The sequence below is a fragment of the Vanessa atalanta genome, chromosome 9 (assembly GCF_905147765.1).
Source record: "Vanessa atalanta chromosome 9, ilVanAtal1.2, whole genome shotgun sequence".
NCBI lineage: Eukaryota > Metazoa > Arthropoda > Insecta > Lepidoptera > Nymphalidae > Vanessa > Vanessa atalanta.
Genome location: NC_061879.1, coordinates 3,103,854 through 3,248,032, shown reverse-complemented (window position 1 = coordinate 3,248,032; position 144,179 = coordinate 3,103,854). Strand labels below are relative to the sequence as shown.

The window sequence follows — 144,179 nt, the reverse complement described above, 5'->3', positions numbered from 1 at the left end:
GTGGAGTGTTTCGGTAAATATCCATGAGGTAGTTCTTTGAAAAAGAGATTTGAGTAACTTAAATAATAATAACTATGGAACCTTTTTATAGAAACAAATACCATAGCACAGGAAGGATGCACCCATAGCCTCCAAACGAAGAAAGACTAAAGATAAAAAAAACTTTACATTTAAGTATTCCATGTAATAGCTCAGCTATATTATACACTGTTAAAAGTTTTTATATAAAATCTCATTATTTATCATGCGTTTCTATTCCACTTTAATTTTATTTCCAAAGGTCCGATAGTGGCTTCGTTGACGTGAAAAGCGCCATTTTTTTCGCAAATCTCTTATATATCATTAGCGTACACCTGCACATAGAAAATCGTTTATGGTCTCATTTTGAACAGCTCTAGCCATAGATGTGCAGAAAAATAATGAGGATAAATTGTTGCGATTTAACAAAGATTTAATATCATAGAGCGAGAGTAAAAAAGTTACTAGCTGGTTAGAGCGAGAAAAAGTAACTGGCTGGCTGAGCGGTACTACAGCTTTATAAGAAAAAATTAAAAAAAAATTCTATCGACAAACTCCAATTATTTTGAATAAACGCGAAGTTTCGCGGGAGACCCACTAGTCCATAATGAAAATCATATTCGTACTCTCGCGAAGCAATATCGCTTCAATTCGATTTTAATTTTTATTTGGTTCTTTGGCATTTGTCCTCATTTAGTTGGAATAGGCTACACATATTGAAAACAAGTCGGAAACTATAGACGTTATGAATTTTCAGTTAGTCCTCGTGTTTATGCAACCTTTAAAAAAGCTCTGCATGGACATACACAACATTGTTGGTAACATAATTGGCGCAACTTTATGTATACGCCCTTTATTAAAAACATCACAAAGGAGTCTCGAGCTTCGAAATTATAAATTGATCGGACTGCTTTCTGGTTATTTGGTTCTCCAACATCGTGTGGGTCGTGATAAATTTCAGTTTAGCTTATAACAAATTTATAAAATTATTTGACATAACAATTTTGATACTAACAATACCCGTCAATAGTATTTTCAGTATCAGAATTTTTGATACAATTTTCGTATAGAGACAGTCATTGTACAGCTAAATGCGTTAGTACTCAGACAATGTGATCGGTTACGAAAAACAATGATAGGACGATTTAGTTTTTTATTTTCATTTTAAATACAATATAAAATGCTATAATATATCTAAATAGTTTTTCGTCGTATGCTCGCTAACACGGATGGTTTTTGTAAAGTTTTGCTCGAGTAATTAACTTTAATTATTTAACTTCAAATGTAGCTGTATCTTTTGAGAAATTGAAATGTCCCTCCTTTATAGAAACATGTCAACTACTATGTAGACTGCTGACTGTTTTCACCTGTTCCGTTATCTAGTAATTAACTACGTCACGTCAGGTTTTGAAGTATTTAATTAATTCCTATATATTTATTATTTATTAAAAATATAGAAACAATCCATATTATCCATATTAATATTATAAATGCGAAAGTAACTCTGTCTGTCTGTCTCGCTTTCACGCCAAAACTACTGGACAGATTTTAATGAAATTTGGTACACAAATAGTCTAGAGCCTGAGAAAAGACATAGGCTTATACTTTTTATTTGGAAAAAGGGGCTGTAAAGGGTTGAAAAGGGGGATGAAAGGTTGTAGGTTGTTGAAAGTATTGTTATTATTAGAACTAGAAGCATAAAACTTATGTGTTCACTTATAAACTAACATATCATGACACCCACTAAGGAGCGAATTTTGGAATTCTCTCCCTAAAGGGGTGAAATAGGGGTTGAACGTTTGTATGGAAGTCCGTATTTTTTTAAGTTAGAAACATGAAATTTTATTTTTGGGATACTGGTTAGAAAGGAGTAGATACTTATTTATGTGTTTCTGCATATTCTACCGCTAAAGGGGTGAAATAAGGGTTGAAAGTTTGTATAAAAATTCGTCATTTTTGAAGATAGAAACATGAACTTTGTTTTTGGAATACTGATAAAAAATGGGTAGATACGTATTTAAGCGTTTCTAGATAATCTTCCACTAAGGGGATGAAAAAAGGGTTGAAAGTTTTTATGGGAGTCAGTCTGTTTTTAAGTTATAAATATAAAACTTTATTTTTGGGATACTGATTAAAAATTAGTAAATACTTATTTAAGTGTTTCTAGATATTCTACCTCTAAGGGGTTTAATAGGGGTTGACATTTCTTAAATAGATTAGTCTGGAAGGCCGTCATTTTTTAGTTAGAAGCATGACTTTTTATTTTTGGAATACTGATTCAAAATGAGTAAATACGTATTTAAGCGTTTCTTGATATTCTACCTCTAAGGGGGTGAAATAAGGGTTGAAAGTTTTAATGGCAGTCAGTCTTTTTTTCAGTTGGAAACATAATACTTAATTTTAGGATACTGAATAAAATTGAGTACAAAAACATTTAAGCGTTTCTACATATTCCACTCCTAAGGGAGTGAAATAAGGGATGTAAGTATGTATGAAAGTCCGTAATTTTTTATGTTAGAAACATGAAACTTTATTTTTGGGATACTGATAAAAAAGGAGTAGATACTTATTTATGCGTTTCTGCATATTCTACCGCAAAGGGGGTGAGATAAGGGTTAAAAGATTTTATGGGAGTCAGTCATTTATTAAGTTAAAAACACAAATCTTTATTTTTGGGATACTGAGCAAATACGAATATAAGCGTTTTTGATATTCTACCACTAAGGGGGTGAAATATGAGTTGAAAGTTTTTATGGAAGTCCGTAATTTTTTAAGTTAAAAACATGAAACTTCATTTTTAGGATACTGTTTAAAATCGAGTAAATACTTATTTGAGTGTTTCTGCATATTCTACCCCTCAGGGGGTGAAATAAGGGTTGAAAGTTGGTACAGAAGTCCGTCATTTTTAAGATAGAAACATGAAACTTTATTTTGGAATACTAATTAAAAATGACTAAATACATAATTAAACGTTTCTAGATAATCTATCACTAAAATTAATATAAATAATTTTTTTTTATAAAAACTAATTTCCCGCTTTTTAATAAACATTTTTTTTCCATAACCTGCATTTATCATAATTTTATGAAATATATTTGCATATTTTATGAAACGACGAGATAAAATAATTAAAAAATATTATATTTTTTTTATAAAAGCATCTTAATAGCGAAATATGAACGATTAAATGTTTACTTACAAAAAACAATCTTATAGAAAATTTCGGGAGATGATTGTTTCCATACATTCGAATTTCTGAACGTTAAGACGTCCATATGTAATTTTTAAATGTCAAACATTTTGATAATTGGCTATAATTGTCACTTGTAAGTTGTAGCTACAAAAGTGTTTTTAAATCAATTTTATTTGATTATAATTGTTTTGTTACTGAATAAAGCATATATATTTAACATGGTTACGGCATTGTTTAAACCAATCAAAAATGGAGAACGTTCATGATGATACATTAAACTTCATACATTATGCGAGGTTTTATCGAATGTGACGCGCAAGGATAATGTCGATAAGATGAAATTGATATTTCTGTTTACTATTTTGGGAAATATATGTTCCTCAATATTTGCACAAAATGAAGAATGTACGAAAACAAACAACAGCCGCTGTGACTACAAATGGAACGTACGGAAATTATCGGAAACTCTAGCGAGCAAATTTAGCGAAATAGTAGTCAAGGAGCTTGGAAGTAATTATACATCACATCTAGAAGTACGTACAGCTTATAAAGTCAGTAGATATCATACTACAGATAGTAATACATTATCTACTATAGTGGATAAGTTGAACTACAAAATATCCTCTGCAATAAACATACTCCTCGAAATGAGCAATGCAATTAATAAAACCGATACTCCGTCCTTCACTCATCCCTGTCCATTTACATCTATCGGTAAATCAGTGTTTATAAAAAGTTCAAGTGTCTTTGATGACATATCATCGATCGACATAAAACCTCATATAAAGGGTAGGTTTAAAGATTTGAAAGTTAAACGATCATATTTTCTATCAAACATGGATTATGCTACAGATAAAGATTGTACATCAATGCCTAACTCTAACCTAAGATACTTGTATCATAAAGTAATGCACCCGGATCAAAAACTTGTTGTATTTTTAATAGATAATAATATGAAAATGGAATCACTACAGCATGTTATAAGCATAGTTAAAGAAATAGCCTATGCCCTTCAGAATACCGACTTATTTGCCCTGAAAATAACAAACATGACAAATTTTATGAAGTTTGAGGATACATGCAGCAAAGATGGAATATCAAATCTAGGAAATGCAACTGATAACAATAAACTACTCTTACGGGAATACCTATCATCAATAGAAATAGCAGCGAATAGTATAACACCATTAGCTATAAATAGAGAGCTAAAGAGTCTGTTAAATGAGAAAAAACTTCCTCAAAACAAATTGCTTATATTTCTGACTGGTAAAAAACAAAAAATCTTAAAAGATGAAGACTGGTTAAAAATATTTCCACATCCAGACACCGTTGATAATAAAGTGAAATATTCTATCGGATTAATATATGAGGGTGAAACTGCAAGAAATAGTTCAATAGAAATTTTACATTTTGACAAACTGCACAATCATTCAAAAAACCATTCTGTGATGAAGCTACATCTTAACAACAGTGCAGTCATTGGGCAAATCGCCTCGGCGTTTATTTCTTTACTTCCTAGTAGATATGAGACTAAACTGCAAACTGAAGGTCCTGTATGGGAAGCTACGGAACGAGACTTCATGATTTCACTTGTAAATCCCATTGCAAGTGGTATAATGGGATTGGATTTGTATTGGTCTGATTTAGCCGAAGATATTATTTATTTCAAAGAAAAAAATCACAAAAAGAGAGCATTTGTTATGGATTTTTCAGGTAAGATCCTCATGCATACGTATTTTCCGAGGCCTGAATCAACTTCAGATAAAATAAAATTTACTACTCTAGAGGCAGTGGAAACTTGTAATTGTACTAATGTTATTAAGCAAAAGCTATTGACTATTGATTCAGGGAACTTTACAGTAAGTGATAGCAACTCGTCTAAATCAATAACCTATTCTTGGAAATGGGTACAAAAGTTATACATTGTTTGTATAGTATCAGAAATATCTAACAATAGTGTGTCAAATAAAACAAATATATTTTTTACAAGAACAAGTAAAGAAATATTGTTTCACAGATTAGATCTTTTTCCTCCTAAAACTGGTAAAGTTTGTCGCCATTTTAAACAAATATCAACCATTGATCAAGGAACTGTGTATTTGAGTCCATCTAGTTTTCAATCTCCTTTTACTTACTTATATGATATGGGTGACGGTCAAGAAGCAATTACATACATGCAGAATTACTTAGCTTATCTTAAAAGTGTCGCGCACGGTTTATTGTCAAATCCTGGATTGAAGAATGAAATACAACAAGATGTTGGATTTCTAAATTCAATTTTATCTTTCTATAAGAGACAGCATTTACATGGGCCCTATTCAAAATATATTGTTAGAAGGTATGCTGTAACGGAGAATGGAGTTCTAGTCATGTTTCCTGGCACTGTCTTAGAGTATGATTATGAGCCAGTACGGAGACCATGGTACATATATGCAGTTGAAAATCCTGGAAAAATAATTTTGACCCCTCCAAATTTAGATGTTGGAGGTGCTGGGTATATAGTATCAATTTCATATGCTGTAAAAAGCCCTATTTATCCATCGATGGTTGTTTCAATGGATGTAACAATGGGCTTCCTTTATAAACTCCTTATAGATAGTTTGCCAATGTGCGCCGATTCATATTATGTTAAATGTTTTATTATGAACAATCGGGGGTACTTGGTATCTCATCCCGGCTTAATGGATCCAAATAGTTCAGGTCCCATTGAACAACAACACATAACCCACAAAGAGTCAATGATAGCTATCGACATGTTAAACCATAAAGGATTTGTCACAAAAAGACTGTGTAGTAATTTCTATGACAAAACTATTCAGAGATTTTATGAATTTAACACTTCATTGCCAAATGTTCTTTCTAATGTCGTTTCGGGTGACCATTGTATTCATTACTACATTGCATCCATCCCCGGGACGAATGCTTTCATTGGTCTTGTTAATGCGTCCTGCAATGTTGGCGCCTTTTGCCCGTGTAGCATGGTTGACCGCCTGTGCCTGAATTGTAATCGAATGGAACAAACTGAGTGTGAATGTCCATGCGAGTGTAGTTCAGAGTTATATGAATGTCCTAAAGCTAACCTTTCAAGGTTTGATCAAAATATTCCCTTGTGTGGTATAATGCCCGAAAATAATAACCATAAATCGCATTATTTTCATAATTTTGCCGAAAATTTAAAATCTTGTTTTGATTTTCAATGTGAGACTTACGTCACACATACATCTTGTTTAGGTGTTTTAGGTTGTGAATGGTGCCAAATAGATACAGATGGACGAACACGACTGGCAACTCCATTTTGTACATCTCAATCGACTTGCTTTAGCGGCGTTCTCGGCGCTGTAACTCCGTACGGGGAGGGAACTTTTGGACATGTAAACAGGGATGCTTTTGCTAGTTATTCGGCAATAGGTCCGATAGCCGGGTGTATAGTTACTGTAAGCCTATTCATAGCAGTTGCAATATATTGCTACAGGCAGAATACGTCCTCAGATAGTTGCCACAATTTGTATGTTGATGGACCCGCTGAAACCTGGCATGATGCTGATGTGCAAATGAGCCACTTGCCATCTGATGACATGCCAGATATGTCGGGACAGGATAAATTGTTACCGGCTAAAGAAATTGAAGCCCCCATTTCTCCATATCGTGTGATCACTGGATATAGACGTCCTCACACAGCTGGTGGTTCCGACCAGGGTTATTCTACAATGACACCCCACGAAGACTCCGAAACGACCGGTTTCTCAGTTAATGATCCTACAATTTTATCAGATGATACTAAGTCTGATGCTAGTTTTCCAGCTCCAAGTAAGATAAAACCACGAAGTAAAAACTCAGAGCTCACTATGACCGTCCTACCTTGTGGCAAAAACAGTATGTTAGCTCCTGTTACAGTTCACAGACATATGGAAGCATCCTAAAACATTGCTTATCATTTGGTAATCTACCTCTTTTGTACATAATGTGACTATTTTTTAAACATTATAATTAATTATTGTGATATCGTAACTCGTATAACTTAATTCATGTTTTTTGTTTGTTTTGGTGCTTAATAAATAAAATTGTTGCCATGATAAGAAATAAAATGTAATCATTACAGTTATATTAAAAATGCAGCTAACATTTTGTGAAAACATTATTGTTAGTTAGATAATAATAAACATACTTATATTTTATCATTTAAGTATTTTTATACAAACAATAATAAGTAATAATTATGTAGCTGATATCATATTATAAAACTGTTTGCTATGTACTTATAATGTTTACTATTTAAAAACGCTTCTATATATATATTTTTATAACTTCTGACAATTATTTAAGCCTTTTCACAAATGCTAACATTATTCAGTGTTGACAGAAATACAAAGAAATATGTTGATATCATAAACTTGAATGCAATAGTTCCTTGTCGTTTAATTATAAAAAAAAAAAAAACTTCAAAATACTTTAATATGACTACGTTATAATCAAATTATCTGATATTTTTTTTTCATATGGATGTACTTAAATTAGCTTAAGAATTCTCTATTCACTTGAAAAGTAAAAATATAAACAATAGTGTATAGTCTATTCCTATCGCAGAAGGAGTAAAGATGGACAGACCTTAGATTTATATAATCCATGCAATTTGTTTATAGCTCTGCTATATTATGGAATACAAACCGATCTTAACCACTTATTCAAATTCGCCTTTTTGAACCATAGATTATTCAAGATATCGACCAATTATATCACGTCAATTCAATGTCAAATTTGTCTTTGCTCCTTTGAATACTCTAGATATTATGATTAAATGTATCTATGCGCCGTACAAATTGTATTTATTTTATATTTAAAAAAAAATTGGACTAAAAACATTTTTGTTTATTCATTGATGATTTACTATGAGTTTATGAATGAAGTTGATATAAAATGATTTAAGATCATTCGATTTTGATATGTTTTTATATATAATTTATTCTTAAGGTTATATTATACGTGCCAGTGCCTCCCGTAACGTTAAGTTGTAATTGTACGTAATTTAAGACTGACTTTGATGTTGCATTTACTTATTGTATGATGTAATAAATTTTTTAATTAAGAATCTTTAGCGTTTTTTTAACGATAAAACTTTTTAAATCCATATTTTTTTGTGTCTGCCTGTTACCTTAGCCTGAAACAGATGCTATTTATCTAACTTCGCTCAAAATGGCCGACCTAAGATCTTAAGTAAAGTAAAAAAAGTAAAGGACTAAGTGCGTAGAACATATTATAGTACCTACGCATTTCTATACACAAATAATGCCCTGTCTCTTATAAAACAGTTCATTGTTCCTGCGGCCATCGCCGTCTCCAGTCGTGTCATTATCATGTCTTCGTCGGATTATGAAAGTGCACCATTGTATACACACATATTTATGCAGTTTAATTATTACACATATTTTACCTACTCGACTAGTGTCTGTTAAAATGCCACCGTGGTCCAAAACGATGAAGATGCTGTAATTTTATTTGAAAAAAATATTAAATATGTATCGAGTTTAACATGAAGTAGTGTCATGTCCGATTTTGTTACTGTACAATATTATACTTAAAACAGAATTTTAAATTAATTTGAATCTGATGTGTTAATGCCAGACTGTTTTATTTAACTGCATTTTTGTATTTTACCTATGTTGTCGATTATTAAAAACTTTAAAAAAATCAAAAGATTGAAAATTGGTTAAAATTAACTGTAATAAATTAATTAACCAATTAGGTACTTTGGTTTCATGGTCAGTTTAAAAAGAAACTCAAAGCCGGTGAGCAAATAGGTATTTAAGATAGGTTAGGCATTACATTTGAATGACACCCGTAGTAATTTTTCATCTCTTTGAAAATATATTTTTCACTGATTTACATCAAAACATTTTATTAAAAGGTACCTTAGAAAAAAATACCAGTAGTGTGTTTATTTTTATTTATCAGTATTTTAACTCAATCTTCAATTTATAATAAATATAAAATAATTATTTCGTTGCTAATATAATATGATAAAAATAGTCTTTAAAAATAAAAGTTATTAAATAATTACGACAGTCCCAACCGTTAACCTTAAAAATTTTCCAACAAAACAAATTCGATAATTTAACGTCACACTTTTCTTGGACAAAATCGTACAAAAATAGGACGGTCAGCTCGGAGTACAAAATCCACATAGAACTTGAGATCCGCAGTTTTAGTAACTGCCTCTAAACGGTATTTTCTTATCAAACTCGACATTAATGTTTTCATCTGCAACATAGCGAACTTTTGACCTGAAACAAATGAACAAATTTGTCAAAACGTTAAAGATGTACCTGTGATCTAAGTCGGTCGGTCAAATATAAGTGACGACTGGCCGCACTGAAATGTTATGTTGTTTTTAGGAACAAAAATGAGTAGCTCAAAAGCACATACTGCAGAAACGAACACGCATATTGATCGCTATTAAAGAAATAGTAGATGCTTACATGCGCTTAGACGCAATGTGCTTGGAGGACTTACAGCAGGCTAGCCGTGACAGCTATATCTTCTATAGATTCAATAAATCTGAATAAACATCTAAGTTTCTAGCGTGGAAAATAATTAGTAGGTATTAAGTATAAATTTTCGTGTCGTCTTATCCTCGGAACGGATATGATTGAAACCGACATACCGTACATAAATCAAATATTAGATATAATTCTCACCGATACAGTTTCTAGAGCCAGCGCTAAAAGGTAGGTAGGCGAAGAGATGACGATTGATGGAGTTTTCTGGAAGAAACCTCTCAGGTATGAAGCGTTCAGGATCCGGATACAGGTCCGGTCGGCGATGTAAATCATATATGTGAATCTGGCACATTGTCCCCGTCGGTATAACGTAACCCCCTGAGGAAAATAATTTTCTACATTGTAAAAAAAATAAAGAACATCGTATCGTCTAAAAATATTACTAATGTAGGTATTGGTTGGTAATATCCGTTTAATCCGTTTATTTTTTGGAAGAGCTAGCTTTGGTTACTGCTTGTTCTTTGATTTAAATACTGTAGCATCCCGGGTATAGGGCATACCATACCTCATTATATATACGCTAAAAAGCTAGCTATTGCCTACAGCCGCGTATCCTAGGTTTGAAATAAGCTGAAGGTGAAGAAAAATTGGTGGGATTTTTTGTAAAGAGGGAATAAGTCGCACTTCAGTGCCTCGGAAAGTATCCTGACCGATATCTTACTCAGACTCTGGTCTGATATGACCGGTCTCAAGTCTGAGTCCCTCAGAAGGGAAAATAGAAAGATCCTCACTCAGTCTATTGCCTCACACTTACTGTTAGATTGCCTGCCGTAATCAAAACTAGGTCAAAAGGACTTTAATGCGTGTGTTATAAATTTATATATCATGTGAGTTTCCACACGTAACTTTTCTTAACCAAGTCACGCCATCACGGACGACACATATTTCACGGGTGGTTGATTCTGCCGTGAGGTGCGTGTACCAATTCAACAAAAAATTTACAGACCACCTACCTAGTACTATCTCTTCAGTGATAGTTCTAACAATATAAGGCACAGCAGGGTAGAGCCGTAATGTTTCCTTGATACAACAATCCAAATATTTCATCTCTTTTAAATCGCCGATTGTCGCCGGACGACAGGAATCACCGAAAATACTTTTCATTTCTTCATAAAGTTTATTCTGAAAAAGTCGTACAATGTGCCTGACGTCACCGCATTAAATGTTAAAAGACCAAACACAAAAAATAATCAAATAGGTACATTTATTAACTTAACCATAGGACAGGACAAATTTACAATACCCTATAATATTATCGGAGATATTGTTACATAAATACTAGCGATATTGACCCGCTTACGGTAAAAAGTTGCCGTTTCGAACTATTCATTCACAAAGTTATGAACCTAAAGTAATCCCGGCTGAAGTCAAAGGAGATTGCGCGGGGAGCGGGCGAGCGGGTGCGTCCAACACTCGCGCTGCCGCCCGGTTTGCCATCTTTACTTTATTGAACTAATTTTGCAAACGGTGATACTTTGTTTTAATTTCCATGTGAATTATTTTGTTCGAAAATTTCACTTTTTTTATTATTCGTCTATTTGGTTTTTCGATAATCTTATTAACGTTACATTAATAAGTATTAATCGTCGGTTCATTTAATGTGATGACGTCGGCTCCATTCTGTATAGATATAATTATACTTACTATACTTTATATACAATTATAATACTTAAATATTATAATACATTATTTTGGATGGGGTCTTTTTTCTATAATTAAATATCATGCCTGTGTATTTTTTTTAGTTATTTTTTTTTTCATTGCACATTCTTTAAATTCTATATGTAAATTTTTAAAGAATTAATTAATCGTTAAACCTATACGTAGTCTATGTTTTAATTAAAAAATTAAGAATTTCTTAATACGATAAGTTTTGTTTAATTTTAAATGTTGTTTAAAGGAAACGGACTTCACTTACCTGTATTTCTAGATTATTCGCTATTAACATAATCAAATATGCCATTGTCACAGATGTTGTATCGAATCCCTGAAATAATATTTCGTAAATAAATACCAGTAAACAACTTGACGCTTAATTGACTAAAGTCTAAATATACAAGAATTTCGAATGGGATAATTTACAAATTCAAGAGGTATAATACCTGAATTTTATTAGCAACGCATACATTTACAGTCTAAATGTATAACTGTCTTTGTACTCAAAATATTACACGAGCTTATATTTGTTGAATGAAGAAGAAAAGGAAATAGTATAATTGATAAAGAAACTAAAAAAACATGCAAAATAATAGCATATGCCGATACTAGGAGAACGGTACGTAGGTAACCTGTAATACTCAGTCTGAGTATTCTGACTGAGTATCCTGATCAGAAGTATGGTCAGGATGGCCCGGATAAGGCTAATTAAATTATTAAGTTTGTATCGTCATCGATTCATTAGTACGTGTCAATTTTTAAGTACATTAGGATATATTGAAGATTCCTTTATATAGATTAGATAGGCCAAGCTAATAAAGCTTGTTAAAAAGACGAACTATTGTTGATTGATTTGACACAGTAAAATAACTTCATTATTATAATATTGATAATAGTAATAATTAATAATTATTAAATTTCAAGAAATGCATCAAACGACGTATCGATAAGTTGGCTACAAAATTTGCATGAGTGATACCCATTATACAGAGTGAGTTCTTAGAGTGTAGCAATCTATACTAACACTATAGATGCAAAAGTAACTGCCAATCATTAGTAACTGTCGATCATTAATTATTATATATAAATTAAACGTACTCTGAACATAAAAGTGTCCACTTCCTCTCTGATGCCGTCAACGTCAATTTTACCTTCCCTTTCGTTTTCAATTAACAAGTCTAACATTGCTAGGCGACCCTTTTTATTCAATATCTTCTCAGTTTCATTTTGTTTGTAATTATCACTATTTATGTACGATTTGCGTTCTTTGATAATAGATTTTGTGATCTGGTGCAATTCTTTTATTGCCGCTCTTTCTTCCCATCCGTGTTTTGAAATTTGAAACGTAATGTCTAAATAAAGCAAGAAATTTAACATTCTTGGAAACAATGCCGCAGCGATTCTGTGTATCGCTTCTAAATATTTTGTTGTTAGTGAATCTATGTCTTCTTTCATTGAAGTTCCCATAACTGTTTCTAAAATAAATATAATGCGTTATATAAAAAATAACATTATAAAAATAACATAACAAATTAATGTACATCGCAAGACAGAGCACAGATTTTCAGTTAGAAAGGTCACCGTGACCAAAATGGGTGGATATCATGATCATATTAAATCTTTTAGATTACAGAGGGTTTGATCAAACATCATTCAACCCACATTAGATCATACACCACCTTATCTAGGCTTAATACTTCAAATAAAAACTGTATACAACATTTTCGTTTCCTCCAATTGAGGACGTTAAACCTACAGGTGCGAAGTTAGACGGGCTTAGAGTTATCTTTGTCAATCCGGTGTGACAAGCAACCACAACATCTTACTTGCGTAATATAATAAATAATTCTTTACAAATGATTTTTTTATATGTATTTAAAATAATACAACAAGAAGATTTCCTTATTTCTGATATGGAAAAAATATTAATTAGTACGATTAATATTTTTTCCAAAGAAATGTTTAAGTAAAAAATAAGTAGCACTGAGCACGCGAGTCGTAATCATATAAAAATAAATTACAACGACTAAATATAGAAGCTGTTGAATATATATTTATATTATATTTCAGGGTTAAGAAAGTAAAATGGCACTTAACAACAGCATTAGAGCTCCTTTTAGTAATGTATTCACCGAAGAGCGTAAGATTAGATCGACGAAGCTACAGGTTCTATCAAGTCTTTATCAATTGTTATACGGTGGCCGATCATTTTCGATAATAATAATAATAAATAATAAAATATTAAATTACAACAAATACTTTGCTTAGTGACAGGACTGTGAGTAATCATGTTTGGGTACCAATATGATCCATGATAGGTAATGGTCTCATTCATCATATTGTTACTACAGGCATAAGAGAATATAAATAATTGTTCCCGATGTTTTTGGCGCATTGACGATTTTAGGAATGGTAAAATATCTTACAGCACCAGTGTCTTCGGACGGAAGTGACCACTACAGGACACAGGTGGTCCATATCATGCATCCATATATGTAATCATAATGTTTAGAAAACAAATATCAACTTACTACATATAATTCGAAGAGTGGTTTTATTAATAAGTCGATTAACGTCAGCCTGTTCCAGTACAGCTTCCTTATCAATAGCTGCCATAAATACTTCAGCCTCGTCTGCGAATGTTCGGGCATATTTCCTAAGGACGTCGAAATGAAAGGCGTGAGTCAGCAATTTCCTCCGATATTGCCATTTACTACCTGGAAATATTTTAATTTTGTGTGAGAAATCTGTTCTGCCTAAAATAAAATAATAATATCACAGCCCGGATCGCACGCCTATTAAATAATTAAATTAATTACTTAAGCAATGCATTTTATCACCACTGGTGTTATTTTTTTCCCCAACGGGCATCGATTTACATTTCCCACTAAATTGGTTTGAAACAAATTAAACATTCAATAACAAACTATGTTACGAATATTCCATATGAGTAAAAAAGTAGTAAAATTGACCATGTCTAAATCCCATTGTCTTTGATGAGATAATTAAGAAAAGAAAGAAAGAAAAAACATTTATTGACATACACACATATAAAGAAAAAAAAATAGGATATAAAAACAACATAAACAAAGAAAGATATAATTATAAAGAAAAAAAAAATATAATGAATATAAAACTTGTGTGCAGTCAAAAGGAGACAGCTCAGGCTATGAGGGATTTTTATCCCTCTGCTGATTTTCAGCTGCAATTAGTTCATATAATATTGGAAAGTACGCCAGGAGGGTATGACGCTATACTCTGTAGTGGTAATCAGTACGTACATATTGTAAATAGTGACTGAACAAGCCTGGGAAATAAATAGTGATAATTCGACGCTTTATTACAAAATCCAACAAGAAACTCGATCAGTAGTTATCACTTTTGCAACGTCGATATTTAAATACTACCTATACTATTTCGAAAAGCAGCTTCTAGCAGCTCGAAAATTTACAATGCTGTTTTTTACAATTGCTAGTGTCCTGTGATGGAACGTGAGACCAAATCCAGGTTTTTTTTTCTGAAAAGTATTCTTTTAATGAATAATAAGATTTATTTGTTAATTTAGACTTATAAACTTTTTAAATTTAGTAAATTGTAAATTGATTATATTTCCCTTTATCTTATTATATATGCGTATACCATTGCCCAAAAACGTTCTATGTACCGTATGCAAACGGATAGTAGGGGCTACAAGTTTATTCATATTTCTTGTGTTAATAGTATGTATATCAGCATTTATAGAATATGACCATTTCCAATAGAAAATTCAATAAAATACGACAACATAATCACTTGATTGAGACTTAAAACAGGTTGCAAATTGTAAAATATGTAATTTGATATAAATATACCGCTAATTTCGCAAGAACGTGTACTGTTTACCGTGCTATTAATATTAATTAGACAGACATGACATCTAGTTAATAGTTCGTCCATTGGCCGTTTTTGGGCATGCACCTGCAGATCAAACGACACATTTAATATGAGCTGGTACCGCAAACTCGAGTCCACTAATTGTCCATTATGATCCTGTTTTACACACATATTTTTTATTTACAAATTTGCATTGCAGCCTCTAGGTTCGTATGTACAGGTTTAACATAATTATTCTTCCGTATTCGATATGAATAAAATACTTAATCAATAATGTGTATATTTTTAACTGTGCATCTACTTACCATTGCTAATAAGTAATCCGTCGCCGAGCCATCGCCGCAAAAATGTGTACGGCTTATATTTTTTGGTACATTTCGTAACTACAGTCTGTAATGTGTTTTTTTTTTTCGACATATTAATAATAACCACAAACTCAAACGGAAATTGTATGATGGAATTTTGGAGTTACTTAATCAATTATTTAATTTAAATATAGGTAATGGCATATTTATCTAATAATTAATTATTTATATGAAGTATAGAAAATGATGCTTAGGATGACGAGCCAGTGACATGACCGAGCTATGCTACTTCGAAGAATACCTCGGAAGTAACAATGTACCAATTATTTATTTTATTATTGTTGCCTTTAGGTATATTTACATTAATTATATTAGTTTTTGATATCTCGGTAAGGTTTGAATTTTGACTCCCAAAATTGATAAATAATAATTTGAGTATTAATGACTAGTAAAAGTACAGTATAGTACAGTAAAACAAATTAAATTCAAATAAACAGAACAATCAACAAGAGGAAATCAGTACACTCCATAGATAATAAGAAATATATGACTCCGTGTCGAGTACTGACAGTAAAAATTTCAAAACGTCTGACAAAAATAAGCAACAGTCTATTAGGTTTAAATATATTTTTGGTTAAGATATTCTGCAATGCGTACATAATACATAAATATATTTACACTATAACCTGACTAATTTATTCCTAGCTCATACGTCATCCTAAGTATCTCTTCGCTCACGAAGGCACGCCGCTTTACTTTAAATTATCTTTAGTATAATGTGTATTTTTTTTGTCGCATGACTCACGCATACTCACACATACATATTATAAGAACGAACTTAACTATTGCACGCCGACAATTTAGCGTGGACGTTCGCGCCTTCATAAGAGAATGGGTCTATATATAAATTATAAATCTGGTGACTTTATTGTATGCTTGAATGACCTAATATCAGAAAAGTAAGATATATTTTTTAATGAGGAAGGTTTTAGGATATAATGCCAAAGAGCACAGAATAAATCTTAGTCAAATTCATTAGACAATTCGAATATTCGTTTAATTTTCGATTATCGAGAAAAGTTAATGATCGTTATTTTTTATGGAATTCGTAAGCAAAAATTTTTTGAGTTAAAAAAAAATATCTCTGTTAACAGTAATTTTGAATTAAACTACGATTTAAATAAAATTAATATATACACAGAACACATTTACCTCAATATCGTTAGGATTATAAATATGAATAGCTGTTATATCCAAAGTACCCGACGCAATCACATCACCGTAGGTCTTGTTAAGAGTTCTCAAATATTCAAACAATTTATCTGTAACAAAAAAATAATACATAATGTAAAAAGAAATGCAATTCGACTTAACGAAATAGCATAAATATATCGAGTTTTATTATATCATATATAGATATATCAACCTTTGATTATTTACCTATGTATATATAGAGCGACGCACTACAAAAGAACTAAAACGAATCAACCTTATTATTTACGTTTGTGCGGATGAAAGTTATTCGTTTTCATAAGTTTAATTTATGTGTATTTTTTAGATAAATCATCACATGTTACTCATCTACTAGAGGCAAAAAAACAACTGTCGTTAAATGAAGAAGTACAAAAGAAATGGGACCCTAAAAATTTGAATTCGAAAACAATTGACAAATTCATCTGAGAAATGATTGCACTACAAAATATACCGTTCAACTTTGTAGAAGGTCTTGCTTTTCGCAGATTGATAAAATAATTAACACCAACATATAATTTAAGGGACGATATATTGTTACACATAATGTGTGTGAGGAAAGTATTATCAAAGTTGCTGACGAGTCAAAGAAGGATTAGAAAAAATTGATTACATGTTGTTTACATACGACATTTGTTCGATTTCAAGAAAACCTTAATAGTTCATCAATTTTATTGAAATGCAAAACATTCTACGACCGTCACAGTAGAGACATAATTATCAAAAAAATTAAAGCGATGCTTTCCGAGTGTAATGTTAAAAAAGAGCTAGTACTCGTACAATGCCAGACAAAGAACATCCATATGAAAAGAGCTGTGCGGATTAGCAGCATTGACATTCAATGTTTAATTAACTTTATAATCTTGTATATCTTTGTCATTGACATAGATTGTATACAAGATGCTCAAACTCAAACTCCTTTATTCAATATAGAAGCATTACACTTACCTATCGATAGTTAAATTAAGCATTACCACCGGTTCGGAAAAAGAAAACACCCTGACCTGAGAAGAACCGGCGAAAGAAACAAAGCGGGTCTTTTTTTTTGTCAATCTAATTAAGTACATATATTGAATAGGAATAGCCAGTAGGCGATCGTTTTATTCGTAAAGTGTGCTATCAATCATTAACACACTAATTGTATAGTACCCTTTCGCACAAAAGCGTTCCTTAACAATTTTTAAATTTGGCAAAAGAAGCATTTTGAACGCTTTCTGGGATCCTGTTGTAAAACCGTATACATTGCCCCACAAAAGAGTTACTGACTCTATAGAAGAGAATATAACATCGACTCGTTTTATTCATTCTACTATCACTCAGAAGCTGCAATCGATTCAAGACAGACTAAATCCACTCCAACTTACATTAGCAGCCCGTAAATGTCCCACTGCTGGGATAAAGGCCTCCTCTTTCCTTGAGGAGAAGGTTTGGAGCATATTCCACCACGCTGCTCCAATACGGGTTGGCGGAATACACATGTGGCTGAATTTCGTTGAAATTAGACACATACAGGTTTCCTCACGATGTTTTCCTTCACCGCCGAGCACGAGATGAATTATAAACACAAATTAAGCACATGAAAATTCAGTAGTGCCTGCCTGGGTTTGAACTCGAAATCATCGGTTAAGATGCACGCGTTCTAACCACTGGGCCATCTCGGCCAGTGGTTAGAACGCGGCCACTCCAACTTAAATTGTTCTAAAATGACATAACACGATAGAACAAAATGTTTCATATATTTGGGCTTTACAAACTTGTAAAATATTGTATTATATCACTTCGAAATAATGTTGTTTAACAATCACAATACGTTTCAGTATTTCTCAAGTAGCGTGAAACTCGACTAGCGAATAAACTCTTTTAAGCTTTGGTCAATTTAATACACGTTTTCGCTAAATTGAGCAAATTAGTTATCATTACAATATCATTGTAAATAATCAGTGCTTGACTAACAACATCTACAATCATTTCACTTAATATTCGATCAAATTAAGAGATGGATCTAGTACATCGTTGACATCGCTCGATTGGACGTCACCCAGGAATATCACCCAGAACAAATCTTAAAACCCCTGCGCCTTGAGTTTGCGGACAAAATGGCCACAGACCCGCGACACACAAAAAATACCTTAATAAAATATTTCGAGTGTTCCCTCAGTATTATGGTAATATTTTTATATTGTATATGAAAATTAAAAAATCTTATTCCAATTCAATTTCTACAAACTTCAACGTACAGTCACAGAGAGCAAAGTTTATAGTAAGTACAATGGCATAAAATTAAAGGCGAATATAATTGCTAGCATGTTATGTATCGTTTACATGTCCAAGGCTTAAAGTAATTTCAAATAAACAATACATCTCGAATAGATATCATGGTTCTTAATGGAGTTGAATCGGTGTATTATACAATCAGTATTATTCTTTGATTACTCGTACGAACGGTAAAATTAAATTATGGAGCAGCAATTTACTTTACGGATATTTATTTTATAATTGGTGCAAGTGTGTAGATTTAAAATAGCAAATGTAATAGTCTAATCCAATCGAAGGATATTCTCATTTCATAATAGCTTAGCTATATTGTGCACTTCTAACAGTTCCAGACGGATATGTCTGTATTTATATCACCACACTATTCCACTAAACTATTTATATCCAGATTAATTTTACTCCCAAAGTTCGATAACAGTGTCGTCGACGTTCAAAACGCCATTTTTGGAAATCCTTATTTAATATTAGATACGCCTTTTTAAATGCTTGATTCACATTGATATAGACGAGCCAATGAGTTGCAATGGATGTGCAAGGGGACGTCCATTGAAAGTTACAGATTGACTGACTTTTGACTGATTCGAACTTAGAAAGGAATACTGCTTAAAGACAGTAGCGCAGACTGTAGATATATTGCTGATTTTTATCTTTATTTAACTTAGAATAAATGGGATAATTTTATACTAATAATAATAATACTTAGTTTATATTTAATAAATATATGTATTTTATTTTCATATGTTGTTGAATAGGCTATTAATTTACTAAAACGTCATATGACTTGTTGTAATTATTTTTATCACTTATTAAAAAACACGGTGCGTGTAAAGTAACATAATAATTTGAAACGCTTTCCGTACATAATAAGTTCCGTTGAACTTCATAATTACGAGCACTTATGTTATGACAATGTTAACTTGTTAAAATTCTCTACTCGCTTATTAAACATTGATTTGATCTCTATATAATAAGATCAATTAAAAATAAATAATAATTAGTGTTTATTATTTGCAAGACATAATATATTTTGATAGTTAATAATTTCAGTTAACAAAAATATTAAAACAACTTACAAACCTACTTATAATTAAAAATCCAGTTGCAATTTGGATCGATAGCCTGGAGAGTAAAAATTCATTTAAATTAACACCGACGAAAAATTCGTAGTCTATGAATATTTTTGATATATAGGTAATTTGTCGTTACTGAAACCCAATTAGATCCCTGACACTGAAATCGGTTTGGATACGTAATATGATGCTTTGATTATCATATTTAGTGTCGTTTTAAAATTAAACCAATTTATTACAAACTTGGGTATATCTTATAATATAACAAAAAGGATATGTTTTAAGAATATAAAAATATATAGTTACCTCGAGGCAATTTAAAATTGTACACATTTCCAATAAGTGGCCATCGGGGAGGTCCAGGTATTTTAGCGAACAGTCGACCTCTTCGAGTAAATCGACAGTACAAATATAAAACTACAACAATTGTAAATAATACTATAAAAATCACTCTCATGACACTACTTGGTATTAGACAACCCACAAAGTTGATCATTTCTGATCTGCAGTCTGAATCTTACTGTGGAATAATAGTCATCGTTATTGATATATACCAACTGCGACGAGAAGTTAATTCTTCTAGATCCATGAATACTAAAACTGAAGGTAAATTACACCAATAAATTTATCAAAGAGTACTTAAGCTAGTAAAAATTTGCAATTAGTGAATATTTAAATATAATATGGAAATTCATATGAATATATCGTGATGACAATGATGTATGTTTGTGTATATATAAATAAATGTTTGCCCGTGCTTGTTAATGTTATTAAGTTATTGTGTGTATGCGACGGCTTCGAACGCGCTTAAATTCGGAGATGCCATTTACTTTTAAGTCAAAATAAAAACGATTTATGAATTAACACCGTTTTACTTGGTGATGGGGTTTTGTGCAAGTCCGTCTGAATAGGTACCACCTTCATCACATATTGTACCGCCCAACATCAATACTTAGTATTGTTGTGTTCTATTTTGAAGGGTGAGTGAGCCAGTGTAACGAAAGGCACTAGGGATTTAAGATCTTAGTTTCCAATTTCGGTATTTAAATAAGTGGAATATAATCAAAGACTAAAATAAATATTATGCCTGCAACAAAAACTTTGACGAGAAAATTTGTATTCGGACTTACGTCGCATTAGAAAAATATAATTAGTTTATCTCTCATCTTATACGGCGGTTATTATACGGTTATTTAAACAGAAAATTACGTTTGTGTAATATTTCGTTGTAAAATAAACAAACGACAACAAGAATTAAATTACAAAATTAACATTCTTGTACGAAGTACGAGAATGTAATATTTCTCGTATTCGCGTTAAGTTTGAGGGTTAAATAAATTATAATATCCGCTGGTGACATATTTAATTTATAATAATTGCGAATTAGGTATTCGTCACCATGAAATGCAGATATAACGTGTGATGGAAAATTAGTAGGTAGACCCAATCTCTGTTATTGGTCGTACAATTTTTAGTGTTAGCAAATATCCAAGCTACTAATATAAACTAGCTGTTCGTCCCGACTTTTTCCGGGTCAAATAAGAATTTTATTTAGTTTCCGATTGCAATGCCACTTACCTCTTTCAAGGGTTGACGTTATTTGCGACTGGACTAAAGTTTGTAAAGTCCATTACCTTAAACAATTATGTTTAGTACAATCTTTAGTTGATATTTCAATTGCTAATCTATTTTTTGTAAAGTATTTTTCAAAATATTGTGCTTTTAGGATACTATTTTTTAATTTTTTTATATAACTTTATATTTCTCTACAAATTAGACTAATTCATAAAAAGCATCTTGAAAAAATTGACTTAGGAAAACCTTATAGTTTTCCTTTACAATTTCAAGCGAAATGATAAATTCAAACTTTGTTACAATATTTTGCCAATAAAGGCGTAGACTCTGATGCGACTCTGACTCTGATGTGCGTGTGTGTGTAAAGTGGCACGGAGAGGGTTTTTTATTTCAAAATAAAAAGAGGAATAATTTTAAAATGTTTTATTTAAGTCATTCGTCTTCGAATCGTATGTGCGTGTGCGTGGGCTGCGGCGAGGCGGGCGCGAGCGCGGCGGGCTCGCCGAGCGCGGCGGCGCGCGCCCACACCCGCGCGCGCCCGCGCACCCGCTTGCCCGCGCGCGCGCCGTCCGCCTGGCGCCACTGCTCCTGCTCCTCCGCGCCGCACAGCACGCGCGCGCACCCGCTCGAACTCGCGCTGTACTGTGGACGAGATTCACAATGCACATTTTAAAAAATCTGGTAACATTTACATACGCTACTGTTTTTAATGTTTAAGTACCTACTTTAGTAGTTTTTGTACCACGTGCCATAACTTGTCTAAGCAGTTAGAGATTGTGATGTATATATCGCAGTCATCTGGTTGAATCTGCTATTTCTTTGTATTACTAGCGCGTTTATTGAATGATGACATTTAATTGTATGACTAAAGGACAACTCGTCAAGTTGTTTAATGTAACGTTCAACGTATTGACTGAACGTCATTTAGCGTAGTCGTTGAATGGGATATAGCTGACTTTGTAATGTTTGGTTAGGTTAGGTTATGTTAAAAAATAAACATGAACAATAGAAAAAAAATGGACTAAATTACAATCACCTGACTGTTTTACGTCCGCTCTATTCAAAGGGCTATGTTACAATCCGCTTGCTTGTTGGACGTTGAGTGACGCTTGTTCAATCAACGTTCGGCCATAGTCATTCAATTAAATATCATCATTCAATGAACGCGCTAGTCATACAATCAAATAGCAGATTCAACCAGATGACTGCGACATATACATTTGTTTCATAACAAGAATTACTTTGTAATGTTAAGTGTTGAAATTTGTTTGGTATTGTCATATATTCGCGGCATCTCTCTTATGGTAGGGCGGGCGAGAGTATCCCGGACGTACCCTTTGTGTTTTTGTGTTTAATGATTGTTTATTTTTATATTCTACCTTCGTATAGTAGTATAGATATTCTACAGCCAAACAGCAGTACTCAGTATTGTTGTGTTCCGGTTTGAAGGGTGAGTGAGCGAGTGTAACTACAGCCTCAAGGGACATAAAATCCGTGCCAAACAACTAAGTTCACAATGGCTTATATTTTTTCATTCATTCTACAAACTAAAAACCCCCATAAGTTATAAATAACTGTGTTGTATTTCAATCATATATAAGCAATCTTTCACTGTGAGTTTAAAACGCATTGTTGTTAATTCAAAGATTAATCAAGTCTACGTTATTATCACACTTTTATACCTATAATGATGTGTCGCTAAGCGATCGATTGAACCATAATGGATACATTAATTTACGTTTTTAAAAGAGTACACTTCACGATATAAGAATATGTTATTTTGTATAAAGAATAATATAATCATCAATCACAGGTTTTTGGAAATCTATTCGATTGTAGGGCTTTTTTTAATGGCTGGCCTAGATAGGTACCCACGTATCATGTATTCCACCCAACAGTAATACTCAATATTGTTGTGTTACGGTTTGAAGGATGAGTGACACTGAGTAGGTACACTGAGTACCTACGGATACGGGACATAACATCTTGCCTCCCAAGGTTGGTTGCATTGAGGTAAGATCGATACTTCATAAAGCACCAATGTCTATGGGCAGTGGTGATCACATACAAGTCAACCCAAAAAATTTGTCATAAACACATATGATCTAATCTATTCTTGGCAGTTCGCTCTTCATGCCGCTCTTATGACACGTTTTTGTAGAAGCGTTGTTTGAAGTAAGGACAGCTAGTTTTTTTATCAATAAAAACACTTCTGTAAATCAACTTAACGATGGCTTATAGTAAATTAAAACACTATAAATCATAAGCGTTGTATAATTATAGTAATTACAAAACATTTAAAAGATTTATTATAATTGTTTACTGTAAATGTCAAATAATGTCTTAATATTATATACGAGTTAGTCTGTATATCAAGATCGTATTGCCTCCCGGAATAAAACCTATTACAAGCGAATGAATTTGTTTTTTTTTTGTTACGTTTCCACGTCTAACTTTTATTTTATTTTATAGGTAGACGGTCGTCACCACCGCCCATAAACAACGCTGTAAGAAATATTAACCATTCCTTACATCACACCAATGCGCCACCAATCTTGGGAAGTAAGATGTTATGTCCCTTGTGCCTGTAGTTACACTGGGTCATTCACCCTTCAAACCGGAACACACCGATACTGAGTACTGCTGTTTGTCTGTAAGATCTATACTACTATACTACGGTAGAATATAATACTAAACAATCGTTGAATTTTGCATACAAATTGTCAGAGGATATATAAAGACATAGGGTACCTAACGCCCGGGATGCCTTTTCACTTATCGGAAATGCCATTAGTCGAAACTAATTTTTTATAAATATTTAAAAAATTAAATCTAGAATTTTCGTTTCTTTGCTAATTTCTTATTTAAATTTGTCTAGCGATCTCGTATGATTCTGTTGAAGCTATTAACATGTTTACATTACTCGTGACCGGTTAGTTTAGTAGCGTATCTGAAGTGAAAACTAAAAATCACGGCTCAGAGGCTAGAAGGGACGAGAACCAGTTTCTTGATTACCCTAATCGAGACTCTGCTGAATAATATTCATAAGAATGTTATGGTACAAACCGTATTTTAAAGTCGAAGGACTAGCTTTACATTTTATTTTAAGTACATAAATTAATCACTTACTTCATCAGCAGCTTTCGAGGAATCGAAGCGAATAAAAACTTCTGTTTGTCCTTCTTTAACGTCAACGTGTAACACGTGAATGTTACTTTTTATCTAAAAAAAAAATTTATGTAAATAAAAAACAATAAATAAATATTTGTTTTGATAAGGCAAATTTCACAATCACTATTTATTAAAACTTAAACATCAAAAATCTTTTTTTTTGGGTTAGTATAGTTTTAGGGTTGCCATGAGTAAAAAAAAAAAGATCCTCATTAAAGTCATGCCACTCAAAAATGCGTTAATATGCGACTGAGACATAGAAACGGCAATTTGGATTTAATGTTTGTTTTTTATTTATTAATATAAATTAAAGTTGTATAATCATCACTATTGAGGCCTTGAGTCTTGTATATTTACTGTTTATACTGATATTTACTACCGGTACAGACCCCGCTCTAACATAGCCTTCTAGCGCCTATATCTAATTAAAAATTTAGACATAGAAAATTTTTTTTTTTAAACCATTTTACTATTGTGGAATACTCCTAACACGAAACGCTTTCTCTCAGCAGACATTACTAATATTAAACTTAAAATAAAGAAAATTTTATGCATACTGTTCTCTTCGTGAGCCTCACATCCAAGCAAGGCTCTGGAAGCACTTCTTTCACAAAGACTCCGGGGATCTTCTGCAACGGTTCCACTTGTTTGGCAGCTATATCTCGTGTACTAACTGAAAAGAAAAAAATAAAAACTTTATTTTCATATAATGCACTTAACAGGTATGCTTAACATACATACAATTGCAGCAGACTTGCAGGGACGAAAAACTAACAGATCATCGTACAGCATGTGTAAATAGTGATGCAAGGATAATATTAAATATAATACAAACAGTATTATATATAACGAACAAAATGAGAACACATAAAATAAGAATGGGGATTAATGAAAAAAAAAGAGATTTAACATGTAAAAGAAAGTAACATGTAAAATTTTTTTTTTTTTTATATATTTCAGACTACATGCAGCAAATCATTCTTTATTTTATTAGACTCTGTTCACATGTTGGAAAAATTAAAACATTGTTTACGCGGTTATACCTTGATTAAATAAACATCACATGATTACTTAAATAATATAAAATAAAGAATTCAAAGTCTTAATTATAGTTTATAATTATAGAATTGATAGTAGAGTTAATTTACTATATGTATATATATATATATATATTTATTCCGTATTTACGTAGTGTGAATTTTTGAACAATTAATAACTAATACTTGGTATTATTACATTACATTGACCTAATCTCCTAAAACGATAAAGCATTTTGACTTCATTAGATTTGTTAACACTCTTCTCCCTAATAATTTTCATTTTAGATACTTTGACAAAGTGCCATCTAATTCGAATAACGTGCGGATTACGTGTTATCTAAAACTAGGCAGTAAAATAGTTATTAAAACAACTGAGAAAACATTATTACCAGGTTCAACTTCTACAGGTGGTGCTGCGGGTGCTGGTATCCCTGAATAAGCATGCCTTTTATTTCGCAGATTCATTTTAATATCCCTCATATATTTTCTCTGAAGGTTTAAATATTTATTCCTTAGAGATTTCCATTCAGATTTTGATAAAACTTGTAAGCCCCAAAGGGCGCCCTTTGGAGCTTCTCCTTTTGAAAGACCTTTCGATTTGCCCTTCTCTTTGGAAGACCTTTTCTTTAGTTTTTTCTTTCTCGGTGTATCATCGGTATCTTTAATTTCATCGTGACTTGTCATTTCTTCTTTTGATTCTATATCAATATCTATAGCTTTATCTTCCTAAAAGAAAATAAAGAAAAATTTAATTTATAATAAAACAATTAATTTAAGGAAATTTCTGTCCTTAGCCCAGTAACTATTACTATGACTAAAAAAAAACGAAACATTTCATTTTGCTTACATATAGTAGAACTGTCTATTTGAAAATTCAAAATTTCAAATTATTTATTATGTAAAACTATGTTTTATCATACACTTATAAAAGTCAAGTAATGATAAATAAAAGTTCATATTATTACCTCAGTTGGTGTTGTTATACTTTTGTTTTCTTCCTGAAAAAATGAAATACACTTATATATTTACATAACAAATACATGCATTTTGAATTTAGAATGTATCCTCGAAATTTTATAATATACTTTATAATTTATATAAGTAATTACGAATATTACGAATATTACTTACGGTTGGTGTATCAATCATTTTTTCACTATCCGATTCCATATCCTGTTTCAATTCTAAATTCTTCAATGGTTTCTTCTCTTTGACCTTCTTAGTCTTTTTCTTTGGTGGTTCATATTCATCTTTTACATCTGGATTATTCTCAGGAGTTTCCTCTATGGTATCAATATTGAACATTTTTATAGATGACAATTCCTCTGGAGGCATGCAGGATGGCAGCTTGCAGCCCATTTTTGTGAAAGCATTGATGCATTTCTGTGCATCTTGTGGTGTACAGAATTCTATAAAGGCAAAACCCTAAAGAGTTTATATAAATTAATTACCATTACTGAGTAAAGCACAATTGCCGATTCCAATTAGACAAATTAAGATAAAAAACAACTTTAACATGGCATAAGATCATATTATTTTTTGTATGTGGTAGAATGTGGATGAGAAGGGCTGAAGATCGGACTATGCCTGGTACGATTGGTACACCTCTTTAACCTACGATATATCGTTACTCAATAAACGTATAGCATATAATGTTATATCTATCCCTGCTACTGAAATAGTCTTCGCTAGTATTCAGTATGATTTTAGATCTGCCTATTTATATAATAAAATACACACAAATGCGCACGCGCACGCATGCATACACATACATTTTAATCCCACATTTGCTTCCTTTTTGGTAATTACTTCTCTTATTATTACTTTTTTATATTGTTTCTTTATTATTGTTGTACCTTAAATATCTTGTATACTTGTACCTAATTCGTGATATGGAAGAGTGGAGTTTCCTGGCACAGGCTTTTCATATGCTTAAAAGGAGACTCCAACAACTTTATATTTAAGTACAAACTTGTTAAATAAAACATACTTTTTACTTTTTTTTTACTTTACCTCTGTCTAAGTTAGAGAGCGATAAACTAATACAGGCTGATCATGATGATTATTTAATAATGATATTTTTATTAAGAACTGTTTACTTATATGTAAAGCTAGTGTGTTTATGTTTATTCTACCTGCTATTGTGATATAGTATAATGCAAAGATTAAATAAAAATAATAACATTAATCAAATTTGAACCTTAGCTAAAAATATAAAGACAACTTTGCATTGGTAAAAAATCATTAAAAAAGGAATAAATTAATATGCCACATGAGTAAAAATTTTCCTCATATATAAATAATTATGCATACCTTAATATTTTGTGAATTCTTAAACTTTGGTAGTGATATATAGGCAACTTCACCGTAATCAGAGAAGACTCGTTCTAACCATTCTCTACTAGCTGAAACAGGTATTGACTCTACATATATAGTTCGTAGGTCTGCATCATAAGGCATCATTTGAGTTTTTCTTCGTACCTTTAAAGATTAACATGGTAATTTTATATATACAATTATTATTTAATTTTTATGAAATTCTGCCACATTTATTGATGCAGCATGGTGGAATAAGCTCCAAACTTATTTCTCAAGAAGAGAGGAGCCAGCATTGGAACACTTACAGGTTGTTTATTTTTAATTAAAATTTATACAAAGTTTGGTATTTTTGAATGTAAAAATAAGAGCCTCAATAATCCACCTTGAAATTAGGCACTATAATCTCACTTATATAAACTATTGTTCTTTTAAAGCTAGACAATACATGTATGCTTCACATAGTCATGATGTTAAACAAGGGCTACACAGGCAACAATGACTTTTAAAGTAAGCAGTTAGTTTGAATATGCAGTCTACTATTATTATTCAATTTGTACAGTACTCACTTTTAATTTATCTTCAGATAGTTCTAAAAATGTCGAATGTTTCATAGCTTTAACAATATCTCCAATATCTTGGGTTAGAGTACGAATCTTGTTAAATTTGAGAAATTCGTTCAGTGGTACAAAAGGATCGCTCTTAACCAAGTCTCCGAGAAATCTATCCTTGCTGAGGTTCGCATCGCTGAAGTAAAACTCCATTTGTTTCATTATATTTTCATATAATTGCTTTTTACGATGCCGAATTCGTTTTCTTGGATTATGTTCATGTTTGGTTTCTTGATCCACAGGATCAGTATTTTCTGACTCAGACATTTTTCAATCGTAAAATTACAATAACAAATACAATGTGACTGAAAAAATACTGCAAATAAATACGGTTATGTAAAAAACTAAAAGCAATAAAAAGTTCGGAATATTAATTCCGCCAATTCAATTCTTAACTTTTGACATTTTTCATTTGTCATTTGTCATCTTGACGTCAACTAAAATATATATCACAGAGATCAGATAAAGTAATTTACAAGTTGAGTACAGCTTCCTTTTTTTTTTGTAGTCAGTCACCACTCATGTAAGAAATATTTACCATTTCTTACATTGCCGATGCGCCACCAACCTTGGGAACTAAGACTAGACTAAGACGTCATGTCCATTGTCCATAATTAGACTAGTTCACTCACCCTTTAAACACAACACTAAGTGTTATGGTTTAGCAATAGAATATGTGTTAAATAGATGGTTCCTTAACAGATGGGCTTACACCAAGAAGTGACAGAGTCTTATTAAGGATATATTTTAGATTAATGTATGGGTGTGCAAAGACTTATTTTGCTGGTCTGTTTATTAAATTAAGTGCTGCCAATGCCGGCTCCCTATGTCATAATATATTCGTATTATTTGTGTTGTTGATGTTCTTAGATTAATTCCGAAATTCATTAAACTGAGATGAATATATTAAGTTTAATGAAAATATTTTTTCATATTAATAATATATTTATATAAAAAATTACTATCTAACAAATTCCAGTAGTTATATAGTTAAATCAGTTCAAAATTATCATATTAATATTGTATATTTTTTTATTTAATTATCATCTGCCTTAATTTAATTTGTTTAATTATTATATTTAATCGTTTAATTAATTTTTGTATCTTTTTATATATATTCAAATATTTTAAAAAATATACTTCGTTTCGGTTGTAATTCGCTAATTTAAAAAAAAATTGTTAATAGCAAAATAAAACTTATCATTGTATGTTGTAATATAACTTCCTATTCTTTTTATCTTCCAATAAAATGTAGATAATGGATATTGCAACAGTTTTAAATACTTAACGGATTCGAGAGTGTATAACGTCCAAATTTATATTTAATCTTTCAAATCTATTTTGGTTTATCACTACTAAATAAATTGAGCTTTTTAATATAATAAATGCACATGTTTTTCATTTTACTTCCGTATGCATTAAAAAAAAATGTCAGTATAACATATATTTATAATCTTTCCATTATATTTAGGTACCTATAACAAAACAACAAAACAAACAACTCTTACTATTGGTTCCCCAACTAATGGTTGTCATTTTACAATTTGCAATCGAATAAATGATTGTGAAAAATAATATTTTCATCAAATATCACTACATGAAGATCATAGATTGTAAAGTATTGCAATATTCACCTTTATTTACTAAATGAAATGTAAAAAAATATGACGGACAGAGCGATAGCAGTAAGTAGAAACTATTAGAATAAGTGTTTTTTTAATAAAATATTTCAGACTTCTCGAGAATCACCAAGATTAAACTCGATTAAAAGTCTATGCGTGAGAAAATTACTACTTGAATTCTAATAATTTTATTAGATTATTATTTCATATTATTTGTAAAATATGAGCATTTCTCATTTATAAAGTACTGAATATCAAAGTATACCCTGACGAGTTTAACTATAGTTCATAATTTCAAAAAAGTTTTGTATACAATTAAATATCCTGTATATGATATGTATATGAATAGTAAACTAATATTCGGCATCATACCAAAATGCCTTCAAAATGCATGAAATAAATTTATAATCTCTATAATTAGTTTTCTTTAAACATTTTAGTCCCGCCCTAGTCTTGAGCAGGTCGTTGCAATAGTAGATTTTATGGAAAAGCATCCAGCTTTAGCACTTGGGCAATTGAGAGGCTTGGAAGGACGAGATGAGAGCAAAAAGCTCTGGTTTAAATTGACAAGAATTGTAAATAACATTACTGGACCGACAAGACCTATGAAGTCATGGATTAAAGTAAGAAAAAATCATGTATTTTGTTTACTATGCTCAGTAATTTTATGGTAAAAGTAATCGAATAAAAGAAAACAGACTGTTAGAGATGATATGCTAACAGAAAGTTGATTGAATAATAAATGAATGGAAGAGAAATACAAACTATTTATACCATACAAATAGTAAACAGTTTATTTCCTTAAGTTTGATGTTGACATAAGAGTCAAATAAAGGAAATTGTTATAAGTAGAACTATTAATCGAGAATATGAAGTTAGTCTCATTTACCAATATATTAACAGAACCAATCCACCGGTACAAGCATTTTGAAATGCCATACTCCATTGGTTTCCCTATAAATAAGTACAGAGAATGAATGTTTGCGAGACATTTTTAATTTATATTATAAAATATTTAATGTACAAAAATGGACATGAACAAAAATACCAAATTCCTATATACACCAGAACATGTTATACATTAACAGTGTAAGAAATAATAACCACTTCTTACATTGTAAATAACCACAAATAATTGGATCTAATATTTTTTGTATCTCGTACCCCATAATATTACTCACTCACCCTTGAAATCTGACCAACGATGATGATGTCAAGGTGAATAATTATTCTGTCAACCACTTACAAATAAAACCTTCATCAATAGCTTACCTTTAATTATAATTGTTATAATTAAATTTTTTTAAAAATGGAATTTCAGTATTGGGCAGATAAAAAATCAACTGTAAGATCCAAAGTGCAATCTGGTGGAGGCGATCCCAATACTCTATGTTCTAATATAGAAAAGAAAATATGGGATTTGTTCTTAGCTAACGATGGAGGAAATAGTAAGTCTTCTTCAATTGAATTTAGTTAAATGGTAACTTTAAATTTTATGTTCTGTACATGTTTTGTTATGTTTAAAAAATATGTTAGTACCTATAAGATATTAAATTGACAGAAAATGATGATGTTGAAGTGAAGTCCTGGTCAATTTAGTCATAGTGGCCATTTTTAATGAAAAATAACGAACTGCGCAACCAATATGATACAATACAATACACCCTTAATCTTAAATACTATCTGTGTTTAAGAGTGTGTATTGCACAGATGCACTCTTTGTTTCCTGATTCTAATAATCCAATGGAATAGCAATTTAACAAGTTTGAAGATAGTACCAGTGTAGGACCACAGGTTAAGCTATTCAAGGTTCCTAGTAGCTTTTTTTATTAGCCCAACTTGGATTTTGCATTTATAGCTTTCTATCTATTTACCAAAGAGCCAGTAAAACACAGTATACAAACATAACATACTTGACATTACTTTTTAAAAAGTGATTTATACTGATATTTATTTTGTAGAAAATCGTAGTTCAGTGAAGCTAGAATCACACTACATGGAAGAGGCGTTTTATAATGACGATGATAATATGGACCAGAACCATGAGAGTGACCCAGTTATTAATTTTGACGAACCAACTGTCGACCTTGAGGAGAGAACCATGGTTGTAATGGAGAAACTGGTAAATTAAAATTAACATTATAATTTACCACACATATTGATTTTTTGAGCCTGCGTAACTACAGGCACAGGGGACATAACATCTTAGTTTCCAAGGCTGGTGGCGCATTGGTAATGTACAGAATGGTTAATATATTTTATATTGTTATCGTCAGTGGACTGTGGTGACCACATACCTTCAGATGGTCCGTACGAGCGTCTGCCTATCTTAAAAAAAAAACAAAAACAAAAAAAAAAGATTCCCTCATAAAATATAGACTCTGTGGAATTAACCAACTTTTTCATACATCAATCAAAGAAATTAGGTACGCTCAATGTAAGTAAAATAAAATAATTTATTCAAAACATTATTATCTATCCCGATCGCGATCGCCAGCAGGGAGGGATAACAAAATTCAAAAAAGCTTGATTTTCTAGGCAGGACATTGATTTGCGGTATAGTGTTAGCATACGGGTATCGGGTAGAACGGGTATATGATAATATATCATGTCTACCTCGTTAGGTTAGTTAGCTACTTACAAGGGTTTAATGAGGTATAGAGCATAAAGACGGTATTAATTTTAGGTAAAATCAATGGGTGAACAAGCGACGGCGATGTCTCAGCTGGCACAAGCGTCGCAGGCGCACGCGCAGGCGATGGAGCGACTGGCTGAGGCTTCGCAGATACAAGTAAGCTCCTCAAAATTTTGAATTATACAACAATACAACCTTTTGGAACCAAGACACGGGTGGGCCGCTCGCCAGCCGTAACGTCGGCAAACTCACGTCGATGCTCACAAAACTTTGTTCTTTTTACTTATTGGCCAGTGTTAGTTTGTGCTCTTAATTTGTTGCTCATCTTACTTGGTAGGGCTATGTGCAAGCCCGTCAGGATAGGTACAACCCACTCATCAGATATTCTACCGTTAATCACCCACATGTATTGTTATATTCCGATTTGAAGGGTGAGCCAGTGTAACTACAGGCATAAGGAACATAGCATGTCCCAAAGTTGGCGGCGCATTACTAAGGAATGGTTATGATATTTTACAGCGCCAATGTCTATGCGCGGCGGTTAAAACTTACCTATTACATAAATACTAAAAAATAAAGCAATTGATTATAATAATAATGGGCAGAGAGAGTGGTAGAATTTTGTTTCAGTTAAACATACATACAAACATTTTAACACACATACGTGTATTAAATCCGCTAAAATCATCCCTTCCCCCCTTTTGTCTGCCCCTTAGTTATTATTCAGAAGTTTAAAGTTTCATCCCCATATTCAGTCTTATTATTTAATAAAGACTAGGAATCAAAGAGAGTAAGCAATATAAATTATAAAGTATATGTATGGTTTTTTTTCTTATGATTGTACATTTTCAGGCTCGCGCGATAGAACGCCTAGCAAATACGTTCGAGACCATAAGTGCGGCGACACACGACGTACGCAATGCAATAGTCGATATAGACTCAACTATGAAGCGGTTCTACACAACATCACCCACCTAGCACAGGTATATTCAGTGAAGCTTTGTGAAGTGATAACATTTAGTAGAGGGTGACTTTATATCCTGAAGAAAAAGATATAATAATTTACCGTTTACCTTAAGCGTGACAAAGCTGCATGCATACCACTAATGAACTTAAAATAATGTATCCGTCAATCATTTTCGTGGTGGACTATTTTATACGTTATGTAACAAAAATATTCATACATAACTTGCATGGATTTCGACTTACTTATTATCGAACTGGAATGATTTGGAATGGACTTTACGTCCGTTAAGTACCTAATATTCATGTTCGATGTTCGCGTTCTTTCTTGAGTACCCGGCTAACACTCTCCAGCTGTAGAATTATAATATTAACATTTTATAAATTTGTTGTTTTATATCTTATTTAAGTTTCAGTTGAATTTACTAAAATAAACGAGAATGTAAAATTGCCAACCGTCTGATTTTTTATGTATTCAAAATTATCTTGATACTCTGTGCGCTTATCTATGGTAACAAAAGAGTTACAAATCAATGACACATTTATTGTATATAATGTAAATAAAATGTATTACACTCTAATATCAATTGATTAATTTTGAATTTTACTTTGTCTATGGACTAGGAGTCTATAACTATAAATATGATGGCCAAAATAAAATACGATCGTGGTTAAAACCAGACAAATTAATGAATATCGTAAATATAACTATAGTAATTTTACTGTATATTATTTTGAAGAGATTTATTGTGATTTGTAAGCAGTATTAATTGCATAACAGCAAGAATAATTATGGTTTTTTTATATAAATATATAATAATAAATATGTATCTGTAAATAATTAATTTGTAAATAAATAAATATATTTACTATACTTTGTCTATTATTCGAAGAAATGTCTAAATAATTACTTTTCTAGGCTAGGCTGTAGAGTAAAGTCTGTTCCATGGATTTAACAATTACCACAATAAGAGGAGTAGAGACAAATGAACATCTGGCGTTTAATAGACATGTTCTTGAATAATATATATCCTGACCCAACCGAAATAGTAAAGATCAACCTTAGATCAATATACTCCACTAAAACTGCTCCTGCGCAGCCGCTAGTTGAAATTAAGACAGATATGAAGTTTAAAATGAATATGGAAGATCTTTAGCTGGCATGCGTTCTTATCAGCCGCTACCATCTTAAAAAAAGAGTGACACCCTGTAAGTTTCCCACCAGTGGGAAATTTATAGGATGTTACTTTACAGTCGCATGCATATTTAAATAATTCTGTACGATTAATTTATTTCATTATTTTCCACTGAACCATTTGAGATTGGAGTTATATTCAATAGAACAAATCCAGACCTCACCTGACATACCTACATTTCCTCTTCGATTTTGTGTCCCACTGTAGGGATAAAAAAAGGTGTTCAGGGACTTTCCCATATATAAAACTGAAAATATTGAATCGAAATATTAAGAATTTCGTAAGTAAAGAATTAGAAGGCAGTCGATATTTAAAAATAAAAATACTAATATGTCCTTGTCTAAGTAAGCGATATATGTATACTCTATTCCAATCATAAGAGGAAAAAAGCCAAATAAACCTTTGACAGGAAATTACGCGATATCATTGGTCGAGAGCCTGATTAATCTATGATATTCAATATGGTTTTACGAAAAAAATGGCGTTTTGAATGTCGACGAAACGGTTATCGTAATATTCGTTAAACCTCAAACTTACAGGAAAAATTAGTGCCATACTGGTACAAATAGTTCTAATTACGAATAAAATCTTAGGATTTTGAAAAAATTTTGTTCACATTCGCCACCTCCCACAGGTATGGCATTATCAGATTTCTATTTATGATCATACAGGGAACTTTTAAAAAAAGTTTCAGGGTGGTACAAATCGATTGGCGAAAAAAAAATTACTCCTTTGCAGTGGTAGGGCGGGCATTGGGAACTATCGGAAAAGTATGGCAAGGTGATTTTCGTAAATAGCTACTCGACGATGATTAGCTATGCAAAAATTAGCCTGGTTGAATTGTTTTATTTAAATTAATGTATTCGCGTCGGTGTGGCGGGCTGTAAGTCACACCCGAGAAGTACGGCATTACGTTACCGCCTATTTCTTTTTTTTCGACTATCTGAAAATACAAGCATTTTTGTGGAACAAATCGTTCGACACTCGTTATTTATCCGACGCGTTCGATTAACGCCCACGCGATTGGGTCGCCGGTGCGAGCGCTATGACCATCGTTTTGCTTTTTGCCTTTATGTAATTAGACCCCTGAAGAACCGCCATACTGGTACAAATGACCTAGTATTTTGTGTCATCATCTCCCGCTCTATAATTTTGGAAGTAAAATTAAAGTGGATATAAGTAGTTAAGTGTAATAGAGTTGTATTATAAATAAAGATATATTAATCATGAATTCTTTAGTGTACAATATAGCTGAGTTATTAACAAATCCTATAAAATACATAAATTTAAGGTTTGTTTATATTTATTCCAGTTGTATCAACAGTTGTTTTTTGACTCGAACAATGTATAACCAGAAAGTATAAAAAGAAGAAAACAACAATCGCCGTTCAGATTCACAGACATTTAAAATATAATCTTTCTTCAAGGATATAATATGATGTGTATGTATTAAGAAATATGAACAGTCATTCGTACTTTATAAAAAAATATTTATATCAACTTTATATTTTCAGTTGCTGTCATCTCAGGCTGCCATATAATATGTATTCTTAGAACATAACTGCCTAGTGATGAATGAATTATTTTATGTTGTGTATTTATTTTAAAGATGCGAAACGAGGACAAAATATTATCATACATATTATGTTAGAATATATTTTTTTTATGTTAATAACTTCCGTAAGCTAATGTACATAAATTATTGTTCAAAAATAAGTCTTAAGTTTTTTCAGGTATCACCGGTGCTACCAATTTTAAATTTATGCCAATGTCAAACGCTTAAAATATTTACATAAAGATAATTCATCGTTATCAGTTTAAATTTTAGCGTCTATCATATCAATGTATTAATGATATTTTTAAGTAAAAACATATTTTAATTATTTAATTCACTAAAATTGTTTTCTTTTATTGTATGAAATTAAAGGTATTATCAAATAATAATGTCGATAAATGTAAAATTCAAGTAATTAATTCATTGGCAAATATCTACTTACACAGCATAACAGTAGTTTTGGAAATATTATTAGTCAATGACGAATAATATTTCCGAATTCAGAATTGCTAATGTTATATTATTCTAATATATTAAAATCTCTACTTCCGCCATACATTTTATATATGGTAAATATTAGCGAGGCGAAATAAATTATTACCAATTTCATACGGCGACTGCTAAAAATGAGATTTTTTTCAATTGAAAGTGAAAATGAAAAGATATTAGTGAAATTTATATATTTTATTATCTGTCCGATTTAAAACTAATGACAAGTGACAACAGTTTCGTCTATTGTTATTTGTTAACTCATTAAACAAATTAATGTTAAAAATGTGAGTGGTTTTATACAGACCTGTTTTAATACAATATTATGCTTAAAGAACTAAATTATACTATGCTAATTTATAAATGCAAGAGACAGTGCTTTAAAAGCACATTAATTACAACTCCAACTGACTTTATTTGCAATGTATGTTTTTTTTTTAATCTACCGAAAATATTCTACCATTGTATTTTTTTAAATGTCATTCGTATTGAATATGTTTTTGTAATATAGACAATTTTTTGTTTCAATATTTAGATATAGCTAGTTAAATCCATGAAAGAAATATCAATAATTCAATAGTCATTTTTTGATTAAAATTGCATACGTGAATGTTTGAGAGTTAAAATTTTATTGAAAGTTGTAAGTAGTCTAACAATTAAAAAAAAAAACGAATTAATCGCTTTGTTTTTAATTTAAAATAATGTACTAATCATTATCTGAAGAATTTAATAATAATGGAGAGCGGTGAGTTCACTGAGTTGCGTCGTCTTCGCGATTGGTCCGGTATCATCCCCGACGATCCTTTGCTGAACGGAGTTTGTTCATTCGTCGAGAGGAAATAGTTTCCACGGGCTCTGAGGTCATGTTAATATAGCATTACACATTAAAGTACTATAAATATACTTAAAATAACTTATGTATACACATAAATTAATATAAACCATTTGAGTACGTCTCGATTTTATTGTTTTATACGTGGTTTGAACGCCACTTATTTTAGAACAAAAACAAATCAAATATTAAATCTTTTTGCGTTAGATAGCCTATTTTTTTGTGAAAAATATTGTTTAAGCACGTTATAGAGTCAATAAAATGTCTCTATGACCCCCACGGGCGGAGCAGAAACGTTTTACGTGACGGTATCTGCGCAGAGCAGCTAGTACAGATTAACATACTTATTAAAAAAAAAAATTTAGTACGTAATTTGAAAGTTTCTCTGATTTATTGGGTTTATTTACATATTATTGTATTCTGATTTATGAGGAAGGTTATATAACATTGCCACTATTCCACGCGGACATGATTTGTGGAGAAGATATCGATTTATTTTCACTTGATTTGCATAAACTTATTGTACAAAAAGGATGTAAGTAAAATAGAGGCCAAAGGTTGGCCAAAGTACACGTACACTTTTAGTAGTGTGATTTCCAGCGAGTGTCAAGCGTAACCGTCGCGCACACCACGATATTAAAGTTGGCTCGTTGGTTTTAGTTGTTTTGTAGTGCCATAATATACAGCCTAGTTCTATCGTAGAAGGAATGAATATAAACAAACCTTAGATTTACGTATTCCATACCATTTGCTGATAGAATATCTAAATTGTGCACTACTAACAGTTTTTGATTTATATGTTTTCATATATAATACGACATTATTGCACTTAACTAATTATATCAACTTTAATTTAACTTTTAAGGTTCCAATACTGCTGCGTCGATGTTCAAAACGCAATGTTTTCGAAAATCCGTAATGAATATCATAGATTAAACAAGCTCTCGACCAATAATATTGCGTCAAATCGATGTCAAATCTTTATTTGGCATTTGTCCTCTTTTTGGAATAGACTATATTTATATAAGTAATCTAAGAATGTAGTTTTAATTTTAAATGAGACATATACAAATATAACGTATACATATTTGATTCAATTCAATTCAAAATCCTTAATTTAAAATATAATATCTTAAGTATCGGCGAAATTAACTTCGCGGTGATTTTGTTCGTAGTATGTAGATGTGTATTTGATTGAAATTCGGGCAATGTGATTCTCAACAACTAGCTAACTTATGCGGGAGATATTATCGTGTACGAGTGTGTGTGCAAACACAGGTGCTCTTATATAATCCGATCGGATGGCAATCCAACACGGCCGGAGAGGGATCATGCATACACCGACATATTACGTGCATTCCTTGACAATGGAATTTGATATTAAACTTTTTGACTACTATCAGGAATTTGTCAAATTTTAACACGATATAATAGTGGACTATTGTCAATGTCGTTCACTTGACGCACGGAAATAAGGTGATCACTGAAAATCAGTGCTGCCGTCTTTGCGAATTTCACACATAGTATGAATCGTATTTTAATTTTAGTATAGGAAAAAAAAAAAAAAACTATATAATTCTGTGTGTGAAATTCCTAGGACGACAGCAAATGCTGAGTAATTTTCCTTTTTGTTGCATCGTACTGCTGTGTAGGCAGCATTTTGTTTTTATTTATTTATGCCTCTTTTTATAATCTTTCTTAGATATTATTTAATTGTATTGTTATTTTAAGTTTTTGTATTTTTTTTTTTTTTTTTTGTTTGTTTATGTCACTGATGTCTCAAAACGATGCTTACAAATAAAAATAAAAAAAATTCTTTCTTCAAAAAAATTTGTTAAAAAGCAAAAAACCGAATAGTGATTATAATATAACTATGAGCTGCTATTTTTGCTGAGTATTTGTTTACAATTGATTAAAATACTTTATTATACCTGTAACTTTTCATTGATACCAGTATTCAAGTCCAATACTTCGGAATCTACAGCCTAGTCACAAAGCTAATGATAATAATTCAGTTGATTATATTATTATCTAACCTTTTCTGTAGGGCTAAAGGGTTTTACATTTATTTAAATATTATATTTGTTACGTAAAATGTATGTGTTTATGTGTATGTGTTATATTATTAAATTTATGATATTGTCTACTATACTAATCTGCATAAATCTTATACCAGAAAAAGTATTTACGTTTCGCAGTTTAACTAGCTTTTAATTGACTCTATTGGCTTAATTCTTGGTCTATGAACCGCCTCTCGGGCCGAGATGGCCCAGAGGTTTGAACGCGTACATCTCAACCGATGATTGTGGGTTCAAACATAGGCAATTTTATAATTCATCTTGTGCTCACCGGTGAAAGAAAACATCGTGAGGAAATCTGCATTTATATAATTTCAACGAAATCCTGCCACATGTGAATCCACCAACCAGCATTGGAGTAGCTTAGTGGAATATGCTCCTAACCTTCTCCTCAAAGGGAAAAGAGGCCTTAGCCCAGCAGTGGGAAATTTGCAGGCCGTACATGTGTATGTATGGGTTGTTGTCTGATATACAGACGCCTCGAATTTATTATTCAAGGCGTCCTACTTCATTTACTTACTTGGTATTGGTTAAATCTCCCATATAATTAGTGACGGCGGGGGGAGTTTCCATCGCAAGCCACGTATTGTAGTTCTCAGCCGCTGCTGCTGGGAATGCTGTCCCATATCGGATGGACTCAACGAGGAAACGCCAAGCGCGATCGTGGCTGCAGAGATCTAAAAACATTTTTCCATGACATTACTTTAATATTCAGCAATAAGCAACAAAATATACTTTATTCTTTTGAACTCATTCGTCGATCGTCATTTAACAAATAATATTAAGTAAAGCAACCACTGGTTCGGAATGCCGATTTTACCGAAAAGAACCGGCAAGAAATTCAGTAGTTACTCTTTTTCAACATTTAAAAATATAAAGTCGTGTTAGTTACATACAATTACATATGTATATAATACATTCTACCTTGAAGTCAACAAGTATTAGTTCAACGCTTTTTTATCATCTATATAATCTTGTAATGAATAATATGCCATCTTTACCAATGTATTTTTTTACAAATGATTTGAATTTATGAAACGGCAAAGTTAAAAATATCTGCGCAATTTTATTATAGAAAGGGATACCCCAAGTATTTATTGATAAAAACCGTATAATACCTTCCTGAGTGAACATATCGAATTTTCCGCTGGGACAGCCGGGTTGAACACCGTCACCTGGTGAATAGTTTGGCCACAAGTCCACAGTCCCAGTTGATTTACTGGTTCCGTATGATCCAGGGTCTGTATGGATAATATCCACAAACTTAGCACATGTGCGGTCCAAGCCGGACTGTATCGCGAATGTACCTTCAAATAGAGCACGGGCCGGATCTAGACCTGTGATCCTGAAAATATTACTTTTAGATATTAAGATCCGCTTTTAAATAAATGTAAAAGAACAGAACGCACTTATAATAAGTTTTGTCATTAAAACCAAAAAAGGTATACAGTTATAAAAGTTCTTTAGGTAATACCGACTAATATTGGAATTTGAACCAAAATCATCAAATGACAACATTAATAGCAAACTGTTCTAAAACCCCCAGTGTTTATAGTTATAAATTCTTCGAAAAGATAACATTAATTTTGTCTCAGGGTCACGTCGTTTATGTTTTTTGCAGTCTCACTATTATTAACTTTATGCTGGTTAACTAAAAACATACTATATTTTCAAAAATGTCAAATAATTATATACCACACAATTTTAATTGTAACTGTGACGTGGCAAAACAGAAGTGCGACAGCACTTAGTTTTTAATTTATAATAATTTAAATTACCTTTCTTGTGTATGTTTTGTTGATTTTCCTAAAATTAAGTAAATAAAAGAAGGAAATACAAACGCATTCACGTGCTTAGTTACCAAAAATTATTACTTTTCATATTACTATTTTAACTTTTTAGCTTTGTGTACCTGGCTATAACTTGTCCCCTTTTTCTGGTCCACCTGCCAGCAAATGCCATGATATGAGCCCCCAAGGAATGTCCCATAAGATGCACCTCAGTCATGTTTAGACCGACTTGCGATAGAGTTACTAACGCGTCGCCGAGCTCGTGGCCGACCTGGAAATATTAAAAATAATACTTCAACAGACAACAGATGTCGTGAAATATAACACAAAAATTATATTGTGACGAAAAAAAGCCTTTTTTCATTCTTTCTATTTTATTTATTTGCTAAGCGTATATCATTACGCAAATTTATATTTTAACATAGAATAACACAAAATGCTAACGATACGCAATAAGTGTAATAAAAATATGCGAAAATCCTTTCCATTTATTAACCTATACGAATGTATGTATTTTATTTCACTGCTATTAAACGAAACAACATTCAATAACTCCTTATGAAACTCTTTAGAGTAAAAGTGTCAACTTTAATAATTTTTTAGTAAAGTTCCGTATATTCTATCTTTGAAATATTTTAACTCAAAACGAATGTCTCTGTATATTTTGAACGGTCATAAGAACATTTAAATGAATTATTTACAACTTATTCTTATACGCAAGTCGTACTTGACCTGCTTATTTATGTAACATGGAAAACGAACTCACTCGCTTAGCGTTCGGTACAGCGTACAACGCATATCCAAGGGGTATACCCAAAACTCCGCTCTGAGCTTCCTCCTGCCAGTCTAGAAGTAAAACATTTCGTTTCTTGGTTTCCAAGTAAGTATTAAGTACTGCCGTTGTGGCTGGACCGTCGGTCTTCCCTCTATATCCAAATGTATAGATGACAGTTCGGAGGTTTGGGTCAATGCATGGATCCCTCATCAACGGTGTTGGGTCACTTAGTGACGTCACTGTGTATTCGTTTAGAGAACTGGAAGTTTTTGTTACGATTTAATTAATTATGCATATTTAAATTTAGTAATATAATCGTACTGTTATTACTAATTAGTAACTTGGTTTACTTAACAATTTTTTCTCTACATACGTATTTATCATAAAAGAGTCATTTGACATAGACTCATACACAGCTCTCTGTCGTTTTACTATTTTTTAATGATTTGACGTTTGTCTAACAATAATGTGGATTAAATAAAAAAAAACTTTTAACGAAAGAATTTAATACTCTGTAATAATTAAATTAATGATGAATAATCGCATATGCGTACAAACAAAAAGTCAAACTATATACAATATACGAACGTTAAAAAAATTCATAGCGTTTACGTAGCTGAGGCAATCAGTTGTTAATCATAAATAAAAAGAACTAGTTGCCGCCCGCGGCTACGCTCGCGTTATAGGGTTTGGTCAGATGTTAGGTATTAAAACGTAGCTCATGACCTTCCTTGGAGTTCCTTGGACTTCATACCAAATTTCTTTAAATTCGCTTCAGTGGTTTAACCGTGAAAAAGCAACAGACAGACGGACAGGGATTCTTTCGCATTTATAATATTAGTATAGGAGTATACGTAATGCTTGTTTTCTCGTTATAATCTATTAAGCATTGTATAACCGTAAATCAGTTGAAAATTTATACAATTGTTGATGCGGGCGTGAAGGTTTCTGACATAGTGCCGTGAACGTATAATTATTGGCTGACGTTTGAGTCGTTTTAGAAAATTCAATAGCCCGCAATGTCATTACCGATTTATATTTTAAATATAGTTCCAGTAAAAAAATAATTCAAAATGACATTTAGTAAAAAGTTAAGTATATTCTTTATGGTCATATTGTCAGAGTTTGTGGAAAATTGTATGCGTTCGTTATAATTCTTGTCTTTGATTCACGTGGTTTCAATTTTAGTGTATGATGTACGTGATGTGTGTGCATTAATGAAACAAATATATTTATACAAAGAAACGATACGCAAGAGGATGGTTAGTACCAGCAATGTGTCTATTAATTGCGTAAAAGACGATTTTCCTTTATTATTTCATTGGAGCTTGAAATTGTAGATTGTATTCATAAATTATTTCTGTAAATATCGTTAAATAAACAACTTAGAATGATTGATTTATTTTTATATTTCAAATATATATGTTAGTATAAAATATATCAGTAAATAAGATATGAAATGTTTTTTAAGCTGATAATCTCAAGATCTTCTTTGGTGAATCAGCATGCAGCAGCTAGTTTAATTATAAAATGAACTGTTTCTGTATTTATGTATGCATACGTTTGTTTGTCAGTATCGAAATATTTGCATATTCTTTTGATTCGACTAGAATAATAAGCCACGGAATACAATTTTTACGCGTATTGTTTGTAAAAAAAAGAGTACATACTTTTATTCATTAAAATAACTAATTCAATACGTATTATTTTTTATTAATTAGATTTATAGTTAATATAAATTTGACCTTATAATATTATTTTGTTTGTCAACAAACAAAAAATTAAATAACAATCATTAAAATACAAATCTTGATTCAAGGCCGGTTTGAATGCAATCTTCTTTAACGTCTTGGCTTAAAATTTATAATCAAACACTTTTGCTGTATAGTTTTTATTGAACTTAATAATAAAACCACAATACTTTTAAATATAGAAAAAACAACTGGAACAGAAACTTAGAATTTTTTGTATATTCGATTATAGAATACTCAAGTCTTGTTAATATTTAGTTCGTGGTTGTTTTCGAAATATTTTTATAATATATAATCCTATTCAATTTTTATCAACTAAGACCTAAACAATGGTTTATCGTATACTGAGTTTGAAATACTGGATATGCAAGCAAGTACACAAATATATTAAAAAAAATACGGTCAAATAATCCTTACTAGTTTAAAATACAAAAGTAACTCTGTCTGTTAAGCTAATGAACCGATTTTGAAAGAAATCACTAGTTCAGATAGTAGAAACATAAATTAAATCAAAATATATTTTATGTATACTATTTATAGTAATCTTGTATCGTCTTTTTATAAGTAAAACTAAATGTATAGTTACTACTACTAATATAGGTTTGGACTGTCGATTCTACCGTAAAGAACCGAAAAAAAAGTTTTTTATTTCGAATTTATTTATTTAAAAAAGAAGACCTCAATTTAATTGGTATTTAAATTGAGTTTTTCATTTCATTATCATCAATTTTATCTTTATATGTTTGTGATAAAGGCGAAATGGTTCAAATACAATTTACTGTCCTTAATTAATGAGAAACCTTGCATTAAGACATTACCAAGTCTGAAGTGCCACAATAACCATCGAGGAAATTAATTTATCAAGGTCTTATCACATTGTCCCTGTTAGGAACGTGAAATTGAATACATAACATCGCGTCGGTTATGCGAGGAGACGAAAAACCGGTAACTTACGTGACACGTAAATAATTAGGAGTCAATAGATCGAAAAGAAAGCAGTCATGTGTATTTTGATGACTTTATTACGTAATATGTTTCCATAATAAATAATATGAATGGGATCATTAATCCACTTAGAAGACCTTGGTGTTGAAATCGTAAGGCTGTTCTGATTTGACTCCGCGATTTAACTGCTTGGGTCATTGGTGCTTGAGGAAAATTAAAATATTCGTCATTGAATATGTTCGGAATAGAAATAATTCGGAATTCCGTTACATATATGAAATGATTGTCACCAGCAAGGTTAAAATTTAAATAAAACGTAGAAATAGTAAAATTTTCGGTAAAACCGCTAATTCTGGAACCATCTATCTGACCATTATAGCATTACATAATAAAATAACTTAACACTACAGCCCTAAGTGATATACATATATATTATTTACAGGTCAATTTCATACAATTTGACACAAATATGTATATTTTCTACTAAACGTATCTGTAAGAGCCGATATGGCCCAGTGGTTAGAACGCATTTATCTTAACCGAAGGTTGCGTGTTCAAACCCAGGCAAGCACCACTAAATTTTCAAATGCTTAATATATATTTATAATTCATAGCGGTGGCGGTGGAGGAAAACATCGTGAGGAACATGTGTATCGACCAACCCGCATTGAAGCAGCGTGTTGGAATATGCTCCGAACCTTTCTTTTCAAAAGGAGAGAAGGCTTTAGCCCAGCAGTGGGAAATTTATAGGCTGTTAATGTTGTATCTGTATGAGATTATGGCCAATTGCGAGATCGTCTATACAAGTACATGGTTATAAGCTATTATAATATTTTAAAATAAATATACTCGCGGGAAAATGCAGAGACTTATTCGTACTGCTATTATAAAAAGCCAGGTTTTGTTAGTTCGTTTATAAATATATTATGACCGAGATGGCCCAGTGGTTAGAACGCGTGCATCTTAACCGATGATTTCGGGTTCAAACCCATGCAGGCACCACTGAATTTTCATGTGCTTAATTTGTGTTTATAATTCATCTCGTGCTTGGCGGTGAAGGAAAACATCGTGAGGAAACCTGCATGTGTCTAATTTCAACGAAATTCTGCCACATGTGTATTCCGCCAACCCGCATTGGAGCAGCGTGGTGGAATATGCTCCAAACCTTCTCCTCAAAGGGAGAGGAGGCCTTTATCCCAGCAGTGGGACATATACAGGCTGCTAATGCTAAATACGGATATAAGCTGAATTGAATGTTTATGTGTGTACTCTTTTTGCGATTATTAGAGCTTATTACGGTCACCAGGGTCGGATTAAGCATCCGGGGGTATGGTACTGGGCACCTCCTCTTGAATTGAGAACAAATAAGAACGAGAAGTGTTACTTTCGTTGTGTATTACAAGAAACAATAACATAAATAAACGTTTGAAATGAATTAAATGATTATAAAAAAAAATGTTATTAAAAATCCCGTGTGAATTAAGTTTAAATAATATGATATAGAACCGTACATAATAGAAAAAGAGAAAGAGAAAAAGAGGGAAAAGTCGCCTGGAGGGGCATTACATTTTTGCCTTACGTGATAAATTCTGCCAGCTCACACTACTTTAACTGTTATCCGCGTAAAATAACTTCCTTCCAAAAAACGTAATTCCGACGCGTTAACCATTCTAATATAATATACAAGCATAATTCTACGTTCAAGTGTAATATATCTACATAATTAGGTATGTTTGTTGACATAATTTAATTTATCCCCAGACAAATTATAAAAAAAATCGTCTGAAATAAATTATTAGGGACTTCTCTGCTGCCAAGAGGCCTCCAGATATCTAAAGCCGGCACTGATGTTAAAGTAGAGGGAACACCTCATATACCTACCACATCATGAAAACATTGGTAATAAAATCCACAAGAACATAATACATTGTCTATTTTCAATACTTTAATAAGCTATAGCTTAGCGTAATAAGGAATACTCAATATATATTCTGTAATGTTTTGTATGTACGGAAAAATATTAATGTTTTTATGAGAAAATGTGATTCTCTTAACGTTGGTACAAGGAAAAAACACAATCTTGTTACTCCTGTTACTTGACTGCATAGAGTCAGTAACTCTTTTGAGGGGCAATGTATACGCTTCTACAACAGGATCGTTCAAAATGCTTCTGTTGCGAAATTTAAAAAAATTGTTAAGGAACGCTTGTGTGCGAAAGTTTACTATACAATTAGTGAGTTTATGTTTGATAGCACACCTTGGGAATGAAACGATCGCCTCCTGGCTGTTTCTACTCATATACAATTATGTATATAATTAATTTGACGTAAAAAAAAAGTCCCGCTGAGTTTCTTTCGCCGGTTCTTCTCAGGTCAGGGTGTTTTCTTCTTCCGAACCGGTGGTAGTGTTTAATTTGACCATCAATAAGAAAGTGTAATACTTCTATATTGAATAAAGGAATTTGAGTTTGAGTTTGAGTTTGAATATATGTTAAATTGTTCCTTATTTTTAATATATGACCACTCGGTCAATTGATTTTTGAAAAAAAATTATTTTATTAAAATAATACATTAACTGGGTTTAGTGTTTTCTGTAAATCTAAAGATATACCATTGGTTAGAACACGTGTTAACATCACTGAATTGCATTGTTGGGCATTTAATTAAGCCTTCGTAATTAGTTAACATTTGCCTGTTTACATTTTTAGACTTATTCATTTACATAAAACAATATATTTTAATTATATAAAAAATGATTCGACAGATTTTAATGACAAACATAAAATAATATGCAAATGAATGAGATAAATATTTATAAGGATATGATAACTATAGAAAGTTGGAAAATTAAGAATTTAATCATTAAAAAAAAAATTATTTTTATAAATAAACTAGCGTCCTACCCCAGCTTCACCTGAGCCCAATTTATTAATAAGGAAATTTTTTATTACGTGTGTTTGTTAATATAACGTTATATATTAGTTTATTTGTAAATTTTATTTTCGACTATTTATCCGACCACCCTTTTCGCAGCTAACGATTTTTCGTTGCATATTAGGAAACGATGATAATATTTTATAACGGTTTCGAATTCGAATATTATAGTGTAAAAGATAATTTTAATATATGTATAATTAAAGGCCGAGATGGCCCAGTGGTTAGAACGCGTGCATCTTAACCGATGATTTCCGGCTCAAACCCAGGCAGGCACCACCGAATTTTCATTTGTTTATAATTCATCTCGTGCTCGGCGGTGAAGGAAAACATCGTGAGGAAACCTGCATGTCTCTAATTTTAACGAAATGCTGTCACATGTGTATTCCGCCAACTTGCATTGAAGCAGCGTGGTGAAATATGCTCGAAACCTTCTCCTCAAAGGGAGAGGAGGCCTTTAGCCCAGCAGTGGGAAATTTACAGGCTGCTAATGCTAATGTATAATTAATGCCCAAATAACTTATTAATTGTAGACATATATGGCTTTGCAAATATTAACCGATATTTTTTTACTAATTTGTACCAAATAAAAATAGTTTTTATGAGCGTATCTTACACGATAGACACATGCTATCGCGGATTTTTCTCTAGACCTTTTTAAGACAAAATTTTCTAGAACATTGTTTTGATCGCCGAAGGCATTGTAAGCCGTGTAGACGTTTATATGACTCAGCTATTTTGTACTCAATATTTACAAATTACATATTATATGGATACCGCTTTGTCTAACCTATATTGCTTATGAATGTCATATGTAAGTACAACCATAAAAATATTCCTGAAACTGAAACTGTCTAGTAATAAAAACATGCAGGTCCAATAAAATAACAAATACAAATTAAAGATTATATGGAACGGACAACATATCTGTGGAGATAAAAATATAGAAAAAAATTAATACACCACGAAGTATTCAACATAATTATACATACATACGTCAGAGTCATGACTGGTCATTTGTGCCTAATTGTGTTTCTTCAATAAGATTAAACAGTTTTTTTAACCTGTCCCTGTCATGTCCTGTTTTTTTAACCTGTCCTATTATTAAAATTAAATCTCATCAAAAAAACCGGTGTTCAAATTAAACTTATTGCTCAATATATATGTACAAAATCAAGCATTTTAATAAAAGGTAACTAATAAATTAAACTCAATTAAATTAACATAACTATAATTTATATATTACTTATAACACCAACAACACTCACACACACATTTTGATAATTATATTCTATGAAAAGGGTAAAATACTCTCAGATTTTTTGCCGGTTAAGAATTGATTTAATTATTTTATCTTAATAAATAATAATTGCGTAACAGTTATAGTTTAAACGAGGCCTTTTTTTTCTCACACGGGTCATGACGTAAGTTCAACGATGTAGTTCACGATTTGGATTTCGGTTTTTTCCATCCTTTTTTTCTCAAATATTATTCAAGAATGAGATAGTAAATTTCGTTAGAAAATACTAGCTATACCCTAGTTTTGAAGCAATTACTAATATTAAAATCAATTAACAAGAAACCTTATGGTAGATACGGATCAAACAATAGCGCAAGGCTTCAGGATCGAAATAAGTGCCTGAACAATATTGAGCTATTGGTGGTTTAACTTCTAATCTTCTCTACAGCTTCTTCTAATGAACCATGGCAGATATCATGACTTGACTGCCTTGTTTTCCTAGTAGCCAGATATGTATCTATATATGATAAGCTGCATATCCTGAGGTTCTGGGTTCAAACCCCAAGTCAGGCTGATAAAAGGTTATTGGGTATTTCTATCTAAAAAATCTCAACAGTCCGTATTTTGGAAGTTGAATATATTTATGTTGGATTATACTCGTAGAGAGTTCATGGTGGAAGGTGCTACCTTGGGAATGAAACCATCGCCTCCTAGATATTTCTTTTTTGATATTGAATATTTGTAAATAATCACAAATTTGCATCAAAAAAGACTCGCTGAGTTACTTTCTATTTGATTTTCCGAATGTGTTTCCGATTTTCATATTTGATTTTCCGAATATGTTTCATTTGACAATAAATAACTAAGTGTGATGCTTCTACATTGAATAAAGGAATTTGATTTGTTTAGATTTGGAAGTGTGACTTTGAAATTACTTTTATTACGTAAAGCAGTTAATGGAGTCGCATTTGCCATTGCCATTGCCATCCCATCAGATTATTAGAGCGAGGGTAGAGTGCAACTGTGCGCTATCGGTATCGATCGGTCCGGCATCTCTCGACTTTGATTCATTGTCGATTTACTTCACTATCTATCTTCACAGGATCAGATCAGACTGTCTTCACAGGATTTCGCCCTACCAGGGCTATACGATGTTTGTCTTCCTGCTGTTTTGAACAATTTGTGTTGTCACCTTTTTGATGAATATATATGTGCCCGTCAAGTCTGACATATTAAAATTCATAAAATTCAATGTATTGTCCTGTATCGAAATTACGAATACCAATTCCACGCTTTTTGTCATATATAAACATTATATTGTAATTAAAGATTTTTAAAGATAATATATTGTATTAAATAATTAAAACCCAAAGGTAAGAAATTAACTGAAATTAATTGTACAAATGAATACTTTGCAGTAAGGACGTATTGATTTTGCGGAGTCGGAAATATACCTTTACTTTTTTTGTGAAAGATCTTTTAAAAAATATTATTAATATCAATAATATTATTATAAATATATTTAAATTACAATTCCTACTTTGTTAATAACAAACCGAAATGTTGTAGAGTAATTTATCGTAAAAAATACATTTCACAACAGAACATAAATGATGAAAATTGGAAAATCCAAAATCCGACTCATAATGTTCAAATAAACGAAAGAATGTATAGATATATAAATGTATACATATAAACAAAATTCTTGTGTTGTGTTTTATATTTTGTGTAGTATAATCACTACACGTTTTTTTTTATATTTATATGACGACGAGAATGATCACAATGGGTTTCGAATTTATTAAAGGAAAAATTGACTAAATTACTGAAAAAATTCTTAAGAGGTCTATATATCTATCTAGAGTCTCTGTAGGTTTCACGATTGATTGAAGTAAAAAGTTTTTTTGTGATGTTTTTTTTTTACGTTTCACATTTTTTTTTGTCATTTAATCCAATCATCGAGCAGTACAGCATTGATCTCTATTAAATTATTTTTACAACGATATGCAACCTATATATAATTCTATGAACTAATAATGGTAAATAATAAATATATATAGTTATATATAAATATAATAGTTGCTAAAATTAGGTGCTTTTTTTTAATTCAAGATTTTCTGGTGGAAAAACATATATATGAGTATGTTTTATTATATGACAATACTGTTTGAAACAGTATATAATATATTTATATAATAGAGGTTGAGTTACTTAGATTGTTGGCATTGTTGGCATTTACCGATATTTTTTGGTGGGAGTTTAATAATCTTAAACAATAATTTGTCCTGTTATTTATTATATATGTCATAGTGCCTTACCCCTATGGTATTTTATCATAAGATATATCTATTGAAATATAGTATTAAACAAATATTATGATAATAAATAAACGCTGTATGCGATAACACGCCCAAATTTCTTTTGAGTATTGTTTAAACTCTAAACTGAAATATTTTCAAATAATCGTATTTTTTTGCCAAGTAATAATACTCGATACCAAATAATTCGTACTAAAATCTAATGAATGGTAACTGGGTTTGTATTATTATATAGACATTTATGGATTCTATAAATCATGTGTATATAAATTAAATACATAGGAAAGTAAATACCATAATATTAATTTTTATAATCATAACCGCGCTCTAGTCGACGATTTTTTTCATACTCCTTATATTTGAAAATTCTCCAAGTCATATAATATATACTACTATATACTCTTTAGTAAGATTATGTGAATGTTGTATGATTTAGTGTATTAATTATTGCTTTAACCCACAAAAGCAAATTTTTTTTTTTGCTACACAGGTTACTATCACTATATCGTTGTTTATGTCAGCTGATCGTTTATATTTTCTCAAAATCTATTCTTGTCAAATCTTATAATATTATAGGTTAAAATCTGATTGTTTTTATGTAGGGGTCAATCTCCGGAACTAATGATCCAATTCTTAAAAAAAAATCGATCGTAGAAACTATATTATGGCTTAGTACTATTAAATTCAATATATTATTAATAAATTATAGTTATATAATTTTCTTTAGTCATAAAATTCCCTAGTGTGAAGTCGGGGCGGATAACTAGAGAATTATAATCAAAATTCAAAGACAGTCTCATAAACCATTTTCCTGTGAAGTTGTAATCGTTAATCTAATAATTTCACAGCTCAAATTATGAATGCGAATAATTAAAGTAGTACAGTAATATGTACACAAATATGCTTGTTAGGGAATGAGACGTTGTTTTGTGTAAAAAAAAAAACACATTAAGTTTAAGACAAAAAAAATCGAAAAACTTACCTTCTATAACACCTTAGCCAGGCTGTTTGCGTATTGTCTAGAAAAGAAGCTAAAAAAAAATATTTTTACATTAAGGGCACTTCAACATAGTTTCATAATTCGAATTTGGAACATTGTAAAATTAAAAAAAAAAAACACTTAATATGAATTTCGATTCATTATAAAAATAAATAATTTTGTTGTTTATTATATTAATAAGAATAATATGTTTGATAATACTTACAAATAATTACAGCGACTATCCAAACATATGATCGAATATTATACATTTTCACAAAATCGTGTAAACGCGATGCTATGTATATAAATACAATTTCAATCTGTATTGAGGATGGCGCGACCGCTGATACCAGCGTCTTTACAACCGCACTACGCTTCGAAAACTATACGATAAAGCAGTCACGATCCATCTTACCCCATAACCGTCTTCAATGTTATATACGGAAAAAAACCTTAACACATGCCAGGAATTTCAATGAAAACATTTTGAAGAGAATTGGCTCGAATTTCAAAATTATTTGTTCTTTTTTTTTCATCGCGTTTGAATTACACTTTCTTAACAGAATTCAAATATTGAACGCGTTTTGAATTAAGATTGTGTTACGTCCGCCTTTATTGAGGTTGATAGATATTTTTATTAAATACATGACGAATTATATTGTTATGACATGCTGTATGAGTTATAGCTTAAGATGTTTAGTATATAAAAGGTTCACGTAACACTCGATGTTATTTTTTATATTTTAATCATAGGAAATATATGATCTTGTTATTTTAAAAATCGAATCATGGTGATAGTTCGTGGATTACGGTCGATGTATATATAAATAATCTTCGTTGCTAAATAAGAAATTTTATTACGAATTATTATTACGAAATGATATATGATCCAACTGAATGGATGACAATAAGACGCAATTCCAAATTTAAAAGTATTATAATAATTTTTTTTTTTATTTTTATAAATTACTTAAACGATTATATACATTAAAGTTGATTCGTTAATTCATAATAGTGGCCAGTAACGATTGCATCATTACTTTTGTTTCGTCAACTTTAATTTTTTAAATTAAGAATTATAACTACATTTAAGCATTGAAAATATTATTTGTTAATTCTTGATTACGTTAGAATAAATAAAAAAAACGTTTTACAAGAGAAATCTAATGAATAATCATATGTACGAGAAATTTGTACGAAATAGAAGAATGAGCAATTTTAAAAACAACGAACAATAATGTGTCAAAATAAAATTCAAAATTTGACACATCTATCCTAGAGAGAGTTGGGGTGAGATTGACAATGGGATGACATGGTATTGATCGAATTTCCGGTTGATTCGATCACTTTTTATATATATTGTCTCCCAGTAAATAGAATCAGTTTTATTAGCTTGTATTGACTGGACAACGAAATCAATAAAAGTGTGCAAGAATTAGTCGGAAATTCGTTCGGTACGATCTCACCTCAGTGTCGGTCATGCCCCAACTCACTCTATTTAAATATTTTAATATGCTTTTGGAACGATTTGGGAATTGTACGTATTATATATAGGTACGGAATAAGGTTACATTAATTCATTGTGTGTTCATTCGTAATGAATTAATGTAATCTAATTCATTGTGAGATTTAATGTGTTGTCACCTTAATTATTAAATACTAGCTGTGCCCGCGACTTCGTGCGAATTTAACAAAAAAATATATTTTGTAGCCTAAGTTACTTCTTATTACATCAACTATCTGCCAGTGAAAGTCCCGTCAAAATCGGTCCAGCCGTTCCGAAACAAACAGACAGATAGACAGACAAAAATTGTAAAAAAAAAAAATTTGTTATATGTACCGTGTATACATAAAAATGCATTTGGTATAAAGCGGCTATTTTAATATTACAAACAGAAACTCAAATTTTATAATATATGTATATAAGTAATTAGCAAAAAAGCGCGTCCTTTCGCACCACTGGGAATTTGTATTCGCTTTTAATTATGTATTCGGTATTTCTTCGATATAATGTTTCGCGCGTTCCAGTTGCTTTTTTTTAAATGTGGAGTTATATAATATCAATTATTGCCTTGGATTTCGCTTACAAGTTAAGCGCAATTGTAGAGTAGATTAATTAAAATAACTTAGAATATTTTATATAGGTTTAGATAGATTGTATACGCAAAGACGTGCACTACAAAATAAATAAAAGAAGCCAACCTTATGATCTTGGTTTGCGTGACAGTTAGGCTTGATACTCACCGGACGTCATATAGAATAAATCGATTGTTACCAAATGATTTGTTAGGTCTATAACTCAGTTAGCTTGTTGAAATGAAGTCGGAGCGTTACGGTAGCATGTCAATCGAAGATACGGATCGGGTACTTCTGGTCTTTTAATTAGTACTCCGACGCACTTAGTGTTAGCGAGTCCCATCTGCCTCCACTCCAACTTCACGTGAAGATTCTTGTGTGTGTTTTTTCGAGCGAGATAAAAATGATAAATTTTTGAAATGAATAAACATATATACTAACACATGCTTTAATAAATAACTCATAGTGGCATTATTAAAAACAGCTTGACGTGTTAGAAGGATTGGTACAATTTCTTTTTTTGGGTTTTAACGAAACACCGTTTTTCTAACAACAACTTTCCAACCGAGATTGATACAAATTTAAGGCTTCATGCTATAAATATTTCTAAAATAAATTATCAATTTATATTTTTATTTTACATTTACTTATTTACACGAATTCAGGATGTAAACCCTGTTCGCCTAATCCATATGGCCATGATGAGGTGGTCCATAAATAATAGTTGCCACGCGCCCTAAAAACAAAATATTACTTTAGTGCAATCAACAATTCTTAATAATAATCACTAGGTAGCTAGCTACAGTGAATGTTCTCAATTAAGTATCTTATTAAATGAATAGGACTATTATTGTCTCGTTTAAGCCGACTTCAAAAAAGATAAATTGTTTTTGGCTATGTTTCTATGTTCCAACGACTAATTTGTTTGATTCAAAACTGTATATGCCAAGTTAGAACGCCAGTTTGTTACATATTATTATACATTGTTAATGCTTTTTTGCGCTTAGCACCGACTTCATATATTCTGGTAATGATAAATATTTTTGTTAAAATTTTTTTTTTTGGACCTTTGTTTTTGAAGTGACAGCGGGACATAAGATATAATATAAAAAAAAACAGAAATAGAATTAAATACAAACTCAGTGTCAATATGATTTCCCATATTTATTGTTTGATCGGTTCCGTTGCCCTGCATCCAGGCGTCACAGTCACTTGCATGCCCCGCTTGAAAAGCGGTTGGTCGTCCTACAGCTACCGCGAAATATTTCCATGCGCAATCATGACTACACAAATCTAGAAAAAAATATCTTCTGACAATCTCTCAGATTTTATAAAACGAAAGGCAGATGGAGTGTGCAGAACATTTTTAAGTGAAGCAACTAAAGTGAATACGAAAAAAAGCAAATGCAAATTCCCGATGGTGTGTAGTAGTTAATAATTACTAATAATAATTGTAGTAGTTAATATTTAATAATACGTCAATAATTAATAATAAAAGTGATAACACTTTTCAAGTATTAACAAAAATACTCGTCGTTTCGCAAAACGCGCGTTCCGTTTGCCTTTTGGTTTTTAAACTGAGTTCATTATGATATGAACGCATAATGAACAATTGTAAAATATTATAAAGTATATTATAAATAAGGATAAACTTTATAAAAATAAATCACTGTAATATAAGTATAAACAAGGCCCAAAAAAGGCGAGCATACAGTGCAAAAATATTAATTGTTACCTTTTATAACAGATTATTTAGTTGTCATGTTTTTCGATAAACTAGAAACCTCTAAAAGAGGATCGATATATTTTTAAAAGGTTTGAGAAATATATGGTAAGGTCCCGTGAATTCTTGCAGGTCCTCTTGGATTTGGACTCAGCTGATTATGAGAGTGGCGGAATACAGACGCCTGTGCAAACACTTCTACTATAATATCCTACTAAGATGGTATTAACCACTATGGCTGATTTACTTATCTTAAAAAAATATAATTACTTTGTTTTGTCAACAATCCAATACCAGACCCCTCGCAGCCTGGTTGCAGGCGATTCCCACAGTTTACCCAAATGTCGACCGTGCCTACAGCTTCTGTGGTACCCAGCACACCAGGGTTAGTGTGAATTGCATATACATATTCTGCAGCGGAAGCGTCTACTCCAGGGAGCGATATTATACCATCGTACAAAGGTCCTGATGCATCTAAACAAGTAATTCTGTGGAGACATTATAGTACGTTAATTTAAAACTAAATCTAGAATCTTAGATTTACACAATATAATAACTATAGCAATGTTTATATATATATATATATATATATATATATATATATATATATATATATATATATATATATTGTTAGTATTTTTTCGTCTTTGTTTTTTTTTTAATTTAGAATTGATAGAACAACAGATATGTTTTATTCATTAAACATATTCTACATACAAATTAAAGGATTCATACTATATCCAGATTTTAGAAAGTTTGTTGTTAGCATAAAACACCTTTTTTACACCTATATACGGTTGATAACGGCACTGCGTACGTCGGAAGACCTACTAAAAAGCCAGCTGTACCCACTCCATCTCTTCTCGAGTTGAGATCGCGTACGCACTTTATGGTAAGGCCTAACGGTTGGCCCACCCAGGCGGTACTCCAATCCAAAACGGTTTACAGAGTAGTACTCTAGTTCCGGGAATGCTTTCGCCGGGACAGAGGGAGCGCATAGCGCCGATGCATACTGCCTCGTCTTTTTCTCTATACACCACGCCACGCCTTCTGTGATGTGTGACACGCCCCTCGTGGTCGGAAGGAGAGACCTCCCGTATCGCTATCCTGTGCACTTACATGCCTAAACAGCCATGTTCGATGATTACCTGCACTTCTCGCTACCCAGCGAATCAAGCTGGGCAATGTAAATAATAAAGAATTCTGTATAATATATTTTCGTTTCTAGGCTTTTTTTCAAACTGAGTAATGTATATTAAAAGTCCGTAATGAGGCGATCGAGAGATGTAAAAGAAAATTGACGGCTTTTTATAGCAACTAACTATATAGTAAGCAGAAGTAGAGAGTGGTGGCGATGAAGGATTATGACGGCATACGAATCACATAAAAAAAAAAAACAACTAAAAAGTTAAAAGTTAAAAGTGTTAAACAGCTTATAGGATACATAAAGTTACGTTAAAAAAATTGTACGTTCAACGTCGTAAAATGTGGGTCAAATCCCCTCCCCCCCTGTAACTTCTAAAATAAGAGAATGATAAAACTATAAAAAAATTATGATGTATATTACCATGTAAACTTCCACCTAAAATTGATTGGAACGAGATCTAGCAAGTTGTTTTTTTTAATTCATAAATCGTAAACCGCAATTTATCTTTCATTCAATCAACTCAAATATAAAAAAAAAAAAACATTTAATTTCATAAACATTAACCCTTCATGGCCGAGTCCGACTCGCACTTGGCCGCTTTTTTTTACATTATTACGTCATTGAATGTTCAAATACATTATTACGGAATTTAAAAATATCTCGGTAACTAATAAAAGTAATATAATCGAATATAAAATGTATGTCATTAATAGATGCATGGCCAGCGCGATAGTTGAGTCCGTGGTGTCCGAAATGAGTCACACGGATTCCACAGAAGACATAATCTCCACAATATTCTTCTAATAGACGGTACGAAATGAGATTAAACTTTTTTTATTTCGATTTTGTTAGGGTAAGAAATCCATTGTCGAATATTGGAGCGCCTATTAAATATTAAATATTTATTATGTATCGTAACAATATTTATAATTAAGAGATATATTAATAATGATAATAACTTATAAATTCGTTTTTATTTTCTTGCGAAATACTTCATCGTTTCGAGAAAAATACTTCACTTTACCGTAATTAAGATTCAGATTCAGACTTTTTCAAATCCCTTATGATACACCATACATTTACTGAAATTATTCGATGCTGAATACGGCGAGGCCAAATAAGTCACCTTGCTGTAGATAGGCAGCCTTTCGAAGTATTTATTTATTATTCGCAAAACAATAATTTTAAGAAAGAACTGTAAAATTGCTATATATAATCGAGCATTTATGCAATTTAAGAATTTTATTTAAAATGATCCCATCAGCAGCATTACGAATATTAATTTTGACAAAAATTCTTAAATTTTCATATAGTCTTAAAATGTTCTAGTATATTAGACATCACAAATTTATATTAAAAATTAGAATTCTTACAATCAATCATTATTGATTATTTAATAATAATTAACAAGCATTATTTAATATTCTTATTCAATTTTTACTTTGTTGGAGTAATTTTACCAGTGTTAAGTGACTATATTTGGAACTGAATTGAATTTATTGGCTTTGACGTTCGATTTGTTTGATATTTCATTGCAAATTTTTGCTATTGTAATATCAAACAAAACCATTTATTATACAAAAACTCTATCTTCACTTAGAAGTTACTGAGGCGTGTTTGAAAACTTATCATCAATTCGCTGCTTGTATTGTTAAGTGCTATCATGAATTGTGTTAGTATATCAATTAGTACGTTTTAATGAGTGACGTAAGGTTTTTTTTACTTTTAATATAGATGCTTTCTTATTTTGTTGTAGTTAATTTTTTGACTATCTCGTTGGTCTAGTGGTAAAATATAAGTTTGAAGATGCCAAAAAGCTGGGTTCAAAGGCCAGGTCAGGCCGACAATAAGTTATTGGGTTTTTAATAACAGCCCGGAGTTTGGAAATTCGAAGTGTATAAATTCCAGTTTCTCGGAAAGTACGTACGGTCCTGCGCCTGAACTCTTTCCGGTCGATTTGAATGTGCCGTCATAATCCATCGGATGACGTCATTATGGCAAATCCAAATATGAGCAAATTCAGAGTGCACTTGCGTTGGCTCACTCAATTGCGCACTATAATATGTTCTGAGAAGTTGACTAGTCTCCTATAAAATTGGCCACCGAGGCCGAAATGGGTCAGGATAACATCATCATCAGATTTTTTTTTGAGTAAGTGTGTGTTTTCTTCTGGGATATCACTTTCCCAACCGGTGGCAGATATTTGACAGTAAATAAATGAGTTTTATATATCCTGTTTTATGTGTATCAGAGTATGTTTTTACAGACATTTATATATATTATTTATAATCTGTGGCTATAGTTTACATTAATCCTATTGAATGAAATTATTTGCTCGATAATTCTGAAATTTACATGATACTCACCGTTTGATTATCTTTCCTTGTTTCTTCACTTCGTCACCGGTGTATCCAAAGAGTTGTGCTCCAAGCGAGAATCCTACCAAATGAACATTTGACAGATCTAGTCCATTATTGGATAGTGTTATCAATGTATTGGCAAATTCTACACCAACCTAAAAAAATAATAATATTTAAAATAAAATAGGTATATCGATTATTTTGCAGGACAACTTCATTCACAAATACAAACCCTTTTCGCATTCGGGATAGCGGTCAGGGCATACGATATAGGTCCAAGTATACCGATTGCTGCTTCTTTTTCCCAGTTTAATAGTAAAATATTAGATTTATTCAGGTACGCGTTTACTATGGCCTCTACGGACCGACCGGTAGCTACACCATTGTACCCAAATGTGTAGAAAACTGTTTCTCTTTGAGATTGGAAGCAGGATGAAAATAAAAGAGGGCTAGGGTTTTTCAGTGAATATTGTTGGTAATCTTCGAATGACCTGAAACATTGGTTAAGTGTCTAAAATATTTAATATATTTAACCAAAAACAGGGGACTTTTGATTTTTCCTATTTTTTGTACCAATTCTCAGTAACGTTCAAAGATAATGGTTTATAATCTTTTGGTGGTAGGACTTTGATCAAACTCGTCTGGGTAGATTAGCTAATACATATTCTGTCGCCAAACAGAAATACATAGTAATGTTGTATTTCGGCTTGAAGGGTGAGTAAGCCTGTGTAAATACAGACACAAGGAGGACCCTAGGTTGGCACTGGTGATATTAAGAATGGTCAATATTCCTTACAGCGCCAGTGTCAGTGGCCATGGTGACTACTCACCATCAGGCCAATTTGTCTGACACACCAAATTATTTTATAAGTGAAATGGATTTCAGAGAAATATTAGTTAACTTTTACCCCAGATAGCAGCGTAAGTCAGCACAGCTTGCACCCGCAATGTAACCTGCAAAATAAACGGCTTTTAAAATAATAATTTAAGGAAAATAACATGAAAAAATAATAATAACCGAAGTCTTAAATAACAGATTAAATCTCTTCGACTTCTTTTTGGTATTTAAATGGAATTCCGATGCTGAAACTTTAACGTATTACTTTTAATTTTAAAATAAAAATATAATTGATTACTATTTATTAATAATTTTAAATATTTATAACATCAAGTTGGCAAAACTTACTTTACTTTTTTACAATAAATAATGTATGAAATGATTAAAGAAATTTTAGAGTATAGTCTGGTCATGCTATGAAGCTAGATTGTAAGAATAACCTGTGTTAAGGATGGCCAGCAACACCCCTCCCCCCCAGATGTGAATTATGTTGCGCTAACTTTTGTATCATTCATAGCAACAGTAACAATTTATACAACAAGCATTCGAAATTTAATCTTCAAAAATGACGTGAGTTTGTGTTTGTGTATGAATTAGTTAATGCGTAAATGTATATGGGCATGTATGTGTGCTTTTTTTTGTTAAATGTAGGGACTAAAACGTAAGTAAATAAGATTACACAACTTAGAATAGATTGTAATAATTCCTACGTATCATCGTATATTTTAACGATAAGATATGTGTTACAGCCTGTAAATATCTAGAAATATTTTTTTGTAGGTAAATAATTGTCATTTAAGTCATTGTGCACAAAAGGGTCAAGGGAGAAAAAAAATTGGCTTGATTAAGTTTGATACTTTTTTTATTATTATCTATTTCAAATTCCCCAAATCACGTACCCTCTATTAAAAGTTGCATTAATACCAGTTTAAAAAAATAATATAATTTATCGTAATATTTACCCAATAAAACAAAAAAGTATATCACAAAAGATTTTCTAAGTAACGCCATTTCGAAATCGGCTTTCACCACTTAAAATTTACGATTTTATTTTTAATTAAATATTTTCGTTCGATTCACAAACATTAAACGTCTTCGTTACACTTACTTCTCATTTTTATATTTCTTCATTGTGTCAAGTTTGAATTAAATTAAAAATTACTGTTCCGTAGACATATCGTGTTAAAAAATATACGTCGCTACATAATTTAAAAATGGATAAATATTTAACAATTCAGGAGTGTTTGATTTGATATTTTATTTTAAAAAACATTACAATAGAGACCATATAAGCCTCTGTCTGTAGCTCCGCTAACTGCTTCTGAACTACTCTACGGATTTTGAACGGAATCGAGGATGGTTTGTAAATTAATATTTTTATGTCATTTATAAATATTTTGTCCTCAGGCACGGTGGAATGAGGATTAGCGCAACACGGCTGGCAGGAGCTGGATGCGAGTAGCCGAAGATAGATCACAGTGACATGCAATTGGAGAGGCCTATGTCCAGCAGTGGACAAGCTTAGGCTGATAATGATGATGATGATGATGAAATATTTTGTACAAAATGGCAGTAAGACGATGTTTTTTTTCCAAAAAACTATTTTCGTACGCTTACATAGCTAACGCGGGCTGAACCTTAAGAAATACAAACAATATACTAGAAAATTTTAGGTCTTAAAATGCCTACAGAAAATTCCACTATAGCAGCTTGCATTTATCTATCTTGTAAGATACACTCGTGATAAGTATTTTTATCCTACCCGAAGTAATACTCTTCGGATCCTAAGTTGGGCCAGAGGGCAGATTCAAGTCTTCGCAATTCCGTTCTGCCTTCAATCACCTCTGCCGTCGCCGCTGTAGGTGGTTCGGCAAATGGGCCACCTGATTTTATGCGATCATAACTGACCGTAAACACTGGTGCTACCAGCGAAGACCTGCTGTTTTTTAGTCATTATGAAAATTGTAAACCGCCACAAACAAAAAAAAAACATGAAGTAAAAAAGGCATTCCTTACATCGTCAATGACCTTGGAAACTAAGATGTTATGTCCTTTTTTATGTTAAATTTAAAAACAGAACATCAATGACATCAAATATAAACGAAAGAATATATCTATATACGTATAAATTACTGTGTTTGAATTTTGAAAAAATTAACATTACATTTATTTTACATTACATTAGCAGCCTGTAAATTTCCCACAGCTGGGCTAAGGCCTCCTCTCCCTTTGAGGAGAAGGTTTGGAACATATTCCACCACGCTGCGGGTGCCAATGCGGGTTAGTGGAATACACATGTGGCAGATTTTCTTTGAAATTAGACACATGCAGGTTTCCTCACGATGTTTTCCTTCACCGCTGAGCACGAGATGAATTATAAACACAAATTAAGCACATGAAATTCAATGGTGCTTGCCTGGGTTTGAACCAAAAATCATCGATTAAGATGCACGCGTTCTAACCACTGGGCCATCTCGGCTCGTAAGGGGTCATCCTCCTCGTGGGAAGTCAGTCGTCACACTGGCCTGATTTGACAAATAAACATTACACCAATGCGTAAACCTGGAAGCTAAGATGTCATGTCCCTGCTGTCTGTAGTTAGTTTAAATACTATCTCACTCACTCCTCAAATCGGTATATAATACTAAGTATTGTTGCTTGACGGTAGACTATATGTATATGAGAAAGGCCGAGGATCGGGCTCAGTGGCGCGCCTTGAGGGAGGCCTCCATCCAGCAGTGAAATGATACAGCTGATCATAATGGAAATAATCTATAATTATGATGACCGGATATTACCTTATCAGACGGGCTTGTACAAAGCCCTTGATAGTATGAAGTGGGATAGATTTGATTTTTATACAGTACAAATTGTTAAATAATGAAAGGATTTTTCTACACTAAATTTAATCCTCATTTAGATATAGATCGACGACCTCAGTGGTCGAGTAGTGTGTACGCCGGTTTTCATGGGTACGACACTCCGAGGTTCGATTTCCGGCCGAGTCAATGTAGAAAAAGAAAAAGTTCATTTGTTTTCTATGTTGTCTTGGGTCCGGGTGTTTGTGGTACCGTCGTTACTTCTGATTTTCCATAACACAAGTGCTTTAGCTACTTACATTGGGATCAGAGTAATGTATGTGATGTTGTCCAATATTTATTTATTTATATATATGTTAGTTGACTTGAGCATCTCATATACATTAATATTGTCTTTTAAATTTAATCATACGAATGAATGCTTTGGAAGATGTCAGCGATTCCAAATTACGTGCAACCAAAAAAAATCGTTCTCTGCGAAACGAGCGGTCGGATTGGATATAACAATAAAATTATACCTTAAGAATTAAAATTATCGGTTAAAAGCCATGACAGATTTTGATCTCAGTGCTTCAAACAATTTTTGTTTATTTATCTAAAGTAATAAATACATACTTTTTTCCAAATTAATGTTTTATTGCTTACCGCATTTATTAATAGATTACGCGGGTCACTAGTTATTATTAAATACATCGATAGTGTAATTAATTTATTCATACAAGTTTTTACTTAAAAATAATTGATTAATTAATATGAATTAGTTATACGAAAATAAATGATTAGATAAACGTAACTTAAAAATAATACATATACTTTATAAAATGTATTATAACGAAATTTGTATGTCGCGCCTCGGCGGTGAGATCGACTCGTATGCCGTGACGGATAACGACACGACGCTCTGTTATGCCGTAATTTCTTCATAAATAACATGCTTATTTATTTAAAATCGGGATTATGTAGTAGAGCAAATATCCAGTTGACTGTCAATGTCGTCTATCATATTATAGCGTAGTGTGCGTGTGGTCACATTGATAATAATCTGGGCAATGGAACTAACACTTTAGCAGCTGTCATTGCACGATTGCGATTGGGGAAAGGAAGTTGGCGTTATCGTGAATTGAATTATGTATACTACATTTAAATTATAAACGTTATTAGGATAAAAAAATCTGTCTTTATGTCGTTATTCTTTTGACATTCGAAATTCATCATCATCGAGTTTACCATGCTGGGATATTGTGCTGATCGATATCGGTCATGGCGGGAAATATCAAAGGAACAGTCGACTACGCAGGACACCATAGTGCACCACTATGTGCGCAATATAAATACACTAGCGATTCTCTCACTCGACGGCAAATATAACATGGCTGGAAACAGTTCATGCGCAGAAACAACGGCTTAAAGTGCTTTCCGAGGCGCACGAGTCACACTTCCAACTTTCCAGGCTGTTACTGTGGATTTTTAGTTTAGGATAAAACCAATAAATTTTTCGGTCGACCTGGGGTTTGAACACAGGAAATTGGAATTTGCGGCCTTATATCTAGCCACTAGACCAACGAGGTAGAATTGAACTTAACAATATATATATATATTTTTTTTTTTTTGGTAGAACCATTATATTTGTAACGAAATTTGACATTATGCTTTGTTTGGACTGAAAGTAAAGAAGTCTAACGTATACGATTTTTTCTGTAAATACAGAAACTATAAATATTTTTTGGGCATAGCCTTTTCCGTTCAATCATGAAAACTATTATCATATACATACATTAATAGCTTATTATTTCTTTACGGAACTCTAATGATTAATATAAGAAAAATAAATAAATGTGCCATTTGTACAAATAGATAATAAAAATATTAGTGGCTCTATCATATTTCATATAAAGAAAAGACATATTTGTTTACGTTTTTATACCGTGAAGAGATTTTATAAAAGTCTGTCTGGCTCCATGCCAGACAGACTTTTATAACTTTAGATAGACTTTTACCAGAAACATATCGCTAGAATATATTTGTTTATTGGACATGATAAATACAATTAATGTGCTTACACCAAGTTAAAGCGTGATTAAAAAGGCTTGGAATTTATTTCACCAATCTGCCTCCTATTGTTACGTGTATGTACATGTATTTTATCCAGCACATAAGGGTTTCGTGACGATGCTTTTTCCAAGGCTCCATATGTATCAACCTGCGCTGCAACAACGTCGAATCTGTACCAGTAACCTCCTATCCACCGTCTTACGAAGAAAGGTGATATTAGCCCAGCTATGCGATATTAAATTAATATTTACGGCTGTTAAAAAAAATCACAGCGTATTTCTTTAAATTAAAATCTGCCCCTTCCATATCTCATAAAATTAAAGTTTGGCAAATCACCGTAATTCAATACCTGATGTACTTTTTTCCTTATTACAAAATAATTCACAAGAATATATTATAACTTTGTTCCATTTGTAACATCACCAACATTAAAATAATTATGCACAAATGTTGATAAGAATAATAGCTATTTCGTGTGATATCCAGCTCACAAACAAGCTATTACTTTCGTTTTGGTAAAATAATTGTTTTACATTCGTATCTAAGAACATCTCGATAGAACTGTTTTCGTCATAAGTCATAATTTACGTCTTCAAAAATTACGCTTTACATAATTTTATTACATGTTATGATATATAAATTGTCTATGACCATAAATTTTTATCTTCATACAATATATTATTAGATCTGAATGAATAATTATAATATTAGCTAATAATAGTCAATGTTTTTTGTAACGACTTGCTACTCGTCTTCACTTCATGCGGAATTAAAAATTTTGCGTTAAGTTTTTTTGCAATCAATAAATATAAATTTCATTGATTTTTGTTTTCATATTGTTATGTTGTTTTTTTTTTTAGGAAAAAAAAGCAATAAGTACAAAATGCTCGAATTTTATTTGTTATAAGTCAGTACGGAAATACACAACGTTTATTTACAAAAATATCATTACACATATCTAATAATTGCTAAAACGTAATATTTACAAAGATTTTATCGTATTAAATGGAAAAATATTCGATTTTACTACTATTAATTTTCCACTTACAAAGTACTGACAAAAAATAAATCTACCTTAAACTATTAATAAATAAAAAAAAAATCCCATAATAAATCAACGTTCATTAAATTGAGATTTAAACTAGTATCATTTATATGACTAGACTTTAGACTAGGCTTAATATCTTAATCGATATTAAATAATTCTAATGATATTTATTTTACAATTTAACTTATTATTTCATTAAAATTAATATTATTAATTTTTGGACACACTAATCCACGTAGAAAATGTATTGTATATACAATTGGCTTAGCTGATTTCAAGATGTTTAAATAATGTTGATAAAGACAATATAGTTCTTTGTGTTCATTAAACGTTTACTTATATTTAATGAATTATTTGCTTTACATTATTTTCATTTGATAATACTGTATGATTCAATAGTTGAAATTAAAATCACATTAATGTTATTATAATTTCAAATAGTGTCTTTAGTTTATTTATTAATAAGTCTTAAGATTGCAATGACTTCTAAATCATTAGAAAATAATACTGATAAAACCACGCCATCTCTGTAGATGTAAATCTTTGAGACTTATCACCAATGTCACTGAAGTATTCGGATATGTTTCAACGGTTGAGACTATGTGAATATATACTTCATAGACTCTTTATTTTCTTAAAAACCATGTAGTCTGCTTTTCAAAACAGATACATCGCTGGTTCAAGGTGGTGCTGCAGCGACATTGTTAGGAATTATATCTGATTCATCATCGACTGCTTCAGTTTCGCTGTCTTTATTCACAGGTTCATCTGGTTCGTCCCTCGTTAGAGCTCTGTACTTCTTAGCGATTATTTCCCAATCAACAACATTTTCTATCCTCGTCATGTTGCTGAAGCTTAGCTGTGAACCTAAAGGACTGAGATGGACAACCGAAAGACGTGTTGAATCTGGAAACGTATATATTTGTTAAGTATGTACCGTTCCAACTTTTATTTTTGTTCAAATTTAATTTAAATTTATACATAAAGTACCTATTTCATTTGTAATATAATAAAATAAAATTGATGATATTGAAAATGAAATGATTAAGTAACCTTTTGGCACAACTTGTCCTCTCTTGACCTTGGACAGCCACTTGGCGCCGGCCTTGGATCTTGCGCTCATTTGATCTTGTCGTTGCATCCCGATCATGTGCACTAGACTAGGTCGCTTCTTTTTACTTAAACGCTCCTAAATAAAGAATAATTCATTAAAATTTAGTTATTTACATTTGTTTTAGCTTACCTATTATTAGGTTAGTGCAAAGTTATAAAAGAAGGAAACAGTATTATTTTGGTCAGACCAGGATAATTTATTTAACTACTGTCTGGTTTTTTTACATATTATAGGAAGTTAGGCGATCACATCGAACCGCCAATGTGCCACCAGTGACGGAATTTTAAATTATATGTTTTTAGGCTATTATAAGGCTGATAATACACAAAGGTAATCAGTATATCCTACGGATCTTTGACTTGACTTGCTTAAAAATAATGTTTTTGCAATTGGGAGTCTTACCTTACACCTATGTATTAACCACATGAGCCACGTCGTCACGAGATTCAGAGGCGACGGAGCTGTGTTCGTGCGATGCATGTTGCGAATTAACTTCGACAAACCATACTTCCACTCTATGTCTGATTGTGCCTGAAAGATTAATATTCTTATAACAAAAATGCTACTATTTATTTTTATTTTAAGTCTTAATACCTACATAATCACTAAGCAGAAATTATATCAATAGGCAAGTATTACTGCTAAATATTGGGCTGAGCATCTTTAAATCCTGAGGTTTTAATAAAATCATTTCTTGGGTAGACGGAACATAATGATGGAGTATAAATTATGGATTTTTTAAATTTTGGTATACATGTACATAAATTAACTTAAACTTACTTAGCTTAACGTAAAAAAAATCATAAAAGAAAAGAACAAAATTAATTCGAAAAAGATATTTATGAATTTTTTGGCATATATAAAATTTTCAAATTTTACTCGATTCATCGTATACACATGCTAAGCTGTTTGAATTAATGCTTTATTGCTTTATGTGAATATAAAATTTATACATCGCTTTATTTACATCAATCATTCTTAGTCATAAAATAAACGTAGAATATTTAAGTTAAGGATAGTTTTAAGTTTTTATTAGCGTGTTTGCTATTTATAAATGCATACAGCGTATAGTTGCACACCAATGGTAGTTTATTCACGTTTACATTACCTGTATCCTCTGATACGTGTCTGACATCATGGCAATGAGTAGATTAATCAGTACAACCACCGACACCAACATGTAGATACCGAAGACGATTTTGAATAAATAATTCGTCCAAGCCGGCTGCGTGTTGCTGTCGTTGCGGTGCACTCTCGTCTGCTCCGTCGTCGTCTGACCGAAGACCGCAAAGAACAGCAGCTCGAAGGAGTAAAAGGGATTCATGGTCACTGTGAACAATCGATTTGGAGTTGACAGCAAAGTTACCTGGATGCGTTGATAAGTGTCCGACATCATCGCAATAAGGAGCGTTATGAGCACCACGACGGACATCAACAAGTAGGCGCCGAAGACAAACTTGAACAGGTTCTGCGTCCATAACGGTCGTACACTGGATACGTAGTTAAGGTCTGACAAAGTAATCTGGCCGAAAAGGGCGAAGAACAATTTCTCCAAGGCTTCGATCGGTGTCAACGTCGCTAGAAGACAACACTCAAATGGACCTTGTTCTTTTCTCTGTCATGTAGGGGTATGTTAATGCAGACAGAAAAGTGTACATTTAAATTGTTGATTCTGTTTAGTAACTTGTAGTGTAATGTAAATTAAATTTAATCAGCATCAATTTACCCCTTCATTTTGGACAAAATGTTTATAAATTATGTTACATTATTTGATTGAGTTTAATCTAAAACATTTAAGGCGGTGCTTTATGTTCAGAACAGAACTCTGGACGTTAAAACGCAAAGAACCACAACTATTATAGTCCACAACTAAGTTGCTAAGATTATTTTTAAATGTGCGCTAAAGGGGTAGATTGATATGTGTGTGCATGTATAGTGTATCAAATGATGTATATACCTCTTTTAGAGATGAGAATAATAACTTTTTTAGGGCTTTGATTTGGGTTCATTAATTTTGGTTCCGGTATAAATTTGACAATCAAAGAAGATCCAATTATGTTAATGCAATCATCAATCTACCCCCATCCCCTACTGGTGTCAAAAATGACGGCGTGGACGCAACAATGCGCCACATCGACGACAATCAGCCAAACATGTTGAAACATAGGATACCTCAAAACACCGGTGTCAAACGCAGGACAAAAGCCAGCCACGGCATGCGCAAATCAAACTTGCTCCATTGAATGCGGTGAAGTCGGCCACTCATTCCACTAAAACTAGTTACGTGATGCACAAGGCATTTTCTGTTATTGTTTTAATACCTGCAAAATATTAATAATTGTTACTCATTTTGATGAACAGGTTTTACAGGTAAGTGACATACATTGCTTTAACAGAAAATGCAAAGTACAATGCATTGTCATTAATCTAAACGTAACATTTATATTATGCCATCGTTTATCGGCACTGTTCACACTGTATGAATACATGCCACAATTATATGTATTTAGCGAAATATGTGTATATATACTATGGTCCGTAACCACTTATTTTGTGTCTCTTGCAATTTTTTTTTGTTCATACAAATTATCTAAATCGGACGGACGATGATAACATTCTCGACATGGTGGCAAACATTCAAGCTTGCAAGCAGATGGAATATAAATAAAATAAAGTAAGCACATCGATATAATGCAATCATCGTGTAAATGACTATTTCTTATAACTAAATGATATATTGAAGTACATTTTTCGAACTTTGTTACGTCTATCGCTAACATGAACTTACGACCCGTTATTCCCTGTTTCCTTCGATATGATTCACCAGAAATCCAGAATTGAGAATCATAAGCTTGTCGTTTTATCCGAAGATTATTATCTATTATATAAGAATTTTAGTTTACATCATTAATTATTAAATACAAATCACGGAAGTCAATTTAAAAAAAAAGGAAACAATATATTTCAAATAGATTAGTTTATTTATGCTTGATGAAAAAGTTAAATGAAAAATTTAATTATTACAATAATATAACAAGTTCCTTACCGTCTGAGAAAAGTTTTCTTCTGGCTGTTCTGGCGTATTTGTTGTCTTCTGGTTTGTATATATTCCTAAACGGTTGATTCAGCGCCACGATATGCATTGAGAATCCAAATACGAATATCGCTAAGACTGCAAGAAATCGTCCTAAGTCTTTCATGAGATCACCAATAATAATCGCCCAAGGGCCGAACAAATGGTGGAAGGATAAAAAGTCTAATATCTGTACACACGCTAGCAAAAATGATAATGCGAAAAATTGATTTCTACAATACATTAGAGTTGGCCAATACTTAGGTAATACAAAAATCCATCCAACAACATGGGTGGCAACACCGATCATCCCTAATAATAAAACTGCAATTTTTATCCAACCTAAACCAGATTTATCACTAGGGTTTGTTAATTCAAAAAGTAAAAGACCACTTAGACAAACTAACAGCATCCATTCATACCACCTGGGTACTAAACTTTCTCTAAATATAGAATTGTAAATCGGCGTAATTGCCACTAATGATAATAGAACCATAAGGTAAATATGCGACGTAAGATATGACATGAACTTAATTATGGGAACTTTATTATATTTATGTCCTAATGGAAGGGAAAATACTAGCCACACTGGTGGACAGATTATAAATGCAAAAAAAAGGAACATTATTTTGATGCCCGTCCACTTGAGGCTCCCTCGCCAGAGTTCCTGAAATAGGAACACATGTTGATAATTCGGCATATAACCTAATCGAAGTATTGCTGTAGTAGACGAAGTTACCTATTTTTTACCTGAAGATATCTCTGTACGACTGTATGCGCGATGACCTCTTTTTGTTCGTTTTCTATTAAAACATCTAAGAATTCTATATTTCTATTATCTGTAGCTGTAAGAATATGACCAGCAGAATCAGCACCAGCTGCTAACGCTAACAGTTCTGTAGCCATGGCTTCGCATTGTTTTCCAGCTGCAATGAGGTCTTTGGCACGCTCCTTCTCCTGTTATATGATATTACATGTATAATAAATATTTATATATTCAAAATTTAAAACGAAGTGTTTATTACTTACCTTAGTTGATAAATTAATATATAAGTTAGACAGTTTTGCTGCCGTATCTACAGGTGCCGGTGAAACTAACACAAACTCTTCAATTGGTATATTGTTGTGATTTTTTGAACACACCATTAAATTATAGATGAATCTTTTGTCATCCATTAGTGATTGTGTATCATGCTCCTTATGTAAAAGGTACTCTAAGACGTCATTATGATTCTCCGAAGCGGCAAACCAAATTGGCGCACAATTCAAATTTGTTTCACTTTTTGGCGATGCTCCTGATTCGCATAATAATTTTACTACGTTAAGATAACCAGTTTTCGCTGCACAATGTAATGGTGTCCAACCATTTTTGTCTGTTGCGTTAATTTCTGCTCCTTGCCCTAGTAACACCTCAACCATTTGATAATGTCCATGTGTTGATGCTATATGTAGACCAGTTTTTCCGTGTCTGTCTGTACTTTGAAGTAATTCAGCTGATCTACTCAAAAGTAGTCCTACTATAGACATATGCCCACCAAAACACGCTAAATGGAGAGGATTGTATCCCTAAAAAAATAAAAACAAAACAAATAGTTTATATACTATTAATGATATATGTATATAATGCTTGCATATTACTAATGTAGTAATCATTTGAGACACTTACATTTTCGTTGGTAGCAGCGTCAACTTGTACTCCAGCGGAATTAAGTAACAATCGCACAACATTTTCATTACCATTATAAGCGGCTAGGTGGAGTGGAGTGAGACCAGATTCTGCACCTAATATCGGCACTAAGGAAACACCTGTAGGAGGCTCGGATTTGACAGTTCCTGGGACGTGAGACAGAAGTTCACGAACCGTTTCTGAAATTGTTAAAAATAATTAGCACGTCTCTTATAAAATAAAAGGTTGTTGTATTAATTTTGTGTGTATTTTGTTGTACCTGCTTGACCATAATAAGCTGCAATATGTAAGGGTGTTAAACCTAACTTTTTACTCGAAATCCTTAATGTATTCGTGGATCGCATCACATCTAATACATTGGTGTGACCATGTTCGGCTGCCAAGTGAACAGCTGTTAATCCGGATCGGTTTTCTTCCGAGCATGAAGCTCCAGCTCTTACTAAAACCCTAACTACGTCTGCATGACCTCCTTCTGCTGCCAGTTGTAAAGGTGTCGAATCATTTAATTTATTTCTTGCTGATATCACACCGGTTCTATCAAACTTCATCAGTTCTTCTATAACTTTTACAGACCCTTGTATAGCAGCTATGTGCGCACATGTGTTTCCGTCTTTAGTAGTAGCCATCACAAGATTCGGGTGTTGTTGTAAAAATAACTGCACAACTTCCGAGTAATTGTTTTGCGCAGCAGCATGAATAGGCTTCTGACCAAGTTCATCTGTAGCATCTATATTGGCACCAAGTTCTAGCAACAATTTACATACTTCAATTTGTCCACTCGCTGCTGCTAAATGTAATGGAGTTTGTTTCTTTAAAGTTAGGACATCTATCATCGCATTATGGTCTCTTATTAAAAATTTAACCAAATGTGCAAAACCGTTCATTGCTGCAAGGTGGAGAGCGGTACGTCCATTTCTCGCTTTAGAATTAATAAAAGCTTTATTGGTTAGTAAAGCGTCACATACTTGCAGATACCCATGTTCAGCAGCTAAATGTAAAGCGGATCTTCCTTCAATATCAAATACATCAACTCTAGCATGATTAGTTAGTAAAGTATTAACAAGTTCCATGTGACCCCGATTACATGCGATTAGTAAAGGGGTCCATCCGATTGAATTCTGTTTATTGAGAGCTCGACTTACATCAGCAGTTGACATATCGGTAATCATTTCCGTCAATACGTCATTGTTACCTGCGATAGCACAAAAGTGAAAAGCCGTTTCGTGATTATGTTTTGTTTGAAGAGAAACATCTGCACCGTTTTGCATAAGACACTTGACCACTTCTTTATCAGCAGTAGGTACTTTGACTTCTTCTTTGGTTATTTGACCGGAAAAGTGTAATGCGCTTGCTCCATCCTCATCAACGGTATCAATGTAAGAAGTTGCAACTTTTTCACTTTTGTGTGTTTTGACAAATTCTATTAAATGTCGAACAACATCTGGCTTACAACTTCGACAGGCCATATGAAGAGGTGTTTCACCAGACTAAAACAGCAAATTTTTACAATTATAATTAAATATGCTTAATACGCATATTCATAGTATATTTTACATTTTTTTTTATTATTATTAATGCATAAACCAATACCTTTGTTTTTCTTAAAGGGTCTCCTCCGTCTTCCAACAGAAGAACTAAAGTAGTCAGATTTCCATATTTCGCCGCAACATGAACCGGCGTCATACCATCTTCAGTAGCTTTGTTTGGTCCAGCGCCCGACTTAAGCAACATTAATGCACATTTATCACCTGAAATATTATATCATTAAATTAAATATTACAATCATAGCATATATTTTTTCTGATTATATATACCTTTTTAATTCAATTTCATATATATTTATCGAATATACGTAACAAAATAAAGTTGATATAGATGGCTTATTATAGAAACCAAGTTATATATACCATCAGGAATCCTAGCAGCTATGTGTAGTGGAGTTTCTCTTTGCTTGCCACCTCGTATATGCACATCAGCACCGTAACCTAGTAAGGTCTCCACCACAGCAGGCTTACACGACTCCACAGCTATGTGGAGGGCTGTGTAGTTATCCTGCAGAATTTGTTGTACAAATGTCAACACAGATTTAACCTTAATGAGGTTTTCTCTAAACTAATATAGTGTTCTGATTAAATTTATAGTGGCTACATACTATTTTAAGATTAAATATTTTTTTTTCCAAATTTCAACAGCCATTAAATCATTTGCTTTGTGTAGTAACTCAGACTTCGGCTTCGGAATTTTTTAAAGCCATTATTTCTTAATCGTCTTAAGACATTGATAAAAGATTCCATTGAACGATTATAGAAACTAATTTAATTTTATGAACGAAATAAAAATAACTTTGTAGTGGTTTTATTTAAAGCTTTTGTCTACGAAGACTTTGAATTAAATTTTACGAGTGATTAAATAACTGATTTATTATTTTAGAAGTTTCAGTTGATTTATTATTTTAGAAACTTTAATTTAATCATATTTTAGCAAAAATTGTGTTGTATCTAACTGGTTTTTCTTTAATCAATTTCTTTATGGCATTCGTGCCTTCGTCCTAAATTTCATCCTGGATAAGTGATCAGTAAACAAAAAAAAAGTAAGTAGAAAACCTTAAACATAAATTACGTATCTCGTTTTATAATTGAAAGAATTTTCATATATATCAATTTAATAATATCCAAATTTATGTTAAAGTTATATGCCTAATGTTTAATAATATTAAATTGAAAAAAAGACAATAAATCTACTAAAAACGATTAAAATTCAACAGAATGATGTGCGAGTCATTGGACTGGTTGTCGAAATAGAATAATTACTTAAAACAATATTTATTACCTGGAACGACAGTTACACTACGACAGCGGTAGGTTCGATTGTATTTTAAAATAGAGACATCTGTTACGATGGTAAATTGGAGCATTTTACCTCATAGTCTTCTGAGAAATCGACTTCAATCATTACCAAAAAGTAAACTTTCTCGTTTACTGGCAATGGGAATATTTTCAATTCAATTTAGTAAGCTTATAAGTTGAGAAGGTCAGACGTACTCAAACTACAAACAAAACTGTTAGCGGTTTGTTTGATTGTTTTGTAGATTACTACCTACTAGATTAGTAGTAGATTCGAACTAGGTATTTATCGGATTTGAACAAATAAATTTATTAAAAAACTAAAGAGAGAACACTTTTTTATTAAATGGTAGTAGATGACTGCACAGAGTATATTATATATTTTACATGTAAATATGTAGTTGTGTACTTGAATTGCAGATATCACATACATATATAATGTGATATGTCGTAGGCAATTAGCATAATTAGCCATTTTATTAAAGTTGCCGTTCAACTAGGGAATAAGTCAAGAGCTAGATTGTCTGGACGATCAGGCATTAGTAACTAAAGTAAGTAATGAGATAAGGCTACATTACCGATTACCCGTACCTATTATTAGAGTTTACTCAATGAAATTTTAATAGTTTGGTAGTTCTACTTACATTGGTGGTGACATCGACGCTCTCCCCTTTCTGAAGCAAGGTGTTAATAATTCCCACGTGACCGTATCTTGCTGCTGTGTGAATACTTCGAGCACCGTCCTGTAATGCGTAAAATTTTCAAGATTATAGAAGAGAAAAGGACATATAAACTTACCTCAGTTTTATATTTTAATAATACAGTGATTGTTATATTTATTTCGTACGATTTAAATCTTTTTCGACTTACATATAAATGAAAATTACCTAAAACCTTAATGTTCTTTATATTTATACTTAAACAAAATACCTTTTGCTATACATGCATTTAATAGCATGCACAATAAAAATAGTATTACAAATTAATTTTCATTTGTTTATTTGAGAATAATCAAATAAAAAAAATATAAATAAAGGAATAATAAGATGTCCTTGACCTGTATTATTTGATAAACAAACATACAACAAAAAAAAGTTGGTGAGTCGAAGTCATATACTTATTGAGGCCTAGCTTTCATTCGCGAATTGCCTGGAGTACAATGACATTAAAAAACTTCATTCTAAGAAAAAAAAAAAAAAAAAATGCTAGTTTTATTTATAAATAAAAAAATATTAAGTGATTTCGTATTTCTGATGGAAATTATGACGTTTTCTATTACATCAAACAAACTAATTTCCATATTCCATAATCATTTCCATATTCATAAGCAGCGGCACCAAAATTATTTACAATTTGGCCCCAATTTTCTAATCCAATATCCACTATTATTAGTATCTTGAGCTAATAAGAAAAGCAAAATACGAAGTGTGTTATCATTTAAGAAATGTTTTATCTATTGCTGTATATTATAAAAGCGAAAGTAAGTCTGTCTGTCTGATGCACGATGAAATGATGACGACGATTTGATAAAATTTGCTAAGGAACTTTAAACTCCAACGAAAGACATACTTTTTATACCTAATACCTGATGACTTACTCCCAAAACGCAAGCGAAGTCGCGAGCGACAACTAGTTGTTTTTTAAAATTTTTGTTTTATGCAGGCGTAATGGACTACTTAAAAATAGTTTGCTTTAGAGATGACCTACATAAATGATAAGTAAAATGTTGTCCAAGCTTAATTATTATTACATAACAGAGATGACCTAGTGATTAGAACGCGGGAACGCATGTTAAATAAAGCTTGCGGGTTCAAATCCGGGACTGAATTTTTGTGGAACCAGCATGTTTCGGCTGAAAAACTGTCTGTCATACTCGGACATGTGTTCCGCAGCAGCGAAGGCGATTAATGTAAAAGAGTGTAAAGCTTATTTATGCGTTCTGTTTGTGGATTGTTGTTGCTTTTGGTAAAAAAATGACTGTATTTATTACCTACAACAATTACGATTGCATAAAGTATGCAAAGGAAAAAAAACAATTCACGTACATGTTTGACGTGTGTGCGTGTATGCGTGATTGTACACACGTGTATTATTGATGAAATAAAACTTTATTATGCTTTACAATTTAACAAGAACTGATAAAAATCTTCCGAAATATCCTTAATAATACATAATATTATATTATGTAAGCGGTTTTATGGCACAATTCTATGTAATTTATGTTTTCACGATCTTATGATTTAATTTCCTTTATTGCCAAGGACGTTCCGTGAGGTAAATTAGTTTCTAGGAAAGTTATCGCTAAGTTTCTATGTACAATATTTACACATTATATTTATATTGATGTGACTGTTTACATATATTCAGTTGAATTTATACTTATACAAATCATGTATGAATTTGTAAATACATCATAACAGATAGAGTTATATCCCGTAAATGTCCCATTGCTAGATATAGACTTCACTTCTGAATGTATACTTATACAAATCATTTATGAATTTGTAAATATATAACAATTCGAGTTACAACTCGCAAATATGCCTCTGCTGGATAAAGATTTCACTTATGAAAACACCGATGCTTTTCCGGGTGAACCCACGATATTTTCTCTTAGTGTCTATACTTACAAAAAAAAAATATATATACGTAATAAACCTTTTGTAACAACAACAAATGTTACCTTAATTAAAGTATACCTATAATTCAAGTTTGCGGCGCTACCGCAACATATTTTATGGGCCTTTGTTCTTTTGCGTGTTATACATGAACTGTATGTTGTAACTAGTATCGAATGAGAAAATACCTTATTGGGCATGTGAAGATATACACCCTTCTTGAACAGCATCATAGCGCAGTCAGCATGGCCGTTTAACGAGGCTATGTGCATAAGTGTGCTTCCATCTTTTGTTCTCTCGAAGATAGACGCCTTGAACTTATCAGCCAAAAGTTCAATAATTGCCGCGTGACCATTTTCAGCCGCTAGATGCATCGGAGTGCGATCTATTACGAAAAATATTTATTTACCTCTTATGAATTCTGTTATAATTAAACATATATTTAAAACAAATAACTATAGTAATCTTCGATGAATTTTATAGTTGGTAGTGCAACAGTCAAGTGTGCGGTTTTATTTGGTGTAACACATTATTGCACAAAACATTATAAAATTTATAAATATTTCTAATGCCATAATTAGTATACGCATATCAGTGATGAAATTGTGTAGTCAGTAAGTTCGAAAAATAATAACAAAAAAAAAATAAGGACTTGTTTCATAAGACATATGTAGATTTAACTTAAATTAATGTAATAAAATTAGCTTAAAATAATCTTGATGGTCTGTTTTCAGTGTTATTATGTAGTTTAATCAACAATACTGTATATAGTTTTATCGTTGAAATTTGTACTTGAAATTATTTGAAGGCAGGTATTTAAATTGATTAATTTTACTTTCGCTTCGGTTCGCGTATTCCAAAATACGTATGCGAAATAATGATATACACATTATGTCACTATTTTCGAAAATGTAGAGCTCACCTTCATTATCAGCGATGGCAGCGTTGGCACGAACACCGTAGAAATATTTCACAAGCGGTTCGTCTCCTTCCGCCGCTGCTATATGTAACGCTGTTTGACCAGCACCGTTAACAGCATCCACAGCCGCGCCGTAATCTATTAAGATACGGGACATGTCCACATCTCGTCTCCGTGCTGCCAAGTGTAAAGCCGTGTCCCCCGCTGGAGTGGAGGCCTAGATACAAGGGCTTTAGATCAGACAAATTCACGTCCTACTGTACTAATAACGTTAATTATAATGGGTTAGTAAAATATATAGTTATTTTAGTTTCCTAGTAAATTATATTTGCTATCAGTACATATAACAGATTGCTAAAAAAAAAAGTAGGCGCAACACTTACCTTAAGCTGCTCCGCTGTTTGTGCACTGAGTAGCTCTCGAACCATGCTCTGATTGCCGGCCTCTACAGCCAACAGCAACGGGATCTTGCCCCTCTGGAACACCATGTCGCGAATTAGCTTTTTCCATTCCTTTTGGCGCGCACGCTCTTTATTCAATTCAATGAAACTGAGCTCGAGTTTCTGCAGGTCCCTAGATTGAAGATTCGCGGGTGGACTGCGTACGCCCGAACGAAAACTTAAATTTGCGCTGGTAGGTACGTCCCTGCCATTATCAGACATGGCGAAGGAGCGCTGTCTTTGAATACTTATTCTCACCCGCACTCAAATCCATACGATGCAGTGTCTATGCACGAACTACTCACGCTAGTGCGGTATGCCACAGCACGGAGCTTCCGAACCGTCACGATGCCAACAATACTTTCGACTTATGTGCATTGCAATCTTCGTAGGCGGTTCGACATAACATTATATCGAACGGCAATCGTTATTCGCATGCAATAGGTAACCTAACTGGCGACGCCTAGATCGTCAACGTATACGTACTTGGTCCTCCATCAGAACTTTCCGCCAGTTACTAAAGCAGCTTTTGACGACATGGTAAAACTGCCTTGCTCTAGTCGTGTCGTAGGGCGGACTGAGACTTATTGTATTAAAATTACTAATTTTGAATTTCAACGTAATAACTAATATTCCGCGACTGATTTGCAATGTAAATTTTGCGTTATGACGTTTACTCGACGGCTAAAGCTCGGTGGATAATTAACTAGTTTCTATTCAAGGGGGTGGTGCGTTTTCATTGTGTCGAAATGTCGTTAAAATAAAAGCCTTGTACTCGTTTTTTGACGTTGTTTTAATTATTTACCGTCACATGCGTGATGCGTCAGGTAGGAATGCTGCTAGTATGATCAATCTTTTCATTACTACACGAAATACGGTAAAAAAATTAGCAGTTTTAGGCAGCATGTTTTGTTTACTAGCTTGTTTTTGAGGGGAGTCGCCGTCGAGGATGGTAGTGCCAGGCGACAGGCGACTGCACGCGATCGTCATGACCAATGCTGCATCAGCTATTCACTCCAAAAACTACTAGCCAATCAAAACTTTAAAGTCGTCAACATAAAGTTTGTAATTTATTGTCTTCCGTGTGATTCACTGATGACGAAATGTCTTCTTTATTTATGAGCGATGAGCACAGATTAAAATGCTTTATGCGAACATAAATATTTATGATATACATTCGGAATTACGTTTTTTGTAAAACACATAAATTAAGGACTAAATATTATTTTTTACATGTGTACTCGTACATTCCGTTACCTGCTAAAGAGCATTATTCACTTCACGTATTCATAAAAGTAATATTTTAAACGGTTAATATAATAATGATAAACTATTACAACAATAATAAATTGCGTCAATTATTTACGTTTTTCAAAGTCTAACATAAGTTATATTATTACGGTATTACAAATTGAGAAAATATGACTGTACCAAATTAAAAAGTAAAAAAATTATAACCCTTGTCAATAGACATACATACATCTTGTCATTGACTGTCGATGCCTTTAAAACTTATGGTGGATTAAAGGAACTCTCACAGACATATATAAAACCTGAAAACATTATATTTCTTCTTTTTTTTAGTTGTATGATAACCATCAAATTAAGATTGTTTATACTAAATTTAAATAATATATTTATTATACTTAAGTTTGATATCAAATGAAAACAGACATTATTTGATATAAAACTCTATCATTTATACATAATATCATTTTTTTTTTTATTATAAATATTAACTGATAAAACTTACGCCATCTGTTCGTAGCCTTATATCTTTGCCGGCGGCTGCGAGTAACGCTCTGAGAATGCTGGTAGCTGTTCCTGTTTGTCTGCTCGCTACTAAATGCACGGCTGTTTGTTGACGACTCTATATGACAAAGTATAAATTTATTTATTTAAAAGTGTAATCATTACTACATTATAAATTGTGTAATTTTATAATTTAACTTTTATAAGCGATGTACGATGTGTTATCAAAACGTTTAAGGGTAAAATATCTATTTAATAAAAAACAAAATCGCTTCCTGCCGTTTGTACGCGTAGATCTAATAAAGAACGTAACGAATTTAATGCCGCTCTCATCAATAAATAGAGAGATTTAAGAGAAATGTTTATATGTAGAATGTACATGAGAAAAGTCGAGAAATTCAAATTTTCTAGTCAGAAAAAAAGTTATAATTTTTCTTTTTAAGTTTATTCTTCAATCTAACCATTTAAGAGTTTTATAGAAACCCTTATTGTAGTATAAAGGTTGCCAGTAATATTACATATTAATCAATTTATTAAAATCAATTACTTCTAATCACCAAGTGCTCTTACGACCTGTACGTTACTGTAAGCCTATTTTTAGTAGAAATATTAGCAAATAGTAGGAATATCGTACGGCTCCTCTTACAAAACCCATCTTTCCTTAGCTAGTGAAACATAAACTTAAGCGGAGTTCATCCCAACTGAATAATAACGTATATAAAAGGGTACACTCAAATGGTTTTCTAAATAGTATTATTGTAACCAGCACCTTACAACAAAACATTATATGTACATACTGTGTTAAATGTATTTTCTTCTGTTTTTAAAACAAATGCTTACAGTAATGACTAATCTTGTTAAAATCTGACTTATTAGTTAACGTTATTGGAAAACATAATACTCTATTTTGTTTTCTATATTAGTTATAGTCTAGGCTCCCTTGACTGTTAAAGCACAATAACCAACAATTATCTCTCTGACTACTTTAACACATGGCATATATTAACGTAAATTGTTATTAAAATGATGGAAAAAAGTAACTACTGAGTTTTTTGCCAATTCTTCTCGGTAAAATCTACTTTCCAAACCGGTGGTCGCTTTACATTTAAGAATACATATATACCTCAGTACTGTAACATGACGATCCAAATATGATTTTATGAGCTTATTTGAATAAAGAATGTTTTGATTTGATAGCCTTTTTGTCTATGATCGTTCTGAAACTACTAACCATAAAATACGTACTCATATTCAAGTTCCACGTGAATGAGATTACTATATTTTGCAATAAAAATGAGTAATTCAACAACAGTTATGATAAAGATTTTTTTAAAAAGTTATTTATGATCTTTGAAAAATATAATGTCACCGAGATTTTATATTTCTAATACTAATTTTAATTTATTACAAATGCTCAACATTATGGTGAAAATTTCTTTTATATTAAGTTTTATTTTCAGTGTATAGTTACATTTATACAATTTTTAATATTTGTCTTCAGCTTTTCGTTGAATAATAATTCCATATTTTAAACTAAGTTATAATTACTTAGAACAAAAAGCTATGTAAACAAGAAATGACTTGTATATGTCCCAATTATTGACAAAGGACCTCTATGCTCTCTTTTTGAGCTTTTTTTTCAAGGGATATCGAGGTACTTTTAATACTAGATGAATTAAACACTAATTAGGTACATGAAAATTCAATGGCGTCATTATTTCAACGTTCTTCGATTAAAAATCACGCGTCTTATCTACATATCGTACATGTACGATTATGTACGTGCGTTAATATATAAGGCAGAACAAATATTTTACTATAAATTATTTGTTGTTGGTTATTGTGATTTAAAATTTGCTAATCAATTTTGTAATGCGTACATTGGTATATAAATCTTTCTCTTACGCAAAATAATGAATACTTTACTTGAAGATTTTTTATTTATTTATTTATTTCTCGAATCTCCAACAAAAGATATTCTTAAAATTAGACAATATAAGGGTTACAAGTTTTGTGTTCCCTCAATTATAGGAGACCACAGCATGCACTAAATAATAATTTAAATACAATTACGATAAAAAAAGTGAAAAAAATATACGTAGCAGTAAAAAACAAATATAAATTAGTAACTTAAAAATTAAGCCTATTAATTAAACATTTTATTTTGTGTCTTAGGTTAAAAGTTTAGTTAGATACACTCTGAATTTGGACAAACTGTAACGATGAATATCGAGGTCATGATTATTTCTAGAAAATATGTTATATTGTCTACAGGGCCTTGGAACAGCAGCGTTATGGCCTAAGTTTGATATTACTCATATAATTACCCATATAAACGATAAATAAAAGGACTCGCTCACCCCTCCTGTAGCGAAAGGATCGACTCCTCGTTTTGACAGCAAGAGTTTGACGATGTCCTCCCTCGAATACATCGCAGATATGTGAAGCACATTGTAGTTGTCCTGCGTAACAAATACATCACAATTAATCAAAATGCTATTTCAACCTACAGTTGTAAAATACTGCCTCGTTGGTCTAGGGGCTATAAGGCCGCAGATCTCGAGGTCATAAATAAAAGCGGCACGTTTGAAAATAAAATTTTGTTTGTTGATAAAAGAAAGAAAAACTTAAAGTATGTATTTACATAAACGTTGTATTAATTTTACCAAAATGTAATCAATAGATTGTTTAAACTCATTTCTGCAAATTAAAAAAAAGTGTTTATTAGTTCGTTGCACCCACAATACGTGTAGGTATATCACGTATATATTTATTGATACGATATAAAACGCATTACACACACAGTCTACATTGTTTCTTCTGTTTATTGTTTTTTTTTTTAATATATATATTAAGTAATATACTTTTACTTTGTAAATTTTTTATCAGGTGTGTAAATACATGTTTTTAATAATTAAATATTGGTATCTCAAATAGACTTTATGTTTATTCTTATCCTCGCATTTCAGTGCGAAGTTGCTAAAAGTTGCTAAAAGGATAAACTCCGAATATTATTTAAAAAAAAAAAGAAATCTTAGTTATTTATTCACGGATACCGTTCTAAATAAACAATGTTAACGCTGTAATTTCAATATGGTACTAATTTTTGTACTCTATTACTTTTTTGTACTGTGTAACTAATTGTTATACTCGTTCTTGACCGCGGCTTCGCTCGCGTTCAAGACGTTGGACGTCCTTTGAGTTTAGGTTTGCTTCTTAACAAATTTCATTAAACGCTCTGTGTTCGGCCTTGAAAGAGCAACATCCAGAGTTACTTTCGCATTTATAATATTAGTTTAAATGTTTAGTTAATTCACTTTTTCAACAAAGAAGCGCAATTTTCTCAACATCACGGTCGCGTTCGTGTCAAGCTATTCTCGACGCACGCCAGTCCCCCCATTCCCGTGTTACAAGATTGACTCGAATTAAACACGGGTGCATCGCGTGATAGCAATCTCCATTAGATATAATTGGAAGGAGCAAATATAGCTGGAGCGAAAATGATCAAACCTCGGATAGATCGAGTAATAGTTTGAGGCGCACTTTGAAGTCTGTAATTTGCAGGTTGCGTGCTCTAGTGGTCAAGTCGTGAACTAGATGTTACGGTTTTCGTAATGTCACGGCTTTATGATTCAAATGTGATTCATAAACTTGTAAGTTTTGGTCTTGATTATACTTAGAATAGGGGTTACGAGGTTTTCTAATAATAATGGTGTTTCCGTTATATGGTTTCTGTGAAATTTTATATGGAAATGATTGTATGGTAATTTCGATATTGTTTTTTGCGTTCAAGTAGATTTCCTCGTAATTCATTAAAACAATCGTAGCTGTGAATGGAAACTCGGTACTTTTATATACATTAAATCAACTTATTTATATAGTATATATTTTATATATATAGGTTACGTGAGTATCGAGCCCGCAGCTTGTTGTTTGTTTATTTTTCATTGTTTCGACTTCACGTCCCGGCGACACGGCTGTTGCTCAGAATTTTTCGATGCAAAAACTAATTACAATAAACTATCAAATATTAGACTATTACTTATGACAAATATCACATTCATATACAATTATACTATGAATAGATGGATAGTATTTGTGTATTTATAGTTAATTTAAAAAGAGAAGTGTATAAATCATGTAGCCTGTTCAAACGGCTAGTTAATAGCTTAATTATAACTACATAGATTGAAAAACATATTTATTATACTTACATTAAATTATGCAATATACAAGTGCCGCGTAGAATCGTGTCATGAATACTATTTTCCATGCTAATTTCTATTAAATCAAACAGATTCTCTTGCCGTTCAATGAACAAGCCTTGACACTAGCAGATAAAATATTTAATTATTTAATTTTTCCTCTTTGCTCGAGTACTGATGCAATTTTAATGTGTGCCATAATTATATTAGGTAGATATTATAACCAACTACCACTACTATTAAAACCCAAACACTTCGATTTGTTCGTATTTCTCTCTCTCTCTCTCTCTATTGTTTTGAATAAGTTGGAAATTATATTGGACTTTTCAATTCTTGTATCTGTATATAAGAAGTTATAATAACTGTAGTCAATGTCGCGTACAACTTTTTAATATTTTACGTGTTCTGCGGTGAGTTTAGAGTTTGTTTTGGTTAAGAGTCAATTGTTCCTCTTAATAACAACGATATTTTAAAAAAAAAATCTACCAAATTAGTTCTAATATTATAAAACTGAAGATATGGTTTATTTTTGGAATGCGAACTTAGTACCAGTCCGAATTGACAAACTACGAGTACATATCATTATCACTCACGTGCAAGGAGCAGAAACGTTTCACGGGACTAGTAAGTTAAGACAATTGTATCCGTAGGTACCAAGTACCAAAATTCATACGGGAATTATGCACCGTGTCAATAACCGCCTGTAACTACTCAGATTTTATTCAACAGTTATTTTCGGTAAAAGTAGACGATTTAAAAAGTGCTGGATAAACTATAAAATTAAGCACATGCTTTTTTACTTTTTTTTAATGATATAGGTAGGCGGACGAGCCAATAGGCCACTTAATTGTAAGTGGTCACCACCGCCCATAGACAATGGCGCTGCAAGAAATATAAACCATTCCTTACATCGCCAATGCGCCACTAGTATTCTGAACTAAGACGAAGGGTACCCCTTTTTGCACTAAATTATCTCATGAGTGGGTGGTACCTATCTAAATGGACTAGCATAAAGTCCTACCACCAAGTAATGCAGGGCTTAGCAACATGTATCACTCTGTTCAATATCATAAAACTGGTTCATATTCAGACTAGCTACCCGTCTCGGCTTCGCACGGGTCCATATCAACCGTTTACATATATCACATTTTATTTTATTTACACGGTGCACGCCAGTAGAGTTCGGTCGGTTCGGTTCTCAGTTGGTATATTTTTATCCGACGTCTTCAAGAAATCCATACTTCCATACTAATATTATAAATGCGAAAGTAACTCTGTCTGTCTGTCTGTCTCGCTTTCACGTCAAAACTACTGGACCGATTTAAATGAAATTTGGTATACAAAGAGGTCTTAAATTTACGTAATACCTATTTTAATTTAATTTGTAAATATATTCATATTCTACGCGAGCGAAGCCGCGGGTAACAGCTAGTATCGTTATATATGAGCTAAAGTCAGACAGACATACACGGGGTTCTCTGATTTATAATACGTAGCAATTAAATATACTATCACGCTTATTGCACACCAAAAAATATAATAAAATACAGAGATAATTATTGCAGAAGTATGTACAAAAACGGTCTTATCTCTTAAATAGCTTAATTTATAAATGTCATTCATACGACCTTTGAAAAGAGGACGGAGTATATTTATACATATTAATTATACAATAAATATACTCACACAAACATATAAAAAAATCGTTCAAAAAAAAAAGAAAAATAATTTCCACATAGTTTAAGATGCTTTTGTTTGGAAGTAACATGAGGATTGAATCATAAAAAACAACTAACTGCCTCTACACTACAAGCCTATATACTAGTCAAGTAAACTAGACAAAATATAATAAATATTCTTGATATACATATATGACATGCATTCCGTGACCGCACAGGCTTACGACTATATTGTATGTATTTTAGAGTTTCGACAAGTGCAGTTTTTCTCACGCTGTTTGATTTCGCCGACAAACAATAACTTCAAAAACATATTATCATATTCTACCATCAAAGGAAAACAAAAACTGAACGGATTTAAGTACCCTGTAAAAAATTATGTATGCATTTTTTGTTGAATCATTGAAAATCTGACGTATTTAAATGTAATGAAAAGAAGCGTAGTATTTTAATAATTCAACTTTGTCATATTCTGTCGGTCGATTAGAGTCGACCCATACTGTGAGTACTTTAAATTTATTTGGCAATATAATAAAGTCTACGATTGAAACGAAATATCATGCTTAATTTTTTATTTTAATCGAATTAAATTAAGAAGTGAAACATAAGTATGAAATTTTGTTTGTTTTTTTTTAGTCCTCCTTTTAAGCTTATTCCTTATGTTAGGAGTGGGGACGACAATAGCCCAAGGGGTCAAGATCGATTCTGCGACTTTTTATCATTTTTATATGAGTGGTTGTAACGAAAACGTCCAATGTCCAATGTCCAAAACCCAACGTCCAACGTCCAACATGAATACTAATGTTGAAGCTAGATCAGTGTGTGGGTGTGTCGTGATTAAGCGTGACCTCTTATGATTATAAATTGCCCAGGTTTCTTATCAAGCATCTAACTGTGGGCAGGTATTACATTTGCTAATGTGTTGCCCTAAATCCATGTAAGAACTTTGTGATTTTATTAATTAACTTTATTTTTATGAAGACGGTGTATAAAAATAACTCGTTATACTAACGTAATGACGTCAACACGTATTTTGAAAGAATTTTTAACTATTTTGAATAAAATGTAGTTAAATGTCTAGTTTTTCAAGAATTGTAATAAAACAAAATCTTGTCTAAAACTGTATTGAATTGAATAATTCAGATATTGCCATAACATATATATTTTTTTATTTATAAAAAAAGGTAGTTAAAAAACCAGATCTCCATCATCAGATCTGTCTATTCGATTTCGTCTGTTTTAGAAGTTTTCTGAATATCAACCTCAGATATGAGCAAATCATTTAGTAGGTACATTTTTACGATAATTTGGTGACATTTCAACTGATAATTGAGTACTAAGCTATTTATAAGTAGCTCAAATTTAATTATATACAAGGTCTGTCGTTTGATCAAATAATAGTAAGGTTTTGTTAACCAACTCCCTAGCCAGCCAATGCGTGTCAGCTGCCAAATTATAATATACAGTTCTTAAGGTAACCAAACAGCAAATTATACGACGATATTATGCTTCATAATATTTATACGGATGCCAATAAGCTCCATTATCGTAAATAATAATTAAATAAAAAAATATAATATGGGACACACCCTACAGAGAATAAAATAAAACAATTATGACGTATAAGATCTAAATCTTTCTATAATTATTATATTCAAAAATAATATCCTCTTTGCTAATAAACATTGTATAGTGCGTATATGCTTGGTCTCCCTCTTACGAATGTCAATTTGCGGATGACAGTAAGAGAAAAACTGTTGTTTCACTATTCACTCGATGTGATGATGATTTACATCTTTATATATTAGTAAGATTAGAGTATTAAAGATAGTATATATTTAATTAGGGAAAATATTTCGAATTGTATACAGGAAAATGAGTTCTCTTTCCATTTTAGACATTTCTTAAGATAGTTTTATCGATATAAATATTTTCGTGCACGATAGACCTGAATGAAATCTGTCCACAATTATAGATCGTTAAAAAATAATGATTTTTTAGACGACGAAATATTTCGGTATTAAATCCATGAAATTCACACACAGTTCAACGGGCTATGTTTGATGTTTACGGGTGCGTTCAGAAAGTGACTTCCATATAATTTCGTGCAGGGGTACGATAGACTCGATGGAAATTTATCCACAATAAATTATAGATTGTTAAAAAATAATAATTCCGAGTCAATAGCATATATCCGCAAAAATTCGGATTGTTTGATATTACGTAAATTAAAATCACGCAACCATTATACATTTATTGTCTATGCTAAGTTAAGAATGTTCATACAATGACTCCTATGAAAAAAAAACCGCGACGAAGTATCTTAGTAGTCTGTGAGTGTGAAAATTACTATTTTGAAATTATGTCATGTATAAAGATTTGAGTAAACAAAAATAAATAGGCTTGGATATTTTTTTTTGTATTTAAACTGTCCGAGGCTTAACAATTGGTGTCTGTAAATTTATAATTTTTTTGTCTTTGTAAAGAATGATTATTGTTAGTTTTAACCACCTAAAAAAATTAGATGTTTGAGAATCACAACATTTATGAAAAAATTATATGTTACATGAAAAGTAAATGACAAAGTGTATTTGTTTAATATACTTGAACGAAGCCGGGATTTCATCTAGTACTAATTAATATAAAATACAGTAAATCTGTTATGTAATATAGACATCTATTTTAATCAATAGTTATTCTCTGAGTAGAATTTGACATGTACACCGGTTTTCATGGGTACGCCCCTCGAGGTCCCGGGTTCGATTCCCGGCCGAGTCGATGTAGAAAAAAAGTTCATTAGTTTTCTATGTTGGCTTGGGTCTGGGTGTTTGTGGTGCCGACGTTACTTCTTAATTTCCATAACACAAGTCCTTTAGCTACTTACATGGGGATCAGAGTAATGTATGTGATGTTGTCCAATCCTTAGACTCTCTTACCTTGCTACGTTACAAATATGAAACATACTTACATTATTCCTCGCTCCGACGTCTGAGCCGAGTTCGATGAGTCGCTCTACGAACGACGTCCGGTTGTCTTTCACGGCATACATGAGGGGTGTCATACCAGTTGTCTGGAACAAATTAATAATATTAGATTTCGAAATTAATTAAAAATCGTTCCGAACCAATGGTAAACTTTACGTTCAATTTTGTAGAGTCTAATTGAATAACGAATACTTTGACTACTTACTTAATTACTTTGAATTTTATTTTTTATTTATTGATTTAATATCAAATAATTCGAAAAACAATATTTATATATATATCAGCTATTTTTGTTTCGGTATACAAGACAGACGTGATGACATCTGACTGCATAAAATAAACCAACGCTTCAGAAGGAGTTTATAAAAGATCTATAAATTGTAGTAATTTGTTTTTGAGAATAAGAAAAACCTGTGATCGGTAAAACATAATGAAAAAGAATGTAAAATTAAAATCTACTTGTAGCTTGCGACGACGCCTTTACCTACAGTTGGGCATAGGTGCTAGTACGGGTTAAATGTGGTGGATTTCAACGTACCCAGATACCCTCACAGTGTCTTCCTTCACAACCAAGCACGACAAGTAAGTATATGAATGTGTTTAACAAAAATGAAACACATCAAAATGTAGTGATGTATGCTAGGGTTCGAACCCGCAATCTTCGGTTAAAATTCTACGGGACCATCTCAATTCATCGATGTTTTTATCTCCGGCAAACACTATTAGCAAGTTTATCGGTAACTGTTTTAGGAATGCACAGTTGAGTTTCTTGTAATTTAATTAGTTTGCGGAATTGGATATTCGCGTGCCGTGTGTACTGTGACACTATAATGGTTTTATAATAGCAGACCACTTAAGACAATTTATTTCGAGTTGAGCGTGATTTTAAATAATTATAATAAGCATTTAAAAAGCACTAGTTTTTTAATTACTTCCTTGCATTGCATATACGATTAAATGCAATCTTAAATGCCGTGGATTAATTTATATTCTCTCGATGAAACATATAAACTTAATATAATTCTGATATGAGTTTCTTATATTTTCTATCAGCTCGGGAAATAGGGTTTGCTATATTAAATAAAAAACTTGTCTTTCGAGTCAAAGTTTTTTTTTTTTTGTTAAATAAGACAGTGTCGGACAGAAATATCTGTTGAAAATACCGACAAACGAAACTCCGTGGGATTATTAACTTCTAAGATAATTATTAATTATTATTGTTCACAATAGCGTTAATAACGTGACAATTTAATTTGAACTGGCCTGTTGAGTCGATCGTTTCATTCCTAAGGTCGGCTATTATTGAAAAAGTATTTAGTTCAGTAATATTCGTTAGCATAAAAAATTAAAAAATGTTGTATAATTTCACAATTGAATTATAACATTGCTACCTACCTAATATAGAGTTATCGAATAGTCAAAAATTTTAATTAAAAAAAAATCTTTCTTATCATTTCGAAATGATAGACGGACCAGCAATGGACCATCTGATGGTAGGTTCTTTAAAAATTATAAATTGTCACTCATTACACCAATGCGCCACAAATCTTGGGAACTAAGAACGTGTAGCTGTAGTAACATGGGCTCATTCGCCCTTCAAATTGGAATGCAACCATACTAAGTATTGCTGTTTGTTTATAGAATATATGATGGGCGGGTTGTACCCGGACTAGCTAGCAATAAGCCCTACCGCCGATTAACTACAAAATTATTCTAAAAACAAGACTGAATCACAAAATTAATACGAAAAGTTAAATGTACCCTTATTAGTTTGTAATATTGTTACCTACAAGTACTTTAACATACGAAACTGCACTGTTTAAAGGAAACCGACGGTATAATTATGACATTGCACCGTCAGTTACTTGCATGCAAATAAGGTAATAATTTATGATAAGTGTATTAAATAAATTTACGAAGATTGCTTTCATTCAGAAAAAGGAATATATACTTTTGGATTAAAATTATAAAGATTTGAAGGATTTATAATTTACAGCTTAAAATATAACAATTACGTTTTAGATAATGTTAAGATTCAAATAAAACAAGGAAATATTTTTTTATTGTCGAGTTGTCTATCGATCCGTGCAGATTGGGGTGCGTTAATTACAAGTACATCACAACAAGTTCACGTACATCATACGCCTTTGCAGATTTTTTTTTTATACAATTATATTAAATAATATAATAGTGCCGGGTTTGGGGTCGCTAGTTACTCTATGACCTTATCTGAGTTCTTGTTGGAAACATTTCGTGAGTAGTTTAGTTATAGTTTTCGGTTGAGTAGTTAAGACGTAAAGGTGTAATAAATATACTAGTGCATTAATATAAGTAAAGATAAACGAACCCAAGGAATATAAGTATATTCAACGCGTATTTTTATCAGATATTTATGTTCATCAATATCTCGTAAACAGCTAGATCGATTTGAAAGATTTAAACTTTGTTTAGATGATACAAAGAATCTAGTAGTCTAGTTAACTTTATTTCTTTTATTATTTTAAACTATATATGGAAAGTTGAGCCGAGATGGCCCAGTGGTTAGAACACGTGTATCTTAACCGATGATTTCGGGTTAAAGCCCATGCAAGCACCACTGAATTTTCATGTGCTTAATTTGTGTTTATAATTTAACTCGAGCTCGGCGGTGAAGGAAAACATCTTGAGGAAACCTGTATATGTCTAATTTCAACGTAATTCTGCCACATGTGTGTTCCACCAACCCGCATTGCAGCAGCGTGGTGGAATATGCTCCATACCTTCTCCTCGAAGGGAGAGGTGGCCTTAGCCCAGCAGTGGGAAATTTACAGGCTGTTAATGTATGGAAAGTTCACTATTTTATACTTATATACAAATTCAGTTTACATTGACGCCTACTTCGCGTTAATAGCCCACAGAACAGAAAACGGAAACATCATAAGGAAATCTGCATGTCATTTCGCACTGCAGCGACGTCAAAAAAATACTAAACCCTGACGTAAACGAGACTTAAGAAGAGAGTTTTGTAAGGATTGGAACACCACAGTTTCGCTCGGGCTTTTAAGGGTTGATCGTAAGGTATTAGACATAAGAAAGTAGCCTCTGTCCTTTTATGGAATTCTGTTCCGGATTTGGCTTTGAAAGCGTAACAGATATACAGAAACACATTTACATTTGTAGTATTAGTATAGATGTTTATTAAGCGTTCGAACGTCTTACCGAACTATAATGAAATTTTAAGATATATTTTTCATAAATTATTAAGCATATAAAAAAAGTTAGGCTTTGAGGAGCGGGCGTGTTATAGTTAAGTCCTACTACTATAATAAATATGTTTTTTTGTTTTATAACGTCAACACATCGCCTTTTTAGTTGTACCTACTTCGGATTTGGCATGATGACGAAATCATAAAAAAATCTTATTAGATTATCATAATATATTAATTAGTTGATACAGGGTAAATAAAGTATTTTATTTATTACTTTTTGAGTATTGGCTAGCCTCATATATACGATTTAGTATCTCAAGATAACCTACACGATAAAGTTTTCTTCGTCAAAATGCACGCAAAAACTTTTTATCCGATTGATATCAAACTTTTATAAGATAGTGTTTAATTTCAAGACGAAGAATGGCGTTTAAATACGTTCATATGATGACCGTCCATTTTCATTCATGAATATATTTCAAAATATAAACATGATTTAACATAGCATAGATCTCGATAGAAAAATAAATATATGTATATATGAAAGTATCACTCAAATTGATTTACAAGATTTAGCGTTAATGAAAAAATCATATACATAATTACGTATATTGTGACCTTTTTTTTCTAAATGCTTTTTGTAGGGGGTTATATAAAGCAACTTAAAAATTAAAGTTAAATATAAAATTATCTTTTGAAATTCGTCTCGAAACAGATGTGGAAATACATAAATGAATACATATACATTACCAATGTAAAAAATATTAATCATTTAATTCACCGTCATTACGACACTAACCGTAAGAGTTCTGTCTGTCTGTAAATTAAAAACTCCCCATTAAAAACGGAACAAAGCAATACAATTGTTAATTTTAGGTAGAATACCCAAACAAAGCAATGTACTTACTACCGTTAATTTTTTATTTATTTTATGGTATAGATTGGCGGACGAGCAAATAGGCCACCTGATGGTAAGTGGTCATCACCGCCCATGAACAATGGCGCCGAAAGAAATATTAACCATTACTTACATCGCTAATGCGCCACCGACCTTGGGATCTAAGATGTTATGTTTTGTGCATGTAGTTACACTGGCTCAGTCATCCTTTAAACCGGAACACAGCAATACTGAGTACTGCTATTTGGCGTTAGATTATAATATGATGAGTGGGTGGTACCTTCCCAGACGGGCTTGTACAAAGCCCTACCACCAAAATTATTTCACAATTGGCAATTTGTTACGCTTTAACATCTTAACAAATCAAGCGATCAGAATTATATCTTGCATACAAATAGATGTTAGGCGTGCAGAGCATAGGTTACCTAACACGTATTCCACGTCTCATGCGGGCGATACCGTGAGCGAAGACTAGTGTTATATATTTAATCGAATAAGTTTTTGAACCTCATTTTGACCCTTTGATGTTTTTTCCTTGAAATAAAATTGTATGTTAAATTCCAATTTCCGATTGTCCTATTTTTTGGGGTTGCCGCAAAGCCTTACAATGGGACTTCCTATAGATTGCAATATCCGTTATGGAAAGGCTTTTAGGAAAATTACGACGATGACCAGAATGCTCGTTCATTATTACGTTCATTCGCTTACATACATCTACATACAAATACTATACGATACGTAGTTTACAAAACATTCTTATGTTTTAGAATTAAAAAATGTAGATAGAAATGAAAACAGATAATTTATCGAATGTATTAAATAAATCAAACAATAATTACATTATATAGATAAGATATAAACCGAGATTAACAATCAGATGATTGCGGGTTCAAACTCAGGTAAGCACCACTGAATTTTCATGTGCTTTTGCACGTGCACTCATCTCGTGCTATTTATGTGCATTGCTCGTGAAACCTGCATGTGTCTAATTTCAACGAAATTCTGCGATATTTGTACTCACCAAGCCGCATTGGAGCAATGTGGTGGAATATGCTCCAAAACCTTCTCCTCAAAAAAAGAGGAGATTTTACAGGAGGTTACTGTGTGATAAAATATTACTCCAAATTGAACTATCGTTATTTTTATATATTATAGGAAAATAGGAAAATAGAAAAATATTATTCGTCATGCATATAACAAGCGTACCAACATAACTTGCATTAATATGATTTTAGCATGCTGAGTTTTTATGTACTTAAATATTCAAAACGAACTTACAATTATTAGCAAAAAGAAAAAATATAAATGCATACCGCCTAAACGATATGTATGTATAGACGTATATAGCTTGAGTGGGTTACGGAACTATCTACTAATTCCGCGTCCCGGTCACGTCACGCGGGACGCGTTTCCAAACATAAATAGAAATAGTTTTTATTCGGCCAGGAAAGTTGAAATTATCGATATTATAATATGCACAATTTCTATTATAATATGCACATATTATAAATAAACGTCATAAATCTTTAATTACAATTCGCTGTGAAGTTTAAAATACATATCTGAGCGTAAAGACGGCGGGAAGTGACTTTATTTTATACTATGTAGATTCACTTACGAAAGCCCCTGCGTGTTAAAATATCAACGTACATTACAGTGACGCTCGTGCTTATATGATAGACATCTTAGTATGCGTAAGACGACCCATATATGTGATCTGATAAATAAGGAAAAAAAAAAACAAATAAGATTAGGTATATTTGTTAAGCAATATTAGAGCTGTCTTTATAAACGCAATGTCATAAGAAAATAATTATGAATTAGGTCTCACATAATGTCTATTGTAACTTACTCTGTAAATGCTTAATAATTGGGTCTTAAAGAATGTTCCTTAACTGTATAGTTTTTAAAAATTGACATCTCTCACTTGCTTCTGGAACGTTCTCGAATGTGTTAATATACGGATTAAAAATCTTTTCTCATCTCTTTGGTGTTTGCATTTCCAACATTAATCTATCAAGCAACACCGAATATTTAACGTGGAGTAAAGTTGGCGCCAGTAGTTAGTGAACAGATCTATACTTATTTAGATCACGCCAATGTTGCACGCAAAATGTTATTTAGTTTTAAGTAAATTTATTTACTTTATGGCACTCTTAATTTTCCTATTTTTTTTTTTATAACAGTATATTTTTTTTTTACCAAAAGTAACTTTACTTTATTTTGTATAATAAAATATGTAGCAGTAATGCAAAACAATTGTCATTAAATTAATTTCATGCAAATTATATCGTTATAATTATATAGGAAGTCGTTTGGTATATAAGTTAATAGAAATCATGGTATTTTGTAAAGCTTTCTTGTATAATTACAAAAAACTTCGTACAAACAGCGACAGTAATTAAATACCGTAACCCACTTGGGTACGTCTGCAGACAAATGAATTATTCATGAACTTCTATACAGAAAGTATAATAAATAATTAGGACGTATTACGAGGGAGGGTTTGCAATAAATACTTTAAACAAAATGTGAAAATTAACCGAAGAAAATAGGGGTAATTATTTTGAATTCATGAATATTTTTGACTGCCTCATGACGTTGCAGAACTCGAGGTCTTGGGTACAAACTCCGAGTCGGGTCGACAAAGGTTTTCTCCAAAGAAATACTTATTAGTAGCTTGAGGTTTAAAAGATTACACAAATCTCTTCGTTCATTGGTAAAAATCGTGTGAAACTTCGATCGGTGTTTTTGAAATTTATCGCATTCAGAAAGACAGACACGGCCGAAATTATATTAGGATTTGGATTATATTATTTCCTAATTCGAATGAATAAATTGTCTAATGAAGACAATATATTTATTTTTTAGTTAATTTAGCTTGGTCTTTAACGTAACTCGTAAATCCTCTCAAATTTGTAAATGCCCTTGTATATTTAGACAGGTCAGCGATTTACAAGGATTCGTTTGAGCCAAGGTCGGAAATCTCCCATCGATTACCCTGAGCTGGCACGCAAATCTAGCCTCTTACCCTTGACACACTGACGGACTTTAAGGTGGACTATTAACAACCGAAAATTATGTAGGCCAGGCGAAAATAATGTTACCAAACGGAAGGTGCGTTTCGTTTTCCTCACGGACATTGCTCTTAAGGGCCTTGGGTGGAAGGCAGAGCTTGGCTACGGGGTTTTATCTTGAAATTAAAATATAAAGCTAAAATTGTATAAGTACCTACAGCTTATAAAAATAGGTTGACAGTAAAATGATCTTTAATTATATTTACAATATGGAGGAGTTGTCAATTTTTTTTTATTATTGATATTAAGTACATGTGTGTTAAAAAGTATGTTTATAATATCATAAAAAAAAACAATGATAAGTGATTAAGGACATGTCAATTTAAAATGTTTTACTTATTGATAGGGCTTTGTCGGTAGGTACTGTGTCCGTCTGGGTAGATACCACCAACTTATCATTAAAGTTATTGCCAAACAGCAATACTTAGTATTTTTGTTTTCCGGTTTTAAGGGTAATGCCAAAGGTGCCAACTATAGGCACAAGGAGCATACCATCTTATTTCCCAAGGTTCGTGATGTATTGGTGATGTAAGGAACGATTAATGTTATTAATGATTAATATTACTTACAGGACTTATGACGTAATACTGTGTTTTTTTTTTGTATATTCTTTTGTCTGCTCATATGTAACTGGCTGTTAATCACATCACTTGAGTATCTATGGCTTTAATATTGAAGCAATTTCTCAATATGTAAGTGTAGCCAATATTACAAAAATATATTTTGACTTTAGTATGAATGTTTTGTGATTTGTTAAATTGTTAAATGTTAAGATAAGATCCTTTGTATATGTAATCGTTCGCTAGTCTGTTGGTCGTGTAACTTCTGAATAACATGACTGATTGAGGTCATACTCATGCAGTATATTTGTTTTATCGAGACGATCGTTTATAGCTATGCTGGAACCTGAATGGACGCTGAAGTTAAACTGTTGGGACTCACTTTCGAAATAAGACGCTTCTATTTAAATAAAAATCAAAATCTGGCCCCAAAAAATGGCACAGCTAAGATAATACAGAAAAAAAATCCCATATAAAAAAATTAAATAAAAAAAATACAAGTCTCGCAACGCGAACAACTTTTCTGGCAATCGTTATCGTATAACCATAAATTAAAAGATTAAAAAGAATAATTAACCACTTCTAATACTCATTATTTAGCCCTGCTGTGTTCCGGTTTGAAGGGTGAGTAAGCCAGTGTAAGAGGCAAAAATGACAAAATATGTTGGTGCCAAAAGGTGGTTGAATGTAAGGAACGATTATTATTTCACACAGAGCATTACGTACTTCATGTACGTCAGCAGTTCGTTGTTCGTAGTTACAAAAATTTTACTTATTCAATTATTATTAGCGAGCCGTGATGACCCAGCAGTTAAAAGACGTGGATTGAACAATAACTTCAAATCCGGTGTTAGCACCGCTGAATGAACTTGCTTAATTTGTTTTTATACTTCATATCATGCTCGGTAAAGAAAAACATCGCGAGGAAACCTACACCTGATGGATGACAATCTGCCACGTGTATTTACCTAGTAGGTGATAATCTCTTTAAAAGCAACGTGGTGCATTAAGCTCCTTGAAAAGGATTGAAGGCTTTTTCCTAACAGTTCGACATTAATAGTTACTTTAATTATTATTATTATTATATATCACGAGTAATATACTTAATCATAAAAGGTTTAAGCTTTAATATGCATCGGATTTATTATTTTAATATTATTATGTTTCGACTGCTCCGTTGTTGTCTCGTTCATCATAAGTCGGTTAAATACTAAGGTGGTTTCTTTTAAATTTAAAGCTACAGTTCTTTAAGAATCGTTTTGGATTAGATGTTATTCCGATCACCTATGTTCCCTCTGTTTTATATGTTTATTTTGTAACAAATAGAAAGTCGCTTTTCTTTTTTTTGTTACGTTTTTTGTGTCTGCATTATCTGTGTACAAATAAGCCTTTTTATGTTGTTCTAAAATTAAAAAAAAAAACATCAATATTTTAATGCATTCATTCGAATTTTAAATTATAGTCTCGCTAATAGCAAGACTTGTTTTCGAGTACACAGCTGTGTCGCATTCGATTGGTGATTAAAGTGAAGCTATCACGCAAGCACAACCTGTAAAACACTCGTTCTGGTGGACTAAACTGAACTACTATACCTTAAGTGAAGTGATTAATTTATTTACGTCAAATATAGCGGAATCGTTTATGCATATTATAAATTATCAAAATACGACGTTTTTCTACCGAATAAAACTGGTTACATTGGGACCATTAATATTCTATTTTGAAATGATTGGGCTATTTATAGTAAGATAAAGGCTCCTTCAGAGATGGTATTAAGAAAATGATACTTTTCGGTTTCCGTTCGGTTTGCCGGTATTCAACATAATAAAAAAGGCCTTTTATTTCTTGACTTAAATACACATTTTAGTTTTCTGTTTACATCTTTAAGTTTCTTAATTTAATTTTATTTTTTACAGTAGTTTTCCTATTTTAATTGATTTAATTTACTTAACTTATAACACTAATTAATAGATAGTTATCCTAAATAAATTATAAATTACCAATTACAGTTATAAATCAAGCAAGAGCCCCCGTTAGGGTAAAGGCCTCCTCTAAACGTTGCCACTGTTCCCTGTTGAGTGCTATTTGGCCCCAGTTTGGGCTAGCAATTCTTCTGATATCGTCTTCCCATCGTGTTAGTGGTCTTTCTCTGCCCCGATTTCCTAGCGGGACTTTCAAGAAGGTTGTCTTCACGGTTCATCTTTAATCTGTAAGCCGCGCTACGTCAGAGCATCAGTAGCTTTTGTAATGGATCTTATTTTTGTATGACGTATCTTATCAAGTGTCTTTACCTTGAGCATGCTTCTCTCCATTCCTTGCTGACAGGTGGTGATTTTGTGTCGAGCTTTGACCGTGAATTTCCACGTCTGGCATGCGTATTTCAAGCACGGTAGGATGCTAGAGTTCATGATCTTAGTTTTCAAACTCGTCGGCATGTTACTTTAGAAAATATCTATTAGACTCCAAAATGTATTCTATGTTTATTGAACTTTTGTTCAACAAACATAGAACTGTTCTTCTTCCTTTGTCGTTGTTTTCTTTATGAAAACTTATTGTTTTCCCAGGTGTATGTGTCTGTATATTTCAGTGAATTACCATCAACTTGTATTCGATTTTTATAGCTACTTGTCATTGTCATGGTCTTAGTGAGATTGATTATTTCTAATTTTAACCTTTGTATTGTCTCTATAATTTCAGATTCAGTAATTGCTTAAATGTTCTCTTCGCTATCATGTCTAGTGGTGCAGAGAAGTAAACGCGTAGCCGTGTTAGTGGTGTTGTAAAGTGTTTTCGTTATAGAGTGCTACCACTGTATAGGTTTTTATAAAAGTCGGTTGCTAGTCGGTAGTGATTGATTACTTCTTATGATATTCAACACATAATATCTATAAACATATATAAATCAGAACTGTTTGTCTGTGATTTAAATATCACTGTATTTAAGTTAAAATAGCTATTTGCATGTTTGAATAATCAGAACAAATATTATTACTATTTTTGTTTGCCAATAAAAGATTATACCGATGGCCTAACATTTAGTCGATATTCCCACAAATAGTTACTACTTTCATGGCAAAGTATTAAGCTGTATTTTATTGTATATTGTTTTAGTTGTATATTAACGTTCAAAAACTGTCTGAAAAGGCTTATCTGACAATCAAAGACGTTTAGAAACGCATACATCGTCATTGCTCCTCCTAAGACGTATCTCTCGCGGGGACACAGGTTGAATCGTACCCTCGGCGTTTATTTACTCTATACGGCAAGAAGTCGTAACTTTCGTCGTCGTTTAAAGTATATATATTTTTATTCTTCTCTCTTTAACTTCTTAATTTTTTGACTTATTAAATATTATACATAAATATATTACAAACTACCAAAATATATTTATTATATACAATATACATTAATAAAAATAAAAATATAGCCACTTATTCAGGCGACGAATTAACTTTAACTAGTGTACCGACGTCGGTCGAGTTTTCATGTTATAATGCTATAATAACCTTATTTTTTCTGGTCTTATTTCGAATTTGCTTATTGATTAAACAAAATCTCTTGAATAGCTACCAAATAAAAAAAGAAAATCGTTTGACAAACTAAGGAAACGAAGGTAGTAGACTGTTTTTGTTTACCTATTAAAATAAATGTTTAATATTAAATCATATTATTAATTTATTATCATAATAATGTGTAATGGACATAAATTAATCAACTTAAATCATTTAAAGCGATGAATAATATTTTTTGTTAGATTCTATCAGATAATTTATTGTTATAAATAAGCTTACAACATCGTATGTTAATATACATACATATTTTTTTTTAAATAAATATTTAAGCTAGGGATCACTTTCATTTATTGTGACTTATTTTTTAATATTCTTGTATTTAATTGTTAATTTTTATCTAAATCCTTATTGCATGCGGTGTTTAGCTACAATTAACTTATCATTTTTTCGGTACTATTTAAGCTCAAAACATTCATATTATATAAAAATGTTAAATATATTATTATATTAAATAAATTACTAACATACTTAACGGTAAATGGATAATTATATAATTAAAAAATTCGATCAATTCAAGCTTTGTCTATTTAAAAATCAATTTTATTTCGCGACTTCGCCCGCGTTATACGAGTTTTACATTCAAAATGTTTGCAATTGAAAATAAGCTTCAGTGACCTTCAAAGCGCAACAGACAGACAAAGTTAATAACATTAGTATACTGTATACTCATTAAAAGTAATATAATCTTAAAATAATTTATTAAAATTGCTTTTCAAAGATTTTTTTTTTTTTAGAAAAGAATTACCTATCAAGAAAAGACCTAGAAAAATATTTATCATCGAAAAAAATAAATAAACTTAAATTTATTTATTAAAACTAATTCATTCTAAAATGTATGTGACAATTGGTCGATGTGAGAAACAAAAGTGTGAATTTTTACTTAATTTAAATTCACACAGAATTACCAAAAGTTAGTGTCATCAATTTTATTTTTAACAAGCTGTGCCCGCGACTTTGTGTGTGTTTGAATTTAACAAAAAAGTTATTGTTCACTTATTGTTGTTGCGTGCATCTTAACCGATGATTTCGGGTTCAAACCCAGGCAGGCACCACTGAAATTTCATGTGCTTAATTTGTGTTTATAATTCATCTCGTGCTCGGCGGTGAAGGAAAACATCGTGAGGAAACTTGCATGTGTCTAATTTCAACGAAATTCTGCCACATGTGTATTCCGCCAACCCGCATTGGAGCAGCGTGGTGGAATATGCTCCAAACCTTCTCCTCAAAGGGAGAGAAGGCCTTTATCCCAGCAGTGGGACATTTACGGGCTGCTAATGCTATTGTTCACTTCGCATATTTTACTATAACTTATTTATTAGGCAGTTTTTGTAATATTAAGTCGTTGGTGGGAAGCACTCGACGTGACGGCGAAGTGGTGGCATCAGCCGTTCCAGAGATTAGCCGGAACAAAGATACAGACAACAATTGTAAAAAATGTTATTTTGGTATATGTACAATTACACATTTTAATTGCTTTTTACTTTTTAATTTTGATTTGTGACAAAATACACATAATCAATATTTAAATTATTTTATTTTATTAACAATAGCATAATCCAATTAAATTTGAGGGTAAAACATCCTCCACGATTTTTTACTTGAATTACAACAAAAAAAAATTGAGATTTTTTTCGGAACTCCTTTTTCTTTATAGGCCGCTCACAAACAAAGGTTGACCTTATTATTTATACAAAATATAAATAAAATGAAAGCTCATTTAATTATATATCAATTGTCGAGGTTATTAAACGAGTTCAGTGAAATAGTAAATGTCAATTACAATTAAGCAATTGACCAATTAAACTATTAATCATATTAAAATCGTAATTTATGTTTATTTAGGATTTACTTTAATATTTTTTCTTTTGTGTATTATTTTCTTTTTCTATTAAAGTTAAAAAAATAAATAAAAATAATAATTTTAATGTATATAATTTTGATTGAATACAGTTGTTAACTTTATAATATTGTTTTTCTTACTTTAGCCATTAATTTAATTTATTTTTATTTACACACCTAAATCACTCTAGTGCACGTTAATCGCTAGACACGATAATCTCAACCGACTAATGCAGGTTCAAACCAATGCAAGCATCTTTGAATTTTGTTCTTAATTTGTCTTTACAATTAATTTAGTGCTCGTAGGTGAAAGAAAACATTGTTAGGTATGTATGTATCGGATGAGAATCTGCAACAAGGACATTCACAGACCAGCATTGGAGTAGCAGGGAGATCTAAACCATCTCCTCCTCAAAAGTAGAGATACATAGTGGAACTTTTTGGAAACTGATACATTTTACTTTTTAGTTATAAGATAAAAAAACTATTACGAATGTTATCTTTTCAAATAAAACACCGATATTTATCACTCACAATATAACATAACCTAAATTAAACTGGAAAAAGTCTTACCGATATCTAGCCTAATAAATCATTAAATGTATTAGTATGTTTCATATAATGTCATTTTTTCGAAGGGAAATCAATGGTTTCATTAATTCACGAGACTTCTACTGTAACTAGTAAAACAAAGAGAGAGCACTGATTTGTTCAATTTAATTTTGTTTATTGTACAAGTTTGGATTGTAAATTGGTTCATTGGTCACGTAGTCTTTGGTGCTATAGTAGTTTGAATAATGTATTGATTATATGTGCAATTATTTTTATATAATATGATTGAATATATGCTCTGTAGAACTACCAGTCTGATTTGAAATCCCCTTTTTGAGTTCAATAGCCCAATTATTGAGGAAAATTATAGTCTATTTAATATCACGATACGGCTCACGGGGCAGAGCATTACTCTACACGATGTATAATGTAAGATAATGCATAGAAACTGTTACAATATGAACCATAACTTAAATTCTAATTATACTCAACAGTGTTATATTCAAATAGACTCAGGCGATATAATAAAATGTATATAAAACATCAAGCCGCATTAATTCGAAGTGCAAAAAATTGCATACACTGACGTCGGCAGTTGAAACTATAACATAAATCTTACGTAACCGCGACCATATCTAGTTTTCTTTTAACAAAGTATAATTAGGTGTTTGTGAATTAGTAAATCCCGCAGTACTTGCTGCAGTTGTGTCTGTTTAAAAGAACATTTTTACGTAATATACTGACAACAATAACGCGAACGGAAAACGAACGTAGACGGATATACTAGTACATGTCAGCCGCACGCATTTCCGTACCAGTGAATCTAAATTGATAATATTCTACTGTACGCGCGAGAGAAAAGTGGACTGTATTTTGGTATAAAAGGGTGTTACCTCAAAACTCTGGGCTCGGTGAAGACACGTTCTTCTTGGGAGCGCTCCCTTGGTCTTCATACACTCGAAGAACACAGCCAAAGGGATGGGTGATATTATAGGAGAAGGATAAGTCCGTTACACAAGCTAATTTCAAAAGCGCGGCGCACTCACATAACACACGTTACCGCGGCTCACACCAGAAGGGAAGAGAGAAAAGAAGTACGTCATACGTCAAAATCATTCCATAGACAAAACATAGACGTTTCAACGTACGCATACACCTAAATACGCTACATACCGCCCGCCTTAGAGTCACTCACTCTAATATAAACACTCGGACGGCTTCTACACTACACTATAACTAGACTATACTATTATTGATTAAAATACAAAAATATATTATTCACTGTCCGGGAGCGGACACACTTTAACAACTGCACGCTTGCAAACACCTTGTGCAGTGCGCACAGAAACCACTCGAACCACACCATCCTTGCCGGGATGCGTATTCTCAATAACACCGAGACGCCATTGCAAGGGTGGTAAATTGTCCTCTTTGAGGACCACTAATGAGCCTATCTTAACATTGTTCCGTGACTCTGTCCACTTGGACCTTTGTTGTAACGTATGGAGATACTCTTGACTCCATCGTTGCCAATAATGCTGCACGATATTACTTAGAAGTTGCCATCGAGTCAAACGATTTAATTTTTCATTTGTTACGTTTGGTTCAGGTATAGCTACAAGCGGTTGACCTATTAAAAAATGACCAGGTGTTAACGCTTGTGGGTCACTAGGGTCAGAACTTAACGGACAAATTGGACGAGAGTTCAACACGGCCTCTATTTGACATACGATAGTATAGAATTCCTCATATGTAAGCGTCTGCTGACCTATCACGCGCTTCAGGTGATGTTTGAAACTACGTACTTGTATCTCCCACATACCACCCATATGTGGTGAATATGGTGGATTAAAATGAAAATTAATATTTTGTTTTAGGCATTCCTTCGAAACTTTGTCTTTAAAATCACTAGAATTATGCAAGACACAATATTCACACAACATTTTACTCGCTTTCACAAAGTTTCGACCACAATCACAACACACATCCGTACACACACCTCGACGGCTACAAAATCGTTTTAAAGCAGCAATAAAGGCTTCAGCTGTTAATTCTGACACTAACTCTAAGTGGATTGCACGAGTCACCATACACACAAACAAACACACATAGGCCTTATAAAGTTTGGCATTTCTATGAGTTCCTAGTTTTATCATAAAAGGCCCACAATAATCAATACCAACACGTAAAAAAGCACGACACCTATCCACTCGAAAAGAAGGCAAATCGCCCATAAGCGGTTGCACAGCTTTCGGCTTATTCCTAAAACAAGTAATACACTGAAATACTCTTTGTCGAACAATACTACGAGCTGACAGTATCCAATACTTTGCAATAAATATTGTAATGTTTGTACACCAACATGTAAATAGATTTTATGGTAATAATCAATAATTAATTTTGTAAGATGATTTCTTTTAGGTAAGATAATTTGATTTTTTATATCATTATTCAACGAAGAATTAGACAACCGCCCGCCAACACGCAGTATGCCAGACCTATCTATAAAGGGTTTTAGCCTTTGTATACCAGTTGCACACGGTCTATTTTTTGATAAACAATTAAACACATCGCTAAACTCATTTCTTTGAACTAACTTAATCAAATTCAATAACGCTAAATTGTACTCCGATCCTGTAATATAATTACACTTAGTTTTTTCAACATTTAAACAATTAACTTTAAACCGATAACACCACGCCGTAACACACACTAGCTTAGAAAGATCTGAGTACTTATGTAGCAAATCAAAATCAATGTCATTCACACAAACAAAAGCTTTAATAACACGCCTTTCACTATTTATAATATTAACTTCACTATCCCCTATGTCATTAGTCATAGACACAGGCCACTGATCCCGTGACAAACGTAACCAAGGAGGCCCTTGCCACCAAAGGTTGTATGAAAGTAACTCTGAGGGTAACATTCCTCGCGAAGCACCGTCCGCGGGGTTATGAACCGAAGCAATATGAAACCAATTTTCAGGACTAACATTACACTGACACTCACTGGCTCGATTAGCCACAAAAGTTTTATATTGATGAGATGAACTCTTTATCCAGGACAAAGCGATAGTAGAATCAGTCCACGCAAAAACTCTATCGATTTTTATTCTATCTTCGAACACGTTCATAACATATTTTATCAAACGAGATAGAATTACTGCAGCACACAACTCCAACCGTGGTATACTAATCCTTTTAAGAGGTGCAACACGAGATTTCGACATAAGTAAATACGTCTCACTGCGTCCATTAGCAGCAGTAACCCGAAAGTAGACAACAGCAGCGTAACCACGCTCAGAACTATCTGAGAACCCATGAAGCTCAATCAAAGCTGCAGTCGTCGATACAAATCGATTTATTCTCACACTCGACAAGACTGAAAACTCCTTAGTATATTGTAACCACACCCTTTTAAGATCAACTGGTAAAGGTTCATCCCACGATAAACCACGCACCCACAATTGTTGCATCACACACTTAGCAAACAATGTGACTGGGCTTAACCACCCTAAGGGATCGTAACACTTAGCAATTTGAGATAACACTGCTCGTTTGGTACACTCACACGAATCGAGTCTAACATTATAGTGGAACACATCACTTTGTGGATTCCATTGCACACCCAACACCTTGATGACACTTTCATCTTCTGCTGCAATAAAATTCACACTAAGTTCCTTATCACATTCAGGAATATTAATCAACACAGAAGGATTGTTACTTGCCCACTTGCGAAGTTCGAAACACCCACGAGAACATAAAGCTATGAGTTCATCCTTTAATTTTAGTGCAGACTTCAAATCTGCTGCTCCGCTCACGATGTCATCGACAAAGATATCGTTAACAAGAACCTTAGCAGCATTTGGATAATTGTGCCCTTCATCAGAGGCCAGCTGTTGCAAGGTCCGTATTGCGAGATACGGAGAAGAAGAGAGGCCATACGTGACCGTTCGAAGACTATATTCACGAACCGAATCAAATGATGAATCTCGCCACAAAATTCGCTGATAGTCCCTATCATCTTCGCTTACGAATATTCCTCGAAACATTTGTTTTATGTCCGCTACAAAAACTATCTCATGTAACCTAAACCTCAAAAGAATAGTTTCAATATCCTTCTGAAGCTTAGGCCCCACCAACAAACATTCATTAAGCGACACGCCATTACCCGACTTCGCAGAACCATCGAAGACAACACGTAGTTTAGTCGTTGAACTAGACTCTTTTATAACACAATGATGTGGAATGTAGTTAGGCCTATAACGAACATCCAAATTATTTTTAACCAATTCCATGTGACCCGAATCCAAATAATCCTTCATAAAATCACTATATGCCCTTTTCAATAATTCATTTTTGTTTAACCTTCCTTCCAAAGCTAATAAACGCCGCAAAGCGATATCCCGCGAATTACCTAAGTCCGGTCGATCAGTTTTAAAAGGCAGTCTAATTCTATATCTCCCATTCTTTTCACGAGTATGAGTTGAAACAAAATGATCTTCACAGCGCTTCTCCTCCAAGCTTAAAAAAGAACCAACAACTGGTTCGGATTCAATCTCCCAGAACCTTTTCAAAATTGAATCGAGGTTTTCATCAGATATAAAATTAGACATAGATACCTTCTGCAGGTTCTTTAGATTTTTATTTCTCACCTCTCCCATAACCAACCAACCAAACACACTGTTGATAGCATGGGGACCCCCACACGCACCTACGACACGACCGTCTCTTATGATAGAGGGAAACACCTCAGCCCCCAACAAAATATCAACCTTAGATGGAATATTAAATTTTGAATCGGCAAGCTTTAATGGTTTTAAATGATCCCACTGTTCAATAGGAACATAAACATTAGGTATAAAGTTCGTAATTTTATTTAGCACTAAACATGACACAATCTGAGAATTATCATCACTATTCTCAGGTAGTATCTCACACGACACGACACCATTCGCCTTACACACATTAGACATACTGAGACCACACACTGGCACACACACCTGCCGAATCGGTAAGCCTAATCGACGAATGAAACTAGAGGTTACGAACGACGACTGTGAACCGGGATCCAACAACACGCGAGCCATCTCGCAGGAGCCGTCACGTCGCCTCACTCGAACCACGGCAGTGGACAACAAAACTGTTCCCGAGCTCGCACACACAGAGCCTTTAAGGGACACCACAGCCTGTTCTCCGCTGGCATTCACACACTCGCCAGACACTCGCCGTACACCACTTTCGTTTTCACGAACACGAGAACACTCTTTCTCATTCACACTATCTTGCTTAAAGTGCAAGAGTTTATTATGTGACATTACACACTTGTCACATTTAAAGTTTGATTTACACTCATAGGCAACATGATTACCTGATAAACACAAAAAACACAATTTATTTCGCTTTACCACTTTCGATCTATTATACGGAGACAGATGCAAAAACTTAGGACATTTATACAACTCATGATTAGAATAACACATTACACACTCATTATTATTTTTAAATCCGGTTGTAAAAGAAGAAACATACTTATTCCCGCTAGCACTCTTAACACTCAACACCCTACGCAACGAACCTTGACTCGACGCTTCACAAGCACGTATTTGCTTATCTAAAAAATCTAGAAGTTGAACATATGTCGGATATTCGCGATCATTTTCTAAGGACAATTCAAAGCGACGTCTCGACTCACTATCTAATTTTTTTAACACTAAGTGAAGCAACAAAAAACTCCATTCACCGGTAGGAAAACCTAAAGCCTTCAATGCACTTAAATTTTCTACCAAATTATTTCTTAAACGTTTCATACCTTCGACGTCTATGTCACTACGCAACGAAGTTAAATTCAACAATTCATCCATATATTTATTTGCGATACGACGTTTATCGGAGTATCTTTCTACAAGGGAATTCCAGGCTACAGAAAAATTATCGGATGTTAATGATAAACATTTAATTAAATTGTATGCTTCACCTTTTAAACTTCCACGTAAATATTGAAACTTTTGTATTTCTGATAAACTATTATTACCGATTATGGTTGAATTAAAGAAATCAAAATAACTACACCATTCTGAATACTCACCGGAAAACGTTAACAACGGCAGCTTAGGTAACCTAACACTTGTATTCGGAGCACTACACTTTCCACAATCAGATTTACGCTCAGAATTATTATCACTATCACTACGCTCAATAATTGACTTACGCTTTAAGAATTTATTATATTTCGCACGAATATCGATCACTTTGTCCATAAAATTATCACGGATTTCCTCCTGTTCGGATTCTACAAATAATTTTTGAGATATTAAAGTTGATTCGATTTTAGTCTGTGTTTCTTCAAACTGAGAACGAAGTAAGTCTAAATCACCATAACTCGCGTCGAACTCATCAACTAAATCCGAACTTTCGTAATGCAACATACGGTCTAATTGCTTAACGAGAAATTTTCTATGAAATAATAATTGATTTAAATCCATATTTAACACAATACAATTATTATTTTACAAAGCACGAGACTAGCTAAGGAATAAGATTTATATTCAATTCAAACTAAAAAACAAGTTGTCCTAAGTAAACAAACACAATTATTATGACACTAAATAATATAATACTAAACTTTTTAACTCGACAGCGTTATAACACGACACGTCCGGTCTATATTGTGCGGTTGCGCATCGACCGACAATATCACAAAATATGAAGGTACTTCGAAAAATAATCGACTAAATTATTTTTATGTAAAATAACACTTTTCTACAATGCAAATAATACGCAATTAATATAAATTACGTAATGTTGTAAAGCGAAATAAAAATTAACACTATTTTAAATTACACATTAGCTCCTAACGAAAATATTATCCGTTTCTCCATGGAATGATTTTGAAGTATTAACACGCGATTTAAAACACACAAAATCGCCGATTTACACTAAATTTTAAATCTCAAATTTGGCTACGAAGGACCAAAATGTACGCGCGAGAGAAAAGTGGACTGTATTTTGGTATAAAAGGGTGTTACCTCAAAACTCTGGGCTCGGTGAAGACACGTTCTTCTTGGGAGCGCTCCCTTGGTCTTCATACACTCGAAGAACACAGCCAAAGGGATGGGTGATATTATAGGAGAAGGATAAGTCCGTTACACAAGCTAATTTCAAAAGCGCGGCGCACTCACATAACACACGTTACCGCGGCTCACACCAGAAGGGAAGAGAGAAAAGAAGTACGTCATACGTCAAAATCATTCCATAGACAAAACATAGACGTTTCAACGTACGCATACACCTAAATACGCTACATCTACTGATATTTTTATCATACGTTTCATCCTATTCTATAAAAAATATAATATGATAATCGCAATGTTTTTTTTTCTACATTAAATAAACGTCGTTTATTTACCGTCAGTTTTTATATATTATTTAAAAGAGAGGACATTTAAAAAAAAAACAAGTAATGTTGGCAACACACTTATATAATTAATAAAGAAAAGAAAAATATTCCTCTTTATTAGATAACATTTACAAAAAAAAAAATAACAAATAATATTGAAGATGACAATCTTTTCTTTTTTTATGGCATTGGTTGGCGGAAGAGCATATTGGCCACCTGATGGTAAGTGGTCACCATCGCCCATAGACAAAGGCGCTGTAAGAAATATTAACCATTCCTTGCATCACCTATGCGCCATCAACCTTGGGAACTAAGATGTTATGTCCCTTGTGCCTGTGATTATCTTGTAAACCTTTTAAATAACTAATTATTTTACCTTAATTTGCGATTAAGTGAAATTTTATAGCATTATTGTGTTTATAAATATTTATTTTTTTACTTAACGACAAAATTATATTTTACTTATTTTCATTTGTCTTAACGTACTTTTTGCTTCATTTTTTTTTTTTTTTTTTCTTTATTTCTCTTTTGTATTATTCACCAGTTAAATGTCGCTTTCTTTTATGTTTCTGGATAAACGATCTATTGTTAAAGAAAGAAATACATATTTTTACTAATTTTGAGTACGATGTTACCACTTTTTATCTCTATTAAAATATTAGAATAGAGTGCACTTTGACGACTATATGTTAGCAACCCTGAATATTTAGATTTATTTTAATTCCATTCTATTACGAACATGCTAAAGTCAAAGGATTGTCATAACGATTATATTGTAACATTAGAACTTGTAAATGAACTAAATCTATACTAATATTGTAAATGTGAAAGTAACTTTGTCTGTCTGTCTGTCTGTCTGTCGTCTTTCGCTACCACACCAGTAAATCGAATTTGATGAAATTGGGTATGAAGCAAACTTGAACTCCAAGAAAGGCATAGGCTACTTTTTTGCCCAGCACATGTCAATCAACCCCTAAAACGCTAGCGAAGCCGCTGGCGACAATTAGTCTAGAGTATTTAGAAAATACCAGATTTTAATTATTACCTACGAAAGTTTGAATGTTGTTGTTTTGTAGTTATTTATTCCTTAATATATTCAACATTGCTGAGCGAACGAAAGGTAGATAGTAATAAATAATTACGATTATTTATTTCTTATCCTTTAGTTGAAATAGTCCAGTACCAATAATTAGATAGGTGTCAAGATTAGGTCGGTTACCCTGTAGCCTCAGTAAGTGTCATAGCATTGCATCTTGCATTAATAATAGCAAATAGATTGAAATTTGCAGATAGTTGGACTTTTATCTGCGCTTGACCATTCGGCCTACTTCATGTCATTGTTAAGCGACTGTTTTTTTTTTTTTAATAATGATATTATGTTAGTTAGGTATCGTATCAGTTATTTTTGTGCCCGCGTTATCATAAAACATTCAGGAGTAGATAATGCGAATTATAAAAATGTTTTTAAATATTATTTTGTGATTTTTTTTAAATGTCCATAAATACTTTTTTAGATTTTCCGATGATTGCATTCTTGTATTTTGTTATCGAAACTACAAATATACTACAGTTTGACGTAGTCGACGGCGTCTGACACACTTTCCTCACGCCATCAATACACGGCACCGGCCGGTAAAGATTTAGATTTTAATTGAGCCCTTTTAATATACGAGTGCCTTATCCAGCACGCCCTAAGTCGTAAATGTTACGTCACCCAGAATTAGAAACAAACGAATGTGTAATATTTTTGGATTATTGTGTTGTAAAAGCAAGATTACGACTATTAGGAATTAGGAAATGATAAGTTGTGTACTAATATAATATCTACGCATAGATAAGATATACACTTACATAATACATAAGTCACTATATACGTATAAGATAGAAGTAGCTTTATATGATTTTTTAAATTTATCGTATATGAATGTTCCTTTGAATGGTATTTTTAAGTAACGGAGTGAAATGACACAACAACTAATATGAAACTCAAACTAGAAAGAGACGCGATATTTTATGTCCATATATATATAAATTAAATATCTTTACAGCTTAAATACCTAATGTTGTCTTAGATTTTCGCGATTATTACACATTGAAATAAAACTAGACTGTCTGTCTGCCCGTGACCACGAACACTGCAAAGTGCTCGAAACGTCGGGATGTTAAAAATAATTAATATACGCGATTAAATCCGTTAAAAAACTAGTTTTATTTCAAGCTTAAATACCTGTCTGTCGTTGTAAGTAGCACGATTATATTAAAAAATTATAGCTATAAACCGATGAAGAATTTTGATATTGTATGTTTTACGCACAGTTTTTGATGATAATGTTCTCCTGACCGATTTCGGTCACGGTATACAATTCAATAGCGCAATAACCAACTGCGCTGAAAGTATTGTTATAGTACTTAAATGTGGACTCAATACAGATGCATTCCCCATTCCCGCTCTCTCATAAGCTGATGGAATGACAATCTGGCAGAATTAAAGAGAGTTCAGACACAAGACCAACGAATTTACGAGTACATGCTTTCCAAGACACGCAAACAATGACAATATCAAAACTTCATACTGTAACTGAGCTAATACTGCTGCTTACTCAACAGAAAAACCCTATTTTTATAAACCGGTGTTTGAAGTCAGTACCTCGAAGTTTGTAGCCTTATAAGCCAGCACCTAGGCTAACGAGGCTAAGTCGTTCCATGATACGATTTAAATGTTAAAGATGTAACTTATCTGATAAAAAATACGTAATTTAGTCGAATTGATGACAGTACTGCGTTGATATCTAGAGGCATTATTAAGGAGATTTAAAAATAATCAGTCATCCAAAATTATTAAATACTTTTCAACCAGAAATTTTTATACTGACAAGAGGTATTCGTATTAAAATTATGAACATAGACGGAAATTACTGGTTTTTTGTTACAAAAATTACCTTAATATAATATTTATTAAACGCCATTTTTACTGAACGATGAATACATTCGTAGTTACCCTAAAAAGATTATCTTAATATTAACTGTACGTTTAAATTGTGAAGGGTTGCCGCAACCTTGAGTCATCTGGGTTAGTCATAGAAACTTTTATTTCACTTGAATATGACTTAACCTTGACGTTTTCACTAAAAATGATTATGTGGAATATTAATTCGAATATATATAAATATATATAGTTTACCTGAGATATTTATGACCTTCAGTTTTTTGCCTTTGTATAATTATTATGAAATCATTGATACGGTATTGAAATTTACGCTTAAAGAGATATTTATGTATATACCTATATTTATTAAAAAAAAAAATATTTATAATCAACCTGACACATTTATTAAGGGAATCAAAGAACACGAAAACCCAGACTGTTTTTTTAATGTGTCTTATGAATGCCAAGTTTGATGATACTCGCATAAATTTAATCAATTTAGTATTCAACTTCGACTTGCAAACTCTTCGAGCGTTTTTAAGATAATAAGGACTTAAAGTCTCAGCCCGAGTCCAAATTACAGTGTTGTTTTGTTCGTATTTTTTTTGTTATATAAATATAACCCTTTTTTTTTCATAAATAATAAAGCGAATTTAAAAAAATATACAAATACACTATCCACCTCCTATCCTTAAAAACTCGTAAATAACATTTTTTATTTTCCATTTTTTGTAGTCGGTCCTTAAAAATTCGGCTATACCGCGTCTGAGCAGGGGGGTGGCTGTATGTTCGATATCATGGCAACGGATCGCGTGCGAGCATTCCGCAAGACATCTTTTCAACTTTTTACTGCTTGCCTCCCTTAAATCAGATCGATCAAAACGATTGTCATGTATGATTTGTTTTGATATTTTTATGTACTTTCATCACTGATAGAATTCATTCGCCTTCCATTTTCAAAATTCACGTTCGATTATTATTCGTATTTAAATAATAGTAAATAAACGCATATGAAGACAAATCTTAATTGTCAATTATTTTTGTTTAACGCTTCAACCAACGAACAATTATTAATAGCTCTTATACAATTAATATACAGTACTCAGAAGAACCGTATGTTTCAATTTCTGATTTGTTTCTTCAGAAAAATGGCGATATTGTTCGGACTACTTTCGAGATTAAAATACTGTGTAAGAGGTGTTAAAATGCATGACTATGTGTGCAACCACACATGGACCATTCCTTACAATCATAGTCCGAAGGAAGAACCACATGTCCGAGGGAAAGACAATCCAACAAGACCAGGGGGAAACCAACTTAGGATGGTCGTGTTAACGTGCTATCCGTAGCACTTTATCAGCAAGTATGTGAAAGTCTCACATACTTGCTGATACTGAGAATTTATTATCAGGTATAAATATAAACTAAGAAAAAAATACATGGGATTTGAACCTGGGACAACTGTATTTGCCGTATAAACTATCCAGTAGAGCAACGTACAGTTAACTGATACTGATCGAGGATCAACAAAGATACTTTGATTTGAATCTTCTAATAACTTGGTAGAGAAAATTATTTCGACCTTGTGATAAGGAATGAACTTATATAATTACGGCATTGGTCAAGATTGGTCTTAGAAGGTCAGACGGCGATAATGGATAGCAGCAAATTACAATATAACTTGTTAAAGAGTTCGTTATAAGTATGGGGAATATATTTTGCACGCCAAGCTTCTTTCTTGATTGAATCGTATATAAAAAATGTGGGTTTTTAGTGTTCATGCAAAAATGAAATCCCAAGTAATGAGCACCTCTTCAAAAAATATCTTAATTTTGGAGACTCCTTTAAAATTAATTGGTCATCCCACATGGTCATTTAAATTAGCTATATTGATATTTTTCGTGGTATTTGGTTACTGCTCTTGATAGCAAAGGCCTTTCAAAGTTACATAGAAGAAAAAGTCCAAGAATCCCTGTCTTTGAAAATATAGTATTCTGCACATCATAGAAATGTCACCTGTGAATTTAATAATGTATAAATGTATTTATAATATACCACATATAGCTTAAAAGCCTGTAACTCCTAATGTAAAAGTAAATTTAATCATATTAAGTCTTGTAAGTCGCAAAAAGTGATTTTCGCGAAAAAATATATTTGCGCTTTTTAAGAAGCTATTTTCAATTCTAGTAACAATTTATCAAATAATATCTTAGACAGGTTTCATAGAATGCAATTTGATTAATGCCTGTATAGCTTGCTTGAGGCAGTCGTAGGTTTTAAAAAAGCTAGAAATTTTAAAACTAATTTGACTTAGAACGGCCTTGTAGGCCTAGTAGCCACGTTATTGTGCATGCAATGTAGAACTTGAGGTTCTGGGTGTAAAGGCCGGGCCGAGGGTTGTTGTTAAAGTGTTTTTATGGTTTGCTGTCAAAGGATCTTAGTAGCAAATGGAAATTTGGAAGTTAAGTGCTAATACTATCTTGCCTCAATCAAAGATTGTAAAGCCGTAGCTATGCGCGTGAACCGGAGAGTCCGGTGGTGCATTGCCGTTCCATCGGATTATGAGAGTGTGGGAGTATAGATTACACCTGCGCTTGCGCACATAGTCAAACACTTTAATATATCCAACACGGTTAAGTACTCGAAATTTTATCGTATTATAAGTATTATACTATTTTTGAATGCTATGGGCATTATAAATAGTCTAGAGTAGAGAAGACGTATTTAATACAATAAAACTATCAATAATTCCTAATCATATAAAAATCATTAAGATTATAAATAATTGTATAATATTTCGAGTGTGATATAAATTATGATATTTTTAACATTGCATTGATCAGCTAGTTTCATCATAATAAGTGATATATTCGTAAGCTAACTGCGACGCGCTATTTTACACGAGTTAAACATTTGTTTATACATTATTTTATAGCTACCGTAGACCATAGCATAAAGTTATATAGTCTATAACTATACCGAATAAATGGACTATCTAACGCGAAAAGCCTGTAATTAGCGTGTTCAAACAAACAGACCCATTAACTAACATAATATTAATATTAATTTAAATTTTGAAATAAAAAAGAGAGATCCGATGTTTGGTTTGGCCATATACTCGTAATATTAAACTTATTGTATTTTAAAACTATATAGCTAGAAGTCCTAATATCTCGTGTAAAATTATTTCCATTGTCAATATGCGTAGGATGTGAACGTTATCAAAGCTTTTATGGTTATCATAATCATGACTAATTATTCAAGGATAAAATAGTGAGCCACCTCTGATAAGTTGTCACTCTATGAACCTACTTAACATCTACTATAATTGTAATATGATAACTGGAATTAAAATGATTAATTCCCGGTAACTATTTTCAAGAAACGATTCGTTTTAGAATTGTCTACGAGGCGTAATTCTGTAGCTATTGGCATGTTACTTACGAATTTTAAAGCTAAGTAAAAAATTAGTTGAGTAAACATTTATTTACTCGATTATTCTTCTTGATTTTGTCTGTTTATTGAAATGTATATTCATTGAGATAAAGTTAAAGAAAAACAAAATAAAGTAACAGTCCCTAAGGCCTCTTCTTGAAGTGTTAAGGTTTGAAGCATATTCCATCACGCTGCTCCAATGCGGTAAACATATGTGGCAAATTTACATACTGGTTTCCTGACGACTTTTTTCTTCACCTACAAGCACGAGGTGATTATAAACGCTAATACACCACATTATTTCATGATTACATTGCTCGCAAGCTTCCAAGATATGACGATTTATAACACGTCATTGATAGGTTAACTTTATTGTTAAGAGGATATTTATAATTTTACTAATAGTTAAGATCAAATAATATTGTACTGTAAAAATCTTTACAGTACAATATTATTTATTATTATCCTGGTCCATCCATCCATCCATAATTTATTGACTCATAAATACAAGCTACGCCAAGCTTGGAAACGATATTAAAAAAAAATTGGCCGATAATCCTTTGATAAATATATGAATTTTTTTTGCTTTAAAATCCGAACCTACGAGTATAATGATTATCTAACTATGTAATTATAATTCCCAAAAACTATTTCCAGGATATTTTTTCGAAATCCCTGGCATGCGATGCGTGGTTTTGCTTTCGTTTTCAAATTTAGACTTTAGCATTGTTTACTGTTTCATGAATTATACAATGGTTGAAAGTCTTAATTATAATAAATAAAACATAATTTAAATATAAATAATTACTGGCGAGCCAATATAGAGAAAAAAACCTTGTACAATCTTTAAGCCATAAAGCATGTACCAGACGTTTCGTTGTTATCAACGATGAAGGCGCACGGCATGCATAATATTAATAGTTGTAGTATATTAAAGTGGGTTTATGTATAACCAAAATATTAACAATTAACCTCCATCTAGGATTTTATTATAACAAAATTACGCGCGAATACATATTCTAATACTGTGTAACAATTAAATCATAATAATTTTGAAATCTAAAAGCGAGAATGCGTGACCACGACTTAAATATAAACTGACCTATACAAAGATTTTATTATAAGTTCTAAGATTATTTTTTTACCGGGTCTATTATGCCTGCCATAGGGACGGATACGGCATCTTCTCCACCGGCCGCCACCAACTTTTCCAGCACCTTGAGGGTTTGCTCCACAGCAGACCATTCCCCCTTCTGCGCCAGTACCAGGATTTTCGCCGCAGCTTCCCGCATGTTGACCCCCGCACTAGGGGGCTTGGGTACATCACCCATCCCGTTCCCTTCCTTAATCTCTTTTTTATCCCCATTGTTCGATGATGTCTCATCTTTCTCTTCAACTTTGACAGTGGCTTTTTCCTCCTCGGGAACCTTCTTTGGAGGGCCCTTCCCGCCCTTTTTCCCGCCCGGGGCTTGAGACATTCTCACATTACCAAATCACAAGGCACTGCACTGGTTCGCGACTGACCATGGTGGTCGGGTTAGCGATGTCGATCGTTGGGCGGGCGGAGCATGACTGCGGCAGTTGCGTAGCTCAGCCGACTTCTTGCATGATTTGAGTAAATAAAGGCGACAGCAACGCGAGCTTGATTTACAAACAAACTTACCAAAGCGATGTCTCAAAACGTCTCATGCATTGACCCATTTTTATTTTTTATGAGGGAAAATATTGATATTTTCCAAATTTGTGGCAATAAATCTGGAAACAAAGAATTTAGAATACGTATATATACGGATTTAAAAAAATATTTTATTTAGTCGTTGTACAGGAATTAAATTAAATTTATTACCTCAGTTATGGTCTCATTGCTTAAAACATTTTAATTTCATATTACTTTGAGATGTATTAAAATCACACTTCAAAACCGACGGTTGAAAATGTATGAAATATTTTTAAAAATAAATGATTTTATTTTTATATTTTCTATTGAAGATATATTGTTGTTTCGATGTGAATATCTGAATCAATAAAGCAAATTGGAATGAATTTTAAAAAACTTTATATTTGTTAATGTAAACATAACTTGCTTTATTAAAAAAAAAAAACTCTACTATCGGATTTACTGCAATACTGATGTTCCTTCATTCTAATAAAAGACGGTCGCGTCATTCGTATTGTTTTTTCTGCCAAGAGAAAGTACAAGATCATGATTTCGAAAAAAAATGGGACAGTTCACTTAAAGCACTACTAGCTGAGGTGGCTAGAAAAATTTGCATGTTTCGTCACAAGCTACCCACGTCGCGTGCCTCGTTCGACTTCCGTAGGGTGGACTGGGTCGGGTTCGGCCTCGATTCAGCCGAGAAATTGCTAAGCGCTAAGTACCTAAGTATAATTTTTTTGCTGTAACGTAATGAATGGACGGTCGAGAGTAATTCATCGAACGATCAATAAATTTTTTTAATTTTTTTTTTACCTTTTTTCCTTAATATGGTTCTATATGTACAGCTTCCAAAAGTCCCCCTTCTGGGCTAAGGCCTCCTCTCCTCGTGACATGGATTTAGAGTTTATTCCACCACGTTACTCCATACGGTCTGCATCTTAGTTGCATGGGTTTTGGAATGTAATTTCGGTACATTGCTAATTTTACTATGACGGCTCATGAGATACAGCCTGGTGATAGACGGATGGACAGCGAAATAATCTCTAAATATCTTAGCAATCGGGTCCCGTTTTACCCTTTGGGTAAAACAAATATCCTAGTAAATTTTTAGTTAACAATACATTTGTTAGTTATCATAATACATTTTATCATGGGCTCATATTATCAGCTAGTTGAATATAAGTATTACTTTATATGACTCTATTGATAATTATTTTTGTTTTTAAAATATTTGTTTTTTAATATTACTTATAAATGTCATGTGGCTACTCGCTTAATGAGACACCGTGAGAGTCTGTGGAAGGAATGGCTAGGCCCGTTTTCGTCGTCGTCATCGTCTTTGCGCCAGAGGTATGGTTATGGTCATGTCTTGGACAACATTGAGATGCGCCAGAATGCCTTTTACAAATATTTTTTTTGTGAGGTTGGGGAGTTTTCCGGAACACGTGCTTGCATCTGGGCGTTTGCTGTGCTTAAGACAGGGCTGAAAACCGCTGACAGGCTTGCTATCTTCTAAAATATTAGAGATATCGCATTTTCTCACTGCACATTTTCGCTTTACTTTTGTTTATTTTAATTAATTTCATCGTTTATTTCATATTTTTTCATATTTTTTCACATTTTAATTTTTCTATTATAATTTCGCTAAGTCCTATCCGTTACGTAGTATTAGATTTTTTCATATAAAATTTTTGTTCGATTTTGACCGCAATTTTTCGTGAATCCTACTCGGATCCACCCCCAGATCATCACCCCGCACTCGTTTTCTCGATTTCCACTCGGGAAATCGAAAAAAAGCCCCCCCACCCTCCCTCTTGTCATTTGGTATATCGACTCAGGTGACCTTGTAAAGGAAATTCAAAAATATTTTTCTATTTTTTCCAAATTAGACTCGTTTCAGTAACACATTAGGCTAACTTTTAACTTTTAATAAGGTCATTTTCTTCTCCAGCTGATGATCCCTACACAAAAATGACGTAGCAGCATAAAGAAAACTATGGACAGTACCTGTCGTGCGGGATAATCTAGTCTGGGACCAGATTTGTTAAATCCAGATGGACTCGGAGATGGAGACCGCTTCGGAGGCCTCTGTTAAAAAACATCGACCGCTGCAGACGGACGACTCCGACTCCGAAAACGAGGGAGTCAAGTCGGCGAGACCCGCTGCCCACCGCCGCGGCGAAGTTAAAGGTAACGGCCTCACCCGGGCTAGGACCGAATTAAAGGAAAAAGAGGAGGAGGAACGAGAAGTTGCCTTCGAGAGGGCGCTCCGTAGCCGTGCCTTTAAAAAGGCACCAACCGAAAGAAAGGACGCAGTAGTGCCATCATCGTCGGTAACAAAAAGCATGGCGGACCCGGCGACGCTCGGAGCGGAGGAGCTGCACGCGGAGGCGGAGCGCAACGTAGCCGCTATCCTCACGGTTGCCAAAAAATCAGGCAACCTCAAGTTCGGCTATATTAAAAGCCTGAAGGAATCGGCTGCCGCCCTACAGGCTATAGTCGAGGTCCTCTCTTCTCGCACTGAGGCGGAAGAGACACGGCGTCTGCAGGCGGACAATAGCCGCCTGCGCCGGGAGGTCGAAAACCTCAAAGAGGACCTGAAGGCTCACAGGAGGGAGTTTGCCGACATGAGGGCGACCATGAGGGCTTCGAGTGGGCCTTCTCTGGCCACTCCATCCACCGATGCAATGATTGATGAACTGAGAGAGTTCATCACGATCTCGATCGGTGCGATGCTGGACGCCAGACTCCCTCCCCCGAGAGTAAGCAGTCCACCAGCTACAACCGTAGAGCTGGACGTGCCGAGGCCTTCGATGCCACCCACGGCTTCTGCTCCCAAAAAGCAGAAGCAGTCCAAAAACAATAGGACAACCCCGGCTGCAACGGTACCACCGGCAGCTAGGACACCCATCCCTTCAGCTCAAGCTGGTACGGGGCAGGAGGAAAGTTGGGCCACTGTTGTCCGGAAAGGGAAAAAGGATAAGAAACCTTCCCCACCAGTGGCAAGCAAGCTCACAACCACCCCGGCGGTAACATTGAAAAAGGGCAAAATATCCATGCCCCGCACCGCTGCCGTCATCATCTCTCTGCAGCCTGAGGCAGAGGAAAAGGGAGTGACGTACGCCCAGGTGCTAGAGAAGGCCGAGCAGAGCGTCGACCTGGCGCAGCTGGGCATAGGGGAGGGCATCAAGATCCGCCGCGCTGCCACCGGTGCTAGGGTCCTAGAGTTGCCTAAGTCGCAGAGTCAGGAGCAGGCTGGGCGACTGGCGGATAAGCTCCGCGTCGCCCTGGATGGAGTGGCCAACGTCGTTCTACCCGTGAGGATGACCGAGTTGAGGATCACGGGGCTGGACGACTCGGTCACAAAGACCAAGCTGGCCGCAGCCATAGCCAGGGTTGGCAATTGCCCCGTTGACTCTGTCCGAGTCGGGACTGTCGGCACAGGTCCTGCGGGAGTGGGCATGGCTACAGTGAGGTGCCCAACGGTGGCGGCTAAGACTCTCGCCAACAGTGGCAGGTTCCTAGTGGGATGGAGCTCTGCTAGAGTCAGGGTACTAGAACAGCAACCTCTTCGCTGTTTCCGGTGCTTCGGCCTCGGGCACACGAGAGCCCTCTGCCCGTCAAAGGTTGACAGGAGCTCGCTGTGCTACAGGTGTGGAGGTGCGGGACACCTGGCACCGTCGTGCTCTGCACCAGCCCACTGCGCAGTCTGTGCAGAGGCTGGGAGGCCCTCAGGGCACTCGATGGGTGGCAGGGACTGCAACCCTCCCCACACGAAAGGCAAGGCGGTCCAAGGAACCAGGGCCGCCCCAATTGAATGTAGCCGTCAGGCCTCGGAGGAAGCTCAACGAACCAAAAAATGCACAGACAACTGAGCTTCCTCCAAACGAACGTAAACCACTGCGCCGGAGCGCAGGACCTGCTGCTGCAGTCCATGGCGGAGTGGCAGGTAGACCTGGCGGTGGCCTGCGAGCCCTATTTCGTCCCTCCCCTACCTCACTGGCTGGGGGACTCGGACGACACCGTGGCGGTTCTCACGAGGAGCGGAACGGGCCCCCCCCTCTCACTCATCGAGAGGGGCTCGGGCTACGTAGTGGTGGGGTGGGGGGAGTACGTCATCGTCGGTACGTACTTCTCCCCTAACCGCAGCCTGGCTGAGTTCGAGACTTATCTCGGCTTAGTCAGAGCTGCGGTGGCCAGGCAGTCGCCGAAACCTATACTGGTTCTCGGCGACTTAAACGCAAAGTCGCGTGCCTGGGGCAACCCCGCCACGAATCCGCGAGGGAGGGCCGTCCAGGTGTGGGCCCTGCTCTCCGACCTGTCCCTTCTCAACAGGGGGCAGGTACACACCTGCGTGCGACATCAGGGGGGTTCCGTGGTGGACGTTTCGTTCGCCACCCCTGTCGTTGCACGCAGAGTGGTCGACTGGAGAGTGGAGGAGGAGGTGGAGACTCTATCGGATCACCGGTACATCCGATTTGAGATCTCCACCTCTCGCAGGCCGGCGGAACCCCAGAGGGTGCCGACTACGCTGCCGAGGTGGTCTCTCGGCCAGGTCGATCGAGAGCTGGTCAAGGAGGCCGCCATCATGCAGCGGTGGGGTTCCGCAGGGAGGACGGAGGGCGCCAGCGCAGAGGAGCTGGCGGGCCGCATGCGCAGTTCGCTCAAGGAGGTCTGCGATGCGGCCATGCCTCGGACCCGGCGCAGGGTTCCGCGCCGGCACGTCTATTGGTGGTCGCCCGAAATCGCCGACCTTCGGGCGACGTGCTGCCGGGCGCGGAGGGCCTACGTCCGCTGTCGAAGGCGCAACGGCCTCGACACGGACCTGGAGGGACAGATGCTGGACGCTTATCGCCAGTTGAAAAAAGATCTGCAGCTGGCGATAAGCAAGGCCAAGGAGAAGGCCAGGGAGGAGCTTCTGGCGGGTCTCAATCGAGACCCGTGGGGGCGCCCGTACCGCGGTGTACGCGGAAAGTTCCGCACCCAAGGCGCCCCCGTGACTGAGACGCTGCCACCGAGACTCCTCCTGCGCCTGGTCGAGGAACTCTTTCCCCATCCAGGCGAGCATGTCCCTCCGCAGATGGCCCCCCGCTCCGTGATCGAAGACACAGTGGCTCCACCACTGATCACGGAGCGGGAGATGGAGATGGCCCTCGGCCGCTTGAGGGCCAAGAACACGGCGCCGGGTCCGGACGGGGTTCCAGGGCGTGTTCTGTGCGACGCCCTGGAATTCCTGGGTGCAAGGCTTCGGGAGCTGTTCGACGAGTGCCTGTGCAGCGGGCAGTTTCCGAAGCCTTGGAAGGAAGGAAAGTTGGTCCTGTTGCCGAAGGAAGGTCGGCCGACGGATTCCCCTTCGGCATACAGGCCAATAGTGCTGCTGAACGAGACGGGCAAACTCTTCGAGAAGGTCCTCGCAGCCCGTCTCGTTCAGCACCTCGAAGAGGTCGGTCCGGGTCTCTCAGAGGCTCAGTACGGGTTCAGGGCGGGCCGGTCGACGGTCGACGCCCTGGACGCCCTGAAGACTCGGACGACGGAAGCGGTGGCCCGGGGGCAAGTCGTCCTGGCGGTGTCGCTCGACGTGGCGAACGCCTTCAACAGTCTCCCTTTCGAGACGATACGGGAGGCACTCCGATACCATGGGGTGCCGACCTATCTCAGGAGGCTGCTGGAGGCGTACCTCCAGGACAGGGAGGTCCTCTGGGCGGGGGTCGATGGGAGGTTGGTCCGGCGTCGGGTGGGCTGCGGCGTTCCACAGGGGTCGGTTCTCGGCCCAATCCTGTGGAACGTCGGTTTCGACTGGCTCCTGCGAGCTCCCGTCCTTCCCGGGATGGGGGTGTTGTGCTACGCTGACGACACCCTCGTCACGGCGACTGGGCGGGACTTTCGGGAGGCGGCACGCCTCGCCGAGGTCGGAACGGCTCTCACCGTGGACCGTATGGGAATGCTGGGCTTGAGGGTCTCCATATCCAAAACGGAGGCCCTCCTGTTCCACGGTCCACGGCAAGGACCCCCACGAGGGGCGAGTATCACCGTCCGGGGGACGGTGATCAAGGTGCAGGCCCAGATGAGGTATCTGGGCCTCATCCTGGACGGTCGATGGAGCTTCGGGCAGCATTTTGTCCATCTCGGCCCGAGGCTCATCAACGCCGCCGCCGCTCTCGGCCGCCTCCTTCCGAATGTGGGGGGGCCGGGATCGCTATGCCGGCGTCTATATTCCGGCGTAGTGAGGTCGATGGCGCTGTACGGTGCCCCGATCTGGGTCGACGCCCTCACCGCTGACAACCGGGCCCTGCTGCGTAAGCCGCAGAGGGTCATAGCGGTGAGAGGCATCAGAGGGTACCGTACGGTGTCGTGGGCTGCGGCGACACTTCTCGCGGGCGATCCGCCCTGGGAGCTCCAGGCGGAGGTGCTCGCGGAAGTGTACCGGTTCCGGGTCGAGGCGAGGAACCGCGGCGACCGTCCAGGGTCGGCGGAGGTCGGGCGGATCAGGGCTCTAGCCCAGCGAGCCCTGATCGCCCGATGGCAGGAGGATCTGGGGTCACCCACGGCGGGCCTGGCGACAGTGGAGGCGATCCGGCCCCACTTGAGTCGCTGGGTCGAGAGGAAGAAGGGCACACTCACCTTCAGGATGACGCAGGTACTTACCGGGCACGGATGCTTCGGTAAGTACCTGCACGGGATAGCGCGGCGGGAGGTGTCACCCTCCTGCCACGAGTGTGGTGCGCCAGTCGACACGGCGCACCACACCCTGAGTGAGTGTGCTGCGTGGGGGCCCCAGAGGCACACCCTTGCGGCGACTATGGGCGGAGACCTCTCGCTGCCGAGCATCGTCAACGAAATGCTCGGTAGTGAGACGTGTTGGTCGGAGATGCGCTCCTTCTGCGAAAACGTGATGTCGCAGAAGGAAGCCGCGGAGCGGGAGCGGGAAGAGGATGCCGCTGCAGACCCGCTCCGCCGAAGACGACCGGGGAGGAGGAAGAAGCGCTACGCGCACCTTCTCCCCCCGCCTCAATAGGCGTCGCGGGGACTAGGGGGGGTCTCAGTACCCCGAGAACCCCCCCTAGGTGTAGGAGGCCCGCATAGGCGGGCCGACCGTCAGGGCGTCACGGTAGCATGCGCAAGCGATCCCGTGGCGCCCGCCGAAAGACGGAGAGGGTACCGCTGGTTTTTTAGTGGGTAAACCCGGCGTACCTGGGCGCACTCGGCGTCCAGGGCTCCGGGGAGTCCCACACACCCCCCCACCTTCCATCACGTGGGGGAAGCGCGTAACGCGTTTTTCCAGCGAGAAAAAAAAAAAAAAAAAAAAAAAAAAAAAAAAAAAAAAAAAAAAAAAAAAAAAAGGGCTGAAAACCGCTGAATATATCTGAATGATATTAATTATAGAAATAACTACCAAGCGACTACAAAAAAGACATGCAAACATCTTACAATGGCCTATTAATTATGTTATTAAAATAATAAGCATTTTTAAATACTGTAGTTAGACACCTGAAGTTTATAATTAGTCCCATTCATAAACGCTTTAAAACAATTCGTAAAATATATATTGGTGTAAAAATATATCAAACGATTAAATAATAATAAACTTTTACGTATCATGTAAAAATCAAATTAAAATTAATGTTACCAATAAAGTCGCAGACAAAAATTATAATATTAGATTAATGTGTAGGTACAGTGAAATAAAAAGCAAAAACTACAAATAGTTTAAAGTGACAGTGCGCGCCTTCGTGTGTAAACTGGTATATACCTGCCTGTTAGTGTCCCAAAAGTGCACGAGTACTTTCCTCCTCATAAGTATGAATATGTGTGAATTGGCTTCATTCGAGTTACATCAGTTCCTCTTTTTACATTAATCGTTGCCAGAAAATTTTAAAATATAATTTTATAGCCTTACTTATCATTGTAGGATTTCTTCTTCATCTCAAAAAAATAAAATACAAACGATAATTATATATATATATATAGAATTTGTTACTGTAAGCTTTTTTCCGGAGTTATCTGTTAGAAGATTTTTTTTATTTACTTGGGATATTAAATATGACAATATTTAAGGAACCTTCACCTTATTTTTACAGAATATCTATTTTTATTATTATTTAATATATTTTTTATGGCATTGGTTGGCGGACGAGCATATAGGCTACCTGATGGTAAGTGGTCACCACCGCCCATAGACAAAGGCGCTGTAAGGAATTAAAAAATTAACCATCCCTTACATCACCTATGCGCCACCAACCTTGGGAACTAAGATGTTATGTCCCTTGTGCCTGTGATTACACTGGCTCACTCACCCTTCTAACCGGAACATAACAATACAGTGTACTGTTATTTGGCGGTATATCTTATTAGTAGGTGGTACCTACCCAGACGGGCTTACACAAACCAAGTCAATTAAATGGTTTTTTTTCGTAATCGACAAGCACAAATCACGGTGCAACGGCTCTGTCGCCTAATAAATCAGTGCGGGATGAGACGTGGAATTGAATAGATTCGTGACGCCCAATCAAGCAAGATGTGTATTTATACGTATATCCATTTTTAATGAAAATGTTTAGATCTACGAGAGAGACCTGCGGCTCCTACAGCTTCAGTGCGAATGGGTGGACATTTTCGTTTTGTTTACAGCGGATTGAACTTGCGCCACACATTCTATGCAAAGGAACTCAGTTACTGAGATCCAGTTGGTCAACAAAATAATTAATTTGTAAATATATTTTATTTACGTTTTTCCTTTGTTGCATACAATTATTTAATTTCCCATTTTTAATCATATAAATGCTTAGTGATATTATTTTCATGTAATAGGCTATTTTATTGCAACTACGCATATGTACAGTCGGGGTAAGAAAAGGTTCGTCACCTTAAGGTCTATTTTCGTTTGCTTAGTATGCGCGATAACCTGCTTTACCAATTGAGTATGACATATTGAGTTAGAAAAGGTTCGTCACCTTAAGATCTATTTTCGTGTGCGTGATAATCTGCTTTACCGATTAGTTTGACATATTGCGTCGCAATGTACACTATTTTGAACCTAGTTATTATACTATGTTAGTTTAATTTTATGTGCAGTTTTCTGTTTAATGCTTTGATCTGATCTGATAAAGGAATGAATTTGAAAACTGACGAAGGTTTTCTTACTCTGACTGTACACGTATTCAAAGTATGCAAATAGTTACGGCGATATTTTTAATGTTAAATGTACTTAGACGGGCAAATAAGTCACCTGATGGTAAGTAGTCACCACGGCCCAAAGACATTGGTGCTGTAAGATTTATTAACCATTTATTGCATAACAACAATGCGCCACCAACCTCCGGGGGCTAAAATGTTATGACTCTTGTGCCTGTGTTTGCACACTCATCGTTCAAGCCGCAACACAACAATGCTCAGTATAGTTGTTTGGCAGTAGAATATCTGATGAGTAGATGGTACCTACACAGACGGGCTTGGAAAAAGCCCTTCCACCAAGTATCATATATATTTCAGATAGACCATGGCGACAGCGACAATAGCAACTGCAATGCTGTTATTTAAGAACCTACTCACGAATCTCAGTCGTGAATGTTGAATGTGATTCGCTATTTGCATGTTTTATATTTTTATAGACACTCAATACATTATTTCAGGATTTTAAGACAAAATCTATTTATTTATTACTTTATTATATTTTAAGGGTTTAAGACATTAAAATATTATATATGAAACTCAAATATTTATTTATAATAGCTGTAGTAATCGTAATATTGTATCAATTAATATTTACATTAACATTTATTTATATATATTAACAATTACCTTAATACTTACTAACTTTGTATCTTGATAATTGCAAAAAAAAAAACATAATAATTTAACAAGAAATAACAATTATTTTTTATCACAAAATTATACCGTACCTTAAATGTTAGCACCTTGCTGATCCAGGATCAAAGTAAAAAGTAAAAGTGTTCTGTACCGAGCTTAAATCATACATTGCCTTACTACAAATCACGTGACTCAATATTGAACAGAAAAGTCAAAGTACCCTCTTATTTAATATCAATGTTATCAACACAATTCAAATTTTTTTAATAATTTCCTACTTAATCTGACACATGCGTATATATTTTAAACATTTTAATTATTCAATGTCGTATCATTTTATACTGTGAAGAGTCTAGTCTTAGAGATTAGTTACTATACTCTAAATATTTAGAATGTAAATACTTTTTATGAATACTTATCTTGACATAAAATGATTTCTTGTATATTTAGTTTTAGTTTTAAGATAATTTTCTGTCAGCTACAAACACGACTACGATATGAGCTATTATTCATAAATATATAATACATAAATATGCATATAGTTTTACATTATAGGCATGATAATATCGATTATAAGTAATTTATAAAATATTATACGCTATCACGTGACATAAATACACCACAAATGGCTGTCTTGTGACGTCATAATGATAAAATGTTTCTGTGCCAGAATTATGTGATTTTATACGGAATCCTACAAATCCTCTAAAGATTTATATAAGATCTAAATCTAAGAGATTTATATTAAATCTAAGAGATTTATATAAGAGAATAATTTTATTACGTTAAATATACTTTGACTCTTGTAAAATGTCTTTATAAAAATATGTTCAAATTTGACTAAATATCATATTTAAAAAAAAAGTTCTTTATTAAAACTTCTAATAAAAAGATTGTATTTAATTGTAACTCTCAGATATTTAATATAAAACAAAAGGTGGATGGAGCAAACGAAGCATTAGAGTGAAGCAACAAATTTTAAAATGAAAAACAAAGAAAAAAGTCAGTGTGGGCCACGTTTTCCAAGAAGACGACAAGCTTGAAGTCCAGCGAAGATCTGCTGATGTTCAGTAAAAATATAAAATATAAAAACGCCAAAATGTATAAAAGTAAAATGTAATAAAGTCACGGGCAACTGTGAGCCCGTGTATGTTGTAAGTTAAAAAAAAGCAACAAAAGCCAATACAAAATCGAAAAAACCAGTCGTAATTTTATTAATGTGTCGATAAAAATTCATAATAACTAAAGTAAAAGCGCTCTTGACGAGTCTACTATCAACTATATTAGCTATGTAATATAAGTTTTTTTTGGGTATAATAATTTGTATGATATATTTTATATATTTTAATATGTTGTTGTTTTTTTTATATAGTTAGGCGGACGGGCAATGGTAATGGGTAAGTGGTCACCACCGCCCGTAGGAATTAGCTCAGTTAGAAATATTAAACATTCCTTATATCGTAAATACGCCACCAACCTTGGGAAGTGAGTGTTCCTTGTGCCTGGAGTTACACTGGCTCCCCTTCAAACCGGAACACAGCAATACTGAGTGTAAGTAGCCGTAAAGTATATGATGAGGGGTTAGCACTTACCCAGATGGGCTTGCACAAGGCCCGGGTAAAACTAAATACCGAGTTAAAGTAAGTTGGTGACTTTTTATCAATTTTTATTTACCAAATAAATTAATAAAAGTACAAATCAAAAAACGCTCTCAGACATCAATCCGTACATACATTTGAATATTAAGCTAGGTACTTATAATACATATCAATTACATATTTATTTATACACGTACATTTTACAAGGTTACGATGAATATAAACGATACAAGTATATGTAATAAACAGCTGTTACGTGTGATTTATTCTTAATAACATAATACTTTTTGATTAGAAATCTTATTTGATTAATTCCATCAGATAAGTTAATTTGAAAATATTTAAAAATAACAATAGGTGAATAAAAATGTTCTACGTTTTATAACTATTTATTTATTTTAATTGTAACTCAATTATAATCTGCATATCATTAGAAAACGAGTATGACGCATCTGTTATAATTTAGGAGTTTAATATAATGGATTTCTTATCTCAGTCGTTAATTGTGTTCCGTCAGACTTGGACATACTGACTACGTTTAATAATGTTTAGTAAAAGTACTCGTTTTTTATCGAGAAGACTTACCAGTGCAGCTAGTTTGAGGTGCGTTTCAAAGTTAAATATTATTTTTAATATAAAGACGTGGAGTTAATGCGAGGATCTTATAATCGTTTCGAGTTGATTTGTTGTTTATTGTCAGTTGAGAAAATTATTTTATTTTATAAATATAAGAGTAAAAAAAAATATCGTAGGTACTCGGTGAAGGCAAAACATTATGAGGAAAAATTTGTGTGATAAAAATCTGCCAAGTGAATCAATCAAGCTGCATTGGAGCTGCGTCGCGAAATAAGCTCAAAACCTTTTCCACGAAAGAAAAGAAAGTCTTTGACAAGCAGTAAGACGTTTACAGGCTGCATTTACTTTACTTTTTTATTTAATAAGTTATAAGTACTAAAAATCTAATGTAGGTACTAAGGAAAAATCTGGTAGAAGGTATTTGCCGAAAAATATGTATTTGATAAATTTGTTTTCTTTTGAATTTAATAAATAGGCAAACGGACAAATATGCCACCTGATGGTTAGTGCTTACCACTGCACTGGCACTCTAAGAAATATTTACCATTCCCAACATGACCTCCGCGCTACCAACCATAGGAACTAAAATGTTCTGTCAATTGTGCACACTCACACACCTTTCAAACCCGAACTCAACACAAAGTATTGCTATTTAGATGTAGAATTTTTCATGAGTGGGTGGTATCTACGCGGATACCCTGTACAAAGTGATATCACCAAATTCCTAGATTTTAATATACCACTAGCTTCAAAAGGCAAAGCACCGTAAAAAATATTTCTAGATACTGCTTTTGGAGCAGTCCCGTCCGGCCAACAGGCCGCTCATGAAAAATTCTACCGCTAAATAGCAATACTTTGTATTCTGCTCCTGCAACAAGATGTTAAAATCTGCTCTGTTATGTTTTTCACACAAAACACCAAGATTGATATCTTTTATTATCAATTATATTGTGGCTAATACATAATATCTAATATTGAGTGTTCCAACTGATAATGAACGAGATAAATATCTGTGGCAACAATTTCAGTAATACGACATTTTGTAAATATAGTACTCGATATAATAATAATCAGTATTTATTACTGTTTTAAACAACGTTATTCGTCGTGGGTCACCAAGGTATCCCATTTCATATATTAAAATATCTATATAAATAATATCTGGATGTTGGTTTTTGTTATGAATATATTTCTAGATTTATGTAACAAATAACATTCGTACGTCGGACACACGTACGTTGCCAGCAGAACTCGATATGTTTATTTTATTTGTTCTATGTAATATAATTATAAAATTATATTATTGTTAGAGAAATTGATAGAGACATCTCTCTAGAGAGATTAATAGAGTTTTGCGAAAATAAAGTACATACCGTTTTATTTAAATATTGTAATCATTTTTGCAAGCGGATCGTACATAAGACAATAAATAATAATAAATACCTACATGTTATTAAAACAACACACGAATTTGTATAATGAACAATTTTAAATTATCTTTTATTAAATGAACATGAAAGTAATATTTTATGACTTTGCTAGACGAACGGACAAGTAAAAGTATGAGGTCACTGGCCATAGACATTGGCGTCGTTAATATTTTAATAATTTCTAAAATAACCACCAACCTTGGAAATTGAGATGTTTTATATCCCCTGTGCCTGTAGTTAAACTGGATCACTCATCCTTCAAATCGGAATAGAACAATACGTAAGTAAGTATTACTGCGTAGCGGCAGAATATATAATGAGTTGGTGTTACCTACACAGACGGCTTGCACAAAGCCCTACCACTAAGTGTTTGTATTTTGTTCTCTATGTTTTGCTTATCCATTCAACCGTCTATGATTATACTTTCGCTAACGTTACTGACTGAAAAGAAGAGGTATTTTCTATTTATATTTGTCGTTCAATATAAAACAAATATACCCCCCTTATTTTACCCGTCCGATGCTGGGGCAGATAGTTAGAAATAATTTACAATTAACAATTTACAGGGTTGCTCGTAATCTTCAGCTACAGGCAAATGAAGGCTATTTGCATAATCCTGGCAGCGAGCCCCTGTTCCATGCCACTTTGGGCGACGTGATAGCGGAGACTGCGCATCGATACCCAGGCCGTGTAGCCATCCGGTCCATACATGAAGACATCTCCATAACTTACGATGAATTGTTGAGCCAAGTAAGAAGTCAAACTTATTCATAATTAATTATCTTGCAAATAGATAAGATGCTTTGGTTAAAAAACAAAAGAGGTCGTCGTGGGACTCCCGTTCGAAACGAACTTGCTTTTATATAAATAAATAAATATTGGACAACATCACATACATTAATCTGATCCCAATGTAAGTAGCTAAAGTACTTGTGTTATGGAAAATGAGAAGTAACGACCGTACCACAAACACCCAGACCCAATACAACATAGAAAACTAATGAACTCTTTCTACATCGACTCGGCCGGGAATCGAACCCGGGACCTCGGAGTAGCGTACCCATGAAATCCGTTGTATACACGACTCGACCACGGAGGTCGTCAGTATATACATATCATGTATAAAAAATATATAATAACACACATACCAGAAACAATAAAATAAATTCACCATTTTTGAGAATAATTAAATGAGTTGTTAAAATTGTTATTAAAAATCCCGTGAGAAATAAAACTATAATAAAAACTAACTTCAAATAATTTTATATAGAAGAGAATGAGACAGAGATAAAGAGAAAGAGGGAGAAAGGTAGCCAGGAGGAGCATGATGTTTTTTCCATACGCGACGATATCTGCCAATTAACTCTATTGTAAAAGAAGTTAGTGCCACACAAAAAAAAAAAAATTAAAAAATCCTAGGGAGTTAAAATAAATAATTACAACGACATTTACTTTGTGCAATATTATTATGTATATGAAGATTATGTAAATGACCTAAGTAGTATCAGTCAAGAGATATGAGCGAGTATCCATTAATTTTAAATAGTACATAAATAAAAAATAACGTACATGTATAATATCTTCATTCCCAGCTGAATCTTAACTAAGTACTAATTCTACTAGTTTATAACAGTTAAGATACATTCGCGATTCCATTCCGATCTTGTTTCGATTGAACATTTTAAAATTACCAATGCTACCAACCCTGCGAACGAAGGCTATGTCCCTCGTGCTTTTGATAACACTGGCATACAAAGTCCATAAACCGAAATAACACAAAATTAAACAAATGTAAAAGTAAGTATGTGATCAGTGGGTGGTACCAACTCAGACGGACTGCATAAAGCCCGACCATGAAGTGAATTTCATATATCACTAAATAATAAATTTTATTTCACACCGATAGTATATATTAGTCAATATTAAATATAATTTCAGGCTGATTCCTTAGGATGCGCACTAAGAGCTAATGGCTTCGAGAAAGGAGATAGACTGGGAATCTGGTCTCACAATTGTGTCGGATGGGTGGTGGGTCTCGTGGCAGCCGCTAGAGTTGGACTTATATCGGTGAGTGTTATAATATTTGTTAACATAATGTAACCTATATACTTCTAAAATTAAATGAATAATGTCGTGGTAAGTGTCTCATGCGGTCACAAGCGATAATAATACCTGAGCGTAGTTCACGTTATTTTAATAATACTTCAGGTTTTGAAATATGAAGATAAAAAAATCCAAATCAATATATACTTTACTGAAGTAGTAAGCTCTTGGAAGCACTACGAAATGATTTTACAAGATAAATTAATGCTTAGTATCCAAAAAGACCAAATTTAAGATCACGATGATAATTTGTTTACCTGATCAAGTCTCCAACTGATGGGGAAGTAGCCTACTCACAGAACGTAATATTAATATAGTATACAAAGTGTAGTCAAACACAGGTGTACTATCTATTTTCCGCACTTCCATGATCTAATGAGACGGCATATCTGACGACAGGAAAAAGAGAACAGACGAGAGAGACGAAGTCTTAAAGGTCCTTCCATTAACAAAGCCTACTTCCAAATTTCGGACTATTGTTTTTTTTTGTTAGGAAAACTCAGTTGCTCTTGATTAGTATGATTCAAGACTTGTTCACAGGATCTCAGTGACAGCAACCGATAAGCTAACTACTAGACCAATATATATTTTTATAGTGTTGTTTGGCGGACGAGCATATGGGCCACATGATGATAAGTGGTCACCACCGCTCGTAGACAATGGCGTTGTAAGAAATATTAACTATTCCTTTAATCACCAATGCACTACCAACCTTGGGAACTAAGATGTTATGTCCCTTGTGCCTACTCACCCTTCAAACCGGAACACAAAAATACTGAGTCCTGTTGTTTGGCGAATATCTGATGAGTGGGTGATACCTACCCAGACGAGCTTGCACAAAGTCAAGTAAAACTAATGAAGAATTTTAAGGAAAAATACGATAGTAGGATCGATTATTGTAAATAGAAATCAAACAGCGGAATTATTATTTAAACATGGAATTAAAAAAATATTCTTCTTTTTAATTATTAAAATAACTAATTTTTTTTTAGGTTTTTATCAACCCCGCGTATGAAACGAATGAGGTGAGTTTTTGTATAAAAAAAACCCAAATGAAAGGGTTGTTGATCGGCGATACGATTAAGAATAGAGATTATATTGGACGATTAAACAAAATCTTACCAGAACTACGAACGTCAAAGGAGGGATCACTTTCATCACAAATATTTCCAAATCTAAGGTCTATTATGACTTTAGGAAAAGATACGATTAAGTGAGTTATTTTATTTAGTTTTTTTTTTTTTTTTAAATTGAACAAAAATAAACGCACTAAAGCTCTCATTCTTACTTCAACACTGAGAGTTTTAGACGGTAAGAAGTGTTGTATTTTCAATAGATGCCTCAAATGACTGACGAAAATATGCCATGAAATCATAATATTCGCTATTTCTTTGAATTTGAAAAGAATCGTTAACGTCTTATTAATTATCTAGTTAGTTGTAAGTATTTTGAGAATTTGTATGTATTGCATTTTAAAAATGGAATATCGACATCAAATAATATATATATATATATTTTTTACTATGATCTTAATTTCGGTGCTTTGTTTGAAATGCTGTTGATTAAATTTATTATCAAAGTTAGAGACAAAGCCTAGATTATCTCTTTTTTTATTTTAGGAAAAGAGTAATTATTATGTTTTTAACATTTTCCGTATTTTTAATTTATAGTAATAATTGTGTTAATTTAATCAGGTAGCTTATAAATGTTTTCCTTTTAAAAAAAATTAAAAATTCCTTTTAATATATTAATTATATTGTTACATAAGATATATAGATATATGATTCTATGTCATTTATATTTGGATTTAAGACTGTTTTTTTTTAAATATATTTTTTACTTTATTTTATAATGGTGTGCACACCTTACGTGTTCCACTTAAGTAGTTAACTGTATCCTTGAACTGAGTGTAAGTCTGATTAGTATGTGCTTAAATAGCTATTAAGGAATATCGGAAAACGTTACTTTTTAGCTGGTTGATTATTATACGATTTTAATATTTACTTTTAATATGAACAAAACGGAGTTCTAAGGATTTTGCCTAATACATAAATATTATTTTTATTTGCAGTGGCGTCTCTACCATAGACAACCTGATAAATAGTTATAAAAATAATTGTGCAGTTTCCATATATGGAAAGGAAATAAAACCAGAGGATGGCAGCATTTGTCTCTTCACATCTGGTACAACGGGTGAGCTGGTTGACTATTGAAATTTGTAAACTTTATATTGAAGTCTTATGTTCTCAGTCTTTATTCATACAAATGTCGCAAGTTGTATTCTAATCGTTTTAACTATAAACGATTCGTTTTGCATTTGAAGAGGAAAATAGGAATAATATTAGCACTTACTTTTAAATATTTTTTGGTAAGGATTTTGCAAGTCCGGATAGGTAATACACACTACAAACTCTTCTTGGTAGGAATCGCTAAACAACAATACTTAATATTGTTGTGTTTCGGTTTGAAGGGTGTGCTTGCTCTTATACTTAGTAGTGTCGTGGTGGTATATGTGGTGCTGGTAATTCACTCTTAGTTGCAACATTTGCCCACCATTTAAAATAAATAAAATAGTTATATATCTGAAATTTATCGGTGACTGGTTATTGTTTGTATATATTTTGTAAGAACTGAAAATAATAATAATATTTAAATATCATGATAAAAATATATACAGTTAAAACAAATAAATATAATTCTTATCGCTACTGAGCGATTTCCTCCAGACAACCTCGGGGTCGACAGTCTATTGACATTATAGATATATGCAAAGAACGTTCCAAAGACAAGACTAAGTTAAATAAATGTTTATATATATGTACATGAGATCTAACATATAAAAATAATTAAATATTATAAAATTAATAATTTTTCGGAGTTATAGTTGCAGAAACTAATTTAATTTATTCTTGTTAAGCTTGTTGTTAAGATGACGATCGCAGCATTAAATTTAGAATAAAAAACTCATACAATTTCGATGTTTTGTAATACTTTAGAACAGATTGGGTTTGTGTTTTTTTTTTATAATTTAATTTAAACTGGCCTGTCATTATAAATGCGCCGTTCGTAGTTTTTATATAATTAAGACAGGAAATTAATTCCTTCATTTGTTGTAGGCGATCCAAAGGCTGCTATCGATTCTAATTTAGCAGTAGTTAATAATACATATTTTTCTGGAAAAAGATTGCTATTAAACGAAGAACATCAAACAGTATGTTTACAGGTAGGTCAAATTATTTGTTGTACTCAGTCAAAATCATTCAGATGCCCCTTTGGTGTGCTCTGTAAGTCATTCTATATATTTCTTACACTCTGAATAATATTTCCTCAATTTATCTCCACTATATATCAATTTTAAACGAGCCAATAAGAAGACGAGTTCCATTTACTAACCTATTTAGTATAGGACCCTTGACCTGACCTATTAATCTAATGGAATCTAATAAATATGACCCCCCAAAGTCATTACCTGCAACTGCTCCTGCATTTTCGTTAAATGTTATTTCACAATGACCAATACTCATATTTATAACATTACGTACATCGTCACATTGTTGCTAAAAAGAAAATCGCTTTAAAAACTGATGATGTATCATCATCAACATACGATAATATCCAGAGGTTAACTTTATCAAAGTGTAAGTCAAGTATAAACAAGAAAGATAAACGGTCCGAGAATTAATCCTTGTAGAATACATCGAGAGAAAAGAGAAAAGTACTTTGGATTTTAAGATTTAATCGTAACACGAAGGCTTACATATATAGATAATGTTTATTAAATAGTCATGCAAACTTAAACATAAATAGGCAATGTATTTAAAATAAGATATTTAACCTTAATTATGATTTGATTTCAGGCACCGTTGTTCCATGCTCTGGGCTCAATAGTAACATTAATCTCTGCATTGCAACATGGTTCAACGATCGTCATCGCTGCCCCAATATACAACGTAGCTGCTAATATAAATGCGCTTTGCGCTGAAAAGTAAATACTTTTATAGCATTGTATCTGCTGCTAGTCTTATATAACAAAATCTTAACCAATTCGAAGTATTCCTTCTTTTCTTTCTGAAATACGATATTTATATATTGAAAGTATTTATTTAAGTGACACTTCTGATCATAAGAAGCATATTAGTGCTTAAATTGGTTAGGGATCTAAGTTTTTATGTCACTCATATATAAAAATAGATTTTGATGTGTCCGTTGTTAGTATCGATACTTTTGACCGATTCCTATGAAAGTTGACATTATGTATTTTTTTTAAAATATTTTTATCCTATCCGCTTACTAAACGAAGAGGAAATTCTAAAAATATTGTAAATTAACAAATATATTTTTTAAAGATTTCTCGATAACATTTTTCAGGAAGATTTTTTTAATGTAACTCACATAATGGCCATACGTGAATTTCTGTACGTATATCCACGCTTCGTCGTACCATACGTCGTACATAAATTGCTTGGACAAGCAAGCAAGCAAGTACTTAAGAAGCAGTTTTATTTTCCAGATGCACAGTCGTTACTGGTACACCAACAATGTACATAGATATGCTGTCACAAATAGAGAACATGGGCAAGCTGCCCATCAAATTGCGTTTAGCTCTTGCAGCCGGCGCACCCTGTAGCCCTCAGTTAATCAGAAAAATGCATGACCAAATGAAAACTGAATTCGTGAGCGTAAGTGCATTGTAACATTATTGAATATTTAATTTACGCTTCGTTAGTTCAGCCTTAGAAGGCTACAGATTCCGGGTAAGCCTGAATTCAAAACCTAGGTCGAGCCAATACAAAGTTTAGTATTTATTTTTCTGTAAATAAATTCTCAAAAATTGCCCAAAATTTGGTAGTTGTTATTTTAACAATGATATGGGAATCCGTTGGTAATGTCAACCTGACTTCCTTAACCTGAGATCTTTGTGCATTGAGAGAAAAGAAAAAGAGAGTACCCTTTTTTCGCACAACCTTATGCGCTCTAAAAACCGTCTGCACAATGGCTAAGTGACAATGGCCGCCGTGATGGAAATCAATTAGGCTATTATTAATAATTAGTTATCCTTTGCTACGCATATAAATAAGGTATTAATCGACATAATTAAAATGCATCTGATTATGTCCACTATTTCTACTCCATCCATGTTTTCCAGCTTGGCGTTTAATTTCCGCCAAATCCGTTCGTGTCTAAGCGATCTATTTTTAGATATTATTAAAATCTGTGAAGTGAATATGTAATAAATCTTTATTCTGTATTTTTAATAGATTTTTGTTTATGAACTTTCAGGCACTTTATGGACTGACAGAAACCACAGCCTGCGTGTTCCAATCGTTACCTGGAGACAGTGTCGATGTTGTCGCCGAATCTGTTGGTTATTTAGCTGACCATACTGAGGTGAAGGTAAGCTAAACAATGCAATAGTGTGCAACGAAGTTATGTTACTAGAAAATTATTATCTAATACCTATGGACTACGAGCATGTTAGTGAATGATCATATACTATAAAGCTTATTAAATACTATGTTCGTTATTTGTTTGAACACGAAAGTCTCAGTATTCAAATAAATCCTTATTACGTAAGACAAACTATTTATTAAAAAAGATAAGGAACTATGTAGCATCACGCTTTTAGCGAAAAGCAGTAAAAGCGTGTGCATTCAATTTTATGAGCAAATAAAAAAAAAGAGATACAAGTTCTAATCCACCACTTTATATTACAATAATATCACAATATGATAGTTACGTAGATTTTTATAAATATTTATTTCGTTATACTAATAATCAGGACTGAAGCTGTGACTTAAATATTGTTATACAATTAATTTACTATTTACAACATGTTCCAATTTATTTATAGGTTATTGATGAAAAAGGTGAAATATTGCCATTTGGAGTTCCTGGAGAATTAATGGTTAGAGGATACAATAATATGATTTGTTACTGGGATGAACCTGAAAAGACGAAAAAGACTTTAAGAGAAGATGGTTGGCTGTATACGGGGTAAGATGTTATAAAAAGTCAATTTCAAAGAGATTTAATCAATAACAAAAACTCGTTACGTAATACTACTAATCAATTGATTTTATTATATTTTTTGGTATGTGCTGTGTAATGCATAGGGGATGAAACAAAACCTTATAAACGTAATAACGTATTTTATTCACTCATCGGTTAAATAATTTAAATTGCATTTCAGAGATAAGTTTACATTATCTCCAGAAGGGTATGGAAAAATCGTTGGGAGGTTTAAGGATATAATCATACGGGGCGGAGAGAACATTGCGCCGAAAGAGATCGAGGACCAGTTGATCACACATCCAGACATAATAGACTGTCAGGTATAGTAGTATATAATGTAAAAACTGTCATGTCTAACCGTCACAAATGTCATATTCAACATGTTCCTCATATCTTGAGATACTGAGGAGTATATTATTCAGAGATGGATCCAGATATGAGGCTAATCAATACCCAAACACCGAAGAAATAATATCTTTAATTTAAGACACACAACACGTCACAATTACTTGAGTACCCTGTACCGACTGATTAATACATTATAAAAAAGTTGAGAGGTGTCAAGGGACACCCGGATGGAACGAAATTCATAATAATTATTTTTTTATTATTTAGTATGTACAAAAAACCTGTACACACTCAACAAAAATAATCGTCGCGACACCACACTGTTCAATGCGAAATAGAAATGAAAATATCTGGCTTGCTTTCTATAAGAGAGAGAGAGAGGCAGACAGAGAAACATGCGCACGCCGCACAATAGCTTACTATAGCAAAAAGTGTCGTTACAACTTTTCGTGAGAATTTAAATAATAAATCTAATAAAAAAATTCATCATGCCAAATATGAAGTACGACTAAAAAGGCGATGTGCTGACAGCACAGGATAATAAATTTGTAATTTATTCCGTCACGTCTTTCCGTACTAGTTAAGGTTGGTGGATGTTGCAGAATAACATTCAACTTATGCAGGTTACCTTACCAAGATTGTGATTTCATTACCACGAATACAACACGACACAGAAGACGAAATGAGTTGTTAATTAAAAAATAAGCAAAAGAAATCTTAGTGGTATTTGATGCTGGTGAACGAATTTATGACTCGGTTAAGTCCCGTGTATGTTATTATCTCTATACCACAGATGCCTTATAATTAATATTGGAATTCCTATAAATTTTTTGGAAAACCTATGTTTTTTGCCGTAACTCTTTTGGCTTCATATTAAATTATTTTGGCTATATAATATACACGATATTTTTCGCACCAGCCCAGCCTATGAAAGCTTATATACTTTTATTTATTTATTACACAGGTAATTGGAGTACCAGATGAAAGACTCGGCGAAGAACTTTGCGCGGTTATAATACCAAGAGAAGGAGCGAAATTCACACTAGATAACATGGCGAAACATTGTAGTGGAAAATTGGCTCGTTTCAAAATTCCTAAACTTTTAAAGACTGTCGACGAGTTTCCTAGAACAGCATCAGGTAAAATACAGAGATATAAAATAAAGGAACTGATTGAGTCTGGAAAAATATAAATATACTATAGTATATGTATATCTGTCTAACTTTTAATTTAAAAAATACGCCACAGTATCTCCTCTCACATTGAAACTGTCACTTTTATATTATATTACCTACTCTGTATTGTATTGTATTGTACTCTGTGTAATTGACATTAATTTGATAGCATGTTGAAGTATTCTTATACTTTTCTGTATTTTGTATCCCTTAAAAAATATAAATATAAAAATGAGCCAAGTCCAATATATATATATACATATATAATAATATATATATATATAATGATATATACCTTGGTTGTTGACTTCAACGACAAAAGAAGTGAGATCTAAATGATTGCCAAGTACAATGGTCCTTCCTGAAATTTATTTATAACTACATAAAATATCATTTCTTCTTATAACTTAGGATAATATATTGTTGCCTAAGGTCTGTCTGTAATGTAAATGTTTCTGGTATGTTTAAACTTTTTAAGTTATACATCTAAAGATGCGTTATGAATAAATTATGAGAATGAATTTGCTAGTTAAACCGCCGATTAAGAGACAAATTACTAGAAATAGACAACTTGAAATCAAATTATTTTACATGTTTATTTTATTATGGATATAAATTGTTAATGTTTAAATGTGCGACTGTCATGTGAGAATCAAATAAAATATATTACATTCAATTATTTTATTGTTAAAAAATAGATTATTATTTATTGTAATAAATTATTGACATGTACTTCTTCTTCAACTTCAACTTCTCGCGTACATAAATTTACGAGCACTTTTTTATTTAATTTTATATTGCAGTGTAGTTTAAAAGAAAAATGTTTTATGTGATATTTTCAAGTTGTTAAGTTAATTTTATGTATATAAATTGTTTCTTCAAAGAACTTACCAATTAATGTGCAATAATAAATAAAACTTAGTATTTCAAATTTTATTGTTATTAGAACCAAATGTGTGCGTAAAAATTGTCGCCTGCGATTGAAATTTTACTTACTACGCTTAAGTAAGTGGTACCTACCCTGACGAGCTGGCACACAGACCCTGCCACCAAGATAAAATATTATTGTAATAAATAAATAAATAAATAAATATTGGACAACATCACACACATTACTCTGATCCCAATTTAAGTAGCTACAGCACCTGTGTTATGGAAAATCAGAAGTAACGACGGCACCACATACACCCAGAACCAAGACAACGATAAAAACCAATGAAATTTTCTACATCGACTCGGCCGGGAATCGAACCCGAGACCTCGGAGTGGCGTACCCATGTAAATCCGTGAACATACTAATCGACCACGGAGGTCGTCAAATTATTATAAATTATTGGCATAAGTATGTCATGTCCTTATAAAATAATATATAGGTAAGTCTTATTGCCTTCACTAGTTCATAGGTTAATCCCAGGGGATCGGAATTGTGATTTAACAGGAATGGTTATGGTTATGGTTTGTACAGTTGCATTTTCAATTGATATAAATTTATTATTAAGGCTTTAATGCAAATAATTCTTATGTAAATAAAATGGTTTTAAGAAGAATGCTCATTATTCTAATTCATACCCAAGTAAAATAGCTTAATAAGTTTTCACACAATGTTGTCTTAGATTTTTAGGTACTCCAACCGG

The 144,179-nt window shown here is 33.3% G+C and overlaps 9 protein-coding genes across 11 annotated transcripts; 4 read left to right on the top strand and 5 right to left on the bottom strand.

Moving 5' to 3' along the window:
* The first annotated feature begins 3,356 nt into the window (after positions 1 to 3,356).
* Positions 3,357 to 8,287, top strand: LOC125066486 (VWFA and cache domain-containing protein CG16868). Its single transcript, XM_047674574.1, has one exon. It carries the CDS (start codon positions 3,547 to 3,549, stop codon positions 7,129 to 7,131), a length of 3,585 nt encoding a protein of 1,194 aa, XP_047530530.1. The 5' UTR covers positions 3,357 to 3,546; the 3' UTR covers positions 7,132 to 8,287.
* A 929-nt stretch (positions 8,288 to 9,216) lies between these two features.
* On the bottom strand, positions 9,217 to 20,679 carry LOC125066275 (cytochrome P450 4C1-like). Its single transcript, XM_047674295.1, has 9 exons — positions 20,501 to 20,679; positions 16,812 to 16,921; positions 15,600 to 15,684; positions 13,953 to 14,138; positions 12,520 to 12,896; positions 11,684 to 11,752; positions 10,719 to 10,887; positions 9,904 to 10,083; positions 9,217 to 9,489 (listed from the first exon to the last, which is right to left on the bottom strand). Exons 1-9 carry the CDS (start codon positions 20,649 to 20,651, stop codon positions 9,326 to 9,328), a joined length of 1,491 nt encoding a protein of 496 aa, XP_047530251.1. The 5' UTR covers positions 20,652 to 20,679; the 3' UTR covers positions 9,217 to 9,325.
* Positions 20,680 to 22,201: 1,522 nt separating this feature from the next.
* LOC125066284 (la-related protein 7) lies at positions 22,202 to 29,302 on the bottom strand. 2 transcript variants are annotated; one of them, XM_047674306.1, is made up of 8 exons: positions 28,866 to 29,302; positions 28,294 to 28,461; positions 27,112 to 27,405; positions 26,946 to 26,978; positions 26,370 to 26,706; positions 25,498 to 25,613; positions 24,899 to 24,991; positions 22,202 to 22,411 (listed from the first exon to the last, which is right to left on the bottom strand). In XM_047674306.1, exons 1-8 carry the CDS (start codon positions 29,172 to 29,174, stop codon positions 22,202 to 22,204), a joined length of 1,560 nt encoding a protein of 519 aa, XP_047530262.1. In that variant the 5' UTR covers positions 29,175 to 29,302. The 2 variants fall into 2 exon arrangements, with proteins under 2 accessions (XP_047530262.1, XP_047530263.1); XM_047674307.1 differs by lacking the exon at positions 22,202 to 22,411 and having other exon boundaries at positions 24,941 to 24,989.
* Positions 29,303 to 30,427: 1,125 nt separating this feature from the next.
* Positions 30,428 to 34,902, top strand: LOC125066408. Its single transcript, XM_047674473.1, has 6 exons — positions 30,428 to 30,592; positions 30,970 to 31,152; positions 31,851 to 31,977; positions 32,491 to 32,651; positions 33,216 to 33,320; positions 34,017 to 34,902. Exons 1-6 carry the CDS (start codon positions 30,572 to 30,574, stop codon positions 34,140 to 34,142), a joined length of 723 nt encoding a protein of 240 aa, XP_047530429.1. The 5' UTR covers positions 30,428 to 30,571; the 3' UTR covers positions 34,143 to 34,902.
* Positions 34,903 to 37,985: 3,083 nt separating this feature from the next.
* Positions 37,986 to 53,362, bottom strand: LOC125066495 (phospholipase A1 VesT1.02-like). The gene is made up of 7 exons (XM_047674586.1): positions 53,235 to 53,362; positions 53,012 to 53,060; positions 42,834 to 43,101; positions 42,190 to 42,338; positions 41,396 to 41,622; positions 40,798 to 40,954; positions 37,986 to 38,222 (listed from the first exon to the last, which is right to left on the bottom strand). The coding sequence occupies exons 1-7, from the start codon at positions 53,278 to 53,280 to the stop codon at positions 38,081 to 38,083; spliced, it is 1,038 nt and encodes a 345-aa protein (XP_047530542.1). The 5' UTR covers positions 53,281 to 53,362; the 3' UTR covers positions 37,986 to 38,080.
* Positions 53,363 to 55,658: 2,296 nt separating this feature from the next.
* On the bottom strand, positions 55,659 to 62,218 carry LOC125066520 (phospholipase A1 2-like). 2 transcript variants are annotated; one of them, XM_047674621.1, is made up of 7 exons: positions 62,118 to 62,218; positions 61,226 to 61,271; positions 60,550 to 60,808; positions 60,324 to 60,472; positions 57,081 to 57,298; positions 56,227 to 56,380; positions 55,659 to 55,823 (listed from the first exon to the last, which is right to left on the bottom strand). In XM_047674621.1, the coding sequence occupies exons 1-7, from the start codon at positions 62,164 to 62,166 to the stop codon at positions 55,739 to 55,741; spliced, it is 960 nt and encodes a 319-aa protein (XP_047530577.1). In that variant the 5' UTR covers positions 62,167 to 62,218; the 3' UTR covers positions 55,659 to 55,738. The 2 variants fall into 2 exon arrangements, with proteins under 2 accessions (XP_047530577.1, XP_047530578.1); XM_047674622.1 differs by having other exon boundaries at positions 57,105 to 57,298; positions 62,118 to 62,210.
* A 5,406-nt stretch (positions 62,219 to 67,624) lies between these two features.
* On the bottom strand, positions 67,625 to 119,317 carry LOC125066445 (serine/threonine-protein phosphatase 6 regulatory ankyrin repeat subunit B). The gene is made up of 19 exons (XM_047674516.1): positions 118,985 to 119,317; positions 90,373 to 90,474; positions 83,881 to 83,982; positions 81,522 to 81,638; positions 79,712 to 79,804; positions 79,332 to 79,545; positions 78,598 to 78,794; positions 76,436 to 76,534; positions 74,856 to 75,000; positions 74,539 to 74,696; positions 73,208 to 74,435; positions 72,928 to 73,127; positions 72,291 to 72,827; positions 72,012 to 72,218; positions 71,235 to 71,928; positions 69,297 to 69,517; positions 68,591 to 68,719; positions 68,128 to 68,263; positions 67,625 to 67,980 (listed from the first exon to the last, which is right to left on the bottom strand). Exons 1-19 carry the CDS (start codon positions 119,315 to 119,317, stop codon positions 67,754 to 67,756), a joined length of 5,139 nt encoding a protein of 1,712 aa, XP_047530472.1. The 3' UTR covers positions 67,625 to 67,753.
* Positions 119,318 to 121,550: 2,233 nt separating this feature from the next.
* LOC125066393 lies at positions 121,551 to 123,371 on the top strand. Its single transcript, XM_047674456.1, has one exon. It carries the CDS (start codon positions 121,551 to 121,553, stop codon positions 123,369 to 123,371), a length of 1,821 nt encoding a protein of 606 aa, XP_047530412.1.
* An 8,032-nt stretch (positions 123,372 to 131,403) lies between these two features.
* Positions 131,404 to 142,780, top strand: LOC125066297 (medium-chain acyl-CoA ligase ACSF2, mitochondrial). Its single transcript, XM_047674330.1, has 12 exons — positions 131,404 to 131,504; positions 133,474 to 133,657; positions 134,846 to 134,974; positions 136,003 to 136,223; positions 137,082 to 137,203; positions 138,127 to 138,233; positions 138,868 to 138,995; positions 139,521 to 139,689; positions 140,291 to 140,404; positions 140,862 to 141,004; positions 141,201 to 141,342; positions 142,335 to 142,780. The coding sequence occupies exons 1-12, from the start codon at positions 131,446 to 131,448 to the stop codon at positions 142,560 to 142,562; spliced, it is 1,746 nt and encodes a 581-aa protein (XP_047530286.1). The 5' UTR covers positions 131,404 to 131,445; the 3' UTR covers positions 142,563 to 142,780.
* The last annotated feature ends 1,399 nt before the right edge of the window (positions 142,781 to 144,179 follow it).

What these genes read in the sequence shown, in the direction of transcription:
- LOC125066408 (XM_047674473.1), top strand. Translation starts at nt 30,572, where the DNA reads ATGACGGACAGAGCGATAGCA. An exon ending in CTATGAAGTCATGGATTAAA is followed by an intron (nt 31,153 to 31,850) that starts GTAAGAAAAAAT and finishes ATGGAATTTCAG; the next exon opens with TATTGGGCAGATAAAAAATC. An exon ending in TGGTTGTAATGGAGAAACTG is followed by an intron (nt 32,652 to 33,215) that starts GTAAATTAAAAT and finishes TATTAATTTTAG; the next exon opens with GTAAAATCAATGGGTGAACA.
- LOC125066520 (XM_047674621.1), bottom strand. Translation starts at nt 62,166, where the DNA reads ATGGCGTTACTTAGAAAATCTTTTGTGATATACTTTTTTGTTTTATTG. An exon ending in GACTTACGCTGCTATCTGGG is followed by an intron (nt 60,809 to 61,225) that starts GTAAAAGTTAAC and finishes CCAATGTTTCAG; the next exon opens with GTCATTCGAAGATTACCAAC. An exon ending in CAAGGAAAGATAATCAAACG is followed by an intron (nt 57,299 to 60,323) that starts GTGAGTATCATG and finishes ATGTCTCCACAG; the next exon opens with AATTACTTGTTTAGATGCAT.
- LOC125066445 (XM_047674516.1), bottom strand. Translation starts at nt 119,317, where the DNA reads ATGTCTCAAGCCCCGGGCGGGAAAAAGGGCGGGAAGGGCCCTCCAAAG. An exon ending in AGCTTATTATGGTCAAGCAG is followed by an intron (nt 73,128 to 73,207) that starts GTACAACAAAAT and finishes TAACAATTTCAG; the next exon opens with AAACGGTTCGTGAACTTCTG. An exon ending in ACGCTGCTACCAACGAAAAT is followed by an intron (nt 72,828 to 72,927) that starts GTAAGTGTCTCA and finishes TTATTTTTTTAG; the next exon opens with GGATACAATCCTCTCCATTT.
- LOC125066284 (XM_047674306.1), bottom strand. Translation starts at nt 29,174, where the DNA reads ATGTCTGAGTCAGAAAATACTGATCCTGTGGATCAAGAAACCAAACAT. An exon ending in GTATAACAACACCAACTGAG is followed by an intron (nt 26,707 to 26,945) that starts GTAATAATATGA and finishes ATTTTCTTTTAG; the next exon opens with GAAGATAAAGCTATAGATAT. An exon ending in TGAGGCTCACGAAGAGAACA is followed by an intron (nt 24,992 to 25,497) that starts GTATGCATAAAA and finishes TTTTTTTTTTAG; the next exon opens with ATAAAAAGTAACATTCACGT.
- LOC125066486 (XM_047674574.1), top strand. Translation starts at nt 3,547, where the DNA reads ATGAAATTGATATTTCTGTTTACTATTTTGGGAAATATATGTTCCTCA.
- LOC125066297 (XM_047674330.1), top strand. Translation starts at nt 131,446, where the DNA reads ATGTTTAGTAAAAGTACTCGTTTTTTATCGAGAAGACTTACCAGTGCA. An exon ending in CTTCACATCTGGTACAACGG is followed by an intron (nt 137,204 to 138,126) that starts GTGAGCTGGTTG and finishes CATTTGTTGTAG; the next exon opens with GCGATCCAAAGGCTGCTATC. An exon ending in TGAAAACTGAATTCGTGAGC is followed by an intron (nt 139,690 to 140,290) that starts GTAAGTGCATTG and finishes ATGAACTTTCAG; the next exon opens with GCACTTTATGGACTGACAGA.
- LOC125066495 (XM_047674586.1), bottom strand. Translation starts at nt 53,280, where the DNA reads ATGTATAATATTCGATCATATGTTTGGATAGTCGCTGTAATTATTT. An exon ending in TGGCTAAGGTGTTATAGAAG is followed by an intron (nt 43,102 to 53,011) that starts GTAAGTTTTTCG and finishes AAAAACTTCCAG; the next exon opens with TTCTCTAAACGAATACACAG. An exon ending in GGAGATTTAACCAATACCAA is followed by an intron (nt 38,223 to 40,797) that starts GTAAGTAAATGA and finishes ACATGACCTCAG; the next exon opens with AGCCCGTGGAAACTATTTCC.
- LOC125066393 (XM_047674456.1), top strand. Translation starts at nt 121,551, where the DNA reads ATGGACTCGGAGATGGAGACCGCTTCGGAGGCCTCTGTTAAAAAACAT.
- LOC125066275 (XM_047674295.1), bottom strand. Translation starts at nt 20,651, where the DNA reads ATGAGAGTGATTTTTATAGTATTATTTACAATTGTTGTAGTTTTATAT. An exon ending in CAATTTTAAATTGCCTCGAG is followed by an intron (nt 16,922 to 20,500) that starts GTAACTATATAT and finishes TTTTTGTTACAG; the next exon opens with ATAAATTGTTTGAATATTTG. An exon ending in ATAATCCTAACGATATTGAG is followed by an intron (nt 15,685 to 16,811) that starts GTAAATGTGTTC and finishes AACACATTACAG; the next exon opens with ACTGTAGTTACGAAATGTAC.